The sequence below is a fragment of the Pelodiscus sinensis genome, chromosome 12 (genome assembly GCF_049634645.1).
Source record: "Pelodiscus sinensis isolate JC-2024 chromosome 12, ASM4963464v1, whole genome shotgun sequence".
Lineage (NCBI taxonomy): Eukaryota > Metazoa > Chordata > Testudines > Trionychidae > Pelodiscus > Pelodiscus sinensis.
Genome location: NC_134722.1, coordinates 41,228,408 through 41,371,328, shown reverse-complemented (window position 1 = coordinate 41,371,328; position 142,921 = coordinate 41,228,408).

Genomic DNA, 142,921 nt, shown 5'->3' with positions numbered 1-142,921 from the left:
CCGCGCAGCTGGACCAAGCACCATCCCTGACAGATTTGCCCCAGATTCCTAAACCGTCCCCTCAAAGACTGACTCATAACCCTGGGTTCAGTAAGACAATGCTCGAAGCACTGAGCTCTCCCTCCCCCGTAATGTTCATTGAGAGCTCGGAGCAGCATTTCACGCCGTCTCAGAGGGCACACCGGGTGCAATTATTTTAGACAACTTGACTTCTAGTCATTTAGGAAAGAGCACGTGATACTCCTTACCTGGGCAAGCTGCAGACCGAGCAGCAGTACGCCAGGGACGGGAGGAACGAAATCACACACCCAAACACAATAGCACTGATATTTTATTCAATTAACTCGTCTATGTTCCATCCATGTTTCACAGCTGCAGTTGCAGCAGGCGCCTGAGGTGCTGGCTGATGCTTGTCCTGAAACCCCTTTTTGTCCATGTGCAGATTTTATTAACTCTAACAGCCCTGGAACAGCTCCCGGGGGCTGCTTTGCTTACCGATGAAGAGGGCTGCAGAATGTCTGATGGACGCCTGGGAGCTTTCCAGATACTCTAAGGCCTGGAACAGGAACCTGGGGAAGTTCCTCTTGTAATTCTTCATCTAGGAGCAGAGCAGGAGACATGCTCAGACCAGACAAAGTGATCAACCTACAGCTGACAGGCCAGGGTCGCTGAAGCACAGAGGGAAGCCAGGGCAAGAGCCAGTAGGAGCCCAGATGTCCGGAGTCGGGCCCTTGGGGAAGAGCATTTCCAAGCTGGGCACAGGAGAGGGGCAGGAGCCCACGGTCAGGTGGCAGGGGCAGCGCTAAGTTTGGGAGATGGGGGCAGTGGAAAGGGTGGGATTGGAAAACAACTGAGGAAATGCTGAGCCCCTCTGGGGGGGCTGCCTCTGCTCCCTGTATGACGAGCGGGGGAGAATCCCCCTGGGCACTCGGTGTGGGGGAAGAAAGGTCTCCCAGAGCTCCCCGGTCACCGCTCCCCGGGCCCACAGAATTCACCTACCAGGCACTTCCCGACGCCGGGCAAGAGCCGCGAGGAGCCATCCCAGGCCAGGCTGCAGAAGAGACTCTTGAGATGGGCCCAGCCGAGGAACACGGCGCAGCGGAAGAGCGTCGCTTTGCAGCTCTGCAGCACGAGGGGAGAGCGAGAGGGGCCTCGCTGAGAGAGGGAGCGTCTGGGGCGCGTCCCCTCCTCCCTGCCCCTTGGGCTCCTACTCTGCCTGGGGAGCCTCCTGCCCCTTGTTCTGCAGGGGACGCTGCTCGGGCGGGAGCTGAGCATTGGCTGGCGAGAGCCAGACGGGATCTCCACAGCTCGGCCCTTCTGCGTAGAGACGGCAGCGCCGGGGCTCTGGGATCCCAGAGAGTCAGAGCCAAGGGGCCCCCCTCAGGCCTCCCTGCATGTCCCCAATGGTCCTGGCTGGGCAGGGGCTCTGGAGAGGGGTGGGGCCCGGGGGACTCTGGCGCTTTGCTCTCCGGGACATACCGAGGGGGCACTTACCAGGATCACTCTCTGCTCCTCGTCTGCCAGGTGGAGCAGCAGCGGGAGCAGGCAGCGGGTGAGTTCCTGCCGCACGCGGGGTCTGTCCGGGCCCTTCACCCCGCCCAGCATGGTGCCCAGCAGTGAGATGGCGGCTGAGCGGACATTGCCCCTCTCCTGGTAAGGACACGCGGGGCGGGGAAGCCCGTGAGAGCCAGGCCGTGTCCCAGGGTCAGGGGCCTGACGGCCGCAAATCGCACACGGCTCCAGCACCCCGACCGGGACCCGCCCTGGCCTGCGGAAGCCGCAACCACCAGGCAGCCCCACAGACACTGTGCGCTGGCCAGGGCTGAGACCCAGAGGTCCATGGTGCAATGTGTGTGGAGAACTTCCTGCACCCAGCCCCCCAGCCGCCTGGAGTCCAGAGAGGGGCCAATCTCTCCATGTTCTTCTCCCCCGTCCGCCCGGCCTGGAGAGACCCAGCCCACCCCTGTGCAGTGCCAGGCAGGGGAGCCACTGAGCATGGGGGGGGTGAAGGGTGGAAAGGGGCAAGTTACGAGGAATCTCCATCCTCACCTCATTCCTGCTGCACTTCCCGGGTCCCTCCGTCCCCGTCCCTCTTCCCCATCCCTCCCCTCCCCTCCCATCGCCCCTTCCCTGCTTCCTTCCCCAGCAAGGCCTGAGGGGGCTGAGGGAAGGCCCAGGTCCCTGGCCACAGAGGCTGCTCTGGCCTCCCCTCCCGGGGCACTGGGACCTGAGGCTCCCGCCTGCCTCCTTGGGGCTCGGGGAGGGGCTGGGCACAGGAGGGTGGGAGGGGAGGCTGCAGCAGGGCTGGGAGCTTGGCGCCCCCATTTCCCAGAAGGGCTCTGCCAGGGAGGGGGCTGAGTAGGAGACTCCCCACCCTTGGCAGGGGCCCCCTTGGGTGCTGTGTGGCTGGCCTGGGGGGCAGGGAGGGGCTGGGCAGGGTCATACCAGGACATCAGGGGAGGGGGAATGTGCTTCTCCGGGGTCCCGGCCTTACGTGGTCAATGAGCGGGCGCAGGCTGACTGCCATGTCCTGGGAGATGGAGCCAAGCCCCTCCCCGGCGAGCAGGTAGCTGGCGTCTGCCGCGTCCTTCAGGGCCTCCAGGACAGTCCATGCGTTCCTGGCGCAGAACATGGCGATGGTCCCTGGCAGCTGGGCCCGTAACAACTGCCCCTGCAGGAAGGCAGAAGGCAGCTCACGCCTGGCCTGGGACAGAGCCTGGGCAGGGGCTGAACCATCCCCCCATCGGCCAGCCCCCAGCGGGGGAGAAAGTCGTTCTCCTGCCGCTCTGGCAGGTGCTTTGCACCCCTGGCCCTTGAGCAGAGTCACCCTGTCGCCTGCTTGGAGCCGCTCCAGGCCCTGCCCCCCGAGCTCTGACCCCGCCCCCCGACTCGTCTGTCCTTGCCGAGCTTGGGCTTGTTGTCAGCCGACATTCTCCCCCCATTGCCCTGAGCGACGCCCTGAGTCTCCTTCCCCTCCCCCACTGCCTCCACTGACCATGCTCTGCCCGCACCAGGGAGCAGGGACACCTCACGCCTGGCTTGCTCAGTAACGGCATAGAACAGGGGTTGCAACAGTGATGTGTCTGTTATCTCCCAGTGCAGCAACGTCTCACCTGGGCAAGCCCTGCCCCTCACCTTCTCTGGCTGGAAGATGATACTGCCCAGGCCCTGCAGACAGAGCCTCCGTATCTCCAGATTGGGATCTTTGGTCCATTCCATCAGCTGTTCCTGGAGCTCCGATCTGGTGACTGTGGTGAGGATGGAAGGACTCCGGAGAAACTGGAAAGAGAAAATCAACATCAGCTGCAGCAGCAGAAATCTGCCTCTCGGTCTGTTCGTGCGCCAGCATCTTTGCCAGCTGGTCACTTCCTGCCACTCAAAATCTCTGGGGGTAAGGAGCCAGCAGCTGGTGTTTGAGATGGTCCATTCCCAGAGGGGCGACTAATGCACAAGCCCCTAATGAAGCCCAGGGAAAGGGGAATCTCTGGACATCGCAGCGTTTCCTGGAGCGAGCCGTGGCAGAAGAAAATGAAACCCCAGGCAAAGGAGAGGAGAGAGGCCCGGTCTCAGGGCGCTGGAGAAACATCTTCTCTTGTCACATGGTCCCACGGAGGCACATCCAGCCAGGAGCAATCTCACCCTGCCCCCCACCACTCTGCCCGGCCCCACTAGGATCCACGTGGGCAGAGGAGCCGGCTGGCTGTGGCGTTGCCGAGCTGCTGGCGATGGGCCCCGGTGCCTGCCTGCCTGCCTGCCTGGGACGGGACTGAGCTGCTCTGCACAAGCCCACACGTGCCTGGCGGCTCCGGAATCTCACCTCGGTGCAGAAAGTCAGGGCGATATTTCTCTGGGGCTGCTCCTCCTGACTCTGCATGACGGCGATGGCCTCTCTGAGCACCGCAGGGAGCTGTGGGGTCTGGTGCTCCACCATGGCCCTGGAACAGGACAGAGAAAATACCCGGAGTTACCAAAGGGAGAGAGCGTCGCTCTCCCATGGCGGGGCTGAGAGGGCCGGCGGGGGCAGAGGAGGGTCTCCCACTGAGCTCCCATTGCCCAGACTCTACCTTGCGATCAAGCCCACCCCTTGGGAGAAGCGCTGGCGGGAGGCCATCATGTCCCAGCCCTGCTGCAACTGGATACTGGCAAATTCCTTCCAGTATCTGGGCATGGAGAAAAGGGTCTTCACGGCCTCCAGGGAGGTGCTAGAGGCAATAAAAAGTCCGGGTGTCAGAACTCGACCCCAGCCCCACGCAGCGCAAACCGCACAAGGCCTGGGACACCCGGCGTGGTCAGCAGCAGCCGGCCTCCCCCGGGATGGACCCAGCTCCGTGTGAGGGCACGGCCCTGCCCAACGGGCCCTGGCCATGCCACAGACTCATCGAGTTTCTAGCCAGGTGGTTCCCTGGTTTTCCCCGTGGAATCAGCGTCACGGGCCCCTCCTCGTCCTGCCTGCCTGTGACACGGCCCCCCCCGCTGGTCTTGTGCACTCTGTGTGTGCTCTGGCCACGCTGTCCTGGGGTGGGGTCTTGTGGGACAGAGGCCCAGCGGGCTCAACAGGCACGGAGAAAAGCCCTGACCCCTCGGCCGGGAGCACATGGGGACGTGCCGACGGGGCCCCTGGACTGTGGTCGGAGTCAGAGGAGCAAGTGTGGCTCACATGCACACGGGCGCCCAACACCACTCCCTCCACACGGACCTGCCCAGAGCTGCCCCTGGGCTGTAGGGACACGCACAGCAGAGGGCCAGGCAGGTCCCACAGGGGCTGAGCAGAACAAATCTGTTCTTCCCCTTCCTTTCCGCCGTTACCTCAAGGGGCTGAGGTGGCTGGATCCCTCCGGGCTGGATGTCTTCTGGGCCCTCCAAGTCCCTGGCAGGCACAGGTCCAGCACGTACTGCACCTGCCTGACGCAGACGAGGAGGAGCTGGGGAAACATTTCCAGGATGGCTTCTCGGTATCCCCAGAGGAAAAGGATCTCGTACAGCGTGTCCATTGCCTGGAGACAGGAGACAGAAATGTCACTGAGCTGTCCCCACCTGCCCATCCGCTCCCATGGCTTTGGCTGTCATCCTGCTTCCATTTTCCATTTCCTTGCGGCTTATGAGGAAGGAGGGTGAGATCCTCTGGGGGGAAGGGAGATGTGATGGCCCCTGAACCGTCTCCTGTTCTAGAATGGACGCAGATGGGAACCTCCTGGAAGGGGCGGAAGAGTCCGGGTGATGTTATTTCCCGTTCTCTGTCTTCATGGCCTAGCCCCGCCCTTCAGCTTGCCAGACGTGACCGGGGGAGCATCACTGCCCCTCTGCCGCCTGAGTAACTCCAGCGCCACAAGCAGCAGGGAGCCGGGGCGATGCCGGGAGGTCGAAGCGGTGTCGGTGCAGACCCCACGTTGCTCCCGGCGACTGGCTTTCCATCACATCCCGGGTTTCAGGTCCTCGTTTTCGCTCCCCCGTCGTACTGGGCTGCTTGTGCCTTCTGGGCTAATGCTCATGAGGAAGGTCCTTGCTGATCTCAAACCGGGATCCCTGGGTCCGGCTCTGGGGTTGACCATCTGTCTGGCTCGTGCCTGTCACTTGCTCCCAGGCCTTCCGAAGGTTGGATCACTCCTTTGCTCTTCCACGAAATCCCCCCAAGATCCCAAACTACTTGACCTGGGTCTATGGGAACTTCTGTCGGGTCAGTTCCGATCCTCGTGACCCAGTTGTAGGGACCCCGGCCGTGCTGCTTGTGTCACTCTCTCGGATGCTCCGGCTTCGGGTCTGGCTTCAGTGGCTCCTCTGCCACCATGTAGTCCTCAGTTAGGGAGACAGTTTGGCTACGTCTAGACTACATCCCTTTTTCGTAAAAGGGATGTAAATTAGACGTATCGCAATTGGTAATGAGGTGGGGATTTAACTCTCCCCCGTTTCATTAGCATAAAAATGGCTGCTGCTTTTTTTCCGCACGGAGCTTTGTCGGAAAAAAGCGCCAGTCTAGACGCTGATCTTGTGGAAAATAAAGCCTTTTCCGAAAGATCCCTTATCCCTCTATGACAGAGGACTCCTTGGGGTGCTTCCCAGAGTGCTGGCAAAGCCACTGACACTTTCCTCCTGGCTCTATGGGGTTTCTCACCACCCCGTCCTCTGGGCCAGATCTCCTGGTCTCGCCCAGCCAAGGCACAGGAGCCCTCCCTCCCATCCACCCAAGAGCAATACAGACACTGAATCCCTGCGGGTCTGAGGAGAGTGCAGTTTCAGGCACAGCTTCTGGGAAGCCAACCCCCAAATAAATTGTTCCCGTGAGCCCCCTTTAACAGTGAAAGGAGGATGGACACACTGATTGCTCCCCAGGTCACAATTGTTCACACAACGCTTGCTAGTAAATACAAGTGAGTTTATTAAGTACACGCCGTGGGATTTAAGTGGTTGCAGGTGAGAAAGGGCAGAGCAAAGTGAATTGCAAATAACGAGAAGCACATCGGTCGTTCTCACACACTCGAGCTTCTTACAAACTCACCCTCCAACTGTTCTTATTTCAGAAAAACTTGGGTATTTTTCTTTATTTTTCGTTTCGGTTTGAATTGCTCTGTGTGAATCTCTGCTTCCCCTCTGAAAACTGTTCCTAGAGATTTTCTCTGTGTTTTCATTTGTTTTCCTTACTTGCTCTGTCACAGCGCGCAACCAAGTCTGTGTTATCCAGTGTAGCTTTTCTTTGGTAAAAAAAATCACTTTTTTCAGGTCAATATTTGCTTCTTGTGTCCTGGAAGGTCAGCAGCTCTGTCTGTGTCTCTGTCAGTTAGTAAATCTTTGACCCTGGGGAGTTCTGGAAGCAGAGCCTGTAGAGACAACTTTTTCTTTCCGGCCTCCAAATTCTGCACTCAGAGCGGGGGTCATCCCCTGACACGGAGTGTCCCATCTCTGCACTAGAGCTGCAGAGGTGCAGCCTGGCTACCTGGCTGAGACAGTCCTACCCCACAGGCCTGCTGGGCAGGCGCCAGCTGGAGGTGGCTAGAAAGGCCGGTGGCGAGCTCAGTCAGGGCTGACGGACGGGGACGGAGGTGCTGCTGGGGCTCCTGAGGAGCAGCGCAGGGGCACCCAGACGCCATCGCCAGTCAGCAGGGAACCGCAGCAGATGCCCCAGTTTGGAGGAAAGAGACGGCGCAGACAACAAGAGAGGAGCTGGCAGAAAGCAGCTCAGGCGGGGAGTTAAACCCCAGGTGCTCGGCGAGTTTCTACTTGATTCCCCCAGAGCTAGTGGTGCCCCCTCCAATGCTGACAGGGCGCTGGACTGGGACCCGGTGGAGAGGGCGCCCTGGGTCCCCTACCCCTCCGCACCAATCCCACTAGGAGTTATTGCCTCCGGCTGCTAGGCCGCACTGCCCTGTGTGAAGGGAGCTGCAGTGCTGACTTGGAGCATCGTGGTGCATGCGGGGTTGACCACGAAGTGAGGGGCCTCAGAGGCCGGACACCCCCTCTGGAGGGGAGCAGGGGGGCTCTCCCCGTGACACGGCTGTGTGCCCAGTGTGCAGTGGGGCCGTGGCCTGACACTAAGAGGGGTTGAAGCCCCCTTCCCCCCCACAGATGCAGCATCCTCCCTGTAGTGGTGAGTTCCCTACGGGACAGCTCCAGTGTCACTTACAGCCAGAGACACGCTGCGGCTCCTCTCCTCCCGGTGGCTCTTCCGGAGCGCGTCCAGCAGCTGCTGCAGCACCTGCCGGGGGAGCTGTGGTTCTTCCCCCACGGCCTTCCACAGCTCCCTGGCACCTCTGCAAGGTCAGAAACCAAAATCAGAGCCTCCCTGCTTGGCCCCCTCCTGCCTCCCCAGGGAGAGGCTGGGAAGGGGGCGGGAAAGGGGCTCTCAAAAGAGACCCTGGGGGGCAGGGAAGCTGAGGCAGGAGAGTTCCTTCCACAAGCTCTGCATTTATTCCCTTCCCTTAGCAGCCGTCCCCTCAGGAGCTGGGCCTGGGCATCTTCTCTTAGGAGGCCGGGGCAGCCCTGTGCCCAGCAGGGAGCTGGATCCATCCCTGTCTCCGGCCAGGCCCTTCCTGCGCTCTGCCCTGGCAGGAGGTGGGGAAGGGAAATCAGGGACTGAGGTGGTAACAGCCTCTCCCTACCTGTCCCATGGCAGCGCGTGGGCCACGCAGGCGGGAACCACGTTCCGGGGGTGGGCGCAAGCCAGCAGGGCGATGGTCCCCAGCGCGGCTCCTCTGGCTCTGGGATCCCCGACGTCGCGCAGCCAGCTGAAAATCTTTCCCACGACGTATCCAATCTGGAGGGAGCCACACAGCTGAGGGGGGATTGATCGAGAGCGGCCTCCTGCCAGGCCGCCCCACCTGCAGACGGCGCTGGGGGAAGGGCAGGAGCGTCGCCGGCGTGGGGCCGAGGGAGAAAAGGCCCCGTTGAGAGGCCTGTCGGGAACGTGACCCCCGAGTCTTTTTCCCAAGAGACCAGCCTGGCGAAGGGCCCAGGGCTCTGCCTGGCTGAGAATTCCCAGCAGAGCCAACTGCAGGAACGCGGCCGCACGCCCCACGAGGCAGGTTGGTCTAGGGGCCCTGGACAAGGCCTTCTCCTGGGGTCATTTGCTGACCCTGCCGCTGCCCCCAGCGCAGCCTTGGGAAGTCAACAAGCCGCTCTGGGCTCCAGTTCCCGGGTGTCTCGCGGGTCGAATTCCTGCCTCCCCGGCGGGCGATGGGGCTTAATTGAGCAGGGGAGCGACTGATGCTCAGAGCCTCCTAGAAAGGGGCTGAGCCGACCTGCCCCGCACCCTGACCCTGTGCCCCAGGGCCGGTTTCCTCAGAGCCAGTTCTCCCAGCCCCTTTCTCCACACGCCCTGCCCCTCGCCGGGCGTCTCTTACTCGCTCCATGCGGGCGCTGTGCTGGGACACGGTGGCTCTCGGCGCCTCCTCTGCCACCTGAAAGCTCTCCAGGGCGGGGGCCGTCAGAGCCTTCAAGGCTTCCAGCAGCAGGGCTGTGGGCTGGGCTGAGGCAGGCGGCTCCCCGAGGGTCTGCAATGAACAGGGACAGAGCCTGTTGGGACTGAGCATTTCCACTGGGCAGCTGCCCTGGGACACTCGCTCCCTGGGGGCTGGCAGGGCCTAGTGAGCACGGAGGAGCCACCTGAGACCTTTTGTGGAGCAGCCTCACCCGGTGCCGAGGGTTCTCCCATCTCTCAGCCCTTCCCTGGTCCCCTCTGCCTGAGGAGAGATGGGAGCCTCTCAGCGGGGCAGGGACCCCAAGGGCCACCCCACTTCCTCCATTCCCTGCATCCCCCTCCATAGAGCCCCTTGTCCTAGGCAGGTTTCTCCCCTAAGTGACCGAGGATTTCTGGCTGGTTCTTTGGGACTGGAAAGACCCGTTCGGGGTAGGTGGGATTGGGTTCTAGATCCCCTCACCTGTGTGTTAGGCCCAGGGCTGATTGGGGCACAGAGGGAACTGTGGTGTCTGAGGGGTTTTGCGCGGTCTGACTGGTTTGTGACCTGTTTGGGAAGGTCTCTGGTCTGGGGCTGTAAAGCGTCCTTGTGTTGAGCAATTCACCCTGAGCCAACACCCTTAGCAGTGCACAGACCTGGCCTGGTCCATCACAGTGGTATAGTCGGCAGGATCCTCAGATCTTGGTCAATTAAGCTTTGGATCAGACCCTCAAGCGGTTCTAAATTATTATTTATTTTTATTTTTGGGTGTAGAGAGTTTGATTGGTTAAAGAGCAGCTGCAATGAGTCAGCAACTACATGAGAGTCTTGACCGAAAGGCTCTAGAAGATTTGTGATTGGAGACAAGCGGGAACTGAGGTCTTTGCTAATACGAAATGACCAGCAGGGAAGGGAGCAGTGCCCACCCTGTGCCAGGGATGCTGTTGCAGATGAAATTAGAAAGCAGCAGGCATTGAAGGAATAGAGCTGGAACATGGGAAGGCCCTTGCCGACGTGCGTCGAAGGGCGAGGGAGGTGGATGCCGAAGTGGAGCGAAAGGTGAAGGAGGCAGATGCTGAGAGGGAGCGAAAGGTGAAGGAGGCCAGGGCTCGCTGACAGGTCATCGCATTCCATCCTCACTAGGCCCTGCCTTGCCCAGCGCCTAGCAGAGCCTATGGGGCCAAGGGGGAGATGCAGAGGCAGATTCAGGAGGCTGTGGAGAGCATGCTGGCCATGGGCATCCCCTATTGTGTTGGTGCCTAAAAAGGACAGGACCACGAGGCTCTGCATGGACTAGAGGAAGCTGAATGCTGTCACGCAGCCTGACCCCTTCCCCACATTCAGAATAGAGGATCTGTTGGACATGCTGGGGGGAGGGGACTGTGTTTATAAGTACTCTAGTCCTGACTAGGGGGTACTGGCAGAGTCCCCTAGATGCTGATGCATGGGACAAATCTGTGTTCATAGTGGAGTCGGGCCTGTGTGAGTTCAAGGTGCTGCCCTTTGGCATGCGGAATTCCAGGGCCACCTTCCTGGGGCTGATCACGGAGGTCCTGCAGAGCCCATTCCAGCACTTATTTTGATGACCTGGCCATCTTTAGTAACTCCTGGCAGGATCACCTCAGTCACACAGGGGCGGTGCTGCGGCGGCTCGGGGAAGCCAACCTGATTGTCAAGGTGTCCAAATGCAGGATGGGGGCTGCCGAAGTGACTGTCTAGGCACAGGGTGGGCAGTGAGTTGGTGCGCCCTGAACCCCTGAGGGTGGAGGCCATTAAGAACTGGCCTATCCCCCAAATGAAAACGCAGCTCCAGTCATTTGTGAGCCTGGCCAGCTACTACAGGAGGTTTGTGAGAGGGGTCAGAGACGTCATAGCTCCGATCACAGACCTCACAAAGCAGGAGAGGCCGGACCGGGTGGTGTGGTCGGAGGCCCATGAACAGGGGTTCCAAAGCATAAAGAATGTCTTGGCCAAGGAACCTGTGCTGGCCAGCCCGGATTTCAACATCCGACATCGGGCTGGGGGCGGTGCTGATACAGGATGGGGTAGGTGACAAAAGGCACCTCGTGACCTTCCTCAGCAAAAAGCTGTGCCCCCCGGAGAAGCATTATGCTACAATTGAGAAGGAGTGTTATGCCATCGTGTGGGCTGTCAAGCAGCTCAAACCCTATCTGGACAACAGGAGGTTCACTGTGCTGAGCAGCCATGCCTCGCTGGCTTGCCTGCAGAAGGCCAACGGCACCAACTCCAGGTTGCTCCACTGGAGTCTGATCCTTCAGGAGTACGATACGGACATAGTCCACATAAACGGGAAGGAGAATACTGTGGCAGATGTCTAAGGCGGGGGGACCCATGTGATATCCTCACTGATGTTACTGGCATCACTTCCTGCATCAGTTTTGTGTTGGGGGTGTCACGTTACTGGATTTTAAGGGGATCAGACAGGTCACTGTTGCACCCAAGGGCGGAGGGGAGGGGTTGTCCCAAAGTCTGTACCAAGGAGGCCATGTGAGATGTCAAATGAAAGCTTGTGCTCTACTGATTGTGTATGTGTTATTCATCCTCTTGTGTGATATTTGTAAGTGGATTTATAAATATGTAACCTGTGTTGATGCCGGAAGATTCTCTGTCTGAGAAAGAACAGTGGGCCAGAAATGGTCAGTCAGTGACTATGCTAATTAGCAAGTCTCCAGGGATAAGGCTCTCAGAGAGGCTAATACACACCTGAGGAATGTGTCTGCAAACCAGCCAATATCATGACTGCTGACATGGGACACAGGGACAGGTCACTGGGCCATCTGACCTGCTCCAGCTTGGAAGAGACCAGGAATGGATATAAAGTGCTATGAGGCAGACTCCATCTTGCCTTCAATTGTGCTACTAATTCCAGATGCAGCCTTGCGAGGAACAGCGCGCCGGGAAAATCGTTGGCCCATCCTGACATAGGATGTACTCCAGAGACTTTTAAGATAGCAGTTTGTAACATCTCTGCTAAGAGCCTGCGTGGAGAACTTGGTGATTCAGTGCATGTCATGTATTCTCCTTCACAGCCTTACGCTAGTGCTTTAGATTCTAAAGGATTGGCCCAGTGCGATCCTGTGGGTAGATCCAAAGTGTAAATTGACTGGGGATTTGTGGCTGGTTCCCTGAGAGAGGAAGACCCATTTAGGGTAGGTGGGATTGGACATTTGTCCCACAAATTATGTTCTTCTACATGCCTCACAATTTTATTCTTAACTATTGTTTCGACTAATTTGCTCTTGTTCTGAGCAATTCGCCCTCAGCCGACGCGCTCAGTGGTGACCTGACCCGGCCCGGTCCTCCAGGCCGAGGGCTCCGGGCCAGTCCCCAGTGCCAGGCCGATTCTGCTTCTGCTGCTCACAGGGAGGTGTGATGTTGGTGCTGGAAGTTACCACCCGGGTGCTGTGCTTGTATTTCAAACGTGGGCTACTGGGAGAGCTCAGCTGGAGGCTTGGCCAACCCCCGTGACAGGGTCTTTCATAATCAGGACAGGAACATCCGGTGACTAAGACATAAACTAATGTCTCCTGTTCCTAGCCCAGTATGGGGTGGTCAGCCAATAACAACGCAGGTAGGAATTTTCTTCCAAGTTTCTTCCAAGTACCGACCAGTTTCTTCCAAGTATCAAAGGAGACAGGAAACGCTCCGCTGTCCAAAAAGCGACTTCTTACAATGTGTAAGCAGGGAAGAGTTTAGCTAGTCTGTCAGGATTTCTTGTTTTCCTTGTTTGGGGATATGGAAATAAAGTCTGAGCTTCTTAGTGCTTTTTCCTCCCAGTTTTCTAACTAAGTCTTCAGACCAGGGACTTTCCCTGAGTACCTGTGTCAAATGGTGGCTCTTTCCAGCTAGCCAAATTACTATGTTTGCAACTGTAGCTTTGTTTTCACAGTAAGAGTTTGTTCTGTTTTCTAATTAACCGGTATTGGTTGATTTTTGTGTCCTGAAGGTCTGTCTCTGTGGACCTGCAGGCCTCTGACTGAGGGGTCAGCCACCAGAGACTGCAGCTTGATTTTCTCTTTTCTTTTTTCAAGCTTCTTTGAGGGAAAAGAGCTTGGGGTACCCCTGGTTGGTTTCAAGTGTCCGCCCCTGTTTGTGGGTTCATAGCACTCGATGTGAGCAGTGGATTCCCCAAAATCTGGGTATTAGGATTGGGGCGGGAAGTTTTTGTACCAGAACTTGTAGAGGCAAGGTTTTGGAGTGCTATTGCAGGCCCCCAACTTCTGCATTCATCCTGCCGGAGTGGGGAACAGCCTTGACAGGGTTGCTAGTCAAGTGAGTAGCAGCACTTCACTGACCTCAGGTAGTGCCAATCACAGCTGATGAGCTTTGCTGTGAATGTTCAGCATGCAAGCCGTGGCTGCTGCCTAAAAAGAACTGAGTCAGGCCTGGAGCGGTGACTTGCTCATGGGACAGACTCCATCTTGGGACAGACTTTCACAGGAGAACAATGGGATTCCCACCCCATGGGCAGGTGGATAAAGGGGCTCTGATGGTTCCTCCATTTTTGTCTTCATTCCTGTTTCACTCTGGCAAATCCACTATAAAGGATCTCGGCCACAAACTGAAGCCTGATGTGGCCCCAGAGTCGTCGGCAGGGAGACTCGCTCCTTCGGTCTCAACTACTTCCTGTCCTGCCCGTGATTCCTGCCAGTTCGGTGGTAGCGCCACACGCTGCCGGGTGGGGAAGGCAGAGGGCACTTCAGAAATACATCCAGCCTAGGAGAGGACGTATTCCTGAAACTTGCCCTAAGACAGCCGTTCATTTCATCTCCTACATACCGGCACAAAGAGCTTTGCAGTCGGTGAATGTAATTTGAGTCCTTTAACAATATTAGGCTCAACCTTTTTTTTCTTTCTTTTATTAATAAACCTTCCTATTTTCAATTCTATGGGATGGGCACTGCAAGCTCTTTTCGGTAAGCTCTGAGGGTTCAATTGACCTGGGCGGGTGACTGGCTCTTAAGGATCAGAGGAACCTGTTTGGATTTGATGGGATTTGTTTTCATAACCTCTCACCTGTATGTAGTAACAAAAGGGCCTGACCGTGGAGGCCTAGTGTGAGGCCTAAGACCTGAGCAACCGTCAATGCTTTGCTAACATAAAGCAAAGCTAAGCAGTGAGCAAAAGGCAGGTCCTGCAGACAGAAGCTTGGGAAGGACAGGGCTGCCGATATTGCAGAGGTCCGAGGCACAGGCCATGCCCGCAAACATTCCGGGAGGATGGTAACAGAACATTTCCCTGCAGAAACAGCTCGGTCCCAGCACACTCCCCGTAGACAAGGGACTTACCGACCCAGGTTCAGCACAGAGTCGGGATGACAGCACTATGGATAGGGATGTTTGGATCAATCCACCAGCTACAAGGTAATTGGTTGTGTCTAGTAGGTTCGTCTGGAGGTGTCATCCTAATACCTTTAAGGGTGGCAGCCTGGTACATAAAGAAGTGACGTGAGGGCTACTAACTGTGAGGGCGTCGCATTTGACAATAAACCTGCTGGTCTGATTGCAAACCTTGCCTGCATCTGTCGTTTCTGGGGGCTCGTGGAGATCTCCTGTGTTGACCCAAGTGCACAGGGTCTACCACTCTAGATTAGTGGTTCCCAAACTTTTCAGCATCACGCCCTCTTTTTGATTTTTGAGAAACCCTCATGCGTCCCCCCAATAGCAGAAAAACTTATGGGGGCAGAGGTTGATGGGGGGCTGGGTCACCTCATGCCCCCCCTGGAATTTCTTCACCCCCCCCAGGAGGGCATGCCCCCGCAGTTTGGGAACTCACGTCTAGATGACGGGAGCACAGGCACCCACACACGCAGCCGAAAGTTTGTCATCACCAACGGAGAAGGGGACCTGTCAGGAGCGCCCCGGGACAACCCTGACCAGACGACACTGAACGCTGGCAGTACGAGCCCTGGCAGATACGACGCTGCAGAAGGGGCGGTGCGGCTGCTGGTCCAGAGGGCAGGAGTGTCTAAGGGGGTTGCTCGCAGGGCTTCTTGCTAGCCAGGGTGGGGAACAGAAGTGCCGTTTGGGGCTGGTTTGGATCCTTGCAGTGGAGAACCCCCCGTTCTGGGCTCTCAGTAGCCCTGTCTCTGAGCAAAGTGCCCTGACTGGCCCCTCGGTGCGGTGCCCCCAGAAATCCCCCGTGTTACAAGGCTTTATTCAGGGGATATGGTCACAAGGGTGAGTGTTTCCTTTCGGTCCCTGGGCCGGAGGGGGGCAGGTCATTCTCCTCTGAGAAACACCGGCTGGGGAGAGAGTCACACGCCCTGCAGGGGACGCTTTCCACTGGCTCAGCCACAAGCCTCATTTGTAAGTGTTTCCTGTTTCAGACTGGCTCGGCTATCCCTTTGAGACTTATCTACCCAGTGTCCTCTTCCCCCGTACCCCTCAATTTTTTTCCTCCGCTCCGTCCCTTATTTATTCTTGGTTCTGGACTTCCCACATGCTGGTCATCTGAACAAGTGGGCTGTGCCCCGAAAGCCCATGATCCCATCTACGTGGTTTGTGAGTCTATAACGTGCTACCGGACTCTTTGCTGTTTTTTAAGTTTTTACCATAGTCGTGTGGGAGCTGCTCCTTTCTAATGGGATGGGCTGGGGGGCTGGTTCCTCCTCTTCGCTCTGGTCTGCCTGGTTCCTCGTTGTCTCGGAGAGCTCCGTCTGCATCCCTGGAGCAGAAGGAAACACTGGTTTGAATGTGGTACCCCTGGGCGACAGGGAAGGGAACTGGGCCCAGAGCCCTGACGTGACTTGCCCAGGGTCACACACAAGGTGCTTGCAGGGCCGAGCAGAGAGCGCCGCTCTCATAACTCTGAGCTGGGTGCTCTCCCCACTGGGCTTCCTCTAACCTAGGGGCAGCGTCTCTCCCATGGCGTGTTCTGCTCTCCCCGGTCTCGCCCCCTTCCTGGCAGTGACGGGAACAGGCCTCATTTCGCCTGTGAGCCCCCAGGAAGTGATGGCCCAGCCCAGCCCAGTTCCCAGCTGTGAGCTGCTGAGACTGTGGGATGGGGTGACCCTCTGGCTCCTTTGTAATGGTTTTGTTCATTATCTAAGCTCAGTTGCTGGTGTCCACACTCAATACCCAGCACCCCCAGGCTGAAGCCTCGATCCCCAGCACGGGCTGAAGTCCCAAGGCCTGGGAACCCCTCGGGGCTCAAAGCAGAGGTTGAGGGGCTGAAGCCAAACGGGAGCTGGGATTGGCAGGGCTGGATCCCGAATCCCCAGTGCTCACCGTGCAGCAGAAGCCGCCTGAGCCCCTGGGCAGACCTGGGGATGGTGCCCCCGAACGTCAGTGGAAGTGCAGGGCAGTCGCAGGGACAGACCCACCCTCCTCTCTCCCTGCCCTGGCAGTTTGGAGCCGGGAAGCCAGAGCCGGGCAGGGCAGGGCGGCTTCTCCTCTGTCGGGTGCCCTGGTGCAGGCAGCCTGGCTGTTCCCTCCTCTCCAGCAGCTGCTGCTGGTGCAGGGGTTGGAGCTGCCCCTCAGCTCCCATGCAAGGTTCCCTGGAAGTTGCATCCCTGCGCGGGCGCGAATCCCTTTTCTGCTCTCTGAGCCCCTCACGATCCAACCTGCAGCCCCTGACAAGTGCCGCATGGGGTGGCAAGAGAAGCACATGTCCCCCAAGCACCATGGGCAGGGAGGCCAAGGGCCCGAGCTGGGGATGCCGCTGCCAGTGAGTGTGGGGGGCCATGGCCCTGCTGCCAGCCCTGGACCCTGCCCCACTAGTTCCCAGTATTAATTTATGTCCAAAACAAGTGGCTTCAATATTCTCTTTATTTATGGCAGGGGTGGGGAAATTTTTCTGGGTTGGGGGCCATTGATCCCCAGAAAAATCAGTCGGGGATCAGAAAAAAGTGAGAGGGAAAAAACCTCCAAACAACAAAAGCAATAAAACATCCCCCACTGCTGTGGCCACCACTGCAACACTTCACTCCTCTGCCGCTCCAGCCCCAAGGGGAGCAGGGGAGAGAAGAGAGGAGCAAGAGTCAAGGCTTCCCATGGGGCAGATTAACTCTTTTGACCGGGGATAGTAGATTTTGTGCTCCCTAGGCTTTGGGTGAGGCCAAAATGAGGGGTTCAGGGAGTGGGAGGTGGCTGCCAGGGCATGGGATGAGGACAGTGGTGCAGGCGGGCGGGCGTGGGAGGTAGAGTGCTGGAGCGGGCTGGGAGTTTGGGTGAGGTCTGAGCAGGCGAGAGGGTGCAGGAGACAGCTGGGAGGGAGGGTGTGCAAGGGGGCCAGCCCCTCTCTGCCAGAGCATCAGGCACTCGCTGGATTCCAGCGTCTGAGGAGCCCATGGCTGCCCCATGAGAAGCTCTAACGCTCCAGGCTTGTAGAGTGACTGGTGGGAGTGTCTCTCACATGCTCCCCAGTCACCGGGCGGGTTGTAGACTCACCTGTGAGATCTTCCTGGCTGTTGTCTGGGCTCCCCTGCAGCTTCTCCTCCTCTCGCTCTTCCTGGTCCTCCACTGAGTTCTTCGTCTTCCTGGTCTTCTTCAAGGAGAAGTGTGTCCATCTTGTGGGCGAGGAAGCTGTTGTCTCCTCCTCAGCCTCTGCCAGGGAGCTGCCACACTGGCCACAGACACAGAGTTTTTTCAGGCCAGATAGGAGCTTCCAGGAGCCTCTGGTTTGCTTGGGCTCCTCTGGCAAGGCCTGCTCCTCCTGGCTGAGGCCGGAGCATGCCTCGGCTGCTGCAGGTTGGACCACCACCCTGAGCACCTGGCTGTGTCTGTGCTCCCTTGAGGTGAGTCTTCGCAAGAGGCAACACAGCCTGGAAGAAAAAGAAGGAGCCAGTGGGGTTTTTTTGTCCTTCTGGAAAGGCAGGGAAATAGTCTGCCCAGGAGTCACACATAAGAGCCGTCTCCTGAACCCATCCGCTCCTGTAAGAGCCAGAACTCGTCCATAGAACCCAGCCAAAGGTGAAGACACATGGGGCCGGCAGTGACACAGGGATTCTTGTGGGGAATTTCTAGCGCCCGTGTTGTGCAGGAGGTGAAACTCGGGGAGCAGGGCTGTGCCTTCCGGCCTTACAGCCTGGGACTCTAGGAGCTGATGACCCTAAAGTTGTCTTGAAGTGCTGGTGAGAAGGTTGCTGTTCATACGATAGGAGGGGCTTTGAGGCCTAGAGACAGAGAAGCTGCCTGTGGCTGATCCTAAAAGGAGAGAGGGGCAGACACACAGTGGGTTGACCATCAAGCGGAGCCTCCCAGAACACCCTGCGCTTGGATCGCCTGGCCAGTGGACCTGCTTGGGAGCCAACTTGGGAAGATCAAACAACATGAGCTGCCTTCTGCTCGCCTTATCATCCTGCCGGGGACTGCCAGTGAGGTTGAGTGTGTGAGTGAGATTCCCCTCCCTCCCCAGTTTTAACTGAATAAACAAACCCTTTACACTCCTATGTGGTGATCCCCTCTCCTTAGTGTTTCAGGCAGTTGCAATCCACAACCTCTTGCAACACTACCCCATGCTACTCCTCCATGTGGGCACTAATGATCCTGCAAGGTGTGACCCTGAGTGGACCAAGAGTGACTACAGGGCTCTGGGAGCCCGGGTGGAGGAGTTTGGAGAGCCGGTGGTGTTCTCTTTATTCCTTCCTGTCAAAGGTCGGGGCCCAGGCAGAGGCAGGTGCATCTGGAGGGGTGAAGATGGTGTTGCCAGGAGGACTTTGGCTTCCTTGACTACAGGATGCTGTTCCAAGAAGAAGGACTGCTAAGCAGGGACAGGTTCACCTTTGGAGGAAGGGGAAGAGAGTATTTGGGCACAGACTAGCTAGCCTAGTGAGAAGGGCTTTAAACTAGGTTTGACGGGGGCAGGTGACCAAAGCCCATAGGTAAGTGAAAAACATGGAGACCTGGGAGATGGGTCGGAAATGGGAGGGAGCATGGGCTGCAATAGCAGAGATAAAGGAGGCACAAGGGCAGAACTGGGGACAAAATCAAATCTGTATCTTAGATGCCTGTGTACAAATGCAAGGAACAGGGGAATAGGCAGGAAGAACTTGAAGTGCTAGTAAATAAACACAACTATGACACAGTCGGTATCACAGAGACTTGGTGGGATAACACACATGATTGGAATAGTGATAGAGATGTAGCCGTGTTAGTCTGGTGTGGCTGAAACAAAATACAGGACTATGTAGCACTTTAAAGACTAACAAGATGGTTTATTAGGTGATGAGCTTTCGTGGGCCAGACCCACTTCCTCAGATCAAATAGTGGAAGAAAATAGTCACAACCATATATACCAAAGGATACAATTAAAAAAATGAACACATATCAAAAGGACAAATCACATTTCAGAACAGAAGGGGGATGTAGGGCGGGGATAGGGAAGGTAAATGTCTGTGAGCTAATGATATTAGAGGTGATAATTGGGGAAGCTATCTTTGTAATGGGTAAGGTAGTTGGAGTCTTTGTTCAGCCCCCCAAATCTGCACTTGAAAGGGAATCCTCTGAACTGTCATTCAAGCTAAAATTCGACACTCTCCGCGGGGGTGACCATTTCGCTAAGGTCTGCCACAGTAGCCAGTCCAATCAACAGGTGCATGTAGTTACAATACCAGATGTTACTGTGCTGAGTGTGGACAAAGTCACTATTGCACATATTCCAGAACAGATAAGGTGCACTGTAAATGTTTGTGTCGCACCTTCAGGCAAATCACGTCCTATTCAGCTATGCTGGACACTGGTTCAGCAGTATTTATGCTACCTGATTCCATCTATTTGCATTACTTTAAAGATGTGCCTCTTACTGAACCCAAACTTCACTTGGTGTGCTATTTGAAAAATCAAATTCCAGTGCATGGCTGCCGGTCACAACAGTGACTTTTGGTGATTGCTGTGTAAATGCAGAGCTCTACATTGTCCACAAAGGCACTCCTATCCTTGGCAGAGATTTATTGGCTGCTTTAAACCTCAGGGTAGTAAATGGATCTTTCTCAGCAAAGCACTCTTGCAGTACACACACCAGTTTCAGCTGGGCCCCTAGACCAGGTTGGGGAGAAACTTGGCTGTGCTTATGGGTTTGTGCATAAAGTTAAAATGCGACAGAGTGTGATGCCTGTACGACAGAAGGTACGGTGCTTACCATTTTCAGTCAGGGAAGAATCAACATGGAGTTCAGTGCTATCTGGATGATAGTATCGTGTTTGGCAATACTTCTGAGGAGCATGACAATAATCTGCAATCTGTACTAAACTGCATCAGCACAGCAGGCCTCAAGCTCAATATGTCTAAATTCAAATTTAGACAAACAGAACTCTCCTTTCTGGGGCATACAATTTCACCGGCTGGACTAAAACCTGATCCAGATCATATCCTAGCAATTTCAAATGCTCCTCCTCCAACTGATTTGCAAACCTTACGATCCTTCTTGGGTGCAACCTCCTGGTATGCAAAATTCATTCCCAATTATGCTTCTGTCATTGAACACTTACAAGAATTACTACGGAGAAGTTCAACCTTGGTGTGGACAACTTGATTGTACATAGTCCAGTACTTGCACTATTCAGTCCTGCATTGCCCACAATTGTGACTACTGATGCTTCTGATTATGGACTTGGGGCTGTCCTCACACAACTTCATGAGGACAACACAGAGGACTGTTGCATTTGCTTCAAGGACACTGAGTGATGCTGAGAGAAAATATTCTACAGTTGAAAAAGAAGCACTTGCCTGTGTCTGGGCTAGTGAAAAATGGAGAACTTACTTGTGGGGCCGCACGTTCAAGTTGTGCACAGACCACAGCCCTTTGACAACATTGCTAACCACAAAAGGACTGGGAAGAGCAGGGTCGGCAAGACTACTCTCTTTCAATTATGAACTGGAATATAAGCCTGGAAACCAAAATGTGGGAGCTTATTGCCTTTCTTGCCTGCCTTTGTCTTTACCAGATGACTCACCGGAGGATGAGGATGAAGCAGTTGCGCTTATTACAAGCACTCTTACTGCAGTTACAAGAGAGCAATTCCAAGCTGCTTGTTCAGCATGTCCAATTCAACAAAAGCTACAGGAATTTCTGACAAAGAAATGGCCCAGTAACCCTAAAAGCCTTGACCCAGTTTTGCTGCCTTATCTTAGAATTCGGGATGAACTTTCTTTGCTTGACGGCTGTGTGCTACGAGGTACACACTGGCTACTTGTGCCAGAAGAATTACAGCCAAAACTCATACACCTGGCACACGATACTCATCAAGGTATTTTCAGAAAGAAACACTGACTACGAGATCTGTATTGGTGGCCAGGGATGGACTCCCAAACTGAAGCAATCATAAAATCCTCTGTCACTTGTCAAATGCATGATAAGACAGCAGTGACATGTACCCCACCATTGCAGCCTTTTCCTCTTCCTGATTCTGCATGGGAAAAAGTTGCGATTGACATCGTATGACCCTTTGAAACTGCTCTCATTGACTGTCATATGCCATCATTTTAATAGACTATTTCAGCAAATGGCCTGAGGTAGCGTTTACATCGCAAGTTTCTTCTGCTACAGTAATTAAGTTCCTCTCTACAGTTTTTAGCAGGGAAGGTAACCCCAAAGAACTGGTTTCAGATAACGGTAGTCAATTTACTTCCATGGAATCTGAAACTTTTCTAGCAGAGAGAAACATTTTACATAGAAGATCGTCCCTGTATTACCCTGAAGCCAATGAGGAAATCAAAAGGTTTAACAGAAGTTTGAAAGAGAGTTTGCAAACAGCTAAACTGGAAGGGCGCTCGTGGGTAACCTTCACTACTGATTTCTTGTAAGCTTACAGGGCCACACGACGTGCCACAACGCAAAGATCACCTGCAGAGTTACTGCATGGAAAACAGATGAATACTAAATTGAACATTGCTGAATTATTAAAGGCGAGGCCTGATGCACCAAATGAGGATGCTATGAGAAAAACAGTTGAACAGAAGCAAGCAAAGTATAAGGCTTTCATAGACAAACGACGGGGTGCTAAGGAACCGAAGTTTGAGCGTGGTTCCATTGTTAGAGTAAGAAAACCTGGAATTTTACGCAAAGGGGACCATAAATTCACATCTCCTCTTAAAATCATAGAGAAGAAAGGACCTTACGCCTATCGACTTTCAGATGGGCGGGTAGGGAATGATTCTTCTCTTGCACCTAGAGGAGACGATGCCAACACACAGCCCGCATTGTATGACTTCACCATAGCACCAACACAAGAAGACACTGCACTGGACCCGGGGTTTGAGAGATGGTCTGTCAGACATAGACGTATTTACAGTGTTTTCAATGTAAACACTATAGTGGCTTGTTCCATATTTGTTGCTGTGGTTAGAACAACAATGTTTATTTTATAATTGGGAGAGCTTCTTAAGAGAGGAGGGAATATGGTGTTTTAGATGCTGCTTGTAATTATTAGAACTGGGAGCACTGGCTGTTGGGAATCTGGAAGCCCAAGAAACAGGAAGGAGGGGGGAGGAGATGGGCCAAGCCTGAGTGAGAGCTACAGAGGGGAGCAGCAGCAGCTTTGGAAAGAGGTTTCACCTTTGTTAAATAAAGGCCTGTGGAAGTGTGTTACTACCTTGCTTGCATGATACAACAAGCTTGCTCAGGAATAATAGGCTTGAGAATGCAGGGAGCAATCAGGAATTCAGAATCACAACTGGATTTGTAGCTAGCAAGGGATGTGAAGGGTAACAAGAAAGGTTTCTCCAGGCATGTTCGGAGTAAGAGAGTGATCCCTCTAAAAAGGGATGTAAATTAGACACTTCGGAACTGCAAATGAAGGCGGGATTTAAAATTAACACCCCTTTGAGAAAAGGGATGTAGTCTAGACACAGCCCAAATGTCTAGAAAATGTGATTCACGTGGGAAGACTGAAAGAATTGGTCTTGTTTTGTTTAGAAAAGAGTAGACTGAGAGGGGACATGAGAGCAGTTTTCAAGTATCTAAAAGAGTGTTACAAGGAGGAGCAGGTAGAAAGACTGTTCTCCTGGGTCTCTGAGGATAGGACAAGAAGCAATGGACTTAAATTCTAGCAAGGGAGGTTTAGGTTGGACATTAGGAAAAACTTCCTACCTGTCTGGGTGGTTAAACACTAGAATAAATTGCTGAGGGAGGTTGTGGAGTCTCCATCACTGGAGATACTGAAGAGTAGGTTGGACAGACGCCTGTCAGGGATGATGTAGACAGTGGTTGGTGCTGCCGTGAGTGCAGGGGAGCGACTTGATCTCCTGACAGTTCTAGTGTTCAATGACTCTAATCATTGCCTGCAACAGAGTTAGTTATCACAGCAGCACTCTCACAATTCTCTCAGGCAGACTCCTTTTTAATACAAGCTGTATATATCTCATGGGCTTCATGATTTTTGATTAAGAGCAGGATACATAATATTACATGATCCCAGCCCTTCTGCACCGTTTAACAGCCATGTGTAAAAAAAGGCAAAGAGGAATTTTCCTCCAGGATAGATTGTCAGAGGCCCTGGAGGTTTTTCGCCTTCCTCTGTAGCATGGGGCACAGATCACAGCTGGAGGATTCTCTGCATCTTGGGGCCTTCAAATTATTTGAAGTCTTCAATATCTGAGATATAGGTGAGAGGATTATTCTGGGAGGGGTGGGTGAGATTCTGTGGCCTGCACTGTGCAGGGGGTCGGACAAGATGATCATAATGGTCCCTTCTGACCTTAAAGTCTATGAGCATCAACCACCACAGGAGCAAACCCTAAGAAGAAATGCTGCCCCACGGTCAAAGGAGAATGGCTGAATGAAAGAGTTGAAGCAGAATCTCAACAATCTCAAGGCCAGATCTGTGTACAGAGCGGGGACATATTCCAGTACAGTGCTGATGTGGGCTTGACCTGCTAAATTTGTATTCAGGCTAGAATATCCAGAGATTTCTCTGCAGGCCACAAATGGGAAGTGGGAGGCCATTGAACAACATGAAGAGGATTTGTCAAGCAAAACTCATGAATCTGCTGCACACATTCTTAGGAGCAGAAATTCTCATCCCCTGGATTTTGACTTGTGAAGGATGCTCTTAGAAACCAGGATTGAGAAGCAGACGACACTGAAACTGAAGAAAAGAAACATTTAAAGCCAGAAGAACTTTTTGCTTCCAGTACAAATGAACAGCTCCAGAATAGAAATGCGCAAAATATAAATGAGCACATGGGAAAGCACCAGCATGTACAAGCTGGCACAGAAGTTTTGAGGTTTTGGACTCAATCAACAGCATTGTCCATGCAGAAATCATGTCAGCTATTCGCCTGTCTCCCTCCCATACACTTATTACTGATGAAAGCACATCTATTTCTGTCACCAAGTTGCTTGTCATTTACTTCAAGTTCGGAGATGCAGCATGTGCAGGGCAGAAGACTGTGTTTGGTGGAACGATTCAATTATCTGCCTGGAATGCACAAGCTGCTACAGCTTGTCACGTTACCAAATTTGAGGGGAGCAGCCAGATCGCTGCTGCACCCATAGGTGGGGGTGTTGGCCCCAGAAATTGGCATAAAAGGGAGCCATGTGGGGTATTGAATGGGAGCTTATTTGTTTGCTGATCTTATGTACGCTATTTATGTGAGTGTATAATGTCTGTGTGTGTAGGTAGGAATCTGTAATCTGTGTGGTAGCTGAATATTTGTCTGAATGTGGTTAAGCATTGCTATGGACAGGCTGATTAGCCAGGCCCTGTGGGACAATGGCACTTGATGGGCCAAAGACACACCCAAAGAATGGGGGCTGGCACCTGAGAGCAGCCAGCAGGAAACACAGAGATTGGCCTCTGACCAGGTGACCAGCTGCATACAAGAAGAGGCCAGGAAGGAGGTATAAAGAGGGCATGTGGTCGATGCCATTTTGTTCTCAGCTCAGCACTTCATCCCAGAGGCAGCATTGCAGGGATAGAAGAGCCTGGAAGACCTGTGAACCCATCCTGATGCTGGGATGTGCAATAAGAACTTTTAAACCAGCAGCTGTAACATCTCTGCTAGAGCCTGCACCAAAGACTGGGAGATTCGGTGCATGTAACGTAATATTCTTTAACAACCTTACTCTCATGCTTTTCTTTCTTGTGATAATAAACCTTTAGTTTTAGATTCTAAAGGATTGGCCCAGCGTGATTTGTGGGCAAGGTCCAGAGGGTAAATTGACCAGGGATCTGTGGCTGGTTTCTTGGAACCAGACAGAACTTGTTCGGGGTAGGTGGGATTGGGTGCTAGGACCTCCCTCCCCCACCTGTGTATGAGGCCCGGGTCCATCTGGGGCACGGATATTGCTGGGGTGTCGGAGGGGTTTTGCTCGTGAGGCTTCAGGCAGGCTGCTGAAGAGCTCTGTGGGACTGGTTTGTGGCCTGTTTGGAGAGGTCACCAGTCTGGGGGCTGTAAGGAGCCCCGGATTTGAGGAATTCGCCCTGAGCGGACGCCCTCAGTTGTGCCCAGACAAGGCCCGGTCTGTCACACAGCTGCTCTCAAAGCCTTTGACACCTTGAATAAGCAGGATCTGATGAAAACGGTGATGTTCAATTCAGATGGTGCTGCAGTCCTGCTAGGGAAAAACAATCGTGTTGCTACACAACTCAAGCAGTGCATCCTACTTTTAACAGCACAACACTGCCTGGCCCATCGAGAAGACCTGGTTTGGCAGAGGCATGGAACCAAGTGCCAAAGCTGAAGACAGGAGAGACCCTTTTGAAGACCGTTTATAGAGACTTTTGCAGATCCTCAGTCCAAAGAGGACAATTTGAGGAAATAGCAAATGTCACAGAAAATGAGACCGTATCATTGAAACCTCTTAACTGAAGAAAGGTGGCCATCTAGACATTTTGCTGGAAGTGCTTTGCTGAGTAATTATGTAAATATTTGGACAGGAAATCTCAGAAAATAATGACCCAGCAGCCTGACTAAGTTCTCTGACACTAATTGCCACGTCACTGCGGCTGTATTAAATGATGTCTCGTGAATTAGCAGAACTGACCAAATGCTCGCAGAAGGACTCTTTAACAACAAATGAGGCTGTGCAGTTAGCAAGGGCCCAGAGCCGCAGGATGAGGGGGCAGGATCTTGAAGTAACAGTGTGAAAAATCGAACCAAATCAATCACAACCGATGACCGGTTCAGCAGTGAACCTATTCTACGTTTCATCTCCCTGCTGTGTGAGCCTCTGAGTAAGAGGTTTCCAGAGACTGAACTAAATGAATGGGCAGCTTTTCACTTTGCCTCACTTCCCCCACATCAAATCAGGGGTGAATCTGGCACTGAAAATATTAGCAAGCTAGTTGTCAAATACAGAAACATGTCAGACCTCAGTCAGGTGACATCATCAGCCCAAAGACCAGGGAGGAGGAGGAGCAGTGTGTTGCGAACCAGTACAAGGCTCCAAATACATAATTCCAGATAAACACGAAGCAAAGATGATGACAAATTTGCAGGAAATGGTGACTTTCATGTGACAGAATGCAGGACAATGCAGTGTAGTGTCACACCTGGTACATACATGGGCAATATTGAAACTAAATTATGAACCAGATAGAAAGATCACCTGGGTATGCTAACGAGGGGTATGTCTACACTAGAAAGTTAGTTCGAACTAACGGACGTTAGTTCGAACTAACTTTCCTATGCGCTACACTAGCGCTCCGCTAGTTCGAATTTGAATCGAACTAGCGGAGCGCTTAGTTCGAACTAGGTAAACCTCATTTTACGAGGACTAACGCCTAGTTCGAACTAGCTAGTTCGAACTAAGGGCTGTGTAGCCCTTTAGTTCGAACTAGTGGGAGGCTAGCCCTCCCCAGGTTTCCCTGGTGGCCACTCTGGCCAACACCAGGGAAACTCTATGCCCCCCTCCCGGCCCCGGACCCCTTAAAGGGGCACGGGCTGGCTACGGTGCCCGTGCCAGGTGCAAGCCTGCCAGCACCCAGCTAGCAGACCCTGCACCTGGCACGGCACAGAGCCACCCACCCGATGCCCCCCAGCCCACCCCCTCTTGCCGGGACCAGGCTGGCGGCTCCCGGGAGCTTGCCCTGGACCGCAAGAGGCGGGCACCTTCCTGGGCTAGTGCGGACATCGTGGACCTCGTCCACGATCTCCGCACTAGACACAGGAAAGTGGCCGTCTAGGGCAGGAGAGCTGCCAGCCTGGCCACCCAGGACCAGGTGTGCATGAAAATCAAGGGGGTCCACTGAGACCCCCGACAGTGAGCCCTGAGCTTACAATGGCCGTACTGGGTCAGACCAAAGGTCCATCTAGCCCAGTAGCCTGTCTGCCAACAGCGGCCAACCCTAGGGACCCTGGAGGGGATGGACCGAAGACAATGACCAAGCCATTTGTCTCGTGCCATCCCTCTCCAGCCTTCCACAAACTTTGGGCAGGGACACCACTCCTACCCTCTGGCTAATAGGACTCCATGGACCCAACCTCCATCACTTTATCTCACTTCCCTTTAAACTCTGTTCTAGTTGTAGCCTTCACAGCCTCCTGCAGCAAGGAGTTCCACAGGTTAACTATTTGCTTTGTCAACAACAACAACTTTCTCTTACTAGTTTCAAGCCTGCTACCCATTCCTTTCCTTTGGTGTCCTCTAGTCCTTCTTTATGGGAACTCAGGAAGAACTTTTCTGAATGCACCCTCTCCACCCAACCCCTGCTTTTAGAGACCTCTATCCTGTCCCCCCTCCGTCTCCTCTTTTCTAAGCTGAACAGTCCCAGTCTCTGTAGCCTCTCTTCATCTGGGACCTGTTCCCAACCCCTGATCATGTTAGTTGCCCTCCCCTCTCCCAGCCTTTCTCTTCCCCTCTCCCACCTCCTTTTCCCAGTCTCCCCCAGTTTTTGTTCAATAAAGACAGAGTCAATGTTGGAAGAAACGTTATCTTTATTTTGTACATCAATAAGAAGGGGGGCTAAGGAAGGGTAAGTGGAAGGAGGTGAGGGAGGAATGGGGTACGAGCCCCCGATGGGGAGGACTGGGCTGGCTCTGCGGGCTTCTGGGGGTGGAAGTTCTCCTGCAGCCCCCCAATTACTCCCTCTCCCCAGATGGCAGCCTGCGGCAAGTGCACCTGGGCTGATGGCCGAGTGGTGTGATGTGCCCAGTGTGGGCACTCAGGGCACTCCAAGCCAGAACTTCTTTGCAAGCGGGGCACCCCTTAGAACTGTGTGTCCGGGGTGGGGGTCGGGACCCTTTAAGCGCAGCCCTCGGCTAGCCTGAGACAGCATCTCCATGCTCTAAGTCCTCCTTTTATGCCCTGCTGGCACTGCTTCCGGCCATCCTTAAGCCCTGTTCAGAGTCCACTCAATGTGGACTTGCTAGTTCGAACTAGCAAAGCGCTAGTTCGAACTAGTTTTTAGTTCTAGACGCGTTAGTTCGAATTAGCTTAGTTCGAATTAACTAATTCGAACTAAGTTAGTTCGAACTAGCGCTGTAGTGTAGACGTACCCGAGGATCAATGTTCACTCTGCCAGTGAGGATATGTCTACACTACAAAGTTAATTCGAACTAATGGCCGTTAGTTCGAATTAACTTTCATAGCATCTATACATACAAACTGCTTAATTCGAACTTGGTAAACCTCATTCTATGGGGAATAATGCCTAATTCGAAATAGCTAACTCAAAATAAGTGCTGTGTAGACACTTATTTTGAATTACAGGGCCTCCAGCCCTTCCCAGTTCCCTCTGGTGGCCACTCTGGGCCAAACCAGGAAAACTCCTCTCCTCTCCCCCGGCCCCGGGGCCCTTAAAGAGGTAGACTCTTGCCAGATGGCACTTACCAGAGCCAGGCCTGCCAGCAGTCTCTGCCCCTGACCCAGTGGCCCCAGGATGAGCCAGGCAGCCAGTGCCAGCCAGCTCTCCCAGGCCCAGTCCCCCAGCACCCAGGGGCCAGCCAGGGGCCGTAGACGGTGTGCGCCCTCCTGGACTAGTGCAGAGGTCATGGACCTCATTGAGGTTTGGGGCAGGCCCCCAACGTCCATGATCTCTGCACTAGACAGAGGAACGCGGCCATCTATGGCCACATAGCGGCCACCCTGGCCCGAAAGGGACACAGGCGCACCCAGGAGCAGGTGCGCCTGAAAGTCAAAGAGCTGCAGCAGGGTACGCGAGGGCCACCAGGGGCGGTTCCACAGCAGGGGCTGCCACCTGCCCCTATTTCCCCAGCCTCGACCGACTCGTGGGGGCGGGGCAGTCCACGCCAGCCCAGGAGGCAGCGAGCCGGGGCTGGAGGGCCCTGACCCGGGCACACCGGAGGGGCCACCACCAGCTGTTCCGGCACCGCAGTCGGCAGGGTCGTCCAGGGAGGCCATACCACGTAAGTGCTAGCACTGTCCCCTGCCCGGGGGGGGACGGCAGGCGGGGGGGAGACCAGGAACGGCGCATGTGGGCCATGCCTCCCAGGGATCACACAGCCACCTGTGCACGTGCAAGCACGCGCCATGCCACCCTTGGGCAGGTGGCTCCAGCTGCATGACACCCAGGGGCCATGGCCCAATAGGCACATGCGTGTGTGAAGAGACCTGACACGCTCCCAACCCCGGGGTGGGACCCAGCAGGACGCTCTCCCTTCACACGCCCCCTCTGCACAGAAGCAGGGGACATCTCCCCCCCTCCCCGGCCACACTATACACGGCACAGGGGCCTGGGTGCCGTCTCGGGGCAGCTCTCAGTCCCGGGGAGAGCCAGACATCCTGACCATGGCCTCTGTGCAAGCACAGCGGCTCTGACGGTGCAGGGCACGGTCACATCATCCACTGTGTCCCCAGGGAGAACTGACCACTTCTTTTCTTTCTCTACAGCTGCACCAGCTGCTCATACGACTCCGCCCGGGACATGCTCCCGCTCCTGCAGCCTGCTCTGGGCCACCACCACACGGCAGGAGTACCGGGACCAGCACCTGGGGCCCTGAGAGCCCTGCACCGCCCCGTCCAGGCCTGGATGCTGAAGGACCTGAAGCTCCACCGGGAGCAGCTTACAGAGGACTGAGCCAGAAATGCTAACCTGCAGGCCCTGCTGCAGAGCATGGTGCCCCGTGCCGGTCCTGCTCCTGCTGCCCCCCAACTACTGTCCCTCCTCCCACTCCTGCCCCCCTCCCACCTCTTCCTCCTCAACCTCTACACCCTCCTCCTCAATATCCACACCCCCCACCTCAACCTCTGCACCCTCCTTCCCATCGCCCCAGGGATGCTGAGGCCCCCTCCCTCGCCATGCTGGGAGGCGGTTGGCCCAGTGAGACCCCCACCCCTGATCCCTGAGCTTCCCCTCCCCCTTCTTCCCCTTGCTTCCCCCTTCCAGTTCCCTCCTCCCAGTTTTCTCCCTCCCCTCTCCTACCCTCTCTCCTGTCCTCTCCCGCCTCCTTTCCCCTGTCTCCCCACAGTTTCATTCCCCCTCCCCAGTTGTGTTCAATAAAGAGAGTTGTTATTTTTGAAAATACGTGTCTTTTATTTGACATCAGGAAGGGCGGGATAGGGAACGGTAAGTGGAAGGACGAGAGGGGGGAATGGGGCACAAGCCCGCAGTGGGGCAGACCGGGGAGACTGTTAGCGCTCCTCAGGGTGGAAGCTCTCCCGCAGGCCCCTCTGGATCCTGACAGCCCCTCGATGGTCTTACCGGATGGCAGCCTGCAGACAGTGCAGCCAGGCTGCTGTCAACGTGTCCGCGAGACGCAGCAGAGTCCCCGGGGGCAGGTCTGGTTCCATGTTGCAGAGTGCCGTGGTGTCCCGAGTGAGGGCAGGCAGAGCACTCCGAGACACAAATGATTTGCTGTCCCTCAGCGAGGTAGACCAGCAAGCAGAGAAACCTGAGAACTGTCTGTCCAGGATGGGGGGTCAGGTCCCTTTAAGCACAGCCCTCGGCTAACCTGAGGCAGCAGCCCCACACACTAAGTCCGACCCTGATGCCCTGCTGGCACTGGTTCCAGCCAGCCTTACCTTCGATTCAGGGTCCACTCAATGTGGACGTGCTATTTCGAATTAGAAAAATGCTAATTCGAATTAGCATTACGCTGTAGTGTAGACATACTCTGAGAGAGATGGAAACCCTGACACTGTGTAGGAACACTGGAAGAATTGAAACGGCAGAAAAGAAAAGGTTCGTCATGATGACTAGCAGCAACTAACTTCCCATCATCAGCTAGAAGCTGTGATTAGTGGTCTTCTAAATAGAGCAAAGAAAAGAAGGAATTTTGTGTGTCAAAACCAAAAGTTTAATTTTATGTTTCACAAGTCACAACAACAACAGACTCTCGATGCACTTTTTGCCCATAGAAAGATGCTCACGTTTTTTTTCACATGTGTAATGCCAAGAGACATCATCTTTAATTTCAAGCATAAACTGTAACAACTATTTCTTTTCACGTGTTAATACGAATGATAACAGAATTTGTTTGGTATGTCACGAAAAAGGTTAATTTTGAGTTATGTCTCAAAGGAAGAGAAACTTCTAAGATACCAAATGGTTACTGAACATTTTGCAATATTTATTTTCTTTGGTTTTGATTTCATATTCAACAAACATTTAAATTCAGGCACCTTGTCAATTTTCCCTTGCTGTCGTATTCTTTCTTCCATAATATTTTAAATATATCTAAGATATTTGTTAGTAACCTGTGGGTGCCACACATCAATATTGACCTTAAACCCCACAGCCAACGAGGGGCCAAGGTCAAAGTGAGTAACTCTTTGTTCCCATCAAACCAAGTAAAAGAAATAAAAGCTTGTTAAGTAGCAGGTTTGAAGCACCGGAAGGACGGATTATCAGATGAAAATCCATGTAATTCCTGTCAAGCATTTCAAAATCTGGACCTCATTAGCATGGGGAAAAGAACCAGTGAACATTCAATGAGAAGTTTGACACGCTATCATTGAATCAGAAGTTGGTTACCAAAAAATTGTGACCTAGGGCAGGGGACTGGAGTGCAGGGCTTTGGGATGTGACCTGGGTAGGAGGGGATTGTGATCTGGGGAAGGAGATTGGGGTGCCTGATCTGGGAGGGGGGATGGATGGAAAGGGGGACAGGGAGTTTGGGTATGTTGAGAGGAAGGGGCAGAGAGTTGGGGCAGGAAAGGGCTGTGATGCCAGAAGCAGGCTGTGGCCAAGAGACTAGCCTGCCTACCTGGCCACTGTTCCATGAATAACTGAGCCAGGAGAGGGGGGGTGGTTATTATTAGCTGCATGATATTCCAACAAGCAGTTTGCATTGGCTAGTTTCTGCCAGAAACTGGCAAATGGGAATATGCTGAGGGCGGGGAGGCTCCTAAAACATCCCCCCTCCCCTCCGTGTTTCTGCCTGGTTCATGTGGCTAACTGGGGAGCCTGGCTGGGGCTCCCTGCTGCCTCCGTGGGCCAGATCCAGTGACTTGGCGGGCCAGATCCAGTGCACAGGCCGTATTTTGCCCAGGACTGTCTTAGCAGAAACACTGGTCACCATCTATTTTCTATGCTTCTTAGCGGGGCCTGCTCTTAAACCCCACAGCTTTGTGCTCAGAACGTTGGGACTCTGGCTACAGACAGGGGCCCAGTTGAGAATGAGTAACCCTCTGCTCCCATCAAAGCCAGTAAGAGAAATAAAAGCTTGTTAAGTAGCAGTTTTGAAGCACCAGAAGGACGAATTATCAGCTGAAAAGACATTTCATTCCTGTCAAGTATTTCAAAATCTGGAACCTATTAGCATGGGGGAAAGAACCAGAGAACATTCAATGAAGAGCTTTACACACTACTTAGAACATCAAATCAGAACGTAGGTCACCAAAAAAATGATAAAGAAATCACACCCAAGACTCATGACAAAATGAGGTAGCAGTTTATTTCAATCCGTTGCCTAGAATGGAACCTCACTGGATATTTACAGAGATATTTTATAGTCTGGAGGGGGTAGAGAGGAATTTGTATGGAGTTTTGCATTTCTGAGAGAACTACCCACATGAGAGCCTGGCCCTGGCAGTAGAGCGGTATCATTTTCACTATCATTCAAATGGCACTTTGTTATTTCAAGTCTGCACATTCTGAGCTGGATGTTGTCCGAACACACGGATATTGGACAATCATTACTTGAGACCAAACATTTCTCTGCCCACCCTGAAGGCCGGGGATGCATTAGGGGCACCTCCAAGAGGAATAAGCGTCATGGAGACATAAACCCAAATTCTACTCAAGTTTTGTGATGTTCCCTTTAGGTAAGAAACATGGAAATTCGCCCCCACGAGTCAGCAGTGAGAGAAAATCATCCCCATCTGCCTCAGGAGCGCGGGAAAGGCTGAAGCAGGAGGAGAGGGGAAGATGCTCTGAGTCAAATCAAAACGGAGTGTTGGGAAGCGCCTGTTGCAGCCCCAGCCCCCACCCGTCCCTAGGCCGAGGAGGCACCAATCTCTGCGGTGGGCTGGGAAAGGCTCCGGGAATTACCTTCTGTGCAGACTCATCCTCTCTCCAGCGCCTGCGGGGACAGCGGCTGCCTGAGGTTCTTGACAGAGGCTCAGTTCTCGTCTCTCGGATCCTTGGGCGCCGGCCGTTGCCAGCCAGTTGGACTGGAGGCAGGACAAGAACGCTGCAGCCACAGTCTTTGTTGCTGTCACACATGACATCACAATACACTCAGGCCTCCATCCAGAGACCAGCCCCCCCGCCCAGGTAACTCTTCTCCCATCCCACAGCCAGGCCCGGGGCAGCGCGGACACCCACAGCTGGCTTGTACTGGAAAGCTACTGGGAAGGAAGGCAGGAGGCAGAACCTTCCCTTGGCCTAGCCCTGCCCCCTCCCCTCCATGCACGGTGGGTCCCACTGAGGGACAACAGAAATTCCCAGGGGTGGGGGCTGTGACTGTTGAGGAGCTGGCTGCGGTGGGCTCAGGGCGCTCTGCTTTTCGGGGAGCAGCCTCACGCAGACAAAAGCTGCCTTTCTTCTCTCGCTCTGCCTGAGCAGGGGAGGAAAAAGACACTCTCCTTCGAGCAGGAGTTGAACCAGACACCCAGGGGTAACTTGCTGAGCCGCTCCTACAGTCCACCACTCTGCAGCTGAGCTACTGTTATTGTGTTTACTGCTTTGCCCTTAATAATGGTGGAGGGAGTTAGGACGAGGCAGCAAAATCTGATAGCCCTGGGGGGGGACCCAGAATGGTGGGTTCTGGGTCTTGCAGTATTGTGAGATATGTGCCCCTCCCCTCGAAAGGGGGCACCCAGTGTGTGGCATGGCTGAGTCATAAAGAAGACCCTGCAGCACCTGTAGAGTGGGGGCGGGGATCTCCTGACAGACAAGGCACCCTCAGAAGAGGGCATGTGAGCTCTGCAAACTAATTCCTGGGGCAACCAGCAGGTGGCGCTGCCCTGGGGAGTGAACCCCATTGCAGGGCCTAAGCCCTTTCTGACCAACCTCCACTAAGCAAGACCCAGCTGCTCTGTCAGTTCGTGGGGGGATCTGGTACTTGCTGGAGACGTGTGTCAGCGGCAATGCAGTACAAAGGTGACTGGGGCACTTTGCAGCTCCCACCACACCCTGGAATGAGGAGCAGCAATCAGGCAGTGCCAAGCACCCGGGGCTCAACTGGAGACAGGGGGCCAGATCCCAGCTGGGTCAATGGGCTCCGGGTCCATGGGTGGCCATGGGGTGGGGCCAAATCCCCACAAGCAGGAAGGCTGCTGGACCCGCCGGCCATGGGGCGGAGAGGGGAGGTTGGGAGGATGCTGATCCTGCTCACCCCCAGCACCAGCCAGCGCCGGGTTCCAAGCGCACCGCCCAGCGCACGCCCCCCCAGAGAGCGGCTGTCACTCTCGGGCGCCGCCCGGCCCCCAGGCTCTGTCTGGCCAGAAGGTTCCATTCAGGCTCCGGGGCGGAGCCAGCGAAGCCCAACCTGAAACTTTCCCCTGCTGGGAGGGACGGAGCCGCCCGAGTCGCCTCTGGAGCTTGGTTTGCACCTGTCAGGCCCTAGCCCAGGCAAAGCCCAGCTGCAGCTCCGCCAGCTAAAGCAGGACCAGGATGTTACGCTGGAAGGCAGCTGCCAACAGGCCACATGGAGCCGGGCCTGGCCAGCACAAGGATGCTGAGCCTGATCTAAGCTCCACCGCTCCACAGCTGGACAGAGCCACCGGGACCGGGACGGGTGCTGGGTGCAGTGTGATGCGAAGGGGCTCTCCAGCACAGCGCTGGTCGGCACCCCACAGCTCAACAAGACGTGAGGCCAGCGTGGGGCCCCCAGTGCCAGGGCTGTGGCTGAGGTTACGTTCCTGTCTGCAGCACAGCTACCAACTGGATCAGAGGGCAAACTGCATGACAAGTGTGTCCTCATTTCCCTCTTCCTGCTGGCTCCCAAATGCTGCCCACCCCTCGGACGTGTCTTTGGCCCCCAGAGTGTGTGATGCCTGGCACAGGGCAGTGGGAGTCCAGCAGGCACTGAAGCTACTTCTAGACTGCAGGAATTTGTTGGATAAGGGAGAGTGGTGGACATGGTATATCTAGAATTTTGTAAGGCATTTGATGTGGTCTTGCATGATCTTCTTATCAGTAAACTAGGCAAATATAACTTAGATGGGGCTTCTATAAGGTGGGTGCCTAACTAGCTGGATAACGTTCCCAGAGAATAGTTATTAATGGTTCACAATCACTCCCGAAGGGCAGAACAAGTGGGATTCCGCAGGGTCTGTTCTTGGGACTGGCTCTGTTCAATAGCTTCATCAACAATTTAGATATCGGCATAGAACGTACGCTTATTACGTTTGCAGATGATACTAAGCTGAGAGGGGTCTCAACTGCTTTGGAGGATAGGGTCATAATTCAAAATTGTCTGAGGTAAATAGGATGAAGTTTAATAAGGACAATTGTGAAGTGCTACACTTAAGAAGGAACAATCCATTTCACACATAGGCTATGTCTACACTGAGCATTGTTGCGCAATAAGATATGCAAATGAGGCGCAGGGATGAATATCACCGTGCCTCATTTGCATACCCAATGAGCCGCCATTTTGCAGAAAGGGCTTTTGCACAAGAAAGTGCTGTCTACACGGCTCCTTCTTGTGCAAAAAAACCCCTCTTGCACCGCGACGTTCTTCCTGAAAATAAGCAGTGTAACGGCTCTGCGCAAGAGGGTTTTTTTGCACAGGAAGGAGCAGTGTAGACAGCTCCTTCTTGCACAAAAGCCTCTTGCGCAAAAAGTGGCCGCTCATTAGGCATGCAAATGAAGCTCAGCAATATTCCACGCTTAGCCTCATTTGCATATTTCTTGCGCAAAACCAGTGCAGTGTAGACATAGCCATACAGAACGGGAAGTGACTGTCTAGGAAGGAGTACTGCTGAAAGGGATCTAGGGGTCATAGTGAACCACAAGTTAAACATGAGTCAACTATGTGACACTGATGCAAAAAAAGCAAACATGATTCTGGGATGCATTAATACGGGGTGGATAATAATTTTTTGCTGTGGGCCTGTGACAGGGCATTTGCCCTGCACTTGCCCTTTAAGGGCAAAACCCCAGCCTTGAGCAAGGGCTGCGAGCAAAGCCCCAGCTGAGGCAGTTCTAGCTAACCAGGGCCCAGCTGGTGGCCATATAAAGGAGGACTCCAGGAGGCAGAGTGAGAACTGAGTGGTGGTGTGGAGAGAGAGTAGTAGGGGCCTGACTGCCAGGGAAGCAGGTGGCTTCCTGGAGGTAGGGCAGATCTGGGGAAGCGGTGGCCAAGCAAGGTCCCAGGCTGCAGAGCCTGAAGCAAGGCCTTAGGCTACTTGTGAGGTAGTGAGGCAGCCATGCTAGGCAGGGGCAGCAGGTCCACACTGCTTTGCCAGCGCTGAGTGGCCATTCCAGACTGTAGTTTGCCCCTGCAGGGCTAGATGCAGACTGGCAGTGGGTCACTGAGGCAAGGGGGGTGCAGGGGACCTGGGTGAAGGGATTGGGGTGCCCTGGGAAGGGAGAACCCTGAAGTGCAAGCAGGATAAACACCAACCTCTGGAAGGGGGCTCAGACACTGGAGTGGGCCCTGCTGGAGGGCAGTGTCCTGGGGAGGATGCCAGGAACAAAGAGAAACATGGGGAGCCCCCAGCTAGAGGGAAGTGTCCGGAGAGCCAAGCAAGCTAATTCCCAAGACTGGAGGCATCATGGTGACGAGTCTGCCCTGTGTCAGGCCACTTCAGAACTGTCTGAAGCTCTCTTTCTAGATCTTCTGGAATAGCTTTTCCCAAAATAAGCTTGCAGTGCGGCTGTACCCTAAGAAAGAAGAGGATTTCTATCATGCAGATCCGGCTGGCCCTTTAGCACTAGACCGCAGTGTTAGTGAGTGGGGAGAGGCAGGGTTTACTTTCATTTAGGAACAAGCTTTCAGATGTTGGTGACTCTTACATGGCATCTTGTAGAGATGAGGCTGTTCACAATAGGGTGGTGGTCTATTGGGGGGCCAGTAATTTTTGCAGGGGGCACTTTACAAATTTTGGGATGGGGTCATGGCTGGCTCCACCTCATGAAGGGCTGGGGCTTTGGGCAGAATGGGCAGGGCTGGAGACTTGTCTCTCCCCAGAGTTGTCTGGGGCCAGAGGCTTTGAATGAAAACACAGCAAAGGGCTCATGGCCTTACTGCTACTGCAGTGCCTGGCAGCTGCCCACGATTTCTGCGGCTATTTAAAGGCATCGCAGCTCTGACTCCTGCTGGTTTAGCACTATAGCCGTGAGCCACAAGCCTTTTAAAAAGGATCCTGCTGCCTGAGCCACTGCCTGGAAACTCGGGGCAGAGGCAGCAGGATATAAATAGAAAGCAGCCAGATGCAGTCCACAGGCCGGATTGAAGTGTTAGGTGGGCTACATCTGGCCCCTGGACGTACCCTTCATGTTTGTAGGAACCAACGTTTCTGCCCTGCCCCAACACACTTCTTACCAAATTAATAATAATCATAACAACTTACCCTTTCTAAACGTCTTCCAATCAGAGTATTTCTGAGCACGTTTTGAACATTCTTGAATTAGGCAGCATAATCTGCTGAGAGGTGGGTCAGATTCTCGATCCCCACTTTTACACGGCAAACTGAAGCATACGGAGGTTAAGAGAAATTACCCAACTAACACAGCAGTTCAGTGGCAGAGCTGGAAATGGAACCCAGAAATCTTCTTCCCAGCACGTCTGATCCACTATCCCACATGCTCATCTCAGAGCCAGGAACAGAACCCACCTGTCCTAGTCTTTATCCACCAAGACCATCCATTTCCTGATGGATATGGGGGAGAGAATGAGGTTCTGCTCTCTGCTCTGTGCCAGCAGCACCTTCTTTCAGCTTCTTTTAGAATCCTGGTTCTTTTCAGTAGGTTTCTTTCTGCACTGGAACCGTGAGCTGCTACAAGTTACTGTCTAGATGGCAAGTTCCACCAGTCACGCTGAAGAGCTTTGTCGTCAGGAACAGGGGAATAAGGGAAAGGAGATGATGGCATGAGCCAAATGGAGCAGAGGTGAGGAGACAGACTGTAGGTGAAGGGTGGAGTCAGGACAGAGGAAGGGGAGAGGGAGCATTACAAGTGCACCATTAATGGCGTGGGATTTGCTAACTTCTGATCATGGTGCACTGTCCCAATTATAACTGGGCCAGAAATGCAGCTAATCTTCTATCCGGAATGAGACTGTCCCAGCTCTTCTAATAAAGTACATTTTGTTGGGCTATTGTGTACGCTACCCTGAGATACTAGTTGTCTGGGTGAGGGTATTGATACTTGAATGAGTTGAGCTGCCCTGTTCTTGGAGTGAATTAGATGGGTATTGGCTGTCACCACTGCTCTGGTGAAATGCGACTGGGTTTAGCACTCCAGAAACCTCATATTCTCTCGTATCACAAAATAGATTTTTATTCTGATGTTCTGAATGGTGTTAATAGATGAAATTACATGTGTGTGTGAAGTTTGGTTTTTCAAATCTGTTTTGAAATCCAGTGACTTCATCCGATCATACTAGTACCTGCTTAGCACATTAAAACTAGCAATTAAAACCAAATCCCTGATCCTGTACGGAAGGGCAGTTTTTGAGACTTTGGCTGCAGAACTGTAGTGGCTGCATATTTCATTCCCTATTTATTCAAGTGCAATCTCCACACCCAAGAATGCCCACGTGAAGCACTGTGGGCCCCTCTTCTATAGGTTAAAAGGGGCAAAGAGTAGATGAAAATAGTTCATTTTTGCCCATCCAGTGACTTCATCCGATCATATCGGTATCTCATTTAGGAGTATATCTGTGTGTTTATTTCATAGCAAATGTTTCCTGTATCCTCTCCAAAGCATGTGCTTTGACTTCTTCCTCAGGATCTTCCAAATCCTCAGCCTGTTGGTACTAATCTAATCTGTGCCTTTGTATTCAAGCTTTGACAAACTTCACATAGTTGAAGTTCTCATGTTCAAACAGCTTCTTCTGCACAGTGAACTGAAGAAAAAGTCCAGCTGGCACATTCAATAGACTGTCCACTGCTGAGTCATTCGCTATTTCTAGCCCGAGTTTTTTGCTAACATAATCCATTAAGGCAAGCTGGAGACACTGATCACTGAAGTCCTTGGCTCTGTGTTGTTGGGCATCTTTTTTCAAATAATGGCTCTTAAATATAGAGAAAGTTTCTCATTGAACATATGTAACAATTTCCTGCAAAATGTTCATCAGTCTACCTTGAAATAGACCCTCTTCAATGTAACTATTACATGTGGCCATCAGCGTTTCAGCAGTTTTTTCTGTTTTCTGTAACAGTTTTTGGTTTTTTTGTAAACCAATGTTTCACTGGTTGGTCAATCAAAAGTCTAAATGTTTGGTTCTCATGTTGACAGAGTTAATTCTAGAATTCCTCAGGCTTTTTGCTGCTCGTATCTTCTGACTGAACTCCCTTTGTTATCCAAGTCTTTTTGCAGATAGAACTCAATTTTTTCATGAATTTCATGGTTCTCTAAAAAAGGGGCACCAATTCTGAAATTTTCTTTCCAAATTTTTTCAAATTGCATATCCAATTCATGGTTTCCAGTTTACTTTCTTTTCTCCAGCCTTCTTCGAAAAACATGTCCACTGTCCTTCCAATTCCTTTCATGTTGTCATCTTGAATATTGGCTATATTGCGGTGGCGACCCTCTTTAATGTGAGTGGCTTCCTTACATTTCTTAAATGAGTGAGCAACTTTCCAGTTTTTTCTTCAGGCTCTTTGCACTTCTGATACAACAATATTTGGAAAGTGGGGCAGCAAATCTGAATATGGTAGAATAGTACAGGGAAAATTGTAAGAGCTCCCGAATTTTCTGTTCTCCACACAGTAGTCTCTGTTGCATTTCAGATTGTTAGCTTTTATTCATCCGGAGAGAGAGATTCTTAATTGCAGTCCGGCAACACTTGTACCAACTGTGTTTTTTCCAGATCATCCTCCATGATATCAAAAAGTTTATTTTCTCATTTAGATTTTTCATCTTTGCTGCAGTTTTGATCACTTAATCCAGTAGCTCCTGGAGGCGTTTCCTGTGTCTCCTGTTTTGTTCACATGCAGAAACATCACTGACGTTCTGATGCGCAAATTAGCAGTGGGATTTATGCCCCGCTCTTTGCTTTCTGAGAAATCCATGGAGCACAGCTTTCAAAATCTTTCATTTCAGTGGCATTCTCCATGACCATGTTAACAATGGTTCTGTTGTTCAGTCCAGTCACCAGGATAACCAACTCGTTGTCATGTTGATAACTCTCTTCCACCTTGGCCTGTTCAGGGGCTTTCATACTTTGTGTCCATCACCAGGATGAAATCACAGCCCTGTACCTTTTCTAAGATTGCTCTAGCTCGAAGGAGCAACATGAAGGCTCCCTGCGTACCTCAGCCGCTACTCACTGCAAACTGCCGCTGGAATGTGGCGTTCAGGAAGGTGGATTTCCCAGTGCTCTGCACTCCCAGCATCATCACAACCAGCATTTTGGTCCTTCCCCTCAGCTTGGCCCAGAGTTCAGAATGTCGGTCACCCATTGCAGTGGGAGGTTGCAGACATGTCTGTTCATCAGGTGAACAGGAAGCTCTTTTAGCAAGAGGTCAATTGCGATGCCTGAGAGGTGGGTGAGTTGCCTTCCACTTTTTAGGGTATTGCAGCCTTTAACCATGGGGTGCACAGCCTCCTGGGACTTCCCCAACTTTCACATGGAATTTCAACCTGTAAAGAAGTGGCAGAACTAATCTGAGAGACTTGCATTTCTCTTTGTATTCAGCCTGTAGGTTCAGAACAATTCCTTCTATCAGTGTGATCCAGCTGAAATTTGATCCATTTCAGAAAATAGTGTTTCTCTAATGCAAGTAGATGTTGTTCAGCATTTGAGTCTAGTCAAACCATTAATAAGATCACATTTATTCTGTCTGTGTAATTGCAAAATCTTATCTTTCAGCTGAGATTATATTTCTCAGCAGGGATATCTTCCCTGACCTCTCATTCGACACAGTTCTTTTTCCACATTAGCCAGGATTTTCCATAAATTCCTGAAGAGCTTTAGCATTTCTTTCTCTGAGGCAATTTTGTTAATGCAGTTGCTTGCAATCTGACATTCCATGCTGTCATCATCTATTTGGATGCCTTGTTCACTCACTGGAAATAAAGCTTCCTGCATCAGAATCAACAGTGTTTCCTCTTGGGGTCCTCCTCTGTTTTATCCAAGAGATCATATTCCTCCTCTATGAAACTGGATTGGGAGACTGATTCATCCAAGATAATTTCTAGGTCTTTTGGAAGAATTTCTATTAATTTCTTTTGCAGATGATAATCTCTGAGGGTTTTTCACCAGCTGATTTTTTTTTTTTCTAATTCATGAGTCCTAGGACAGAAAAGATGAGACTAAGGTAAGGAACAAGAAACAGGGTATATGAAGCAGCCACACTTAGCGCTAATGTTTTTAGTTGTGTAGCATAATTAGAAGTTTAGTAATTTGCACAGTAATCTGCAAATTAAACAATCTGAGATAGAGAATAAATATATTATATTTATTCTCAGCTGATTGAAAAATGCCATTTTCATTGAAGTTTTCCTCCTCTTGAAGTTTGAAAACAAATGTTAATTTTTGAGATGTGTTACTTTGAAATCATGGGGAAGTACAATTTACTTCTTTACTTTTCTCCCACTTTTGTTGAGTGCTAATTTAACAAGAGTAAAGTAGAATAAAGCAAAACTAACAGATTCGTGGAAAAACGTAAAATGCTAAAAATCTTTTGCTGTTCTCTTTCCACCACAGTGCAACGTGTTCATTTCAACCTGCTATTTTGAACAGAATATTTCTGTGCTAGCTGCTCTACCTAGTGTTTGGGTCTTGCATTACAGCATCAAAACTGTTTTAAATTTAAAAGCCAATGATCCACAGGATATCTATTTTGTAGAGAATCCCCAAGTTAAAGAGCTTTCAGTTTATTTTTGGATATTATACAGCACTGAGCATATACTCTGTTGGAAACAAGTAACTTTGTTTTATATCATGAAATGATTCTGTATGCATTAGACTAATATTCTGTAATAAACTACAGAGGTTACAAAAAGAAACAGAAGATAGCGAGAGAGGCTCTTGCAGAACTGTGTTGCGATTATGGTTACTGCTAGAGGTACAAAGGGATGCAGAGGAAGTCAGTGGTTTGAAACACATAGGTGATGACTCTGAAATAGCTCTCCTGGCACCTGGCCTTTTCAGGTTCTGTCTGGGGATGGGTATACATTGGATGTAGATCTGTGTACAATTGAGAAGTCAGCTGGAGCCTTGAGCGTACTATATGCTGGAGTCTGGAAAGGGGAGATTAGTGGAGAGCCCTGTAATTGTCCATCTCCTTCAGCCTCTACATCTAGATTGGAATCTCAATGATGGGGTCTCAAGGAGGCCATAGAGGGGGCATCAGTATCCTGAGGGACAGGAGATTGTGGCCAGCATGGGACTCAGACCAGCCGTTGTTGAGGAAGCTGCAAAAGTGTAGACAAGAGGCAGACGGCAATAGAGGCTTGTTCCTATGCCTGGCTGAACCCGGGATGTTTCATACAACTTGTAAGCAAGTGAAAAACAGGGTTTGCATGGAGAGGTTTGCCCAGCTGTAATGTTGATTCTGATGAGAGCCTAGTAAATATTTGACATAGGGTTACTGGAGCCAAACAAAGTGTGACTAACTTGTACAGGAAGCGAAATGGAATCAAAGTCACTTTTGAATCACTATGGGTCAATTCTTTTCCCTAAGGCACAGGTCTAGCAAATGCACTGTGGTAGCATGGTAAAACAAAAGGAAACATATAATAGCACTTTAAAGACTAACACCATAGTTGTTAGGTGGTGAGCTTTCGTGGGCCAGACTCACTTCTCCAAATCCTATTCTGAAAGAGAATTGGCGTGACCATATATAACAACGGAATACAATGAAGAGGGTGAGCACATTATAAACTAATAAATCAGATTGTAGAACAAAAGGTGGGGCGGGGGAGAGGGAAGGAGGAAATAGCTTATTTTAAGTCAGTGAGTGGCTAATCAGCAGTTACTAGGACTATCAATAGTTGGGGAAGCTGTCTTTGTAATGTGTAGGTAACTAGCATCTTTCTTAAGGCCCATTTGTAACCTGTCAAATTTAAGCATGAATGAAAGTTCTGAAGTTTCTCTCTGTAATCTAGTGTTAAAGTCTTTCTGAAGTAAGATGCATGTTGTCAGGTCTCTAAGGGAATGCCCAGGTAGACTGAAATGTAGACGAATAGGATTTTCTCTTGGAAGATGTCAGATTTGTGGGCATTGATTCTTTGGCAAAGTGACTGAGCAGTCTGTCAATATACATTGCAGAGGGACACTGCTGACACATGATGGCATAAGTCACATTGCTGGATGAACAGGAATATGAGTCCTCGATCGTATAACTGACATAGTTAGGTCCAGTGATGGTGTCTCCAGAGTAGATATGTGGACAAAGCTGGCAATGGGGTTTGTCACAAGGGAAAGTTCCAGAGTTAGTATTGATGTGCTGTGCCTTGTGGTTGTTAGTAAGTATCTTCCTGAGGTTAGGTGGTTGTCTATTAGGGTATGTCTACACTACCCCGCTAGTTCGAACTAGCGGGGTAATGTATGCATACCGCACTTGCTAATGAAGCCCGGGATTTGAATTTCCCGGGCTTCATTAGCATAAGCGGGGAGCCGCCATTTTTAAATCCCCGCTGCTTCGAACCCCGTGTAGCGCGGCTACACGGGGCTCGAACTAGGTAGTTCGGACTAGGGTGCCGGTAGTAACGGGTGCCGGTAGCGAGGAGTAACGGTAGTTCGGAATAGGCACCCTAGTCCGAACTACCTAGTTCGAGCCCCGTGTAGCCGCGCTACACGGGGTTCGAAGCAGCGGGGATTTAAAAATGGCGGCTCCCCGCTTATGCTAATGAAGCCCGGGAAATTCAAATCCCGGGCTTCATTAGCAAGTGTGGTATGCATACATTACCCCGCTAGTTCGAACTAGCGGGGTAGTGTAGACATACCCTTAGAGAGTATAGGTCTGTCACCCAGGGCCTCTCGGAGTGTAGTATCCTGTTCCAGTGTAGGTTGTAGGTGGCTGATGTGTTGGAGTTTAACTAGCTTTTCTTGGGCCTATCTTGAAGTAGATGGTTTCTTCAAGTTTGTCTGGCCCTTTCAATTTGTTTCTGTTCCACCGGTGGGAAATTGAGTTTTACGAATGCTTGGTAGAGATCTTAAAGTTTTTGGTCTGTCAGTGGGGTTGGAGCAGATGTGATTGTATCTAAGGGCTTGACTATAGACAATGGATGGAATGGTGTGTGCTGGATGGAAGGTGGAGGCGTGGAGGTAAGTGTAGCAGTCAGTGGGTTTTCTGGAGAGTGGTATTGATTTTGCTATCAGTTATTTGTACCCAGAGACCCCAGAGTAGCTGCACCCCCTTGTCCAATGTGGCAGATCTCTGGTGCTCAGCATCCACCACCTCTATCCTTGCCCATGGAGCACCAATACATAGCAAGTGGGGACAAACGCCGCCGTTGGAATGATTGTACCACATCTTCTCCCCATCCAGCACAATGGCACTACACCTGCTCAGAGTGGCCGACCTTCTCTGGCGCTCTCAGATCAGAGGACTTGGCTATATAAGAACTTATGCATGGATGGGGCTATATAATTGGTGCTGACAGAGCATGTGGATTTTTAGGTTCAAAGCCTGCTCATTGACACCCTTGTGAATCCAGGGTCACGTCTCCTGTATAACCAGGGATTTACTGTGCTGTGACTGATCAGAATCTGATCTTAAAAACACTGACATGAGGAGTATCCGTGTGGCGGGGGGGGATTTACACAGGGGTGACTGAAACCAGAATTCCAGCCTACTACTGAGATCTTGTCAGTTTCTAATCTCAGCGCCTTATAACTTTTCATAGACATTACGCTTTGATATTCTTGGTGGAGCGGATCCCTCCGCTTCCTTCTCATTTGCCCTTGCTGCCAATAGGTCACTGGCTGGTGCTGACTGCAGCATGTTTCTCAGGCTCCCCGGTCTGATTTTTTCATTTTGGGCTTGTGGGAATAATCGCTCTGATTCTGGAAAGCAAAGGGTTACATTCCAGACTGACAGTTTATGAATCTTAAAGATCCTTAATATATCCTCAAACACCTACCCAATGCCTATAGTCCATGACCTCTTTAAGCTCCCGCGCTGGAAACTATCTTGTCCAATGGCCTGGAAGGAGGGAACACTAGCAGGATGAGAACAGGGCATGAGACGTGTGAGTCACAGTAGGTTTATTGAGACCAGAAAAGAAGAGATTCCCAAGCGTGTCCCAGTCAGACACTCCACTGTTCAGCGTAGGTGTTTGCTAGCCCACAGTGTGCGTAGATGTGTTCTGTTGGGCTTCTGGGCTCTCCACTCCATTTCCTTTCTCTCTGCATGCAGCAGTGTCTGGGCTCTTGGCTCTGTTCCCTTTCCCTGAAGATGTGTTGTGCTCTGGCGTATCTAATACTGCAGCTTCTTTCCCTTTCTAATTTGTAAGCTCCTAGCTAGTAAAACCAGCTTGTGGGCGAGGAAGCTGTTGTCTCCTCATCAGCCTCTGCCATGGAGCTGCCACACTGGCTACAGACAGAGTCTTCTTATGCCTGATAGGAGCTTCAAGAGCCTCTGGTTTTCTTGGGCTCCTCTGGCAAGGCCTGCTCCTGCTGGCTGAGGCCGGAGCATGACTCGGCTGCTGCAGGTTGGACCACCACCCTGAGCACCTGGCTGTGTCTGTGCTCCCTTGAGGTGAGTCTTCGCAAGAAGAAATGCAGCCTAGAATAAAAAGAAGGAGCCAATGGGTTTTTCTGTCCTTCCGGAAAGGCCGGGGAATAGTCTGCCCAGGATTCACACACAAGAGCGGTCTCTTGAAACCATCCGCTCCTGTAAGAGCCAGAGCTTGTCCATAGAACCCAGGCAAAGGTGAAGACACATGGGGCTGGGAGTGACACAGGAACTGTTGTGAGGAATATCTCAGGCCTGTGTTGCGCAGGAGGTGAAACTCGGGGAGCAGGGCTGTCCCTTCTCGCCTTACAGCCTGGAACTGTGGGAGCCGATGACCCTAAAGTTGGCTTAAAGTGCTAATGAGAAGGTTGCTGTTCATATGACAGGAGAGGCTTTGTCTGAGGTCTGTTTGTTTGTTTATAAAAAGGGGATTTTCTACAGAAATGCTGTTATAGAAGTGGCTGAAGTTCATCCTACATTTTCTCTTAAAGCTAAGTGAAGACTACAGGCTTCTTGCACGAGAAGCTTTTCATCTGCAAGAACTTCTTAAGCAAGAGAGCATCCACACTGCAAAACACCTCAAAAAAGGGATGCACTTTTGCGAAAGAGAGCGTCCAGACTGCCTGGATGCTTTCTTGAAGTGAGCAGTGATTACTATGGCTAGAATGGCCACCAGGGCACCTGTGCTTTTTCCTCTTCCCTTTTCTTGTGCAAAAAAACCCCTTTTGCCCATCCACATACACCTTTTTGCGAAAAACTGTTTTGAAAAAAGGAATTATTCCTCGTAGACTGAGGAATACCTACACCGGGAAAACCCCTCTGTTCTTTGGTTTTACTTGCGCAAAAAAGCACTTGAGATGTGGACGGCCGTTTTTGAGCAAAAACTCTGTAGTGTAGACCTAGCCTGCACTCGCCATCCTGCCGGTGGCAAGGAAGCTGCTGGTGGTGCTGGGTTTGGTGGGGGAGTGGGTGCTGATCTGGGCAGCTCTCTGCTGTCCCCAGGGCTGGTGTTGGGGCCAGGATCACATGGTGGCTGCCATGCTGCTCCTGGGTCAGGGCCACATGGGTTAACTGGGTTAACATTACTACTCTGTAAACTGTGTATGACAAAGAGCCAGAAGAAACTTGCCTATCTAACTGGAATTAGTTTGGATTCTAGCTGTGATGGACTAGGCTACAGTGGATGAAATCCAGGTAGTTCACCATCTTTTAGAAGCTACGACAGCAGACAGCAATTATTCAGTGAAACCAGATGTATTGTAGCTTTTTCTTGAGGAGTTCTGACTCTCACTGGGCCTCAGAGACTGATCATTTTGGAATCAGTTTTGTTTTGTGAAATCTTCCTCAGTGTTTGGAGACTCCTTTCTGAGGGGGACGAAGGCACCCATCTGTCACCCTGACAAGTCATCTCGGGAGGTGCGGCCTGCCAGGGGCCCGTATCTGAGACATTACAGAGGCATTGTCAAGGAATATCCACTCCTCTGACTACTACCCCATGCTACTCATCCATGTGGGCACTAATGATACTGAAAGGTGTGACCTTGAGCGGACCAAGAGTGACTACAGGGCTCTGGGAGTATGGGTGAAGGAGTTTGGAGAGCTGGTGGTGTTCTGTTCAGTCCTTCCTGTTAAAGGTCGGGGCCCAGGCAGAGAGAGATGCATCATGGGGGGGAATGCCTGGCTGCGAAGATGGTGTTGCCAGGAGGGCTTTGGCTTCCTTGACCACAGGATGCTGTTCCAAGAAGAAGGACTGCTAAGCAGGGACGGGGTTCACCTTTGGAGGAAGGGGAAGAGAGTATTTGGGCACAGACTGGCTAAACTAGTGAAAAGGGCCTTAAACTAGGTTTGACGGTGGCAGGTGACCAAAGCTCATAGGCAAGTGAAGAACATGGAGACCTGGAAGATGGGTCGGAAATGGGACCATGGGCTGCAATAGCAGAGGTAAAAGAGGAACAAAGCAGAACTGGGGACAAAATCAAATCTGTATCTTAGATGCCTGTGTACAAATGCAAGGAGGGCAGGGAATAGGCAGGAAGAACTTCAAGTGCTAGTAAATAAACACAACTATGACACAGTCGGTATCACAGAGACTTGGTGGGATAATACACGTGATTGGAATATTGATAGAGAAGGGTAGAGCTTGCTCTGGAATGATAGGATCAGGAATGCAGGGGAGCAGTCAGGAATTCAAAAGCACAACTGGTTTGCAGCTAGCAAGGGATGTGACGGGTAAGAAAGGTTCCACCAGGCATGTTAGCATTAAGAGGGTTATCAGAGAGGGTGTGGGGCCCTTACTGAATGAGGGAGGTAAACTAGTGACAGATGATGTGGAGAAAGCTGAAGTACTCAATGCTTATTTTGCCTCTGTGTTCACAAACAAATTCAGCTCGCAGACTACTGCACTGGGCAATGCAGTATGGGAAGGAGGTGGGCATTTGATATGGTATCGCATGACCTGCTTATCAATAAACCAGGGAAATACAACCTAGATGGGACAACTACCAAAAAGATGAAATACAACGTAAGTGGGTGCAAAACTGGCAGGATAACTGTTCTCAGAAAGTAATTACTAATGGTTCACTTGTCATACTGGAAGGGCATAACAAGTGGGGTTCTTCAGGGGTCTGTTTTGGGACCAATTCTGTTCAATATCTTCATCATCAATTTCGATAATGGCATAGAGAGTACGCGTATTATGTTTGCACATTATACCAAGCTGGGAGGGGTTGCAAGTGCTTTGGATGACAGAATCAGAATTCAGAATGATCTGGATAAACTAGAGAACTGGTCTGAGGTAAACAGGATGAAGTTTGATAAGGGCAAATGCAAAGTGCTCCACTTTGAAAGGAACACTCAGTTTCATACATACAGAATGGGAAGCGACTGTGTAGGAAGGAGCACTGCAGAAAGGGATCTAGGGGGTCATACTGGATCAGAAGCTAAACAGTGTGATGCTGTTGGGGAAGAAAAGCAAACATGCTTCTGGAATGCATTAACAGGAGTGTTGTGAGCAGGAGACCAGAAGTCATTCTTCTACTCTGCACGGCACTGATCAGGCCTCAACTGGAGTATTTTGTCTAATTCTGGGCACCACATTTCAAGAAAAATGCAGAGAAATGGAAGAAGGTCCATAGAAGAGCAACAAAAATGACTAAGGCTGTGTCTAACCTACATCCTTTTTCTCAAAAAAGGGATGTAAATTAGACACTTTGAAATTGCAAATGAAGGCGGGATTTAAATTTCCCGTGGTTCATTTACATTCCTTTTTCGAGAAAAGGGATGTAGTCTAGACACAGACCAAATTTCTAGAAAACATGATTCATGTGGGAAGACTGAAAGAATTGGTCTTGTTTACTTTAGAAAAGAAAAGACTGAGAGGGGACATGAGAGCGGTTTTCAAGTATCTAAAAGGGTATTACCAGGAGGAGTAAGTTGAAAGACTGTTCTCCTGGGTCTCTGAGGATAGGACAAGAAGCAATGGACTTGAATTCCAGCAGGGGAGGTTTAGATTGGACATAAGGAAAAACTTCCTACTTGTCAGGGTGGTTAAACACTAGAATAAATTGCTGAGGGAGGTTGTGGAGTCTCCATCACTGGAGATACCGAAGAGCAGGTTGGACATACAGCTGTCAGGGATGATCTAGACAGTGCTTGGTCCTGCCGTGAGTGGAGGGGAGGGACTTGATCTCCTGAGTCACTTCCAGTCCTAGTGTTCAATGACTCTAATCATTGTCTGCAACAGAGTTAGTTATCACAGCAGCACTCTCGGGCAGACTCTTTTTAATACAAGCTGTACATATCTCATGGACTACAGGATTTTTAATTAAGAGCAGAATACGTGATATTACATGACCCCCAGCCCTTCTGCACCTTTTAACAGTCATGTGTTAATGAAGACAAAGAGCATCAACCAACACAGGAGCAAACCCTAAGAAGAAATGCTGCCCCACGGTCAAAGGAGAATGGCTGAATGAAAGAGTTGAAGCAGAATCTCAACAATCTCAAGGCCAGATCTGTGTACAGAAGGGGGACATATTCCAATACAGTGCTGATGTGGGCTTGACCTGATAAATTTGGACTCAGACTAGAATATGCAGCCACTTCTCCGCAGGCCACAAGTGGGAAGGGGGAAGCCCTTGGACAACATGAAGAGGATTCATCAAGCAAAAGTCGTGAATCTGCTGCACATATTCTTAGGAGCAGGAATTCTCCTCTCCTGGGATGTGAGTTGTGATGGATGCTCTTAGAAACACAAATAAGAAACAGAAGAGGCTGGAACTGAAGGACAGAAAACATTTAAAGCCAGAAAAAATAAAAATTCCCACAGATAACTTTCTGCTTCCCGTACAAATGAACAGCTCCCGAATAGAAATGCGCAAAATATAAATGACCAGATGGGAAAGCACCAGTATGTACAAGCTGGCATAGAAAACTCTGCTTTTGCGTTTTTGGAGTCAATCATCAGTGTTGTCTGTGCAGAAATCAAGTCAGCTATTCGCCTGTCTTCCTACCATACACTTATTACTGATGAGAGCACAGGTATTTCTGTCACCAACTTGCTTGTCATTGACTTCAAGTTCAGAGCTGCAGCATGTGCAAGGCAGAAGACTGTGTTTGGTGGAACGATTCAGTTATCTGCTTGGAATGCACAAGCTGCTACAGCTGCTCTCAAAGCCTTTGACACCCTGAATAAGCAGGATCTGATGAAAACAGCGATGTTCACTTCAGATGGTGCTTCAGTTGTGCTGGGGAAAAACAATGGTGTTGTCAGACAACTCAAGCAGAGCATCCCACATTTAACAGCACAACACTGCCTGGCCCATGGAGAAGACCTGGGTTTAGCTGATGTGTGGAACCAAGTGCCAGTGCTAAAGACAGTTTATAGAATCTTTTGCAGATCCTCAGTCCGAAAAGGACAATTTGAGGAAATAGCAAATGTCACAGAAAATGAGACTGTATCATTGAAACCTCTCACTGAAGTGAGGTGACCACCTAGACATTTTGCTGGAAGTGCTTTGCTGTGTAATTAGGAGCCCCTTCTTAACTATTTGGAACAGGAAATCTCAAAAAATAATGACCCAATAGCAAAGTGCTGCCTGACTAAGTTCCATGTCACTGCAGCTGTATTAAATGAGGTCTCACGTGAATTAGCAGAACTGACTAAATGCTCCCAGAAAGGTTCTTTGACAACGCGTGAGACTGTGCAGTTAGCAAAGGCCCAGAGCCACAGGATGAGAGGGCAGGATCTTGGAGAAACAGTGTGAAAAATCAAATCAAATCAAATCAACCACAACCGATGACCAGTTCAGCAGTGAACCTATTCTACGTTTCATCTCCCTGCTGTGTGAGCCTCTGAGGAAGAGGTTTCCAGAGAATGAACTAAATGAATGGGCACCTTTTTTCTTTGCCTCAGTTCCCCCACATGAAATCAGGGATGATTTTGGCACTGAAAACATTAGGAAGACAGAAGCCCAGCAGCAGAGTGGGGGCTATCCTGTTTATTGCGTCGAGTGTAAAATGTATAATTACCTGCCCTGTGGGCGGGTGGCATATGTGTGCACCCGTTACAAGGAGCTCCTGACCCTCAGAGACCGAGTTGGTGCTTTGGAGTCCAGGGTGGCTGAACTGGAGGAGCTAAGGGAGACAGAGAGCTATGTTGATGAGACTTTCCGGGACACAGTAGTACTGTCCCACCTCCAGTCTGAGAGCCCCAGTGCTCTTAAGGAGGATGAAAGTCTCAAGGGAACAGAGCATTCAATGGGAGCAGAGGGAAACCATCCCGTAGTTGGGACCCTCCTCCCAGAGGATGTTGCGGTTTCCTCTCGCACTGGAACAGGCAGAGGAGGCAGAGGGAAGGCAAATGTGCCTGTCGATAGCAGGGCAGGTGCTGAGGAGGCGGCGTGGGCCGGAAGTGTCCCACACTTTGCTGTGGATGTCAATGGAGTGTTAAATGGGAGGGAGGGAGATGCTCTGTTACCACCTCAGCCCCCGAGTTCCCTTCCCCTCCTCCTGACAGGGCAGAGCGGGGTAAGGGCCCAGCCGGCTACAGTGATGGAGCCAGCTCCCTACCGGGCACAAGGCTTCCCCTGCTTCCTGAGAGAAGATGCCCAGGCCCAGCCCCTGAGGAGCCAGCCCCTCCCCCTTCCCTTCCCTTCCCAGGTGCAGAGGTGACAGCTCTCTGGAGACTTCCAGCAGGCTCCTAATTTCTGTGGGTCACTCCTCCCCCCCCACTTCCCGCCAGCTCCACTAGAGGGGCAGAATAAGGCTTTGGGGATCATCCCTGCGTCATGATGTCTGGCTGCTCCTTATTGAGTGGGGGTGTGTCTACACTTGTCCCCTAGTTCGGACGAGGGAGGCAAATGAAGCATACCCAAGTTGCTAATGAAGCGCGAGATTTAACTGTTACTCCTCGTGCAATGAGGAGTAACAGTTAAATCGAGGGAAGGGTTTTAAATCGGACTACTGTGTCTACACACGGTTGGTTAAATCGGGCGACTGGCATTTTAAAATGGCGACCGGCTGCAAATATGCTAATCAAGCACGGGATATTTAAATCCCACACTTCATTAGCAACTTTGGTATGCTTCATTTGCCTCCCTACTCTGAACTAGGGGGCAAATGTAGACATCCCCTGAGAGAAGTAGAAACAGCAGCAGCAGAAGAAAGAAAACAGCAGCAGCCACAGAAGAAGCAGAAGCACAAACAGAAGAAGGAGAAGCAGAAAAACAAATAGGAGCAGCCACATGTAAGGGGACTGTTACCCCTTACTAAACCTCTGTGGGAGTTTTTGGTTTGCCAGCTCGCAGTATCTGAAGGGGAAGAGTTCATGAGACTGACAGACCCCAGAGACAATGGAAAGCAGCCAACACTCCAGCTCAGCCTGATTGACAGGTTGGACAGGCCAGTGAGGAAGGGGAGAGGCCAGGCCCCGTCCTCCCTGTGAGCTGGGATTGTTCTGGCTCTCCCTCTGTCTGAAAAAACAAGCTGTGTGCAGAAGAGGTCCTGCAAAGACAGAGAGCTGAGACACTGCTAAGAGGAGTGCAAGCTGTGCTGAGGGGCAGTTTTTGCAGCAGCAGAGCCAGGCATACAGAGCACAAGGAATGCAGACCCTGTGTTGAGCAGCAGACTGGCAGGGCTCAGAGAGCAAAAAGGAACAGAGAAGCAACACAAGGAGCTGGAACTGGCCAAGCAGCACAGCCTGCAGCTGGATGTGGTGAGCACCTGGGACCAGCAAAGTGTGGGGAGAGGCTCTGGACTGGGAGAGGGGTCTGGCCACTTCGAGCTTGAGACTGTGTGGTCACTACCAGAGCTAGCGTGTCCAGCCTGTAGCCCCCCCTGCAGCATATCCAGGGCCTCTAAGAAAGAGACTGTGGACTGTCCTTATACTCTGCAGGCTGCTGTTTTGATGTCCCTGTGCTACAGAGCAGGGCTGTGTGTTCTCATTTAACCATTCTCATTTTTTTCTTATTCTTTTCTCTTTAATCCATTGTTGTTTAATAAATTGTATTTGCTTTGAACCTTATGAAGTGATCACTGGGCCAAGAAGGCCTGCAGTGTAAAGAGAGCACCTCGGAGTGGGGACACCCTAACTCCTGCCCCTAGTGACTACAAGGTCAGGGATTAAGCCCCAGGAAACCTGGGCCCAGCCTTGTTGGGGTTTCAAGGGCTCTGCTACTCAGGAGAGTGGAGGGGGAGCCCTCAGGATCAGGGAGCCGTGGGGTAAAGGAGGTGGGAGCGGGGACTCAGATCCTTTCGCTGGTTCATTTCACCGGGGTGTATAGAAGCCAGGAAAGTTCTCCACAATAGCGGGACCATTCCCCCGCTTACTCACAGAAGGAACCATAGAAGCAGATGAAGCAGCAGAAACAGCAGCACTGCGGAAGAAGCAACAGCAGCAGCAGAAGGAGCAGCAGAAGAAGGAACAGAAAAAGAAGTAGCAGCAGCAGAAAGAGTAGCAACAGGAAAGAAACACCAGATGGAGAAGAAAAAGTAGCACAATAGCAGCAACAGCAGAAGTATCCACAGAAAAAGAAGGAGCAGCAGCAGCCAGAAAAGCAGCAGCAGCTGCAGAAGCAGTAGAAGAAACAGAGAAGAAAAGAGGCAGCAGCAGCAGAAGAAGAAAAGAGCAGCAGGAACAGCAGAAGCAGAGGCAGGAATAGGAGAAGCTGAAGAAGCAGCAGCCGAAGAAAGAGGAAATAGCAGCAGCAGCAGGGCTGTGTCCTGATTTTAAGAGGAATAAGGGACCTTTCGGAAAAGGCTTTATTTCCCAAAAGATCCCTGTCTAGACTGGCGCTTTTTTCCGGCAAAGCCCCGAGCCGAAAAAAAGCAGCAGCCATGTTCATGAAAATGGAGCGGGGAAAATTCAGGTACCTAGCAAAGGTGTCAGCCAGCGGGCCAGGAGAACCAATCGGGACAGAGGGTTGAAATGTGAATTGGATTTAGGTTCCCTGCCTGCTCTTTGGCTACGTCCATACCGCAACCTTTTTCCGCAAAAGCTTGTGCAAATGAAGCACAGAGTAGACTATCGCCACGCTTCATTTGCATAATTCATTAGCAACAGTTTTTGCACGAGAGGCTTTTACACAAAAAGGAGCTGTGTAGATGTGAAACCCCCCTCCCCTCTTGCGCAAGAGCCATTCTTCCCAAAAAAATGAGCATTGTGCCAGAGGGTTTTTTCAGTTTTAATTCGGTTTCCTCAGTTGCTCTGTAACATCAAGGAAACAAGTACTCTTTATCACGTTTCTCTCCTGTTTTGTACCAAAAATCACTTCTTGTAAGGTGAGGATTTGATTCCTGTGTCCTGGAAGGTCTGTCTGTGCATCTGTGAGAGGCAGCCGTGGTGGGCGGGGCTGTGAGAGGCAGATGTAGTAAGCTGAGGGTCAGTAATATGGAGTCAGCAGGCCTAAGGCCTGCAACACGGAAACAACAACAGGCCTCCAATCTAGTGAGCAAGACTTTGGTTCAGTAACACAGGAGCCAAGAAAGAAGCCCTATTGATAACTGTAGCAAAATGCAGGATAATGTAGCACTTTAAAGACTAACAAGATGGTTTATTAGATGATGAGCTTTCGTGGGCCAGACCCACTTCCTCAGAAAGCTCATCATCTAATAAACCATCTTGTTAGTCTTTAAAGTGCTACATTGTCCTGCATTTTGCTTCAACTACCCCAGACTTACACGGCTACATTTCTATCACTATTGATAATTGTGTGATTGTGTAAGTTAGGTCGAGCATGGAAGGACACACGGAGGCACTGGGTACAGACTGTGAGCCAAAGGGGAGTAATGGAACATCTTAATAAGAAATGTCTTGGTACAAAAAATCCCTAAAAACTAATGCACAGACCGACCTAGGTTCAGGACCGGGTCAAAACTGACAGCATGAAGGATAGTAAGTGAGCCCCCCTTCCATACAGTGAGGGGTGGTAACTAGGCAACAGAGGGTGGTAACCTGGTACGTAAAGAAATGATGTAAGTTGTTTGTACCTGTCTATAAAAGGACACCGCAGAGGGTGCTCTCCGGCCGACCTTGCGGGGGGGGCGCACTAGGCGCCTGAACGGCAGGTGTCATTGCCTAAACATACAGAGTGCACAGTAACTTAACTTTGACTAAGTGCTGTTAATATCTGTTATATGGCAATAGGCCTGCCCGGTGTTGGTACCGTGTCAACGCGGGCCATAGTGCCCAGTGGTGTCACATTGTACTGATCTCTGTTACCAAGTGGTAGAGCTTCGCATTTGATAATAAACCCACTCAACTGATTTCAAAACTTGCCTGCATCTGTCGTTTCCGGGGCCTCTCAGAGATCTCCTGTGTTGACCCAAGTGCACGGGGTCTAACACGCTAGATAAAGGGAGTACCGATTGTTACGCACGCAGCCGAGAGTTTATTATCACCGACGGAGTAGAGGTCCTGTCAGGAGCGCGCCAGGACGACCCTGACCAGACGACGCTGACACTGACAGTCCAGACCACCGAAGGTACCGAGGTACAAAACACCGAGGTGGGACAGCACACATGGCAGGCTGGGAGGGCTTGGGCGGGGGAAGCCCCAGGCCATAAGGCCTGAAGGCAGGGTTGCAGAGGTAGCAGGTCCGCACCCTTTGCCAGGGAGGAGTGGCAAGGAGGGACTGCAGTGAGCCCAGAAACGGGCTAGAGAGAGGGACTGGCAGCGGCCAGCTGAGGTCTGGAGAGTGCAAGGGAAGTGGGTGTTCCTGGGGGGAGCTGGGTGCTCTCCAGTCCCCATGGCCTGGGGGGGGGGGAGGCTTCAGGAACGTCTGTGAAGTGCTGGGGGATCATGAGCTGGGAGATGTCACCCCCACACACACACATGGTCAGCTGTCTGGCCCAGGACACCTGGGTTCTGTGTGGCTCAGGCCGGGAGGGAGCTGGCCAGGGGCTGCAGGAGGGAGCTGCCTGTCCTATGGCCAGAGGCTGCGTTGCCCACGCTCACGGCTGCTCACGGCTTGTTGCAGGATACAGCTGCTGAGAGGTTCCTGGGGAGACAGGCCGGGCGGGTCCCCAGGCAGAGAGCTGCCTCCCCCCCCCACTGGGGCAGAAGCGTCCCCACGTCGCGCAGGAGCTGCTGTGCCTGGCATTGCTGGGCCTCTGCCCTGCTGAGACAATAGCTTCTGCAGATACAGTCAGCAATGCCTATTAATCCGTTTCTGCCTAACGCGGGATTTGTGTTTAACACAACACAGCACAAGGCAGCAATAAGACAAACCCCACAAGACAAACAAACATCAAACACAATCTTTGTCGCGACAGAGGAATTCACAGCAACGCAGGGTCTACAGCAGAGATACATTTATTAGTCCAGGAGTTCAGATAATTCCCCCGCGCCGCATATCCTCTATCCCCGGCCGCGCCCCCGAGGCTGCCCCCAGCCAGAACAAGTACCGCTGCCCCTGCCCTGTGCCCCCTGCCGCACCTAACAAAGGTCATTCTGCACCTGAGAGGGAACGTGGCCCCGTAGCGCCGCCCCGAGAGTGGGTTTGACCGATGGGCCGGATCCTAACTGGCTCCCACCCTAACCCCTTTGCGGCGTCGTGCGTGGGAGTCAGCCCTGTCTAAGCGGAGCGCGCCGTGACTGCGGGTCTGTCCCCAGTGACTGGTGTAACGCAGCCAGGCTGGGAGTTGTCCCTCCGACGGGGGGCAGAGTGTTCCATTGGGAAGTGGGTCACGGGACCCCTCTGAGGACTCCTCTCCCGCCCTCCACCAGTCACTGTGGCCCCTGCCTGTAGGACCAGCGAGGGAGGGGACTGCACCACATGGGGGAAGTGCCACGGTCTGGGGCCCTGCCCGCAAGAGGGTCCTGTGACTCCTCCAAGGAGTCTCTCCACCGTCCCCTCCCTACCAGTGAGGGTCACCCCCTCCCCCAGGCCAGCTCGGAAGGGAAACGTGCACCAGTCAGAGGGGCAGCCCGAAGGGCCAGGCGCTGAGTTCTGGAAAGACGTCCAGGGAGCGAGACGGGCTCTTCCTCGCACTGTTGTGCTGGGGCGTCCAGGGCGATGGTGCCGGCCGGCTGCTCAGCTCCAGAGATGGAGGCTTCTGGCCTAGGCTGTCGGGCACTGGCTGCTCTGACTGGTGCACGTTTCCCTTCTGAGCTGGCCTGAGGCGGGGGGGAGGGGGTGACCCTCACTGGTAGGGAGGGGACGGTGGAGAGACTCCTTGGAGGGGTCACAGGACCCTCTTGCGGGCAGGGCCCCAGACCGCGGCACTTCCCCCATGTGGTGCAGTCCCCTCCCTCGCTGGTCCTACGGGCAGGGGCCACAGTGACTGGTGGAGGGCGGGAGAGGAGTCCTCAGAGGGGTCCCCTGACCCACTTCCAGATGGGTCCCTGCCCCGCACCCGTCACCAATCGGTGAAATCCATTCCCGAGGCAGATCCACGGGGATAAAACCACAAGAGGGTCCAAGACCCCTCCAAGAATTCCCCACGTGGCCTTCTGAGATGGGGGAGGGGTGAAACCCGCCCCAGTTGGCAGAGGGCTCTGTGGGGTTTCTTGGAGGGTCAGAGGAGTCTCTTGTGGCCGGGGCACCTGACCAGAGCACTTCTGTGCCTGGGCACGTCCCCTCTCTCCAGGGCCTCTACCCGACTGGCAGAGAGCAGTGGGAGGCATGGGCAGCGGGCGAACGGCTGACGAGGGAAGGCAAACCTCAGCCCCGCCCCTTCTTCCCAAGGCTCCGCCCCCCCAAACCCTCAGGCTACTGCCCCTCCCCTGCCCTGCCCTGCCCTCTCCTCCCCACACTGGTGGCTGCCCAGCCCCAGATTTCTACCCTCCCACACCAGCCCTCAGGCTGCCCGGTGCCCTGGCATCCCCGCAAGCCCCAGAGCAGCCGGGCAGCCTCAGCTTACCACCCCAGTCCTAGAATGCTGGGCAGCCCCAACCCCTCCCCCACCGCGGACCCCAGAACGCACAACCCCAACCCCTCCCCCACCGCGGACCCCAGAACGCACAACCCCAACCCCTCCCCCACCGCGGACCCCAGAACGCGCAACCCTACCCCTCCCCCACCGCGGACCCCAGAACGCGCAACCCCAACCCCTCCCCACCGCGGACCCCAGAACGCGCGCAGTCCCAGTGTCCCCCAGGAGAGTGGTCCCACGCTGGTCTTTGTGGGAAGGCAGATGGATGACGAGAGAGACCCACCCAGATGGGCAGAGGCCGGTGGGAAGGGCCCGGAGATGGGTGGGTCTGATGGTGACTCACAAGCCATGTCCTGGGGTGTCGGGCAGGACAAATGTTGGGGAACAAGCAAAAGTCCACGACAGCTGCAAGTCTCTGGGCCAGGAGCGGATCCTCGGTTCTTGTGGACGCGCCGCAGGGCCGGGGAGGGGCTTGGCGTCCTCTGGCCTGTGGGTTGAACGGCTCCTGGTCCCGGTCGTGGCTGGTTCCCCGTCACGTGCAGCTCTGCCCCTTCCGGATCCTTGTGGTGTCTCAGCTGCTTGGTCTCCCGGCCAGGCCGGGGAGCGGTGGGCTCAGCCGGTGTCTGTCAGAGGAGACAGGGCAGGAGCACAGATGAGAAGGACACAATTGTCAAGGGGAAGAATCTGGACCAGGGCAGGTTCCCCTTCCTCCCCCTTTGCCATTTCCCTGAGAGCCGGCATCCCTGAGAGAGCCCAGCCCCTCCCCCGGCCGCTGCTCCCCTGGGGCTGGCGATGGCCGAAGGGAGTCCTGGAGAATCCCCCTCTCTCCGCGCGCTGCTGACGGAGGGGATCCCATGGAGAAGCTGTGGCTGGGGGGCTGGGCCATCGCGCATGGAGACCAAAGGCGGGGGGGGGGGGGGTCGTTTGGGGCAGGGCCGTGGTAGGAACAATTTCCCTCAGCTCCAGCCCCCAGGCGAGAGGCCCCCGGTGACTCCAGGACGCCGCGTCGCTCCTGTCGCCCCTCATGGCCCCTCTCGCCCCACGGAACCTGCCTCCCTGCTCCAAAGAGCTGCTCCCGTCTGTGGTACCTACCGTGGCAGGAGGAAGAGTCCTTCTGTGTCGGTGCCGCTCCCAAGTCGTAAGAAGCACCCAACACGCGGCTCGCAAGCTTCTGCAGCCATTGCCGATGTTCGTTCAGGATGAGCCACGTGTCCCTGTCCGATTTTAAAGGCTGTTGCTGAAAAGCTGAAACAAAGAGGAAACAGGTTGGAAACCCCACAGAGCTGCTGTAACTGATGCCTGGGAAACCTCTGCTTCCCAATGGCCTTTGCCCCGGGAACACGACAACAACCGTGACTCTGACATTCAGGCGCCGATCCGCAGAAAGGGTTTATGCTCCTCACTTCTACTGAACCCTTTGTGCATTTGTGCCGCCTTCAGTGCTCCAGACGTGGCAGGGAAAGGAGTTCCCAGGGGGCCTGGCAGGATACCGTAGGAGCTAAGAATCAATCTCTGGGTGAAGGTCCTTGGGGAGGAGACAATGCAAACTTTTCTGACACAGGGTAAGAATCCTTCTCCTCCTACTAATGCCTCGTCATAGCGAGGGTCCTTTTCCATTCTGGCCAGCTGTCCTTGAGAGCCTTTCTGTTCTTACCCCCATTTCACGGATGGGGAAGGTGAGGCACACAGTTGCTCCTGGTGGCTAAAGCTCCTGACACCCATTCTTATGTCCTACCAGCAAGACCACTCTTCTCCCTTCAGCACTGTCCTCAGACCCAGAGGGACACTGTGACATCTGTGTTCAGGCCTCATACTGCCCACAGATGCCCAAACGCCCAGAGGTATTTCCTTACCTTCACACAGGCGGGTGACACCAGCTGCAGTCACTCTTTTTGACAACAGGTCACAGTAATGGTGGATGGTTTCTCCTACACAGACAAGGAATAGAATGGAGCTCACACTGTTTCAGTGTCATCCCTGCAAATTACTAAAGAGTCAGCCATTCCCATAAGACAGCCCTTGGGAAATTCAAGACAGTCCTTCAGTGTGATGCAAAACACAATGGAGAAAGCATCCGACCCCAGGAATCACTGAAAGGCCGATTGGCGAAGAAGATTGAACTCAAAGGGGAGGTGCACACGGTTAAGCCTGCGATTAATCGCCATTGAATTTTTTAATGGTTCCCATATTTCTTCAAACAAGAGTGCAAATCTGAGCAGTAAAACAGAGAAATTTGGAATTCAAAGGGACCTTGAGACGCCATCAGGTCCGGCCCCCTGCCCGCACAGCAGGACCAAGCACCATCCCTGACAGATTTGCCTCAGATTCCTAAACGGTCCCCTAAAAGACTGACTCATAACCCTGGGTTCAGTAAGACAATGCTCGAAGCACTGAGCTCTCCCTCCCCCGTAATGTTCATTGAGAGCTCGGAGCAGCATTTCACGCCATATCAGAGGGCACACCGGGTGCAATTCTTTTAGACAACTTGACTTCTAGTCATTTAGGAAAGAGCACGTGATACTCCTTACCTGGGCAAGCTGCAGACCGAGCAGCAGTACGCCAGGGACGGGAGGAACGAAATCACACACCCAAACACAATAGCACTGATGTTTTATTCAACTAACTCGTCTATGTTCCCTCCATGTTTCACAGCTGCAGTTGCAGCAGGCGCCTGAGGTGCTGGCTGATGCTTGTCCTGAAACCCCTTTTTGTTCATGTGCAGATTTTATTAACTCTAACAGCCCTGGAACAGCTCCCCGGGGCTGCTTTGCTTACCGATGAAGAGGGCTGCAGAATGTCTGATGGACGCCTGGGAGCTTTCCAGATACTCTAAGGCCTGGAACAGGAACCTGGGGAAGTTCTTCTTGTAATTCTTCATCTAGGAGCAGAGCAGGAGACATGCTCAGACCAGACAAAGTGACCGACCTACAGCTGACAGGCCAGGGTCGCTGAAGCACAGAGGGAAGCCAGGGCAAGAGCCAGTAGGAGCCCAGATGTCCGGAGTCGGGCCCTTGGGGAAGAGCATTTCCAAGCTGGGCACAGGCAGAGGGGCAGGAGCCCACGGGCAGGAGGCAGGGGCAGCGCTAAGTTCGGGAGATGGGGGCAGTGGAAAGGGTGGGATTGGATAACAACTAAGGAAATGCCGAGCCCCTCTGGGGGGGCTGCCTCTGCTCCCTGCGTGACGAGCGGAGGAGAATCCCCCTGGGCACTCGGGGTGGGGGTAGAAAGGTCTCCCTGAGCTCCCCGGTCACCGCTCCCCGGGCCCACAGAATTCACCTACCAGGCACTTCCCGACGCCGGGCAAGAGGCGCGAGGAGCCATCCCAGGCCAGGCTGCAGAAGAGACTCTTGAGATGGGCCCAGCCGAGGAACACGGCGCAGCGGAAGAGCGTCGCTTTGCAGCTCTGCAGCACGAGGGGAGAGCGAGAGGGGCCTCGCTGAGAGAGGGAGCGTCTGGGGCACGTCCCCTCCTCCCTGCCCCTTGGGCTCCTGCTCTGCCTGCCTGGGGAGCCTCCTGCCCCTTGTTCTGCAGGGGACGCTGCTCGGGCGGGGGCTGAGCATTGGCTGGCGAGAGCCAGACGGGATCTCCACAGCTCGGCCCTTCTGCGCAGAGACGGCAGCGCCGGGGCTCCGGGATCCCAGAGAGTCAGAGCCAAGGGGCCCCCTCAGGCCTCCCTGCACGTCCCCAATGGCCCTGGCTGGGCAGGGGCTCTGGAGAGGGGTGGGGCCCGGGGGACTCTGGCGCTTTGCTCTCCGGGACATACCGAGGGGGCACTTACCAGGATCACTCTCTGCTCCTCGTCTGCCAGGTGGAGCAGCAGCGGGAGCAGGCAGCGGGTGAGTTCCTGCCGCACGCGGGGTCTGTCCGGGCCCTTCACCCCGCCCAGCATGGTGCCCAGCAGTGAGATGGCGGCTGAGCGGACATTGCCCCTCTCCTGGTAAGGACACGCGGGGCGGGGAAGCCCGTGAGAGCCAGGCCGTGTCCCAGGGTCTGGGGCCTGAAGGCCGCAAATCGCACACGGCTCCAGCACCCCGACCGGGACCCGCCCTGGCCCGCGGAAGCTGCAACCACCAGGCAGCCCCACAGACACTGTGCGCTGGCCAGGGCTGAGACCCAGAGGTCCATGGTGCAATGTGTGTGGAGAGCTTCCTGCACCCAGCCCCCCAGCCGCCTGGAGTCCAGAGAGGGGCCAATCTCTCCATGTTCTTCTCCCCCGTCCGCCCGGCCTGGAGAGACCCAGCCCGCCCCTGTGCAGTGCCAGGCAGGGGAGCCACTGAGCATGGGGGGGGTGAAGGGTGGAAAGGGGCAAATTACGAGGAATCTCCATCCTCACCTCATTCCTGCTGCACTTCCCGGGTCCCTCCGTCCCCGTCCGTCTTCCGCATCCCTCCCCTCCCCTCCCATTGCCCCTTCCCTGCTTCCTTCCCCAGCAAGGCCTGAGGGGGCTGAGGGAAGGCCCAGGTCCCTGGCCACAGAGGCTGCTCTGGCCTCCCCTCCCGGGGCGCTGGGACCTGAGGCTCCCGCCTGCCTCCTTGGGGCTCGGGGAGGGGCTGGGCACAGGAGGGTGGGAGGGGAGGCTGCAGCAGGGCTGGGAGCTTGGCGCCCCATTTCCCAGAAGGGCTCTGCCAGGGAGGGGGCTGAGTAGGAGACTCCGCACCCTTGGCAGGGGCCCGCTTGGGTGCTGTGTGGCTGGCCTGGGGGGCGGGGAGGGGCTGGGCAGGGTCATAGCAGGACATCAGGGGAGGGGGAATGTGCTTCTCCGGGGTCCTGGCCTTACGTGGTCAATGAGCGGGCGCAGGCTGACTGCCATGTCCTGGGAGATGGAGCCAAGCCCCTCCCCGGCGAGCAGGTAGATGGCGTCTGCCGCGTCCTTCAGGGCCTCCAGGACAGTCCATGCGTTCCTGGCGCAGAACATGGCGATGGTCCCTGGCAGCTGGGCCCGTAACAACTGCCCCTGCAGGAAGGCAGAAGGCAGCTCACGCCTGGCCTGGGACAGAGCCTGGGCAGGGGCTGGACCATCCCCCCATCGGCCAGCCCCCAGCGGGGGAGAAAGTCGTTCTCCTGCCGCTCTGGCAGGTGCTTTGCACCCCTGGCCCTTGGGCAGAGTTGCCCTGTCGCCTGCCTGGAGCCGCTCCAGGCCCCGCCCCCCGAGCTCTGACCCCGCCCCCCGACTTGTCTTTCCTTGCCGAGCTTGGGCTTGTTGTCAGCCGACACTCTCCCCCCATTGCCCTGAGCGATGCCCTGAGTCTCCTTCCCCTCCCCCACTGCCTCCCACCGACCATGCTCTGCCCGCACCAGGGAGCAGGGACACCTCACGCCTGGCTTGCTCAGTAACGGCATAGAACAGGGGTTGCAACAGTGATGTGTCTGTTATCTCCCAGTGCAGCAACGTCTCACCTGGGCAAGCCCTGCCCTCACCTTCTCTGGCTGGAAGATGATACTGCCCAGGCCCTGCAGACAGAGCCTCCGTATCTCCGGATTGGGATCTTTGGTCCATTCCATCAGCTGTTCCTGGAGCTCCGATCTGGTGACTGTGGTGAGGATGGAAGGACTCCGGAGAAACTGGAAAGAGAAAATCAACATCAGCTGCAGGAGCAGAAATCTGCCTCTCGGTCTGTTCGTGCGCCAGCATCTTTGCCAGCTGGTCACTTCCTGCCACACAAAATCCCTGGGGGTAAGGAGCCAGCGACTGGTGTTTGAGATGGTCCATTCCCAGAAGGGCGACTAATGCACAAGCCCCTAATGAAGCCCAGGGAAAGGGGAATCTCTGGGCATCGCAACGTGTCCTGGAGCGAGCCGTGGCAGAAGAAATTGAAACCCCAGGCAAAGGCGAGGAGAGAGGCCCGGCCTCAGGCCGCTGGAGAAACATGGTCCCACGGAGGCACATCCAGCCAGGAGCAATCTCACCCTGCCCCCCACCACTCTGACCGGCCCCACTAGGATCCACGTGGGCAGAGGAGCCGGCTGGCTGTGGCGTTGCCGAGCTGCTGGCGATGGTCCCCGGTGCCTGCCTGCCTGCCTGGGACGGGACTGAGCTGCTCTGCACAAGCCCACATGTGCCTGGCGGCTGCGGAATCTCACCTCGGTGCAGAAAGTCAGGGCGATATTTCTCTGGGGCTGCTCCTCCTGACTCTGCATGAGGGCGATGGCTTCTGTGAGCACCGCAGGGAGCTGTGGGGTCTGGTGCTCCACCATGGCCCTGGAACAGGACAGAGAAAATGCCCGGAGTTACCAAGGGGAGAGAGCGTCGCTCTCCCATGGCGGGGCTGAGAGGGCCGGCGGGGGCAGAGGAGGGTCTCCCACTGAGTTCCCATTGCCCAGACACTACCTTGCGATCAAGCCCACCCCTTGGGAGAAGCGCTGGCGGGAGGCCATCATGTCCCAGCCCTGCTGCAACTGGATACTGGCAAATTCCTTCCAGTATCTGGGCATGGAGAAAAGGGTCTTCACGGCCTCCAGGGAGGTGCTAGAGGCAATAAAAAGTCCGGGTGTCAGAATTCGAACCCAGCCCCACCCAGTGCAAACCGCACAAGGCCTGGGACACCCGGCGTGGTCAGCAGCAGCCGGCCTCACCCGGGATGGACCCAGCACCGTGTGAGGGCACGGCCCTGCCCAACGGGCCCTGGCCATGCCACAGACTCATCGAGTGTCTAGCCAGGTGGTTCCCTGGTTGTTCCCGTGGAATCAGCGTCACAGGCCCCTCCTCGTCCTGCCTGCCTGTGACACGGCCCCCCCCGCCGGTCTTGTGCACTCTGTGTGTGCTCTGGCCACGCTGTCCTGGGGTGGGGTCTTGTGGGACAGAGGCCCAGCGGGCTCAACAGGCACGGAGAAAAGCCCTGACCCCTCGGCCGGGAGCACATGGGGACGTGCCGACGTGGCCCCTGGCCTGTGGTCGGAGTCAGAGGAGCAAGTGTGGCTCACACGCACACGGGCGCCCAGCACCGCTCCCTCCACACAGACCTGCCCAGAACTGCCCCTGGGCTGTAGGGACGCGCACAGCAGAGGGCCAGGCAGGTCCCACAGGGGCTGAGCAGAACAAATCTGTTTTTCCCCTTCCTTTCCGCCGTTACCTCAAGGGGCTGAGGCGGCTGGATCCCTCTGGGCTGGATGTCTTCTGGGCCCTCCAAGTCCCTGGCAGGCACAGGTCCAGCACGTACTGCACCTGCCTGACGCAGACGAGGAGGAGCTGGGGAAACATTTCGAGGATGGCTTCTCGGTATCCCCAGAGGAAAAAGATCTCGTACAGCGTGTCCATTGCCTGGAGACAGGAGACAGAAATGTCACTGAGCTGTCCCCACCTGCCCATCCGCTCCCATGGCTTTGGCTGTCATCCTGCTTCCATTTTCCATTTCCTTGCGGCTTATGAGGAAGGAGGGTGAGATCCTCTGGGGGGAAGGGAGATGTGATGGCCCCTGAACCGTCTCCTGCTCCTAGCATGGACGCAGATGGGAACCTCCTGGAAAGGGCGGAAGAGTCCGGGTGACGTTATTTCCCGTTCTCTGTCTTCATGGCCTAGCCCCGCCCTTCAGCTTGCCAGACGTGACCGGGGGGGCATCACTGCCCCTCTGCCGCCTGAGTAACTCCAGCGCCACAAGCAGCAGGGAGCCGGGGCGATGCCGGGAGGTCGAAGCGGTGTCGGTGCAGACCGCACGTTGCTCCCGGCGACTGGCTTTCCATCACATCCCGGGTTTCAGGTCCTCGTTTTCGCTCCCCCGTCGTACTGGGCTGCTTGTGCGTTCTGGGCTAATGCTCATGAGGAAGGTCCTTGCTGATCTGAAACCGGGATCCCTGGGTCTGGCTCTGGGGTTGACCATCTGTCTGGCTCGTGCCTGTCACTTGCTCCCAGGCCTTCCGAAGGTTGGATCGCTCCTTTGCTCTTCCACGAAATCCCCCCAAGATCCCAAACTACTTGACCTGGGTCAATGGGAACTTCTGTCGGGTCAGTTCCGATCCTCGTGACCCAGTTGTAGGGACCCCGGCCGTGCTGCTTGTGTCACTCTCTCGGATGCTCCGGCTTCGGGTCTGGCTTCCCTGGCTCCTCTGCCACCATGTAGTCCTCAGTAGGGAGACAGTTTGGCTACGTCTAGACTACATCCCTTTTTCGTAAAAGGGATGTAAATTAGACGTATCGCAATTGCTAATGAAGTGGGGATTTAACTCTCCCCCGTTTCATTAGCATAAAAATGGCTGCCGCTTTTTTTCCGCACGGAGCTTTGTCGGAAAAAAGCGCCAGTCTAGACGCTGATCTTGTGGAAAATAAAGCCTTTTCCGAAAGATCCCTTATCCCTCTATGACAGAGGACTCCTTGGGGTGCTTCCCAGAGTGCTGGCAAAGCCACTGACACCTTCCTCTTGGCCCTATGGGGTTTCTCACCACCCCGTCCTCTGGGCCAGATCTCCTGGTCTCGCCCAGCCAGGGCACAGGAGCCCTCCCTCCCATCCACCCAAGAGCAATACAGACACTGAATCCCTGTGGGTCTGAGGAGAGTGCAGTTTCAGGCACAGCTTCTGGGAACCCAACCCCCAAATAAATTGTTCCCGTGAGCCCCCTTTAACAGTGAAAGGAGGATGGACACACTGATTGCTCCCCAGGTCACAATTGTTGACACAACGCTTGCTAGTAAATAAAAGTGAGTTTATTAAGTACACGCCATGGGATCTAAGTGGTTGCAGGTGAGAAAGGGCAGAGCAAAGGGAATTGCAAATAACGAGAAGCACATCGGTCGTTCTCACACACTCGAGCTTCTTACAAACTCACCCTCCAACTGTTCTTATTTCAGAAAAACTTGGGTATTTTTCTTTATTTTTTGTTTCGGTTTGAATTGCTCTGCTTCCCCTCTGAAAACTGTTCCTAGAGATTTTCTCTGTGTTTTCATTTGTTTTCCTTACTTGCTCTGTCACAGCGCAACCAAGTCTGTGTTATCCAGTGTAGCTTTTCTTTGGTAAAAAAAATCACTTTTTTCAGGTCAATATTTGCTTCTTGTGTCCTGGAAGGTCAGCAGCTCTGTCTGTGTCTCTGTCAGTTAGTAAATCTTTGACCCTGGGGAGTTCTGGAAGCAGAGCCTGTAGAGACAACTTTTTCTTTCCGGCCTCCAAATTCTGCACTCCGAGTGGGAATCAGCCCCTGACACGGAGTGTCCCATCTCTGCACTAGAGCTGCAGAGGTGCAGCCTGGCTACCTGGCTGAGACAGTCCTACCCCACAGGCCTGCTGGGCAGGCGCCAGCTGGAGGTGGCTAGAAAGGCCGGTGACGAGCCCAGTCAGGGCTGACGGACGGGGACGGAGGTGCTGCTGGGGCTCCTGAGGAGCAGCGCAGGGGCACCCAGACGCCATCGCCAGTCAGCAGGGAACCGCAGCAGATGCCCCAGTTTGGAGGAAAGAGACGGCGCAGACAACAAGAGAGGAGCTGGCAGAAAGCAGCTCAGGCGGGGAGTTAAACCCCAGGTGCTCGGCGAGTTTCTACTTGATTCCCCCAGAGCTAGTGGTGCCCCCTCCAATGCTGACAGGGCGCTGGACTGGGACCCGGTGGAGAGGGCGCCCTGGGTCCCCTACCCCTCCGCACCAATCCCACTAGGAGTTATTGCCTCCGGCTGCTAGGCCGCACTGCCCTGTGTGAAGGGAGCTGCAGTGCTGACTTGGAGCATCGTGGTGCATGCGGGGTTGACCACGAAGTGAGGGGCCTCAGAGGCCAGACACCCTCTCCGGAGGGGAGCAGGGGGGCTCTCCCCGTGACACAGCTGTGTGCCCAGTGTGCAGTGGGGCCGTGGCCTGACACTAAGAGGGGTTGAAGCCCCCTTCCCCCCCACAGATGCAGCATCCTCCCTGTAGTGGTGAGTTCCCTGCGGGACAGCTCCAGTGTCACTTACAGCCAGAGACACGCTGCGGCTCCTCTCCTCCCGGTGGCTCTTCCGGAGCGCGTCCAGCAGCTGCTGCAGCACCTGCCGGGGGAGCTGTGGTTCTTCCCCCACGGCCTTCCACAGCTCCCTGGCACCTCTGCAAGGTGAGAAACCAAAATCAGAGCCTCCCTGCTTGGCCCCCTCCTGCCTCCCCAGGGAGAGGCTGGGAAGGGGGCGGGAAAGGGGCTCTCAAAAGAGACCCTGGGGGGCAGGGAAGCTGAGGCAGGAGAGTTCCTTCCACAAGCTCTGCATTTATTCCCTTCCCTTAGCAGCCGTCCCCTCGGGAGCTGGGCCTGGGCATCTTCTCTTAGGAGGCCGGGGCAGCCCTGTGCCCAGCAGGGATCTGGATCCATCCCTGTCTCTGGCCAGGCCCTTCCTGCGCTCTGCCCTGGCAGGAGGGGGGGAGGGAAATCAGGGACTGAGGTGGTAACAGCCTCTCCCTACCTGTCCCATGGCAGCGCGTGGGCCACACAGGCGGGAACCACGTCCCGGGGGTGGGCGCGAGCCAGCAGGGCGATGGTCCCCAGCGCGGCTCCTCTGGCTCTGGGATCCCCGACGTCGCGCAGCCAGCTGAAAATCTTTCCCACGACGTATCCAATCTGGAGGGAGCCACACAGCTGAGGGGGGATTGATCGAGAGCGGCCTCCTGCCAGGCCACCCCCCCCGGCAGACGGCGCTGGGGGAAGGGCGGGAGCGTCACCGGCGTGGGGCCGAGGGAGAAAAGGCCCCGTTGAGAGGCCTGTCGGGAACGTGACCCCTGAGTCTTTTCCCCAAGAGACCTGCCTGGCGAAGGGCCCAGGGCTCTGCCTGGCTGAGGATTCCCAGCAGAGCCAACGGCAGCAACGCGGCCGCACGCCCCACGAGGCAGGTTGGTTCTAGGGGCCCTGGACAAGGCCTTCTCCTGGGGTTATTTGCTGACCCTGCCGCTGCCCCCAGCGCAGCCTTGGGAAGTCAACAAGCCGCTCTGGGCTCCAGTTCCCGGGTGTCTCGCGGGTCGAATTCCTGCCTCCCCGGCGGGCGATGGGGCTTAATTGAGCAGGGGAGCGACTGATGCTCAGAGCCTCCTAGAAAGGGGCTGAGCCGACCTGCCCCGCACCCTGACCCTGTGCCCCAGGGCCGGTTTCCTCAGAGCCAGTTCTCCCAGCCCCTGTCTCCACACGCCCTGCCCCTCGCTGGGCGTCTCTTACTTGCTCCATGCGGGTGCTGTACTGGGACACGGTGGCTCTCGGCGCCTCCTCTGCTGCCTGAAAACTCTCTAGGGCGGGGGACGTCAGAGCCTTCAAGGCTTCCAGCAGCAGGGCTGTGGGCTGGGCTGAGGCACGCAGCTCCCCAAGGGTCTGCAATGAACAGGGACAGAGCCTGTTGGGACTGAGCATTTCCACTGGGCAGCTGCCCTGGGACACTCGCTCCCTGGGGGCTGGCAGGGCCTAGTGAGCACGGAGGAGCCACCTGAGACCTTTTGTGGAGCAGCCTCACCCGGTGCCGAGGGTTCTCCCATCTCTCAGCCCTTCCCTGGTCCCCTCTGCCTGAGGAGAGATGGGAGCCTCTCAGCGGGGCAGGGACCCCAAGGGCCACCCCACTTCCTCCATTCCCTGCATCCCCCTCCATAGAGCCCCTTGTCCTAGGCAGGTTTCTCCCCTAAGTGACCGGGGATTTGTGGCTGGTTCTTTGGGACGGGAAAGACCCGTTCGGGGTAGGTGGGATTGGGTTCTAGATCCCCTCACCTGTGTGTTAGGCCCAGGGCTGATTGGGGCACAGAGGGAACTGTGGTGTCTGAGGGGTTTTGCGCGGTCTGACTGGTTTGTGACCTGTTTGGGAAGGTCTCTGGTCTGGGGCTGTAAAGTGTCCTTGTGTTGAGCAATTCACCCTGAGCCAACACCCTTAGCAGTGCACAGACCTGGCCTGGTCCGTCACAGTGGTATAGTCGGCAGGATCCTCAGATCTTGGTCAATTAAGCTTTGGATCAGAACCTCAAGCGGTTCTAAATTTTATTTTTGGGTGTAGAGAGTTTGATTGGTTAAAGAGCAGCTGCAATGAGTCAGCAACTACATGCGAGTCTTGACCGAAAGGCTCTAGAAGATTTGTGATTGGAGACAATCACTGAATTCAGAGAGAAAGCTTTTAAGCCGGAACTGAGGTCTTTGCTAATACGAAATGACCAGCAGGGAAGGGAGCAGTGCCCACCCGGTGCCAGGGATGCTGTTGCAGATGAAATTAGAAAGCAGCAGGCATTGAAGGAATCGAGCTGGAACATGGGAAGGCCCTTGCCGACGTGCGTCGAAAGGCGAGGGAGGCGGATGCTGAGAGGGAGCGAAAGGTGAAGGAGGCCAGGGCTCGCTGACAGGACATCGCATTCCATCCTCACTAGGCCCTGCCTCGCCCAGCGCCTAGCAGAGCCTATGGGGCCAAGGGGGAGATGCAGAGGCAGATTCAGGAGGCTGTGGAGAGCATGCTGGCCATGGGCATCCCCTATTGTGATGGTTCCTAAAAAGGACAGGACCACGAGGCTCTGCATGGACGAGAGGAAGCTGAATGCTGTCACGCAGCCTGACCCCTTCCCCACACTCAGAATAGAGGATCTGTTGGACACGCTGGGGGGAGGGGACTGTGTTTATAAGTACTCTGGTCCTGACTAGGGGTACTGGCAGAGTCCCCTAGATGCTGATGCATGGGACAAATCTGCGTTCATAGTGGAGTCGGGCCTGTGTGAGTTCAAGGTGCTGCCCTTTGGCATGCGGAATTCCAGGGCCACCTTCCTGGGGCTGATCACGGAGGTCCTGCAGAGCCCATTCCAGCACTTATTTTGATGACCTGGCCATCTTTAGTAACTCCTGGCGGGATCACCTCAGTCACATAGGGGTGGTGCTGCGGCGGCTCGGGGAAGCCAACCTGATTGTCAAGGTGTCCAAATGCAGGATGGGGGCTGCCGAAGTGACTGTCTAGGGCACAGGGTGGGCAGTGAGTTGGTGCGTCCTGAACCCCTGAGGGTGGAGGCCATTAAGAACTGGCCTATCCCCCAAATGAAAATGCAGCTCCAGTCATTTGTGAGCCTGGCTAGCTACTACCGGAGGTTTGTGAGAGGGGTCAGAGACGTCATAGCTCCGATCACAGACCTCACAAAGCAGGAGAGGCCGGACCGGGTGGTGTGGTCGGAGGCCGGTGAACAGGGGTTCCAAAGCATAAAGAATGTCTTGGCCAAGGAACCTGTGCTGGCCAGCCCGGATTTCAACATCCGACATCGGGCTGGGGGCGGTGCTGATGCAGGATGGGGTAGGTGACAAAAGGCACCTCGTGACCTTCCTCAGCAAAAAGCTGTGCCCCCCGGAGAAGCATTATGCTACAATTGAGAAGGAGTGTTATGCCATCGTGTGGGCTGTCAAGCAGCTCAAACCCTATCTGGACAACAGGAGGTTCACTGTGCTGAGCAGCCATGCATCGCTGGCTTGCCTGCAGAAGGCCAACGGCACCAACTCCAGGTTACTCCACTGGAGTCTGGTCCTTCAGGAGTACGACACGGACATAGTCCACGTAAACGGGAAGGAGAATACTGTGGCAGATGCCTTGTCTAAGGCGGGGGGACCCATGTGATGCCCTCACTGATGTTACTGGCATCACTTCCTGCATCAGTTTTGTGTTGGGGGTGTCACGTTACTGGATTTTAAGGGGATCAGACAGGTCACTGTTGCACCCAAGTGTAGGGGGGAGGGGTTGTCCCAAAGTCTGTACCAAGGAGGCCATGTGAGATGTCAAATGAAAGCTTGTGCTCTACTGATTGTGTTTGTGTTATTCATCTACTTGTGTGATATCTGTAAGTGGATTTATAAATATGTAACCTGTGTTGATGCTGGAAGATTCTCTGAGAAAGAACAGTGGGCCAGAAATGGTCAGTCAGTGACTATGCTAATTAGCAAGTCTCCAGGGGTAAGGCTCTCTGGGTACGTCTACACTACTACGTTAATTCGAACTAACGAATCCAGACTAAATAACTAGTTCGAATTAGAGTTGTAGTGTAGACAGTGCTGGCAGGACATGAGAGGAGGACTTAGAGCATGGAGATGCTGTCTCAGGCTAGCCGAGGGCTGTGCTTAAAGGGTCCCGACCCCCACCCCGGACCGACAGTTCTCAGGGGTGCCCCCCTTGCAAAGCAGTCCTGGCTTGGATTGCCCGGAGTACCCACACTGGGCACATCACACCACTCGGCTATCAGACCGGCTGCACTTGCCGCAGGCTGCGATCTGGAGAGAGGGGGCAATTGGGGGACTGCAGGAGAGCTTCCACCCCCAGAAGCCCGCAGAGCCAGCCCAGTCGTCCCCATCGGGGGCTCGTACCCCATTCCTCCCTCACCTCCTTCCACTTACCCTTTCCTAGCCCCTTTTCTTGATGTACAAAATAAAGGACAATTGTGTTCAAAAATGGAATCTGTCTTTATTGAACAAAACTGGGGGAGACTGGGAAAAGGAGGTGGGAGAGGGGAGGGCAACTACAATGATCAGGGGTTGGGAACAGGTCCCATATGAAGAGAGGCTAAAGAGACTGGGACTTTTCAGCTTAGAAAAGAGGAGACGGAGGGGGGACAGGATAGAGGTCTCTAAAAGCAGGAGTGGGGTGGAGAGGGTGCATACAGAAAAGTTCTTCATTAGTTCCCATAAAGAAGGACTAGAGGACACCAAAGGAAAGGAATGAGTAGCAGGCTTCAGACTAGTAAAAGAAAGTTGTTCTTCACAAAGCAAAGAGTCAACCTGTGGAACTCCTGGCTGCAGGAGGCTCTGAAGGCTAGAACTGGAACAGAGTTTAAAGGGACGTGAAATCAAGTCATGGAGGTTGGGTCCATGGAGTGCTATAAGCCAGTGGGTAGGAGTGGTGTCCCTGCCCAAGTTTTGTGGAAGGCTGGAGAGGGATAGCACGAGACAAATGGCTTGGTCACTGTCTTCGATCCATCCCCTCCAGAGTCCCTGGGGTTGGCCGCTGTCGGCAGACAGGCTACTGGGCTAGATGGACCTTTGGTCTGACCCAGGACGGCCATTGTAAGCTCAGGGCTCAGGGTCGGGGGTCTCAGTGGACCCCCTTGATTTTCATGCACACCTGCTCCTGGGTGGCCAAGCTGGCAGCTCTCCTGCCCTAGACGGCCACTTTCCTGTGCCTACTGCAGAGATCGTGGACAAAGTCCACGATGTCCGCACTAGCACAGGCGCGTGCTCGCCTCTTGCGGTCCCGGGCAAGCTCCCGGGAGCCGCCAGCCTGGTCCCGGGAAGAGGGGGAGGGCTGGGGGGGCAGCGGGTGGCTGGCTCGAGCCGTGCCAGGTGCAGGGTCTGCTGGCTGGGTGCTGGCAGGCTTGCACCTGGCACGGGCAGGGGTCCAGGGCCGGGAGGGGGACATAGAGTTTCTCTGGTGTTGGCCAGAGTGGCCACCAGGGAAACCTGGGGAGGGCTAGCCTCCCACTAGTTCGAATTAAGGGGCTACACACCCCTTAATTCAAACTAGCTAGTTCGAACTAGGATTAATCCTCGTAAAATGAGGTTTTCCTAGTTCGAACTAAGCGCTCCGCTAGTTCGAATTAAGTTCGAACTAGCAGAGCGCTAGTGTAGCGCCTATGAAAGTTAGTTCGAACTAATGTCCATTAGTTCGAACTAACTCTGTAGTGTAGACATACCCTAATAGATTAGTAAGACAGGATTTCCCTTTACAGAAAGCCACGTTGACATTTGTCCAACAAATTATGTTCTTCTACATGCCTCACAATTTTATTCTTAACTATTGTTTCGACTAATTTGCTCTTGTTCTGAGCAATTCGCCCTCAGCCGACGCTCTCAGTGGTGACCAGACCCGGCCCGGTCCGTCACAGTGACCCGCCCCCCCCCTCCAGCAGCAGCTCTTAGGCCAGAGGGTTTCCGTGAGCTGCTGCCCACTGGGGTCGCCCCCGCACCTCCCATTGGCCCCAGGGGTGCTCAGGTGGTGGCAGCCTGAGGAGACACCCCTCCCACCCAGGCGCCTCAGGGACGTGCTGCCGCCGCACACAGAGTGAGGGTGGGTGGGAAGGTCCTTTATCCCCCTTGCCCCTGGTGACAGGAGGGGAACCTGGGCTCTTTTAGGAGTTACTATAGAGAACTTTCTGGGTGTCTGGCTGGTGAGTCTTGCCCACATGCTCAGGGTTTAGCTGGTCGCCATATTTGGGGTCGGGAAGGAATTTTCCTCCAGGATAGATTGGCAGAGGCCCTGGAGGTTTTTCGCCTTCCTCTGTAGCATGGGGAACAGATCACAGCTGGAGGATTCTCTGCATCTTGGGGTCTTCACAGTATTTGAAGGCTTCAATATCTGAGATATAGGTGAGAGGATTATTCTGGGAGGGGTGGGTGAGATTCTGAGGCCTGCACTGTGCAGAGGGTCAGACTAGATGATCATAATGGTCCCTTCTGACCTTAAAGTTTATGAGTCTAGGAGTAAAACAACCGGAGGCAGTGGGGAAGGGGCAGGAGAGAGCTCCAGCCTCAAACTTTAGTGGAGCCGGGTCCACGAGCCAGGAATGTTGTTGGATCCTAGGTATCACAGGCCCCTAGAGCTCACGGCCGCTGCACCCAGGGGAGCTTTGACTGAGAAACCCGCAGAGCCCTGCAGAGCCCTGCAGAGCCCATTCCAGCGCTTGTGGAGTGAGCAGAGGGGCCACTGGAGAACATGCCCCATGTTCCATCCCCCACCCGGGCCTGAGCAGATGGGTCCAGCGGCTCTAGCACCCACGATGTCTGCGCGGAAAGGACTGAGAGCGGGACCCACCCGGAAACCCCCTCTGCCTTCCCCACCCGGCAGCGTGTGACGCCGCCTCCCCACTGGCGGGAACCACGCGCAGGGCAGGAAGTAGCTGAGACTGAAGGAGTGAGTCTCTCTGCCGACGAGAACCCCAGACCGAGGGCTCCGGGCCAGTCCCCAGTGCCAGGCCCATTCTGCTTCTGCTGATCACAGGCAGGTGTGATGTTGGTGCTGGAAGTTACCACCCGGGTGCTGCGCTTGTATTTCAAACGTGGGCTACTGGGAGAGCTCAGCTGGAGGCTTGGCCAACCCCCGTGACAGGGTCTGTCATAATCAGAACAGGAACATCCGGTGACTAAGACGTGAACTAATGTCTCCTGTTCCTAGCCCGGTATAGGGTGGTCAGCCAATAACAACGCAGGTAGGAATTTTCTTCCAAGTTTCTTCCAAGTACCGACCAGTTTCTTCCAAGTATCAAGGGAGACAGGAAACGCTCCGCTGTCCAAAAAGCGACTTCTTACAATGTGTAAGCAGGGAAGAGTTTAGCTAGTCTGTCAGGATTTCTTGTTTTCCTTGTTTGGGGATATGGAAATAATGTCTGAGCTTCTTAGTGCTTTTTCCTCCCACTTTTCTAACTAAGTCTTCAGACCAGGGACTTTCCCTGAGTACCTGTGTCAAATGGTGGCTCTTTCCAGCTAGCCAAATTACTATGCTTGCAACTGTAGCTTTGTTTTCACAGTAAGAGTTTGTTCTGTTTTCTAATTAACCGGTATTGATTGATTTTTGTGTCCTGGAAGGTCTGTCTCTGTGGACCTGCAGGCCTCTGACTGAGGGGTCAGCCACCAGAGACTGCAGCTTGATTTTCTCTTTTCTTTTTTCAAGCTTCTTTGAGGGAAAAGAGCTTGGGGTACCCCTGGCTGGTTTCAAGTGTCCGCCCCTGTTTGTGGGTTCAAAGCACTTGATGTGAGCAGTGGATTCCCCAAAATCTGGGTATTAGGGAAGTTTTTGTACCAGAGCTTGTAGAGGCAAGGTTTTGGAGTGCTATTGCAGGCCCCCAACTTCTGCATTCATCCTGCCGGAGTGGGGAACAGCCTTGACAGGGTTGCTAGTCAAGTGAGTAGCAGCACTTCACTGACCTCAGGTAGTGCCAATCACAGCTGATGAGCTTTGCTGTGAATGTTCAGCATGCAAGCCGTGGCTGCTGCCTAAAAAGAACTGAGTCAGGCCTGGAGCGGTGACTTGCTCATGGGACAGACTCCATCTTGGGACAGAATTTCACAGGAGATCAGTGGGATTCCCACCCCATGGGCAGGGGGACAAAGGGGCTCTGAGGGTTCCTCCATTTTCGTCTTCATTCCTGTCTTCACTCTGGCAAATCCACTATGAAGGATCTTGGCCACAAACTGAAGCCTGAAGTGGCCCCAGAGTGGTTGGCAGGGAGACTCGCTCCTTCAGTCTCAACTACTTCCTGTCCTGCCCGTGGTTCCTGCCAGTTCGGTGGTAGCGCCACACGCTGCCGGGTGGGGAAGGCAGAGGGCGCTTCAGAAATACATCCAGCCTAGGAGAGGACGTATTCCTGAAACTTGCCCTAAGACAGCCGTTCATTTCATCTCCTACACGCCGGCACAAAGAGCTTTGCAGTCGGTGAATGTAATTTGAGTCCTTTAACAATATTAGGCTCAACCTTTTTTTCTTTCTTTTATTAATAAACCTTCATATTTTCAATTCTATGGGATGGGCACTGTAAGCTCTTTTCGGTAAGCTCTGAGGTTTCAATTGACCTGGGCGGGTGACTGGCTCTTAAGGATCAGAGGAACCTGTTTGGATTTGATGGGATTTGTTTTCATAACCTCTCACCTGTATGTAGTAACAAAAGGGCCTGACCGTGGAGACCTAGTGTGAGGCCTAAGACCTGAGCAACCGTCAATGCTTTGCTAACATAAAGCAAAGCTAAGCAGTGAGCAAAAGGCAGGTCCTGCAGACAGAAGCTTGGGAAGGACAGGGCTGCCGACATTGCAGAGGTCCGAGGCACAGGCCATGCCCGCAAACATTCCGGGAGGATGGTAACAGAACATTTCCCTGCAGAAACAGCTCGGTCCCAGCACACTCCCCGTAGACAAGGGACTTACCGACCCAGGTTCAGCACAGGGTCGGGATGACAGCACTATGGATAGGGATGTTTGGATCAAACCACCAGGTACAAGGTAATTGGTTGTGTCTAGTAGGTTCGTCTGGAGGTGTCAACCTAATACCTTTAAGGGTGGCAGCCTGGTACATAAAGAAGTGACGTGAGGGCTACTAACTGTGAGGGCGTCGCATTTGACAATAAACCTGCTGGGCTCATTGCAAACCTTGCCTGCATCTGTCGTTTCTGGAGGCTCGTGGAGATCTCCTGTGTTGACCCAAGTGCACGGGGTCTACTGCTTTAGATTAGTGGTTCCCAAAGTTTTCAGCATCACGCCCTCTTTTTGATTTTTGAGAAACCCTCATGCGTCCCCCCAATAGCAGAAAAACTTATGGGGGCAGAGGTTGATGGGGGGCTGGGTCGCCTTGTGCCCCCCTTGGAATTTCTTCACCCCCCCTAGGAGGGCATGCCCCCGCAGTTTGGGAACTCACGTCTAGATGACGGGAGCACATGATGTGTAAAAGGGAAATCAAATCCCCCGGAGCTATTGATTCCCCTATGAGGGGCACGTACAATATACATACATTGCTAATGCTTAGATATATTTGCTATTTGTATAGGAGTAAGACATGACAAAGGTCAAGGCCTGTCACAGGTAATAACTTATAATAAGGAGACGAGGGGAAGTGAAACCAGTCTTCTGTTAAGTAGAGATATGGATAGATTCCACATCCTTTAAACTTGTGACCGGCTCAAGCAGGAAAGGAAAAAGGGAAGTATGGCTCGCCCATTGTTCAGCAAAAGTGAATGAATGTAACACAGCTGTAACCGCAAAGTCAGCAAGTAGGCACTGTATTTAACCTCATTTGGAAAATTAACCTGACCTATAGGAATGCTAAATGTCAAAAATGAAGTAACCTATCATGTTAAGGCACCTAAACCAGGAAGGATGTTAACCCTATAAAAACCCCTGCATATGAGATGTTGGGGGTCGGCTCTGCTTTGAACATTGAGTTCCTTAGCCGTACCTTGGTTGCAACCAATAAACTTGAGTTGGACCCAGCCTGAAAGTGTGACTCTCTTCTTGGGGTAAATCAGACTAGCCTCCAAGGGGACGAAACTAGCAATTTATGCAACAAATTGGCACCCCAGATGGGACATCCCTTGGACTACTCCGGAGTCGGACGACAAGATTCGCCGTAGGTGACCGTGAAGTGCGCACCGGACTGTTTGAGTCCGTCACGGCACCGAAAGCGTGAGTCGGGACATCCGGAAAGTTAAAGGAGTCTCTATTGAATGAGTCACACGAGGCTGTCAGGTCCGAAGAAAAGAGGAAGGCGCCGGGGTATAGACGGAGTGAGTATACCTATTCCTGTGTTCTAGCAGATATTGATCTGTAAGTTTGCACTCAGCATATAGGTCTGAGTATTTGTTTGTCCCCCGGGGGCGTTGCGTTCAGCACATAGGTCTGAACATTGGAAAGAACACAATATTGTGGAATTGGGTCACTCCCAAATGGTAGAAACCTCTGTAAGCCCCAGAAGGAACACCATGAACCCGTGGGTTGCGTGGGGAAGTTATGAGGAGTTAGGAAAACTCCAGTGGATTGCTTTTGTTTTTAGTAGGAGTACTCTTGTTCTTTGTTTTAAATGATTTGTTGGAAACCTAAGTTGTGAAACCACAGGTTTGTGTGTAAGCATGACTGTCGCTGACCAGGTCTGAGACTTAAGCTGACTCCAGCCGCCCCAAGAATCCTGCAAGGGGAAACCCGATGACCAGGATTTCTTGATTGCAAGGGGGGTCAGCCGAACCTCGTGACCCAGCGAGTCTCTAAGCCCCCTGTTTGTCTATATTTGTTACTGTTTGATAGGCCCGTCTTAAGTGTCACGGCTCCATAAGGGCACACCGGTGTCTCTAGTGAGGCAGCCAAGCGCTGGACCCCTCTCTGAGTTCGGACGCTAAAAGCTGGTGTGGTGTCATTCCATCGACACACGGAGCCACGATAAAAGCTTGTTGACTGTGTGTGTGTGTGTGCGCGCAATATATATAAATAGATAGATATGGGTTCGGGAAGTTCCCGGATAGAAAACTCCGCAACCCCATTGGGATGCATGTTACAGAATTTTAGTAATTTTAAAAGTGACTATAGAGTAAAAATGGCAAAAGATGAGTTAATTAAATTTTGTCAACTTGAGTGGCCTACTTTTGGTGTCGGATGGCCAGATACGGGCTCCTTTGATGTAAACCTGGTATCCCTAACACATAGAGTTGTGACGCGGGATGGACAGTGGGATCACTTCCCATATATTGATTGTTGGTTATTCCATGTCCAGGATCGACCAAAATGGATATTAAAATGTAGTATGGGTGTGTGTAAGGTCATGGCTGCAAAGGCAAAGACCTTGGGAGTAAAAGCCCTGGAATACTGGCTCCCTCTAGTGATGAGGAATTTGAGTCCTATGGAAAGAAGAGGAAACCCCCTTCTTCTTCAGGAGGGTCTAGCCCTATTAGAGAGAATGAGAATTGTTCCTCTCCTGCCACTTCAGGAGGAAACAGTAACTCTGAAATCATAAGTGAACTTACATCTGAAAAGTTACCCCCCCTTATCAGACTCCTGCTGGTCCTGGATTCACTTCAGCCCCCCCTGCAGAGGCTGAAGTGAGGGGGGCTGAGCCAACAGGGTAGACTACTCCATTCGGGCAAAAAAAAAAAAAAAAGTACTTCTTGCGAAAAGGCCCATCAGATCTGGGATCATCATACCATCAGTACCCCCTTAGAGAAGTAATAGAGGAGGGAAGATAAGAGAGCGCAGAAGCAGATGGCAGTGCTGGCTGCAGCACTCTCCAGCAATCAGAGGCCGGACCATAAGGGGCCCTGTGACGGACCCGACGGGGTCCGCACTAGAGGAGGGAGCGGGACTCCCCCCCCCCCTCGGGAGAAACCGGCATCGCAGCCCCGGAGTTGGGGCAGCGGCAAGCCCAACCCAGGGCACCCCGCTGGGAGCGGGGGAGGGGGCGGGCCGCGCGGAAGCAGCCAGCCCGCCCGCCCCGGCTGGCGGCGTTAAACGGGGCACGGACCCATGCTGGGGAAAGGGCGGGGGCGGCGGCGGCGCACGGACAGGGCGGACCGCCCGGACGTCACTCCCCGGCGCCCATAAAGATGGCAGCCGGGCAGACGGACAAGGGGGCAGGAGCGAGGAGGCAGCGACCCTGGCTTCCAGGGGCGCCAAGGGCTCGGCCCCCGGGGCGACCAAGAAGGACGGAGTCAGCAGCTGGCGACTCGCGCTGGGACGCACCCGGAGACTTCGGCGCGGTGAGTGCACCCCAATCAGCCCCATCGCTGGGGCGGACAAGCCGGGAGTGGAAGGAGCCCGAGGCAGGGCCCTTTTGGCGCCCGTGGGCGGAGGAGTTGGGGGCTGCCGCCCCATCCGCCGTGGAGGGCAACGCGTAGACGCCAACTCCACTTAGGGCCTCGGGCTGGGACCCGGTGGTGAGGGCGGGCCCGGGTCCCCCACTCCCCCACCCTTCCTACAACCCTCAAGAGCCGGAAGCAACGCGGATGGTGCCCGCCGCAGGATCTGGCACGGGTCAGGACCCCAAACCCCACCCCCAGGGACACCACGAACACCCCCCCCCCTCCGGCTGGAGGAGGGGGCCCGAACTCGGGGTTCGCCGAACCCTCTCGGCCATCCCTGGTCGAGAGGTGATCGCACCCCCTTCCTGGGCGGCCCTGCCAACAAGCCCAGGGGCTGGGGACAAGAAGAATAAAGAAGGCGGTGGGTCCGCGGAGCCCCGCCCCCGGCTCTACGCTGAGCCAAAAAGAGGGGGCGCGAGGTGCTCGCACCCGTAAATCCGTCACAGGCCCCCTCAGAAAGGATCCCATGGTAAAAATAAGGGTGGGTGGCAGGGACTATGAGGCTCTGGTGGATACTGGAGCCACGTTCTCTATGATCCCCATAAAACCCCCTTCAGCTAAAGAAAGTGGAAAGCATGTGACGATAGAAGGAATTGAGAGAAGAAGAAGCAGGCTACCCGTATGTAGACCCCTCCTCACGAAGATTAGAAACAAATTATGCTAGAGCATGCCTTTGTTGTTTCATCTGCATGCCCAGTTGCCCTGCTAGGGTGAGATATGCTAATTAAGCTGCAAGCTAAAATTTTCTTCCGGAGTGATCAGAATGTAGTGCAGCTGCCTGTGAAACAGGGCTCAAATTACCAGATGGCCCTCTGTGCAGCTGAGATGCTGTTAGAGACAAAAGGGACTGAGGTCTTAGAAGGAGTCAATCCATGTGTATGGGCAGATGAGACCCCTGCCCGAGCAAAGTTTGTGACTCCAGTAAGAATTCCTCTCATTGAAGGAGAAGGCTTGTGGGTGTAAAGCAATGTCCCCTGAGAGAAAAAAAAAAGAGCCACCTGGATAGGCTTAAAGCCATTAATCGAACAATTCAAAAGATATGGCTAGGTAGTAGAAAGTTCCTCTCCCTTCAACACCCCTATTTTAGGGATGCCAAAACCGGATAGCGTCTCTTATAGACTCGTGCAAGACTTACGGGCAATAAATAAGAAAGTTCTTGTAGACCATCCTATGGTCCCCAACCCACACACTATCTTAACACAAATTCCAGCAGACACAACAGTGTTTACGGTATTAGACTTGAAAGATGCTTTCTTTTCTATACCTTTACACAAAGATAGTTGGAAATTATTTGCTTTTGAATGGGAAGACCCGGACACCCATCACAAAACCCAGCTGTTGTGGACTGTGTTGCCCTAGGGTTTTGTGTCATCCCCCCATATTTTTGGGACGACATTGCAAAAAGACTTAGAAGACTGGAGGGGGCAGCACCCTGAGGTAGCTCTCCTCCAGTATATTGATGATTTGTTGATTACCAGTCCTGATATGCAAAAGGGAAAAAGGGCAACGGAGCCCCTGTTGAATGCCCTAGGGAAGAAGGGATATAAAGTTTCACAAGAGAAGGCCCAAATATGCACCTTCCTAAGCTATGAGATTGAAAAGGGAATGCGGGCTTTGAGCAAGGATCGAATCCAAGCAACTTCAGGAAATTCTCAAGCCCTTCTTAGCAAATAGATAACGACAGCCTCTACGGCTAGAAACGCAGGCAACCCAAAGATGTTTCACAACATATGAGTGGGGGCCATCCAGAGGAAAAAACATAACAAACAGTTAAAACCTTTCCCTCACACCCATTATAATTGGCTTGAGGGCGTGGGGGAAGGTAACTTAAAAGCCACCCAAATGTCAACCAGTAGAAATTGAATGTGAAGATGTAATCACTAAAAACTAAATCTGCCCTAACAAGGAGACACATTCTGCAACATAAATCTCCTTACAGAACATGAGCAAGTGATTCACCCCAGAGCCAGCAGCATAACTCAACTGCTGCAGCCTGGATGTTATGAAAATCATATACTGAAAAGAATTAGGAAGTGTGGGGGCTAACTAGAAAGCCCACTCTCCTTACCAAATTAATGCTAGACAAATCTGTGTAATTAAGAAAAGTCATTTAGCAGGATCAAGACAGATCATAAGAGGAAAAAAGGGCCCGGTCTGCAATACGAGAGGGAAACAGAACCATGCCACTGTTGGGGAGGGCTAGCAACTCTAAGGTAATTCAAGGGAGTGGAAGGTCACGAGTACCGCTCTTGTTCTCAGAAAGTTGCAGCTCACTCACATATGAAAATGGTAAGGAACTAGCTGTAACCCGTTCCCCTAACAGATCTTAGGCAGTATTTTTAGTTATAATAGGCCACCCCGACGGGGGGGAGGGGGGGGGAGAAATGTTTTCTTGTCTTTCAGATCATCAGAAAGCGCTGGTGCCAGTTGAAGAAAAACAACAACAACAAAAAAACCATGGTTCTGTGTCATGACATAATGAGTTTGTGTTCTGTCCAAGTTTGTCTTGTGTGTCTTAATTGTAATACGTATTGCAAATGTTGTGAAGAGGAAATTGTTTAGGCTAGGAGAATGTTAACAATGTCTCCACAGGTGAACAAAAAGAACTGGAAGGAAGCAAGGAGTACATCACGTGAACAGAAGGATGGGAGACAGGACTAGCTCCTTCCCACCAGACTAGTTTTGCTTTAATGGCCATTGCTAACTTGCCCTCATTTGGATATCATCAACCAGGACTTTAAGGACAAAATAGAGCCTCCCAATTGTGCATCATGCTCTGAACAGGCCTCTGTTCCAGAACCAGGACAACTGTCACTGATCCTTACCTTGATGATGTTCCACACTGGTACAGACCAGCTGTGTGCTAGACTGGCTAATCAAATTGGCAAATGCCTGATTAGGCAATGACAAGGCTTAGCAGATACCATCGCAGATTGGTTTGAGCCTGGTAACCCTATCAGCAACACTTATGTCATAGCCCAGAAATTGTATGAGAATCCAGACTTGTAAATGCAGTAATATCCAGTGCCCGTAAAGGCCTACACACCAGCCAAGCTAATCAATTGATCCTAAATAGTTTGAAGGATCTGTCCAGCTCTGTAGACCTAACCTGATGTTTGAACCAGAAGCTAATTGGATTGGAAGTAAAATAAAGAAATTAGAAGGCCAGTATTGAAGAATAAGGTAAACTTTAGCCACTACCACTCAGTTCTTAAGGTGGTGAGTCCCCAATCTCCCCTGTGCCTACCCATGGGAGTAGGGAAAGAGAGAATCCATGAGGACCCAAAGGCCCACCTGGACAGGGCATAGTACAACCATTTGTTTTTGGTCCCTCTGAGGATTCCTCACTCAGATCAGATCAGAATGGTAACCTCCCTGCTTGTACCAAAGCAAGGGCATATAGATAGAATAGAAGGCATTGCTTATTCTGAAGGTGTGGGAGCCTCCCTATACCCAGGGATTGTTGCACCCACTTTGATAAGGAAATTTTATGTACCTGCCCATTTAACATCGTGACGAATCTGCCTAGGCTTGATGTGGTTGTCATAGAAAAACAAATGAACATCGAGCTGGTCCAAATGAACGGTACCTACTGGTGTTTGACTACCCAGACAGATCACTCCATCCTGCCCCTCTGTATATCCGTCTGTGTGCATAACGGTCCCTCATCAAGCGGCCTAACCGTCAATAGAATGTGGACATATTGCACTTTGGTAGTGGAGATAACTACACATGAGATGCTGAGTGGCACAGCGGAAGTAAGTACCAAGGGGAGGGTTTACTGGCCCTGCAGGCAAAGATCAAGAAGTTGGTGGCCAATGCCCAAAGATATATCGGGGCTGGCCGTCTGAGGTACACACAGATAGGGAAACACCGTGGACCATGCCAAACACCTATCTCTGCAGCGCTCAACCAGGCAGTAGAGGTCAAACCTATAATCATGGGCAGTGCCAGTAAGGCGACGAAATATCTTGGGGATGGATTTGAATAGTGTTTGCCAAATTACGTAGAGAGTTTAGATTTTAACATTTATAATAATGATAGTGCTGTACCAGCACTTCCAGAGTAAATTAAAATCCCTTAAATTGTTGTATTTAACCTAGTAGATTAAGAAGAACCCCAAAGTCAAGAGAAAAGAACTATAGGAGTAAACTGAGGCAGTCCATGGTATCTTGCTAAGGACTGACAAACTCAAATCATTAAGTCAGCCTGAGAAGCGTATGCTACAGCAGTAACTGCGACCCTGGTTCCCCTGGCAACCACATGCCAAAAAGGCCTCACTTTGATAAGGCCGGTATCAAGCAACCGCGTGGGATTGTTTTTATGGTTTGCTTTATTCCTAGGAAATAACCTTGGTTCCAAAAGAGCTAGCTGGCTTTTGGCTCAGAGAATAAAGACTCTTATGTCCATCAGCGCTGTGAAGTGCCAAGAACTGACTGTTGGCCAATGCTTCCCATTGCAAAATGATCCTACCCCGACTGCTGATAAGCCTCTCTCTTCTGGTCCTGCTTTCCCACCTGTTGGTCACCAGAAGAATCGAAATATTACAGGGTGATGTGCTAGTAACCTCTCCCCTGCATGATGCTGAACCACGACTGTTTCAAAGAAAAAGAGGAAAACTCTTGTTGTGCTATGTTGGTACACATTCCTGTTTAGTTTTGTTTTGTTGTGATTATATTATGCTTAAAGCCCTGTTTTATACCTTGTATAATTGCCTCTATACGTCGCACTGTATTGACTAGTGTCAACCATGAAATGCTTGTACATTACCAAAGATTAGCTAAAGAAGAAACTGATGAGGTATAAGAAAGAGAAAGCCTCTTGAGGGGGGAATTGATGTGTAAAAGGGAAATCAAATCCCCCGGAGCTATTGATTCCCCTATGAGGGGCACGTACAATATACATACATTGCTAATGCTTAGATATATTTGCTATTTGTATAGGAGTAAGACATGACAAAGGTCAAGGCCTGTCACAGGTAATAACTTATAATAAGGAGACGAGGGGAAGTGAAACCAGTCTTCTGTTAAGTAGAGATATGGATAGATTCCACATCCTTTAAACTTGTGACCGGCTCAAGCAGGAAAGGAAAAAGGGAAGTATGGCTCGCCCATTGTTCAGCAAAAGTGAATGAATGCAACACAGCTGTACCGCAAAGTCAGCAAGTAGGCACTGTATTTAACCTCATTTGGAAAATTAACCTGACCTATAGGAATGCTAAATGTAAAAAATGAAGTAACCTATCATGTTAAGGCACCTAAACCAGGAAGGATGTTAACCCTATAAAAACCCCTGCATATGAGATGTTGGGGGTCGGCTCTGCTTTGAACATTGAGTTCCTTAGCCGTACCTTGGTTGCAACCAATAAACTTGAGTTGGACCCAGCCTGAAAGTGTGACTCTCTTCTTGGGGTAAATCAGACTAGCCTCCAAGGGGACGAAACTAGCAATTTATGCAACACACAGGCACCCACACACGCAGCCGAATGTTTGACATCACCAATGGAGAAGGGGACCTGTCAGGAGCACCCCGGGACAACCCTGACCAGACGACACTGAACGCTGGCAGTACGAGCCCTGGCAGCTACGATGCTGCAGAAGGAACGGTGCGGGTGGTGGCCCAGAGGGCAGGAGTGTCTAAGGGGGTTGCTTGCAGGGCTTCTTGCTAGCCAGGGTGGGGAACAGAAGTGCTGTTTGGGGCTGGTTTGGATCCTTGCAGTGGAGAACCCCGCGTTCTGGGCTCTCAGTAGCCCTGTCTCTGAGCAAAGTGCCCTGACTGGCCACTCGGTGCGGTGCCCCCAGAAATCCCCCGTGTTACAAGGCTTTATTCAGGGGAGCTGGTCTCAAGGGTGAGTGTTTCCTTTCGATCCCTGGGCCGGAGGGGGGCAGGTCATTCTCCTCTGAGAGACACCGGCTCCGGGAGATAGTCACACGCCCCGCAGGGGACGCTTTCCACTGGCTCAGCCACAAGCCTCATTTGTAAGTGTTTCCTGTTACAGACTGGCTCGGCTATCCCTTTGAGACTTATCTACCCAATGTCCTCTTCCCCCAACCCCTCAATTTTTTTCCTCCGCTCCGTCCCTTATTTGTTCTTGGCTCTGGACTTCCCACACGCTGGTCATCTGAACAAGTGGGCTGTGCCCCGAAAGCCCATGATCCCATCTACATGGTCTGTGAGTCTATAACGCGCTACCGGACTCTGTTGTTTTTTAAGTTTTTACCATAGTCGTGTGGGAGCTGCTCCTTTCTAATGGGATGGGCTGGGGGGCTGGTTCCTCCTCTTCGCTCTGGTCTGCCTGGCTCCTCGTCGTCTCGGAGAGCTCCGTCTGCATCCCTGGAGCAGAAGGAAACACTGGTTTGAATGTGGTACCCCTGGGCGACAGGGAAGGGAACTGGGCCCAGAGCCCTGACGTGACTTGCCCAGGGTCACACACAAGGTGCTTGCAGGGCCGAGCAGAGAGCACCGCTCTCATGACTCTGAGCTGGGTGCTCTCCCCACTGGGCTTCCTCTGACCTAGGGGCAGCGTCTCTCCCATGGCGTGTTCTGCTCTCCCGGCCCTCGCCCCCTTCCTGGCAGTGACGGGAACAGGCCTCATTTCGCCTGAGAGCCCCAGGAAGTGATGGCCCAGCCCAGCCCAGTTCCCAGCTGTGAGCTGCTGAAACTGTGGGATGGGGTGACCCTCTGGCTCCTTTGTAATGGTTTTGTTCATTATCTAAGCTCAGTTGCTGGTGTCCACACTCAATACCCAGCACCCCCAGGCTGAAGCCTCGATCCCCAGCACGGGCTGAAGTCCCAAGGCCTGGGAACCCCTCGGGGCTCAAAGCAGAGGTTGAGGGGCTGAAGCCAAACGGGAGCTGGGATTGGCAGGGCTGGATCCCGAATCCCCAGTGCTCACCGTGCAGCAGGAGCCGCCTGAGCCCCTGGGCAGACCTGGGGATGGTGCCCCCGAACGTCAGTGGAAGTGCAGGGCAGTCGCAGGGACAGACCCACCCTCCTCTCTCCCTGCCCCTGGCAGTTTGGAGCCGGGAAGCCAGAGCCGGGCAGGGCAGGGCGGCTTCTCCTCTGTCTGGTGCCATGGTGCAGGCAGCCTGGCTGTTCCCTCCTCTCCAGCAGCTGCTGCTGGTGCAGGGGTTGGAGCTGCCCCTCAGCTCCCATGCAAGGTTCCCTGGAAGTTGCGTCCCTGCGCGGGCGCGAATCCCTTTTCTGCTCTCTGAGCCCCTCACGATCCAACCTGCAGCCCCTGACAAGTGCCGCATGGGGTGGCAAGAGAAGCACATGTCCCCCAAGCACCCTGGGCAGGGAGGCCAAGGGCCCGAGCTGGGGATGCCGCTGCCAGTGAGTGTGGGGGGCCATGGCCCTGCTGCCAGCCCCGGACCCTGCCCCACTAGTTCCCCAGGCCCCATCGGATGGAGAAAGCGGTGGGGCAAGGGCAGGGCAAGGTCACGGAGGAGGTGGGGCCTGGGGCAGAGGGCGGTTCTGTCCCTTTTACAGGCTGGGGGAAAGGTCACGTGGCTGGTGGCCCCCGTCTCACCCTCACTGGTCACCCTGATTACGCCTGTACCTGAGGGGACCCCCTTAGCCAGGCCCCCACGACCCCCTTTCTCCCGCTGGGCCTGGCAGTTTTTACAGCACACGGGGTGGGGGGAGGAGGAAGAACCCGCATCATTTTTATTAATTTCCTTCAACTCGCTTGAATTTGAGCGATTTTACCAGGTGTCCCGCACTCCCCACAGGGCAATTGGTTCTCAAAGGTTTTGACCCTGGACCCATCCCCCTCAACGCACAACTTTCCCTGGATCACCAGCCACCCCCCCAGGGGAACAAAATGCCTTCGCTTCGCTCTAAAAACCTTAAATACTCAATTATTCATATTAAACGACTGGAGCTATAATATGGGGGGGAGGGTTGGGGGGTGTATAACTGGTAAGAAAGGAGACTTTATTAATGAAAATCAAAATAATTAACCAAATCAGGAGCTTTAACTTTATCATGTTAGTTCACCAAACATCAATTTATATAACTACAATATTAATTTATATCCAAAACAAGTGGCTTCAATATTCTCTTTATTTATGACAGGGGTGGGGAAACTTTTCTGGGTTGGGGGCCATTGATCCCCAGAAAAATCAGTCGGGGACCAGAAAAAAGTGAGAGGGAAAAAACCTCCAAACAACAAAAGCAATAAAACATCCCCCACTGCTGTGGCCACCACTGCATCACTTCACTCCTCTGCTGCTCCAGCCCCAAGGGGAGCAGGGGAGAGAAGAGAGGAGCAAGAGTCAAGGCTTCCCATGGGGCAGATTAACTCTTTTGACCGGGGATAGTAGATTTTGTGCTCCCTAGGCTTTGGGTGAGGCCAAAATGAGGGGTTCAGTGAGTGGCTGCCAGGGCATGGGATGAGGACAGTGGTGCAGGCGGGTGTGCGTGGGAGGTAGAGTGCTGGAGCGGGCTGGGAGTTTGGGTGAGGTCTGACCAGGCGAGAGGGTGCAGGAGACAGCTGGGAGGGAGGGTGTGCAAGGGGGCCAGCCCCTCTCTGCCAGAGCATCAGGCACTCGCTGGATTCCAGCGTCTGAGGAGCCCATGGCTGCCCCATGAGAAGCCGTAACGCTCCAGGCTTGTAGAGTGACTGGTGGGAGTGTCCCTCACATGCTCCCCAGTCACCGGGCGGATTGTAGACTCACCTGTGAGATCTTCCTGGCTGTTGTCTGGGCTCTCCTGCAGCTTCTCCTCCTCTCGCTCTTCCTGGTCCTCCACCGAGTTCTTCGTCTTCCTGGTCTTCTTCAGGGAGAAGTGTGTCCATCTTGTGGGCGAGGAAGCTGTTGTCTCCTCCTCAGCCTCTGCCAGGGAGCTGCCACACTGGCCACAGACACAGAGTTTTTTCAGGCCAGATAGGAGCTTCCAGGAGCCTCTGGTTTTCTTGGGCTCCTCTGGCAAGGCCTGCTCCTCCTGGCTGAGGCCGGAGCATGCCTCGGCTGCTGCAGGTTGGACCACCACCCTGAGCACCTGGCTGTGTCTGTGCTCCCTTGAGGTGAGTCTTCGCAAGAGGCAACGCAGCCTGGAAGAAAAAGAAGGAGCCAGTGGGGTTTTTCTGTCCTTCCGGAAAGGCAGGGAAATAGTCTGCCCAGGAGTCACACATAAGAGCCGTCTCCTGAACCCATCCGCTCCTGTAAGAGCCACAACTCGTCCATGGAACCCAGCCAAAGGTGAAGACACATGGGGCCGGCAGTGACACAGGGATTCTTGTGGGGAATTTCTAGGGCCTGTGTTGTGCAGGAGGTGAAACTCGGGGAGCAGGGCTGTGCCTTCCGGCCTTACAGCCTGGGACTCTAGGAGCTGATGACCCTAAAGTTGTCTTGAAGTGCTGGTGAGAAGGTTGCTGTTCTTACGATAGGAGGGGCTTTGTCTGAGGTCTGTCTATCTGTTTGCTTGTTTGTTTATTTGTGTATAAAAAGGGGATTTTCTACAGAAATGCTGTTATACAAGTGGCTGAAGTTCATCCTACATTTACTCTTAAGCTTTGTCTAGACTACAGGCTTCTTGCGTAAGAAGCTTTTTGTGGAAGAGATTGTCTGCAAAAACTTCTTGCACAAGAGAGCATTGCTTTTTCACTACTCTTTTGGAGTATGTCTACACTAGCCACCCTAGTTCAAATCAGGTGGCTAATGTAGTCATTCGAACTTGCAAATGAAGCCCGGGATTTAAATATCCCGGGCTTGATTTACATGTTCCCGGGCGCCGCCATTTTTAAATGCCCGGTAGTTCGAACTACCTGTCCGCGGCTACACGCGGCACGGGCTAGGTAGTTTGAATTAAAGCTCCTAATTCGAACTACCATTACTCCGCATTACTACTCGTAGTGTGGACACACCGAAAAAGGGTATTGAAAAAGCAATGTGCTTTTGGGAACGAGAGAGTCCAACATGCCTGGATGTTCTCTTGTAAGTAAGCAGTGATTACTATGGATAGAATGGGTACCAGGGCACCTGTGCTTTTTCCTCTTCCCTTTTCTTGCACAAAATACCCCTCTAGCCTGTCCTCACACACCTTTTTGCAAAAAACTTTTTTGTGAAAAGGAATTATTCCTTGTAGACTGAGGAATACCTTCATCGGGAAAACCCCTCTGTTCTTTGGTTTTACTTGCGCAAAAAAGTGCTTGAGATGTGGACGGACGTTTTTGACCAAAAACTCTGCAGTGTAGATCTAGGCAGCACTCACCATCCTACCGGTGGCAGGGAAGCTGCTGCTGGTGGCGGGTTTGGTAGGGGGATACGGGCTGATCTAGGCAGCTCTCTCCTGTCCCCAGGGCTGGTAGTGGGGCCAGAATCGTATGGTGGCTGTCCAGCTGCTCCTGGGACAGGGCCACGTGGGTTGACTGGTTTAACATTACTACTCTGTAAACTGTCCATGAATTGTATTCCTTGTTTTGGGAAGTCAGCAAAGAACCAGAAGAAACTTGCCTATCTAACTGGAATGAGTTTGGATTCTAGCTGTGATGAGAGCTACAGAGGGGAGCAGCAGCAGCAGCTTTGTAAAGAGGTTTTACCTTTGGTAAAAAAAGGCCTGTGGAAGTTTCTTTGTACCTTGCTTGCATGATACAACATTTTGGTGATGAGGATGGATCTTCTGCCTCTGAACCCAGTTGCACCCTTTCTGCAAAGGCCAGGTGAGCCTCCAATTGCTTTTACTGCCTGGATCCATATGTTTGAAACCTATCTGCTTGCAATCAGGGCTACAGAGATTTCTGAAGTAAGAAAGCGTGCTCTGCTAATCCACTGCCTTGGAGCAGAAGGGCGGCGTATATTTTACACTTTCCCCCTTGCAGATGATAAATATGAGACTGCACTCATTGCATTAAAGAACTTTTTTGTGCCAAAAGTGAATGTAGTAGCTAATCGCTATAGATATCGCCAGCATGAGCAGAAACCAGGGGAGACTATACTGTACTATGTTGCTACTCTGAGGAGTCTGAGGGTACGTCTAGACTACATGCCTCTGTCGCCAGAGGCATGTAGATTAGGCTACCCGACAGAGTAAAATGAAGCGGCGATTTAAATAATCGCCGCTTCATTTAAATTTACATGGCTGCCGCTTTGAGCCGACAAACAGCTGATCAGCTGTTTGTCGGCTCAGCGCGATAGTCTGGACGCTCCCCTGCCGACATCAAAGGGAGCTGTCGACAACCCAGGTATGCCTCATCCCAGGAGGCATACCTGGGTTGTCGACAGCTCCCTTTGATGTCGGCAGGGGAGCGTCCAGACTATCGCGCTGAGCCGACAAACAGCTGATCAGCTGTTTGTCGGCTCAAAGCGGCAGCCATGTAAATTTAAATGAAGCGGCGATTATTTAAATCGCCGCTTCATTTTACTCTGTCGGGTAGCCTAATCTACATGCCTCTGGCGACAGAGGCATGTAGTCTAGACGTACCCTGATTGTAACTTGTGACCTTGGGAATATGGCAGATGAGATGATTAGAGACCAGTTCATTGAGAAAACAACCATGCTTCGTGTAAGAGAACGCTTGCTGCTAGAACCACAACTTACACTGGAAAAAGCAATAACCATTGCTACCCAAACTGAGTCAGCCATTGCAGAAGCCAAAATAATGAGCATGGATACAGGAGGCCCAGTCCAGGCTGTGACTCCTTTGTAGAATAGTCCACTATTGCTGCAGACAAACAATCACAAGGGGAAAACTAATGAAAAACCAAAGAATCAGCAAATTCAAAGCACAGCAAAAGCATGCTTTCGCTGTGGTGTCACACGACACCTTGCAAGCTGCACAAGATATCCTGCAAAAGAAGCTCAATGCAATCACTGCAAAAAGATTGGGCATTTTGCTAAGGTCTGCCACAGTAGCCAGTCCAATCAACAGGTGCATGTAGTTACAATACCAGATGTTACTGTGCTGAGTGTGGACAAAGTCACTATTGCACATATTCCAGAGCAGATAAGGTGCACTGTAAATGTTTGTGTCGCACCTTGAGGCAAATCACATCCTATTCAGCTATGTTGGACACTGGTTCAGCAGTATTTATGCTACCTGATTCCATCTATTTGCATTACTTTAAAGATGTGCCTCTTACTGAACCCAAACTTCACTTGGTGTGCTATTTGAAAAATCAAATTCCAGTGCATGGCTGCCGGTCTCAACAGTGACTTTTGGTGATTGCTGTGTAAATGCAGAGCTCTACATTGTCCACAAAGGCACTCCTATCCTTGGCAGAGATTTATTGGCTGCTTTAAACCTCAGGGTAGTTAATGGATCTTTCTCAGCAAAGCACTCTTGCAGTACACACACCAGTTTCAGCTGGGCCCCAAGACCAGGTTGAGGAGAAACTTGGCTGTGCTTATGGGTTTGTGCATAAAGTTAAAATGCGACAGAGTATGATGCCTGTACGACAGAAGGTACGGTGCTTACCATTTTCAGTCAGGGAAGCCGTTTCAGAGGAACTTAAAAAGCTTGTTCAAAAAGACATTATTGAAGAGATTGACTCCTCGGAATGGATTTCACCGATAGTAGTGACACAGAAGAAGGATGGAGGCATTCGCCTTTGTGTGGACTTCAGGGAGCCAAATAAAGCTATTGTGATTGACATTGAATACCTCACCTTGAAGAAGTATTTGCAGAACTCCCTGGAGCAAAGATGTTTTCTACTTTTGATTTGCAGAGCGCGTATCACCAGGTTATGTTGCATGAAGATAGCAGAGACCTCACAGCATTTATTAAACATGAGGGACTATTTCGTTTTAAACAGGTTCCATACGGTCTTGCATCTGCCCCAAGGGCCTTCCAAAAAATGATGTAATTGATTCTGAAGAATCAACATGGAGTTCAGTGCTATCTGGATGATAGTATCGTGTTTGGCAATACTTCTGAGGAGCATGACAATAATCTGCAATCTGTACTAAACTGCATCAGCACAGCAGGCCTCAAGCTCAATATGTCTAAATGCAAATTTAGACAAACAGGACTCTCCTTTCTGGGACATACAATTTCACCGGCTGGACTAAAACCTGATCCAGATCATATCCTAGCAATTTCAAATGCTCCTCCTCCAACTGATTTGCAAACCTTACGTTCCCTCTTGGGTGCAACCTCCTGGTATGCAAAATTCATTCCCAATTATGCTTCTGTCATTGAACCCTTACAAGAATTACTACGGAGAAGTTCAACCTTGGTGTGGACAACTTGATTGTACATAGTCCAGTACTTGCACTATTCAGTCCTGCGTTGCCCACAATTGTGACTACTGATGCTTCTGATTATGGACTTGGGGCTGTCCTCACACAACTTCATGAGGACAACACAGAGGACTGTTGCATTTGCTTCAAGGACACTGAGTGATGCTGAGAGAAAATATTCTACAGTTGAAAAAGAAGCACTTGCCTGTGTCTGGGCTACTGAAAAATGGAGAACTTACTTGTGGGGCCGCACGTTCAAGTTGTGCACAGACCACAGCCCTTTGACAACATTGCTAACCACAAAAGGACTGGGAAGAGCAGGGTCGGCAAGACTACTCTCTTTCAATTATGAACTGGAATATAAGCCTGGAAACCAAAATGTGGGAGCTTATTGCCTTTCTTGCCTGCCTTTGTCTTTACCAGATGGTCGACCGGAGGATGAGGATGAAGCAGTTGCGCTTATTACAAGCACTCTTACTGCAGTTACAAGAGAGCAATTCCAAGCTGCTTGTTCAGCATGTCCAATTCAACAAAAGCTACAGGAATTTCTGACAAAGAAATGGCCCAGTAACCCTAAAAGCCTTGACCCAGTTTTGCTGCCTTATCTTAGAATTCGGGATGAACTTTCTTTGCTTGATGGCTGTGTGCTACGAGGTACACACTGGCTACTTGTGCCAGAAGAATTACAGCCAAAACTCATACACCTGGCACACGATACTCATCAAGGTATTGTCAGAACGAAACACCGACTACGAGATCTGTATTGGTGGCCAGGGATGGACTCCCAAACTGAAGCAATCCTAAAATCCTCTGTCACTTGCCAAATGCATGATAAGACAGCAGTGACATGTACCCCACCATTGCAGCCTGTTCCTCTTCCTGATTCTGCATGGGAAAAAGTTGCAATAGACATCGTATGACCCTTTGAAACTGCTCTCATTGACTGTCATTATGCCATCACTTTAATAGACTATTTCAGTAAATGGCCTGAGGTAGCTTTTACATCGCAAGTTTCTTCTGCTACAGTAATTAAGTTCCTCTCTACAGTTTTTAGAAGAGAAGGTAACCCCAAAGAACTGGTTTCAGATAACGGTAGTCAATTTACTTCCATGGAATTTGAAACTTTCCTAGCAGAGAGAAACATTTTACATAGAAGATCGTCCCTGTATTACCCTCAAGCCAATGAGGAAATCAAAAGGTTTAAGAGAAGTTTGAAAGAGAGTTTGCAAACAGCTAAACTGGAAGGGCGCTCGTGGGTAACCTTCACTACTGATTTCTTGCAAGCTTACAGGGCCACACGACGTGTCACAACGCAAAGATCACCTGCAGAGTTACTGCATGGAAAACAGATGAATACTAAATTGAACATTGCTGAATTATTAAAGGCAAGGCCTGATGCACCAAATGAGGATGCTATGAGAAAAACAGTTGAACAGAAGCAAGCAAAGTATAAGGCTTTCACAGACAAACGACGGGGTGCTAAGGAACCGAAGTTTGAGCGTGGTTCCATTTTTAGAGTAAGAAAACCTGGAATTTTACGCAAAGGGGACCATAAATTCACATCTCCTCTTAAAATCATAGAGAAGAAAGGACCTTACACCTATCGACTTTCTGATGGGCGGGTATGGAATGCTTCTTCTCTTGCACCTAGAGGAGACGATGCCAACACACAGCCCACATTGTCTGACTTCACCATAGCACCAACACAACAAGACATTGCACTGGACCTGGGGTTTGAGAGATGGTCTGTCAGACATAGACAACCACCTGTCTGGACTAGAGACTGTTATGTCGTATTTACAGTGTTTTCAATGTAAACAGTATAGTGGCTTGTTCCATATTTGTTGCTGTGGTTAGAACAACAATGTTTCTTTTATAATTGGGAGAACTTCTTAAGAGAGGAGGGAAAGTGGTGTTTCAGATGCTGCTTGTAATTCTTAGAACTGGGAGCACTGGCTGTTGGGAATCTGGAAGCCCAGGAAACAGGAAGGAGGGGGGAGGAAGTGGAAGTGTGTTACTACCTTGCTTGAATGATACAACAAGCTTGCTCAGGAATAATAGGCTCGAGAATGCAGGGAGCAATCAGGAATTCAAAATCACAACTGGATTTGTGGCTAGCAAGGGATGTGAAGGGTAACAAGAAAGGTTTCTCCAGGCATGTTAGGAGTAAGAGAGTGATCCCTCTAAAAAGGGATGTAAATTAGACACTTCGGAACTGCAAATGAAGGCGGGATTTAAATTTACACCCCTTTGAGAAAAGGGATGTAGTCTAGACACAGCCCAAATGTCTAGAAAATGTGATTCACGTGGGAAGACTGAAAGAATTGGTCTTGTTTTGTTTAGAAAAGAGTAGACTGAGAGGGGACAGGAGAGCAGTTTTCCAGTGCTGACTGTGAATGTGGCTTTAGTCTTGTGGAGAATATTGAAACTAAATTATGAACCAGATAGAAAGATCACCTGGGTATGCTAACAAGGATCAATTTTCTCTCTGCCAGTGAGGATATGTCTACACTACAAAGTTAATTCGAACTAATGGCCGTTAGTTCGAATTAACTTTCATAGCATCTATACATACAAACTGCTTAATTCGAACGTGGTAAACCTCGTTCTATGGGGAATAATGCCTAATTCGAAATAGCTAACTCAAAATAAGTGCTGTGTAGACACTTATTTTGAATTACAGGGCCTCCAGCCCTTCCCAGTTCCCCCTGGTGGCCACTCTGGGCCAAGCCAGGAAACTCCTCTCCTCTCCCCCGGCCCCGGGGCCCTTAAAGAGGTAGACTCTTGCCAGATGGCACTTACCAGAGCCAGGCCTGCCAGCAGTCTCTGCCCCTGACCCAGTGGCCCCAGGATGAGCCAGGCAGCCAGTGCCAGCCAGCTCTCCCCCGCCCACTCCGCCAGCACCCAGGGGCCAGCCAGAGGCCGTAGACGGTGTGCACCCTCCTGGACTAGTGCAGAGGTCATGGACCTCATTGAGGTTTGGGGCAGGCCCCCAACGTCCATGATCTCTGCACTAGGCAGAGGAACGCGGCCATCTATGGCCACATAGCGGCCACCCTGGCCCGAAAGGGACACAGGCGCACCCAGGAGCAGGTGCGCCTGAAAGTCAAAGAGCTGCAGCAGGGTACGCGAGGGCCACCAGGGGCGGCGCCGCAGCAGGGACTGCCACCTGCCCCTATTTCCCCACCCTCGACCAACTCGTGGGGGGCGGGGCAGTCCACACCAGCCCAGGAGGCAGCGAGCCGGGGCTCGAGGGCCCTGACCCGGGCACACCGGAGGGGCCACCACCAGCTGTTCCGGCACCGCAGTCGGCAGGGTCGTCCAGGGAGGCCATACCACGTAAGTGCTAGCACTGTCCCCTGCCCGGGGGGGACGGCAGGCGGGGGGGAAACCAGAGACGGCGCATGTGGGCCATGCCTCCCACGGATCACACAGCCACCTGTGCATGTGCAAGCACGCGCCATGCCACCCTTGGGCAGGTGGCTCCAGCTGCATGACACCCAGGGGCCATGGCCCAATAGGCACATGCGTGTGTGAAGAGACCTGACACGCTCCCAACCCCGGGGTGGGACCCAGCAGGACACTCTCCCTTCACACGCCCCCTCTGCACAGAAGCAGGGGACATCTCCCCCCACCCCGGCCACACTATACACGGCACAGGGGCCTGGGTGCCGTCTTGGGGCAGCTCCCAGTCCCGGGGAGAGCCAGACATCCTGACCATGGCCTCTGTGCAAGCACAGCGGCTCTGACGGTGCAGGGCACGGTCACATCATCCACTGTGTCCCCAGGGAGAACTGACCACTTCTTTTCTTTCTCTACAGCTGCACCAGCTGCTCGTACCACTCCGCCCGGGACATGCTCCCGCACCTGCAGCCTGCTCTGGGCCACCACCACACGGCAGGAGTACTGGGACCAGCACCTGGGGGCCCTGCGAGCCCTGCACCGCACCGTCCAGGCCTGGATGCTGAAGGACCTGAAGCTCCACCGGGAGCAGCTTGCAGAGGACCGAGTGAGGAACTGTGACCTGCAGGTCCTGCTGCAGAGCATGGTGCCCCGTGCCGGTCCTGAGCCTGCTGCCCCCCAACTACTGTCCCTTCTCCCACTCCTGCCCCCCTCCCACCTGTTCCTCCTCAACCTCTACACCCTCCTCCTCAATATCCACACCCCCCACCTCAACCTCTGCACCCTCCTCCCCATCACCCCGGGGATGCCGAGGCCCCCTCCCTCGCCATGCTGGGAGGCGGTTGGCCCAGTGAGACCCCCACCCCTGATCCCTGAGCTTCCCCTCCCCCTTCTTCCCCTTGCTTCCCCCTTCCAGTTCCCTCCTCCCAGTTTTCTCCCTCCCCTCTCCCACCCTCTCTCCTGTCCTCTCCCGCCTCCTTTCCCCAGTCTCCCCACAGTTTCATTCCCCCTCCCCAGTTGTGTTCAATAAAGAGAGTTGTTATTTTTGAAAATACGTGTCTTTTATTTGACATCAGGAAGGGCGGGCTAGGGAAGGGTAAGTGGAAGGACGAGAGGGGGGAATGTGCACAAGCCCCCGGTGGGGCAGACCGGGGAGACTGTTAGCGCTCCTCAGGGTGGAAGCTCTCCCGCAGGGCCCCCTGGATCCTGACAGCCCCTCGATGGTCTTCCCGGATGGCAGCCTGCAGACAGTGCAGCCAGGCTGCTGTCAACGTGTCCGCGAGACGCAGCAGAGTCCCCGGGGGCAGGTCTGGTTCCATGTTGCAGAGTGCCGTGGTGTCCCGAGTGAGGGCAGGCAGAGCACTCCGAGACACAAATGCTTTGCTGTCCCTCAGCGAGGTAGACCAGCAAGCAGAGAAACCTGAGAACTGTCTGTCCAAGATGGGGGGTCGGGTCCCTTTAAGCACAGCCCTCGGCTAACCTGAGGCAGCAGCCCCACACACTAAGTCCGACCCTGATGCCCTGCTGGCACTGGTTCCAGCCAGCCTTACCTTCGATTCAGGGTCCACTCAATGTGGACGTGCTATTTCAAATTAGAAAAATTCCAATTCGAATTAGTTTTTGTGTCTAGATGCGTTATTTCGAATTACCTTAATTCTCATGAACTAATTGAATTAAGTTAATTTGAAATAACGCTGTAGTGTAGACATACCTTGAGGGAGATGGAAACCCTGACGCTGTGTAGCAACACTGGAAGAATTGGAACGGCAGAAAAGAAAAGGTTCATCATGATGACTAGCAGCAACTAACTTCCCATCATCAGCTAGAAGCTGTGATTAGTGGTCTTCTAAATAGAGCAAAGAAAAGAAGGAATTTTCTGTGTCAAAACCAAAAGTTTAATTTTCTGTTTCACAAGTCACAACAACAACAGACTCTCGATGCACTTTTTGCCCATAGAAAGATGCTCATGTTTTTTTTCACATGTGTAAAGCCAAGAGACATAATCTTTAATTTCAAGCATAAACTGTAACAACTATTTCTTTTCACGTGTTAATACGAATGATAACAGAATTTGTTTGGTATGTCACGAAAAAGGTTAATTTTGAGTTATGTCTCAAAGGAAGAGAAACTTCTAAGATACCAAATGGCTACTGAACATTTTGCAATAGTTATTTTCTTTGGTTTTAATTTCATATTCAACAAACATTTAAATTCAGGCACCTTGTCAATTTTCCCTTCCTGTAGTATTCTTTCTTCCATAATATTTTAAATATATCTAAGATATTTGTTAGTAACCTGTGGGTGCCACACATCTGAACAAGTGCCCATGACCTCAATATTGACCTCAAACCCCACAGCCAGCGAGGGACCAAGGTCAAAGTGAGTAACTCTTTGTTCCCATCAAACCAAGTAAACCAAGGACGGATTATCAGATGAAAATCCATGTAATTCCTGTCAAGCATTTCAAAATCTGGACCTCATTAGCATGTGGAAAAGAACCAGAGACCATTCAATGAGAAGTTTGACACGCTATCATTGAATCAGAAGTTAGGTTACCAAAAAATTGTGACCTAGGGCAGGGGACTGGAGTGCAGGGCTTTGGGATGTGACCTGGGTAGGAGGGGATTGTGATCTGGGGAAGGAGATTGGGAGGGGGGATGGATGCAAAGGGGGACAGGGAGTTTGGGTATGTTGAGAGGAAGGGGCAGAGAGTTGGGGCAGGAAAGGGCTGTGGTGGCAGAAGCAGGCTGTGGTCAAGAGACTAGCCTGCCTACCTGGCCATGTGCTTCATAGATAACTGAGCCGGGGGGGGGGGCGGTATTATTAGCTGCATGATATTCCAACAAGCAGTTTGCATTGGCTAGTTTCTGCCAGAAACTGGCAAATGGGAATATGCTGAGGGCGGGGAGGCTCCTAAAACATCCCCCCTCCCCTCCGTGTTTCTGCCTGGTTCGCGTGGCTAACTGGGGAGCCTGGCTGGGGCTCCCTGCTGCCTCCGTGGGCCAGATCCAGTGCACAGGCCGTATTTTGCCCAGGACTGTCTTAGCAGAAACACTGGTCACCATCTATTTTCTATGCTTCTTAGCGGGGCCTGCTCTTAAACCCCACAGCTTTGTGCTCAGAACGTTGGGACTCTGGCTACAGACAGGGGCCCAGTTGAGAATGAGTAACCCTCTGCTCCCATCAAAGCCAGTAAGAGAAATAAAAGCTTGTTAAGTAGCAGCTTTGAAGCACCGGAAGGACGGATTATCAGCTGAAAAGACATTTCATTCCTGTCAAGTATTGCAAAATCTGGAACCTATTAGCATGGGGGAAAGAACCAGAGAACATTCAATGAAGAGCTTTACACACTACTTAGAACATCAAATCAGAACGTAGGTCACCAAAAAAATGATAAAGAAATCACAGCCAAGACTCATGACAAAATGAGGTAGCAGTTTATTTCAATCCGTTGCCTAGAATGGAACCTCACTGGTTATTTACAGAGATATTTTATAGTCTGGAGGGGGTAGAGAGGAATTTGTATGGAGTTTTGCATTTCTGAGAGAACTACCCACATGAGAGCCTGGCCCTGGCAGTAGAGCGGTATCATTTTCACTAGAATTCAAATGGCACTTTGTTATTTCAAGTCTGCACATTCTGAGCTGGATGTTGTCCGAACACACGGCTATTGGACAATCATTACTTGAGACCAAACATTTCTCTGCCCACCCTGAAGGCCGGGGATGCGTTAGGGGCACCTCCAAGAGGAATAAGCGTCATGGAGACATAAACCCAAATTCTACTCAAGTTTTGTGATGTTCCCGTTAGGTAAGAAACATGGAAATTCGCCCCCACGAGTCAGCAGTGAGAGAAAATCATCCCCATCTGCCTCAGGAGCGCGGGAAAGGCTGAGGCAGGAGGAGAGGGGAAGATGCTCTGAGTCAAATCAAAACGGAGTGTTGGGAAGCGCCTGTTGCAGCCTCAGCCCCCACCCGTCCCTAGGCCGAGGAGGCACCAATCTCTGCGGTGGGCTGGGAAAGGCTCCGGGAATTACCTTCTGTGCAGACTCATCCTCTCTCTAGCGCCCGCGGGGACAGCGGCTGCCTGAGGCTCTTGACAGAGGCTCAGTTCTCGTCTCTCGGATCCTTGGGCGCCGGCCGTTGCCAGCCAGTTGGACTGGAGGCAGGACAAGAACGCTGCAGCCACAGTCTTTGTTGCTGTCACACATGACATCACAATACACTCAGGCCTCCATCCAGAGACCAGCCCCCCCGCCCAGGTAACTCTTCTCCCATCCCACAGCCAGGCCCGGGGCAGCGCGGACACCCACAGCTGGCTTGTACTGGAAAGCTACTGGGAAGGAAGGCAGGAGGCAGAACCTTCCCTTGGCCTAGCCCTGCCCCCTCCCCTCCATGCACGGTGGGTCCCACTGAGGGACAACAGAAATTCCCAGGGGTGGGGGCTGTGACTGTTGAGGAGCTGGCTGCGGTGGGCTCAGGGCGCTCTGCTTTTTGGGGAGCAGCCTCACGCAGACAAAAGCTGCCTTTCTTCTCTCGCTCTGCCTGAGCAGGGGAGGAAAAAGACACTCTCCTTCGAGCAGGAGTTGAAACAGACACCCAGGGGTAACTTGCTGAGCCGCTCCTACAGTCCACCACTCTGCAGCTGAGCTACTGTTATTGTGTTTACTGCTTTGCCCTTAATAATGGTGGAGGGAGTTAGGACGAGGCAGCAAAATCTGATAGCCCTGGGGTGGGACCCAGAATGGTGGGTTCTGGGTCTTGCAGTATTGTGAGATATGTGCCCCTCCCCTCGAAAGGGGGCACCCAGTTTGTGGCATGGCTGAGTCATAAAGAAGACCCTGCAGCACCTGTAGAGTGGGGGCGGGGATCTCCTGACAGACAAGGCACCCTCAGAAGAGGGCATCTGAGCTCTGCAAACTAATTCCTGGGGCAACCAGCAGGTGGCGCTGCCCTGGGGAGTGAACCCCATTGCAGGGCCTAAGCCCTTTCTGACCAACCTCCACTAAGCAAGACCCAGCAGCTCTGTCAGTTCGTGGGGGGATCTGGTACTTGCTGGAGACGTGTGTCAGCGGCAATGCAGTACAAAGGTGACTGGGGCACTTTGCAGCTCCCACCACACCCTGGAATGAGGAGCAGCAATCAGGCAGTGCCAAGCACCCGGGGCTCAACTGGAGACAGGGGGCCAGATCCCAGCTGGGTGGCCATGGGGTGGGGCCAAATCCCCACAAGCAGGAAGGCTGCTGGACCCGCCGGCCATGGGGCGGAGAGGGGAGGTTGGGAGGATGCTGATCCTGCGCAGTTTACAGCCTGCGTGAATGTGGGGGGGCATTTAGCAGAGACCGACGCGCCCCGTCCAGCCCAACACACGGTGCTCGGCTGGGTGCCAGTGGCTCACCCACCCGCTGTCTCCCCCCAGCGCCTGCCAGCGCCGGGTTCCAAGCGCACCGCCCCGCGCACGCCCCCCCAGAGAGCGGCTGTCGCTCTCGGGCGCCGCCCGGCCCCCAGGCTCTGTCTGGCCAGAAGGTTCCATTCAGGCTCCGGGGCAGAGCCAGCGAAGCCCAACCTGAAACTTTCCCCTGCTGGGAGGGACGGAGCCGCCCGAGTCGCCTCTGGAGCTTGGTTTGCACCTGTCAGGCCCTAGCCCAGGCAAAGCCCAGCTGCAGCTCCGCTAGCTAAAGCAGGAACAGGATGTTACTCTGGAAGGCAGCTGCCAACAGGCCACATGGAGCCGGGCCTGGCCAGCACAAGGATGCTGAGCCTGATCTAAGCTCCACCGCTCCACAGCCGGACAGAGCCACCGGGACCAGGACGGGTGCTGGGTGATGCGAAGGGGCTCTCCAGCATAGCGCTGGTCGGCACCCCACAGCTCAACAAGACGTGAGGCCAGCGTGGGGCCCCCAGTGCCAGGGCTGTGGCTGAGGTTACGTTCCTGTCTTCAGCACAGCTACCAACTGGATCAGAGGGCAAACTGCATGACAAGTGTGTCCTCATTTCCCTCTTCCTGCTGGCTCCCAAATGCTGCCCACCCCTCGGACGTGTCTTTTGCCCCCAGAGTGTGTGATGCCTGGCACAGGGCAGTGGGTGTCCAGCAGGCACTGAAGCTACTTCTAGACTGCAGGAATTTGTTGGATAAGGGAGAGTGGTGGACATGGTATAGCTAGAATTTTGTAAGGCATTTGATATGGTCTTGCATGATCTTCTTATCAGTAAACTAGGCAAATATAACTTAGATGGGGCTTCTATAAGGTGGGTGCCTAACTAGCTGGATAACGTTCCCAGAGAATAGTTATCACGTCCGAAGGGCAGAACAAGTGGGATTCCGCAGGGTCTGTTCTTGGGACTGGCTCTGTTCAATAGCTTCATCAACAATTTAGATATCGGCATAGAACGTACGCTTATTATGTTTGCAGATGATACTAAGCTGAGAGGGGTCTCAACTGCTTTGGAGGATAGGGTCATAATTCAAAATGGTCTGAGGTAAATAGGATGAAGTTTAATAAGGACAATTGTGAAGTGCTACACTTAAGAAGGAACAATCCATTTCACACATAGGCTATGTCTACACTGAGCATTGTTGCGCAATAAGATATGCAAATGAGGTGCAGGGATGAATATCACCGTGCCTCATTTGCATACCCAATTGGCCACCATTTTTGCAGAAAGGGCTTTTGCACAAGAAAGTGCTGTCTACTCGGCTCCTTCTTGTGCAGAAAAACCCCTCTTGCACCGAGACGTTCTTCCTGAAAATAAGCAGTTTAACGGCTCTGCGCAAGAGGGTTTTCTTGTACAGGAAGGAGCAGTGTAGACAGCTCCTTCTTGCACAAAAGCCTCTTGAGCAAAAAGTGGCTGCTCATTAGGCATGCAAATGAAGCTCAGCAATATTCCACGCTTAGCCTCATTTGCATATTTCTTGCGCAAAACCAGTGCAGTGTAGACATAGCCATACAGAACGGGAAGTGACTCTAGGAAGGAGCACTGCTGAAAGGGATCTAGGGGTCATAGTGAACCACAAGTTAAACATGAGTCAACTATGTGACACTGCTGCCAAAAAAGCAAACATGATTCTGGGATGCATTAATACGGGGTGGATAATAATTTTTTGCTGTGGGCCTGTGACGGGGCATTTGCCCTGCACTTGCCCTTTAAGGGCAAAACCCCAGCCTTGAGCAAGGGCTGCGAGCAAAGCCCCAGCTGAGGCAGTTCTAGCTAACCAGGGCCCAGCTGGTGGCCATATAAAGGAGGACTCCAGGAGGCAGAGGGAGAACTGAGTGGGGGTATGTCTACACTAGAAAGTTAGTTCGAACTAACGGACGTTAGTTCGAACTAACTTTCCTATGCGCTACACTAGCGCTCCGCTAGTTCGAATTTGAATCGAACTAGCGGAGCGCTTAGTTCGAACTAGGTAAACCTCATTTTACGAGGACTAACGCCTAGTTCGAACTAGCTAGTTCGAACTAAGGGCTGTGTAGCCCTTTAGTTCGAACTAGTGGGAGGCTAGCCCTCCCCAGGTTTCCCTGGTGGCCACTCTGGCCAACACCAGGGAAACTCTATGCCCCCCTCCCGGCCCCGGACCCCTTAAAGGGGCACGGGCTGGCTACGGTGCCCGTGCCAGGTGCAAGCCTGCCAGCACCTAGCTAGCAGACCCTGCACCTGGCACGGCACAGAGCCACCCACCCGATGCCCCCCAGCCCACCCCCTCTTGCCGGGACCAGGCTGGCGGCTCCCGGGAGCTTGCCCTGGACCGCAAGAGGCGGGCACCTTCCTGGGCTAGTGCGGACATCGTGGACCTCGTCCACGATCTCCGCACTAGGCACAGGAAAGTGGCCGTCTAGGGCAGGAGAGCTGCCAGCCTGGCCACCCAGGACCAGGTGTGCATGAAAATCAAGGGGGTCCACTGAGACCCCCGACACTGAGCCCTGAGCTTACAATGGCCGTCCTGGGTCAGACCAAAGGTCCATCTAGCCCAGTAGCCTGTCTGCCAACAGCGGCCAACCCTAGGGACCCTGGAGGGGATGGACCGAAGACAATGACCAAGCCATTTGTCTCGTGCCGTCCCTCTCCAGCCTTCCACAAACTTTGGGCAGGGACACCACTCCTACCCTCTGGCTAATAGGACTCCATGGACCCAACCTCCATCACTTGATCTCACTTCCCTTTAAAGTCTGTTCTAGTTGTAGCCTTCACAGCCTCCTGCAGCAAGGAGTTCCACAGGTTAACTATTTGCTTTGTCAAGAAGAACAACTTTCTCTTACTAGTTTCAAGCCTGCTACCCATTCCTTTCCTTTGGTGTCCTCTAGTCCTTCTTTATGGGAACTCAGGAAGAACTTTTCGGAATGCACCCTCTCCACCCAACCCCTGCTTTTAGAGACCTCTATCCTGTCCCCCCTCCGTCTCCTCTTTTCTAAGCTGAACAGTCCCAGTCTCTGTAGCCTCTCTTCATCTGGGACCTGTTCCCAACCCCTGATCATGTTAGTTGCCCTCCCCTCTCCCAGCCTTTCTCTTCCCCTCTCCCACCTCCTTTTCCCAGTCTCCCCCAGTTTTGTTCAATAAAGACAGAGTCAATGTTGGAAGAAACGTTATCTTTATTTTGTACATCAATAAGAAGGGGGGCTAGGGAAGGGTAAGTGGAAGGAGGTGAGGGAGGAATGGGGTACGAGCCCCCGATGGGGAGGACTGGGCTGGCTCTGCGGGCTTCTGGGGGTGGAAGCTCTCCTGCAGCCCCCCAATTATTCCCTCTCCCCAGATGGCAGCCTGCGGCAAGTGCAGCCGGGCTGATGGCCGAGTGGTGTGATGTGCCCAGTGTGGGCACTCAGGGCACTCCAAGCCAGAACTTCTTTGCAAGCGGGGCACCCCTTAGAACTGTGTGTCCGGGGTGGGGGTCGGGACCCTTTAAGCGCAGCCCTCGGCTAGCCTGAGACAGCATCTCCATGCTCTAAGTCCTCCTTTTATGCCCTGCCGGCACTGCTTCCGGCCATCATTAAGCCCTGTTCAGAGTCCACTCAATGTGGACTTACTAGTTCGAACTAGCAAAACGCTAGTTCGAACTAGTTTTTAGTTCTAGATGCGTTAGTTCGAACTAGCTTAGTTCGAATTAACTAATTCGAACTAAGTTAGTTCGAACTAGCGCTGTAGTGTAGACGTACCCTGGGGGTGTGGAGAGAGAGTAGTAGGGGCCTGACTGCCAGGGAAGCAGGTGGCTTCCTGGAGGTAGGGCAGATCTGGGGAAGTGGTGGCCAAGCAAGGTCCCAGGCTGCAGAGCCTGAAGCAAGGCCTTAGGCTACTTGTGAGGTAGTGAGGCAGCCATGCTAGGCAGGGGCAGCAGGTCCACACTGCTTTGCCAGCGCTGAGTGGCCATTCCAGACTGTAGTTTGCCCCTCAGGGCTAGATGCAGACTGGCAGTGGGTCACTGAGGCAAGGGGGTTCAGGGGACCTGGGTGAAGGCATTGGGGTGCCCTGGGAAGGGAGAACCCTGAAGTGCAAGCAGGATAAACACCAACCTCTGGAAGGGGGCTCAGACACTGGAGTGGGCCCTGCTGGAGGGCAGTGTCCTGGGGAGGATGCCAGGAGCAAAGAGAAACATGGGGAGCCCCCAGCTAGAGGGAAGTGTCCGGAGAGCCAAGCAAGCTAATTCCCAAGACTGGAGGCATCATGGTGACGAGTCTGCCCTGTGTCAGGCCACTTCAGAACTGTTTGAAGCTCTCTTTCTAGATCTTCTGGAATAGCTTTTCCCAAAATAAGCTTGCAGTGCGGCTGTACCCTAAGAAAGAAGAGGATTTCTATCCTGCAGAGCCGGCTGGCCCTTTAACACTAGACCGCAGTGTTAGTGAGTGGGGAGTGGCAGGGTTTACTTTCATTTAGGAACAAGCTTTCAGACGTTGGTGACTCTTATATGGCATCTTGTAGAGATGAGGCTGTTCACAATAGGGTGGTGGTCTATTGGGGGGACCAGTAACACTTGCAGGGGGGCACTTTACAAATTTTGGGATGGGGTCGTGGCTGGCTCCACCTCATGAAGGGCTGGGGCTTTGGGCAGAATGGGCAGGGCTGGAGACTTGTCTCTCCCCAGAGTTGTCTGGGGCCAGAGGCTTTGAATGAAAACACAGCAAAGGGCTCATGGCCTTACTGCTACTGCAGTGCCTGGCACCTGCCCACGATTTCTGCGGCTATTTAAAGGCATCGCAGCTCTGACTCCTGCTGGTTTAGCACTATAGCCATGAGCCACAAGCCTTTTAAAAAGGATCCTGCTGCGTGAGCCACTGCCTGGAAACTCGGGGGCAGAGGCAGCAGGATATAAACAGAAAGCAGCCAGATGCAGTCCATAGGCCAGATTGAAGTGTTAGGTGGGCTACATCTGGCCCCTGGACGTACCCTTCGTGTTTGTAGGAACCAACGTTTCTGCCCTGCCCCAACACACTTCTTACCAAATTAATAATAATCCTAACAACTTACCCTTTCTAAACGTCTTCCAATCAGAGTATTTCTGAGCACGTTATGAACATTCTTGAATTAGGCAGCATAATCTGCTGAGAGGTGGGTCAGATTCTCGATCCCCTCTTTTACACAACAAACTGAAGCATATGGAGGTTAAGAGAAATTACCCAACTAACACAGCAATTCAGTGGCAGAGCTGGAAATGGAACCCAGAAATCTTCTTCCCAGCATGTCTGATCCACTATCCCACATGCTCATCTCAGAACCAGGAACAGAACCCACCTGTCCTAGTCTTTAGCCACCAAGACCATCTATTTCCTGATGGATATGGGGGAGAGAATGAGGTTCTGCTCTCTGCTCTGTGCCAGCAGCACCTTCTTTCAGCTTCTTTTAGAATCCTGGTTCTTTTCAGTAGGTTTCTTTCTGCACTGCAACCCTGAGCTGCTCTACAAGTTACTGTCTAGATGGCAAGATCCACCAGTCACTCTGAAGAGCTTTGTCGTCAGGAACAGGGGAATGAGGGAAAGGAGATGATGGCATGAGCCAAATGGAGCAGAGCTGAGGAGACAGACTGTAGGTGAAGGGTGGAGTCAGGACAGAGGAAGGGGAGAGGGAGCATTACAAGTGCACCATTAATGGCATGGGATTTGCTAACTTCTGATCACGGTGCACTGTCCCAATTATAACTGGGCCAGAAATGCAGCTAATCTTCTATCCGGAATGAGACTGTCCCAGCTCTTCTAAGAAAGTGCATTTTATTGGGCTATTGTGTACACTACCCTGAGATACTAGTTGTCTGGGTGAGGGTATTGATACTTAAATGAGTTGAGCTGCCCTGTTCTTGGAGTGAATTAGATGGTTATTGGCTGTCACCACTGCTCTGGTGAAATGCGACTGGGTTTAGCACTCCAGAAACCTCAAATTGTCTCGTATTACAAAATAGATTTTTATTCTGATGTTATGAATGGTGTTAATAGATGAAATTACATGTGTGTGTGAAGTTGGATTTTTCAAATCTGTTTTGAAATCCAGTGACTTCATCCGATCATACTAGCACTTGCTTAGCACATTAAAAATAGCAATTAAAACCAAATCCCTGATCCTGTACGGAAGGGCAGTTTTTAAGACTTTGGCTGCAGAACTGTAGTGGCTGCATATTTCATTCCCTATTTATTCAAGTGCAATCTCCACACCCAAGAATGCCCACGTGAAGCACTGTGGGCCCCTCTTCTATAGGCTAAAAGGGGCAAAGAGTAGATGAAAATGGTTCATTTTTGCCCATCCAGTGACTTCATCCGATCATATCGGTATCTCATTTAGGAGTATATCTGTGTGTTTATTTCATAGCAAATGTTTCCTGTATCCTCTCCAAAGCATGTGCTTTGACTTCTTCCTCAGGATCTTCCAAATCCTCAGCCTGTTGGTACTAATCTAATCTGTGCCTTTGTATTCAAGCTTTGACAAACTTCACATAGTTGAAGTTCTCATGTTCAAACAGCTTCTTCTGCACAGTGAACTGAAGAAAAAGTCCAGCTGGCACATTCAATAGACTGTCCACTGCTGAGTCATTCGCTATTTCTAGCCCGAGTTTTTTGCTAACATAATCCATTAAGGCAAGCTGGAGACACTGATCACTGAAGTCCTTGGCTCTATGTTGTTGGGCATCTTTTTTCAAATAATGGCTCTTAAATATAGAGAAAGTTTCTCATTGAACATATGTAACAATTAACTGCAAAATGTTCATCAGTCTACCTTGAAATAGACCCTCTTCAATGTAACTATTACATTTGGCCATCAGCGTTTCAGCAGTTTTTTCTGTTTTCTGTAACCGTTTTTGTTTTTTTTTTAAACCAATGTTTCACTGGTTGGTCAATCAAAAGTCTAAATGTTTGGTTCTCATTTTGACAGAGTTAATTCTAGAATTCCTCAGGCTTTTTGCTGCTCGTATCTTCTGACTGAACTCCCTTTGTTATCCAAGTCTTTTTGCAGATAGAACTCAATTTTTTCATGAATTTCATGGTTTTGTAAAAAAAGGGGCACCAATTCTGAAATTTTCTTTCCAAATTTTTTCAAATTGCATATCCAATTCCTGGTTTTCCAGTTTACTTTCTTTTCTCCAGCCTTCTTCGAAAAACATGTCCACTGTCCTTCCAATTACTTCCATGTTGTCATTTTGAATATTGGCTATATTGCGGTGGCGACCCTCTTTAATGTGAGTGGCTTCCTTACATTTCTTAAATGAGTGAGCAACTTTCCAGTTTTTTCTTCAGGCTCTTTGCACTTCTGATACAACAATATTTGGAAAGTGGGGCAGCAAATCTGAATCTGGTAGAATAGTACAGGGAAAATTGTAAGAGCTCCAGAATTTTCTGTTCTCCCCACAGTAGTCTCTGTTGCATTTCACATTGTTAGCTTCTATTCATCAGGAGAGAGAGATTCTTAATTGCAGTCCGGCAACACTTGTACCAACTGTGTTTTTTTCCAGATCATCCTCCATGATATCAGAAAAGTTTATTTTCTCATTTAGATTTTTCATCTTTGCTGCAGTTTTGATCACTTAATCCAGTAGCTCCTGGAGTCGTTTCCTGTGTCTCGTGTTTTGTTCACATGCGGAAACATCACTGACGTTCTGATGCACAAATTAGCAGTGGGATTTATGCCCCGCTCTTTGCTTTCTGAGAAATCCATGGAGCACAGCTTTCAAAATCTTTCATTTCAGTGGCATTCTCCATGACCATGTTAACAATGGTTCAAAGCCTGCTCATTGACACCCTTGTGAATCCAGGGTCACGTCTCCTGTATAACCAAGGATTTACTGTGGTGTGACTGATCAGAATCTGATCTTAAAAACACTGACGTGAGGAGTATCCATGTGGCGGGGGAGGCGGATTTACACAGGGGTGACTGAAACCAGAATTCCAGCCTACTACTGAGATCTCGACAGTTTCTAATCTCAGCTCCTTATAACTTTTCATAGACATTACGCTTTGATATTCTTGGTGGAGTGGATCCCTCTCCTTCCTTCTCATTTGCCCTTGCTGCAAATAGGTCACTGGCTGGTGCTGACTGCAGCATGTTTCTCAAGCTCCCCAGATCTTGATAGATTAGATCCCCTAATATCATTAACTCACAGGCATTCACCTTCCTTCCCCCCCCCCCCCCCCGCATCCCTCTTCTGTTCTGAAATGTGATTTGTCCTTTTGATATGTGTTCATTTTTTTTAATTGTATCCTTTGGTATATATGCTGTGACTATTTTCTTCCACTATTTGATCTGAGGAAGTGGGTCTGGCCCACGAAAGCTCATCATCTAATAAACCATCTTGTTAGTCTTTAAAGTGCTACATAGTCCTGTATTTTATGAATTAGCAGAACTGACTAAATGCTCCCAGAAAGGTTCTTTGACAACACGTGAGGCTGTGCAGTTAGCAAGGGCCCAGAGCCGCAGGATGAGAGGGCAGGATCTTGGAGAAACAGTGTGAAAAATCAAATCAAATCAACCACAACCGATGACCAGTTCAGCAGTGAACCTATTCTACGTTTCATCTCCCTGCTGTGTGAGCCTCTGAGTAAGAGGTTTCCAGAGAATGAACTAATGAACGGGCAACTTTTTTCTTTGCCTCACTTCCCCCACATGAAATCAGGGATGATTTTGGCACTGAAAACATTAGCAAGCTAGTTGACAAACACAGAAACATTTCAGTACGCAGTCAAGTGAAGTCCTGTTCAGCTTGCGACCAGGAACAGCTAACAGGGAGTTTGGAGAGGGAGTTCTCCAGATAAAAGAGGTGTAAAAGGGGGACCCTTGTGGTAAGTGGCTGTCTGGAGTGTGTGTTTGTGTGGGGGGGAGTTATTTGCTGTGTGCTGAGCTTGTGTTTGTCTGTTTGTCTGTTTGTTTGTTTGAAGGAGCTTCTAAAAGGTTTGAAACCTAGAAGCCTCTGTTAATTGGCTGAGCCTCAGTCAGGGGGAGGGGCTACCGGAGCTATATAAGCCTGTGACTCAGCGCCCAGGGAGCTTGCGAACAGGAACAGCTAACAGGGAGTTTAGAGGGGGAGGTTAGAGGGCACTAGTGAATTCTGACCTTCTTTAAAACATAACTTGTATTATAATCTATATTCCAGAGGTTTAAAAAGAATCCCAGTTTATACTTAAACTTATTCATTAGAAAAATGGAGACAGAAGCCCAGCAGCAGAGTGGGGGCTATCCTGTTTATTGCGTCGATTGTAACACGTATAATTACCTGCCCTGTGGGCGGGTGGCGTATGTGTGCACCCGTTGCAAGGAGCTCCTGACCCTCAGAGACCGAGTTCGTGCTTTGGAGGCCAGGGTGTCTGAACTGGAGGAGCTAAGGGAGGCAGAGAGCTATGCTGATGAGACTTTCCGGGACACAGTAGTACTGTCCCACCTCCAGTCTGAGAGCCCCAGTGCTCTTAAGGAGGATGAAAGTCTCAAGGGAACAGAGCATTCAATGGGAGCAGAGGGAAACCATCCCGTAGTTGGGACCCTCCTCCCAGGGGATGTTGCAGTTTCCTCTCGCACTGGAACAGGCAGAGGAGGCAGAGGGAAGGCAAATGTGCCTGTCGATAGCAGGGCAGGTGCTGAGGAGGCTGCGTGGGCCGGAAGTGTCCCACACTTTGCTGTGGATGCCAATGGAGTGTTAAATGGGAGGGAGGGAGATGCTCTGTTACCACCTCAGCCCCCGAGTTCCCTTCCCCTCCTCCTGACAGGGCAGAGCGGGGTAAGGGCCCAGACGGCTACAGTGATGGAGCCAGCTCCCTACCGGGCACAAGGCTTCCCCTGCTTCCTGAGAGAAGACGCCCAGGCCCAGCCCCTGAGGAGCCAGCCCCTCCCCCTTCCCTTCCCAGGCGCAGAGGTGACAGCTCTCTGGAGACTTCCAGCAGGCTCCTAATTTCTGTGGGTCACCCCTCCCCCCCCACTTCCCGCCAGCTCCACTAGAGGGGCAGAATAAGGCTTTGGGGATCATCCCTGCGTCATGATCTCTGGCTGCTCCTTATTGAGTGGGGGTGTGTCTACACTTGTCCCCTAGTTCGGACGGGGGAGGCAAATGAAGCATACTCAAGTTGCTAATGAAGCGCGAGATTTAACTGTTACTCCTCGTGCAATGAGGAGTAACAGTTAAATCGAGGGAAGGGTTTTAAATCGGACTACAGTGTCTACACACGGTGAGTTAAATCGGGTGACTGGCATTTTAAAATGGCGACCGGCTGCAAATATGCTAATCAAGCACGGGATATTTAAATCCCACACTTCATTAGCAACTTCGGTATGTTTCATTTGCCTCCCTACTCTGAACTAGGGGGCAAATGTAGACATCCCCTGAGAGAAGTAGAAACAGCAGCAGAAGAAAGAAAGAAAGAAAGAAAGAAAGAAAGAAAGAAAGAAAGAAAGAAAGAAAGAAAGAAAGAAAGAAAGAAAGAAAGAAAGAAAGAAAGAAAGAAAGAAAGAAAGAAAGAAAACAGCAGCAGCCACAGAAGAAGCAGAAGCACAAACAGAAGAAGGAGAAGCAGAAAAACAAATAGGAGCAGCCACAGAAGGAACCATAGAAGCAGATGAAGCAGCAGAAACAGCAGCACTGCAGAAGAAGCAACAGCAGCAGCAGAAGGAGCAGCAGAAGAAGGAACAGAAAAAGAAGTAGCAGCAGCAGAAAGAGTAGCAACAGGAAACAAACACCAGATGGAGAAGAAGAAGTAGCACAATAACAGCAACAGCAGAAGTATCCACAGAAAAAGAAGGAGCAGCAGCAGCCAGAGAAGCAGCAGCAGCTGCAGAAGCAGTAGAAGAAACAGAGAAGAAAAGAGGCAGCAGCAGCAGAAGAAGAAAAGAGCAGCAGCAACAGCAGAAGCAGAGGCAGGAATAGGAGAAGCTGAAGAAGCAGCAGCCGAAGAAAGAGGAATTAGCAGCAGCAGCAGCAGGGCTGTGTCCTGATTTTATGAGGAATAAGGGACCTTTCGGAAAAGGCTTTTTTTCCCAAAAGATCCCTGTCTAGACTGGCGCTTTTTTCCGGCAAAGCCCCGAGCCGGAAAAAAGCGGCAGCCATTTTCATGCAAATGGAGCGGGGAAAATTTAAATCCCCGCTGCATTTGCAATTCCGACTTGTCTCATCTGCATCCCTTTCTGGAAAATGGGTGCAGTGTAGACACAGCCCAGAAGAAGAAGAAAAGCAGCAGCAGAAGAGGCAAGAGCAGATTAAGTAGCAGCCACAGAGGAAGAAGGAGCAAAAGCAGAAGAAGAATCAGCAAAAGAAACAACAGAAGAAAAAGTAGCCAAAGAAGCAGCAGCACAAACAGAAGAAGAAACATGAAAACAAGCAGGGGCAGGAGAAGGAGCAGCAACAGAAGAAGCGGCAGCAGCAGAAATAGTCGAGCAGTGGTCACCGAGCAGTGGATCGGGGTCTAATGACAGATCTCAGAGCCTCTGGCCGATGATCCTGGCTGGTTTGTCCAGGAAGCTCTCAAGGGCTAACGCTTCAGTTGCTCCTCTCCCCATTTTCATGCTGCTCCTGCCTTCTGCATTGAAGCTGCCCCCTTGGTATCCTCCTGCTTGCTGTGCAGGGTGTGGGAAGGAGAGGGGGGGGCTCTGATGTCAGGGTGTTCCTCCCTCCCTCTACTCTTATGCCCTATCTCCACACAGAGAGCAGGGGATGGAGGGAGCTCGGCAATGCACAAATCTCTGTCACTCTCAGTGTGTGTGTGTCTGTCATTCTCACAAACACACACTGTCCAGTCTGACCTGGCTTTACCTCAGAAGTTCACACACAGGGTCTCCCTAGCAGGGGCAGACTCTGAGGGGTTTCCCTCGCAGGGATTTCCCGCCTGAGACGGGATAAAAGGCCGATAGCTGGACAGTTTGGGGATGTCCGTCCCAGAGGCAGGGTGCGCGGGGTTTTCCTCACAGGACATCAGACTCCGGATCAAGACAACTGCAGCCTTACGGGAGACTCCACTGAAGACCATCGCCAGCCACCCTGAGAACTACTTACCATCGGCAGAGAAGAGGACTCGGAGGGCTCTTCTCAGGGCTCCTCTCAAAGCTCTCGGTGAGCTGTGAGATTTGAGCTCCAGAGCGACAGTCTGGGAACTTTCAAGAAGGCTGCTATAAACTTTGGTTATTACACGGACCATGCCAATTGGACTCAGCCGAAATTTTCCTTTTCCTTGTGATTTTTGGGAATTGATTACTGTACTGTTTGCATCTGACGAAGTGGGTCTTTGCCCACGAAAGCTTATGCTCCTACACTTCAGTTAGTCTATAAGGTGCCACAGGACTCCTCGTCGCTTGTACTGTTTATTGGTTGTCGTTAACCATTTTTTAATATCCGCTGAATCCCCTATTTTGTAAATTTACCCTTCATAAATTGGTCATATGTTCGATTCACCTTAATTGGCCCTTTGATGAATAAAAATACGCCACCAGATGATAGTATCATAGAATACAAGGACTGGGAGGGATTTCGAGAGGTCATTGAGTCCAGTCCCCTGCCCTCATGGCAGGACCAAATACTGTCTAAACCATCCCTGATAGACATTTATCTAACCTACTCTTAAATATTCCCAGAGATGGGGATTCCACAACCTCCCTGGGCAATTTATTCCAGTGTTTAACCACTCTGATAGCTAGGAACTTTTTCCTAATGTCCAACTAAAAGCTGCCTTGCTGCAGTTTAAGCCCATTGCTTCTTGTTCTATCCTCAGAGGCAAAGATGAACAAGTTTTCTCTCTCCTCCTTATGACACCCTTTTCGATACCTGAAAACGGCTATCCTGTCCCCTCCACAATTTTCTCTTTTCTAAACTAAACAAACCCAATTCTTTCAGCCTTCCCTCATAGCTCATGTTCTCTAGACCTTTAACTATTCTTGTTGCTTTTCTCAAGACCCTCTCCAATTTCTCCACATCTTTCTTGAAATGTGATGCCCAGAACTGGACACAATACTCCAACCCTTAGATAGCTATTTGGGCGGCTCTGACAGTGTAACCGACCACTCTCCCCTCACCTGGCTGCACCAGAGGAAAGGGGCCAATGCCAAACTGCTGAGCTCTACGACATGGAGACGGGCCCATGGGAAGGTGTCATGAACAGGAGGAGTGCTGACCAGCACCCGCTGATTAAAGGGTTAATTCAGGTACCTAGCAAAGGTGTCAGCCAGGGGGCCAGGAGAACCAATCGAGACAGAGGGTTGAAATGTGAATTGGATTTAGGTTCCCTGCCTGCTCTCTTTGGCTACGTCCATACCGCAACCTTTTTCCGCAAAAGCTTGTGCAAATGAAGCACAGAGTAGACTATCGCCATGCTTCATTTGCATAATTAATTAGCAACAGTTGTTGCACGAAAGGCTTTTATACAAAAAGGAGCTGTGTAGATGTGAAAACCCCCCCTCTTGCGGAAGAGCCATTCTTCCCGAAAAAATGAGCATTGTGCCAGAGGGTTTTTTCTGTTTTAATTCGGTTTCCTCAGTTGCTCTGTAACATCAAGGAAACAAGTACTCTTTATCACGTTTCTCTCCTGTTTTGTACCAAAAATCACTTCTTGTAAGGTGAGGATTTGATTCCTGTGTCCTGGAAGGTCTGTCTGTGGATCTGCGAGAGGCAGCCGTGGTGGGCGGGGCTGTGAGAGGCAGATGTAGTAAGCTGAGGGTCAGTAATATGGAGTCAGCAGGCCTAAGGCCTGCAACACGGAAACAGCAACAGGCCTGCAATCTAGTGAGCAAGACTTTGGTTCAGTAACACAGGAGCCAAGAAAGAAGCCCTATTGATAACTGTGGGATTGTTTAAGTTAGGTCGAGCATGGAAGGACACAGGGAGGCACTGGGTACAGACTGTGAGCCAAAGGGGAGTAATGGAACATCTTAATAAGAAATGTCTTGGTACGAAAACTCCCTAAAAACTAATGCACAGACCGACCTAGGTTCAGGACCGGGTCAAAATTGACAGCATGAAGGATAGTAAGTGAGCCCCCCTTCCATACAGTGAGGGGTGGTAACTAGGCAACAGAGGGTGGTAACCTGGTACGTAAAGAAATGATGTAAGTTGTTTGTACCTGTCTATAAAAGGACACCGCAGAGGGTGCTCTCCGGCCGACCTCGGGGGGGGGGGGGGGGGCGCACTAGGCGCCTGAACGGCAGGTGTCGTTGCCTAAACTTACAGAGTGCACAGTAACTTAACTTTGACTAAGTGCTGTTAATATCTGTTATATGGCAATAGGCCTGCCCGGTGTTGGTACCGTGTCAACGCGGGCCATAGTGCCCAGTGGTGTCACATTGTACTGATCTCTGTTACCAACTGGTAGAGCTTCAACCTGCTCGACTGATTTCAAACTTTGCCTGCATCTGTCGTTTCCGGGGCCTCTCAGAGATCTCTTGTGTTGACCCAAGTGCACGGGGTCTAACACACTAGATAAAGGGAGGACCGACTGTTACGCACGCAGCCGAGAGTTTATTATCACCGACGGAGTAGAGGTCCTGTCAGGAGCGCGCCAGGACGACCCTGACCAGACGACGCTGACACTGACAGTCCAGACCACCGAAGGTACCGAGGTACAAAACACCGAGGTACGACAGCAGACATGGCAGGCTGGGAGGGCTTGGGCCAGGGAAGCCCCAGGCCGTAAGGCCTGAAGACAGGGTTGCAGATGTAGCAGGTCCGCACCCTTTGCCAGGGAGGAGTGGCCAGGAGGGACTGCAGTCTGCCCAGAAACGGGCTAGAGACAGGGACTGGCAGCGGCCAGCTGAGGTCTGGAGAGTGCAAGGGAACTGGGTGTTCCTGGGGGGAGCTGGGTGCTCTCCAGTCCCCATGGCCCAGGGTGGGAGGCTTCAGGAACGTCTGTGAAGTGCTCGGGGATCATGAGCTGGGAGATGTGTCACATTACCGAATTGGAGGGAAGCAGCCAGATCGCTGCTGCACCCCTAGGTGGGGGTGTTGGCCCCAGAAATCGGTATGAAAGGGAGCCATGTGGGGTATTGAATGGGAGCTTGTTGTTTTCTGATCCTGTGTACACTGTTTATGTGAGTATATAATGTCTGTGTGTGTAGATCTGTAATCTGTGTGGAAACTGAAGGTTTCCCTGCATGTGGCTAAGCATTGGGCAGGGCCGAGCCTGTGGAGCCTGTGGACATGCTAATGACCTGTGGAACAATGGTTCTCAATGGGCCAAAGACACACCCAAAGAATGGGGGCTGTCCTGAGAGCAGCCAACAGGGAACACAGAGAGGCTGAGGACCAGGTGACCTGCTACATACTAGAAGAGGCCAGGAAGGAGTATAAAGAGGCCATGTGGTCGATGCCATTTTGGTTCTCAGCTCAGCACTTCATCCCAGAGGCAACATTGCAGGGACTGAAGAGCCCGGAAGACCTGTGAACCCATCCTGATCGTAGGATGTGCAATAAGGACTTTTAACCAGCAGCTGCAACATCTCTGCTAGAGCCTGCATCGAGGACTGGGAGATTCGGTGCATGTAACGTACTGTACTTTAATAACCTTACTCTCAAGCTTTTCTTTCTTGTAATATAAACCTTTAGATATAGATTCTAAAGGATTGGCCCAGCGTGATTTGTGGTAAGGTCCAGAGGGTAAATTGACCAGGGATCTGTGGCTGGTTTCTTGGAACCGGACAGAACTTGTTCGGGGTAGGTGGGATTGGGTGCTAGGACCCCCCCACCTGTGTATAGGCCCGGGGCCATCTGGGGCACGGATATTGCTGGGGTGTCGGAGGGGTTTTGCTCGGGAGGCTTCAGGCAGGCAGCTGAAGCGCTCTGTGAGACTGGTTTGTGGCCTGTTTGGAGAGGTCGCCAGTCAGGGGGACTGTAAAGAGCCCCGGATTTGAGCAATCCGCCCTGAGCGGACGCCCTAAGCTGTGCCCAGACACGGCCCGGTCCGTCACAGCTGGCAAAGCCACTGACACTTTCCTCTTGGCTCTATGGGGTTTCTCACCACCCCGTCCTCTGGGCCAGATCTCCTGGTCTCGCCCAGCCAGGGCACAGGAGCCCTCCCTCCCATCCACCCAAGAGCAATACAGACACTGAATCCCTGCGGGTCTGAGGAGAGTGCAGTTTCAGGCACAGCTTCTGGGAACCCAACCCCCAAATAAATTGTTCCCGGGAGCCCCCTTTAACAGTGAAAGGAGGATGGACACACTGATTGCTCCCCAGGTCACAATTGTTCACACAACGCTTGCTAGTAAATAAAAGTGAGTTTATTAAGTACACGCCGTGGGATTTAAGTGGTTGCAGGTGAGAAAGGGCAGAGCAAAGTGAATTGCAAATAACGAGAAGCACATCGGTCGTTCTCACACACTCGAGCTTCTTACAAACTCACCCTCCAACTGTTCTTATTTCAGAAAAACTTGGGTATTTTTCTTTATTTTTCGTTTCGGTTTGAATTGCTCTGTTTGAATCTCTGCTTCCCCTCTGAAAACTGTTCCTAGAGATTTTCTCTGTGTTTTCATTTGTTTTCCTTACTTGCTTTGTCACAGCGCACAACCAAGTCTGTGTTATCCAGTGTAGCTTTTCTTTGGTAAAAAAAATCACTTTTTTAGGTCAATATTTGCTTCTTGTGTCCTGGAAGGTCAGCAGCTCTGTCTGTGTCTCTGTCACTTAGTAAATCTTTGACCCTGGGGAGTTCTGGAAGCAGAGCCTGTAGAGACAACTTTTTCTTTCCGGCCTCCAAATTCTGCACTCCGAGTGGGGATCAGCCCCTGACACGGAGTGTCCCATCTCTGCACTAGAGCTGCAGAGGTGCAGCCTGGCTACCTGGCTGAGACAGTCCTACCCCACAGGCCTGCTGGGCACGCGCCAGCTGGAGGTGGCTAGAAAGGCCGGTGGCGAGCTCAGTCAGGGCTGACGGACGGGGACGGAGGTGCTGCTGGGGCTCCTGAGGAGCAGCGCAGGGGCACCCAGACGCCATCGCCAGTCAGCAGGGAACCGCAGCAGATGCCCCAGTTTGGAGGAAAGAGACGGCGCAGACAACAAGAGAGGAGCTGGCAGGAAGCAGCTCAGGCGGGGAGTTGAACCCCAGGTGCTCGACGAGTTTCTACTTGATACCCCCAGAGCTAGTGGTGCCCCCTCCAATGCTGACAGGGCGCTGGACTGGGACCCGGTGGAGAGGGCGCCCTGGGTCCCCTACCCCTCCGCACCAATCCCACTAGGAGTTATTGCCTCCGGCTGCTAGGCCGCACTGCCCTGTGTGAAGGGAGCTGCAGTGCTGACTTGGAGCATCGTGGAGCATGCGGGGTTGACCACGAAGTGAGGGGCCTCAGAGGCCGGATACCCCCTCCGGAGGGGAGCAGGGGGGCTCTCCCCGTGACACGGCTGTGTGCCCAGTGTGCAGTGGGGCCGTGGCCTGACACTAAGAGGGGTTGAAGCCCCCTTCCCCTCCACAGATGCAGCATCCTCCCTGTAGTGGTGAGTTCCCTGCGGGACAGCTCCAGTGTCACTTACAGCCAGAGACACGCTGCGGCTCCTCTCCTCCCGGTGGCTCTTCCGGAGCGCGTCCAGCAGCTGCTGCAGCACCTGCCGGGGGAGCTGTGGTTCTTCCCCCACGGCCTTCCACAGCTCCCTGGCACCTCTGCAAGGTCAGAAACCAAAATCAGAGCCTCCCTGCTTGGCCCCCTCCTGCCTCCCCAGGGAGAGGCTGGGAAGGGGGAGGGAAAGGGGCTCTCAAAAGAGACCCTGGGGGGCAGGGAAGCTGAGGCAGGAGAGTTCCTTCCACAAGCTCTGCATTTATTTCCTTCCCTTAGCAGCCGTCCCCTCGGGAGCTGGGCCTGGGCATCTTCTCTTAGGAGGCCGGGGCAGCCCTGTGCCCAGCAGGGAGCTGGATCCATCCCTGTCTCCGGCCAGGCCCTTCCTGCGCTCTGCCCTGGCAGGAGGGGGGGAAGGGAAATCAGGGACTGAGGTGGTAACAGCCTCTCCCTACCTGTCCCATGGCAGCGCGTGGGCCACGCAGGCGGGAACCACGTCCCGGGGGTGGGCGCGAGCCAGCAGGGCGATGGTCTCCAGCGCGGCTCCTCTGGCTCTGGGATCCCCGACGTCGCGCAGCCAGCTGAAAATCTTTCCCACGACGTATCCAATCTGAAGGGAACCACACAGCTGAGGGGGGATTGATCGAGAGCGGCCTCCTGCCAGGCCGCCCCCCTGGTAGACGGCGCTGGGGGAAGGGCGGGAGCGTCACCGGCGTGGGGCCGAGGGAGAAAAGGCCCCGTTGAGAGGCCTGTCGGGAACGTGACCCCTGAGTCTTTTCCCCAAAAGACCTGCCTGGCGAAGGGCCCAGGGCTCTGCCTGGCTGAGAATTCCCAGCAGAGCCAACTGCAGCAACGCGGCCGCACGCCCCACGAGGCAGGTTGGTTCTAGGGGCCCTGGACAAGGCCTTCTCCTGGGGTCATTTGCTGACCCTGCCGCTGCCCCCAGCGCAGCCTTGGGAAGTCAACAAGCCGCTCTGGGCTCCAGTTCCTGGGTGTCTCGCTGGTCGAATTCCTGCCTCCCCGGCGGGCGATGGGGCTTAATTGAGCAGGGGAGCGACTGATGCTCAGAGCCTCCTAGAAAGGGGCTGAGCCGACCTGCCCCGCACCCTGACCCTGTGCCCCAGGGCCGGTTTCCTCAGAGCCAGTTCTCCCAGCCCCTGTCTCCACACGCCTTGCCCCTCGCCGGGTGTCTCTTACTCGCTCCATGCGGGCGCTCTGCTGGGACACGGTGGCTCTCGGCGCCTCCTCTGCCGCCTGAAAGCTCTCCAGGGTGGGGACCGTCAGAGCCTTCAAGGCTTCCAGCAGCAGGGCTATGGGCTGGGCTGAGGCAGGCGGCTCCCCGAGGGTCTGCAATGAACAGGGACAGAGCCTGTTGGGACTGAGCATTTCCACTGGGCAGCTGCCCTGGGACACGCGCTCCCTGGGGGCTGGCAGGGCCTAGTGAGCACAGAGGAGCCACCTGAGACCTTTTGTGGAGCAGCCTCACCCGGTGCCGAGGGTTCTCCCATCTCTCAGCCCTTCCCTGGTCCCCTCTGCCTGAGGAGAGATGGGAGCCTCTCAGCGGGGCAGGGACCCCAAGGGCCACCCCACTTCCTCCATTCCCTGCATCCCCCTCCATAGAGCCCCTTGTCCTAGGCAGGTTTCTCCCCTAAGTGACCGGGGATTTGTGGCTGGTTCTTTGGGACCGGAAAGACCCGTTCGGTGTAGGTGGGATTGGGTTCTAGATCCCCTCACCTGTGTGTTAGGCCCAGGGCTGATTGGGGCACAGAGGGAACTGTGGTGTCTGAGGGGTTTTGCGCGGTCTGACTGGTTTGTGACCTGTTTGGGAAGGTCTCTGGTCTGGGGCTGTAAAGCGTCCTTGTGTTGAGCAATTCACCCTGAGCCAACACCCTTAGCAGTGCCCAGACCTGGCCTGGTCCGTCACAGTGGTATAGTCGGCAGGATCCTCAGATCTTGGTCAATTAAGCTTTGGATCAGACCCTCAAGTGGTTCTAAATTTTTATTTATTTTTATTTTTGGGTGTAGAGAGTTTGATTGGTTAAAGAGCAGCTGCAATGAGTCAGCAACTACATGAGAGTCTTGACCGAAAGGCTCTAGATGATTTGTGATTGGAGCCAATCACTGAATTCAGAGAGAAAGCTTTTAAGCCGGAACTGAGGTCTTTGCTAATACGAAATGACCAGCAGGGAAGGGAGCAGTGCCCACCCGGTGCCAGGGATGCTGTTGCAGATGAAATTAGAAAGCAGCAGGCACTGAAGGAATCGAGCTGGAACATGGGAAGGCCCTTGCCGACGTGCGTCGAAAGGCGAGGGAGGCGGATGCTGTGCCCAGACACGGCCCGGTCCATCACAGGCAGTACTGGGTCAGACCAAAGGTCCATCTATCCCAGTGTCCTGTCTGCCAACAGTGGCCAGCACCAGGTGCCCCAGAGAGGGTGGACCAAAGAGAATGATAAAGCGATTTGTCTCCTGCCATCCATCTCCAGCCTCTGACAAATAGAGGCCAGGGACACCAATTCTATCCCCTGGCTAATAGCCTTTTATGGACCTAACCTCCATGAAATTATCTAGCTTCTCTTTAAACTCTGTTATAGTCCTAGCCTTCACGGCCTCTTCTGGCAAGGAGTTCCACAGGTTGACTACGTGCTGTGTGAAGAACTTTCTTTTATTAGTTTTAAACCTGCTACCCATTAATTTCATTTGCTGTCCTCTAGTTCTTCTATTATGGGAACTAATAAATAACTTTTCTTTATCGGCCCTCTCCACACCACTCATGATTTTATAGACCTCTATCATATCCTCCCTCAGGGTATGTCTACACTACCCCCCTAGTTCGAACTAGGGGGGTAATGTATGCATACCGAACTTGCTAATGAAGCTCGGCACGGGGTTCGAACAAGCCGGCTTTTAAAAATGGCGGAGCCGGCTTTATGCTAATGAAGCCCGGGAAATTCAAATCCCGGGCTTCATTAGCAAGTTTGGTATGCATACATTACCCCCTAGTTCGAACTAGGGGGGTAGTGTAGACATACCCTCAGTCTCTTCTTTTCCAAACTGAAAAGTCCCAGTCGCTTTAACCTCTCCTCATATGGGACCTGTTCCAAACCCCTAATCATTTTAGTTGCCATTTTTTGAACCCTTTCCAAGGCCAAAATATCTTTTTTGAGGTGAGGAGACCACATCTGTACACAGTATTCAAGATGTGGGCGTGCCATAGTTTTAAACAGGGCCAGTAAGATATTCTGTGTCTTATTTTCTATCCCTTTCTTAATAATTCCTAGCATCCTATTTGCCTTTTTGACCGCCGCTGCACACTGTGTGGAAGTTTTCAGAGAACTGTCCACGATAACTCCAAGATCTCTTTCCTGATTTGTCATAGCCAAACTAGCCCCCATCATACTGTACCTATAGTTGGGCGTATTTTTGTAACATCCACAAACTTTACCACCTCACTGCTTACCCCTTTCTCCAGATCATTTATGAATAAGTTGAAAGGGATTGGTCCCAGGATTGACCCTTGGGGGACACCACTAGTTACCCTTCTCCATTCTGAAAATTTACCATTTATTCCTACCCTTTGTTTCCTGTCTTTTAACCAGTTCTCAATCCAAGAAAGGAGCTTCCCTCTTATCCCATGGCCTTGTAATTTACACAAGAGCCTTTGGTGAGGGACCTTGTCAAAGACTTTCTGAAAATCTAAGTAAACTATATCTACTGGATCCCCCTTGTCTGCATGTTTGTTAACCCCTTCAAAGAACTCTAATAGATTAGTAAGACAGGATTTCCCTTTACAGAAAGCCACGTTGACTTTTGTCCAACAAATTATGTTCTTCTACATGCCTCACAATTTTATTCTTAACTATTGTTTCAACTAATTTGCTCTTGTTCTGAGCAATTCGCCCTCAGCCGACGCTCTCAGTGGTGACCAGACCCGGCCCGGTCCGTCACAGTGACCCACCCCCCCCCCCCTTCAGCAGCAGCTCTTAGGCCAGAGGGTTTCCGTGAGCTGCTGCCCACTGGGGTCGCCCCCGCACCTCCCATTGGCCCCAGGGGTGCTCAGGTGGTGGCAGCCTGAGGAGACACCCCTCCCACCCAGGCGCCTCAGGGACGTGCTGCCGCCGCACACAGAGTGAGGGTGGGTGGGAAGGTCCTTTAGCCCCCTTGCCCCTGGTGACAGGAGGGGAACCTGGGCTCTTTTAGGAGTTACTATAGAGAACTTTCTGGGTGTCTGGCTGGTGAGTCTTGCCCACATGCTCAGGGTTTAGCTGGTCGCCATATTTGGGGTCGGGAAGGAATTTTCCTCCAGGATAGATTGGCAGAGGCCCTGGAGGTTTTTCGCCTTCCTCTGTAGCATGGGGCACAGATCACAGCTGGAGGATTCTCTGCATCTTGGGGCCTTCAAAATATTTGAAGGCTTCAATATCTGAGATATAGGTGAGAGGATTATTCTGGGAGGGGTGGGTGAGATTCTGTGGCCTGCACTGTGCAGGGGGTCAGACTAGATGATCATAATGGTCCCTTCTGACCTTAAAGTCTATGAGTCTATGAGTAAAACACCCGGAGGCAGTGGGGAAGGGACAGGAGAGAGCCCCAGCCTCAAACTTTAGTGGAGCCGGGTCCACGAGCCAGGAATGTTGTTGGATCCTAGGTATCACAGGCCCCTAGAGCTCACGGCCGCTGCACCCAGGGGAGCTTTGGCTGAGAAACCCGCAGAGCCCTGCAGAGCCCATTCCAGCGCTTGTGGAGTGAGCAGAGGGGCCACTGGAGAACATGCCCCATGTTCCATCCCCCACCCGGGCCTGAGCAGATGGGTCCAGCGGCTCTAGCACCCACGATGTCTGCGCGGAAAGGACTGAGAGCGGGGCCCACCCGGAAACCCCCTCTGCCTTCCCCACCCGGCAGCGTGTGGCGCCACCTCCCCACCAGGTACAAGGTAATTGGTTGTGTCTAGTAGGTTCGTCTGGAGGTGTCAACCTAATACCTTTAAGGGTGGCAGCCTGGTACATAAAGAAGTGACGTGAGGGCTACTAACTGTGAGGGCGTCGCATTTGACAATAAACCTGCTGGTCTGATTGCAAACCTTGCCTGCATCTGTCGTTTCTGGGGGCTCGTGGAGATCTCCTGTGTTGACCCAAGTGCACGGGGTCTACCGCTCTAGATTAGTGGTTTCCAAAGTTTTCAGCATCACACCCTCTTTTTGATTTTTGAGAAACCCTCATGCGTCCCCCCAATAGCAGAAAAACTTATGGGGGCAGAGGTTGATGGGGGGCTGGGTCGCCTTGTACCCCCCCTGGAATTTCTTCACCCCCCCCTAGGAGGGCATGCCCCCGCAGTTTGGGAACTCACGTCTAGATGACGGGAGCACAGGCACCCACACACGCAGCCGAAAGTTTGTCATCACCAACAGAGAAGGAGACCTGTCAGGAGCGCCCCGGGACAACCCTGACCAGACGACACTGAACGCTGGCAGTACGAGCCCTGGCAGATACGACGCTGTAGAAGGGGCGGTGCGGGTGGTGGCCCAGAGGGCAGGAGTGTCTAAGGGGGTTGCTTGCAGGGCTTCTTGCTAGCCAGGGTGGGGAACAGAAGTGCCGTTTGGGGCTGGTTTGGATCCTTGCAGTGGAGAACCCCCCGTTCTGGGCTCTCAGTAGCCCTGTCTCTGAGCAAAGTGCCCTGACTGGCCCCTCGGTGTGGTGCCCCCAGAAATCCCCCGTGTTACAAGGCTTTATTCAGGGGAGCTGGTCACAAGGGTGAGTGTTTCCTTTCGGTCCCTGGGCCGGAGGGGGGCAGGTCATTCTCCTCTGAGAGACACCGGCTCCGGGAGATAGTCACACGCCCCGCAGGGGACGCTTTCCACTGGCTCAGCCACGAGCCTCATTTGTAAGTGTTTCCTGTTACAGACTGGCTCGGCTATCCCTTTGAGACTTATCTACCCAGTGTCCTCTCCCCCCTACCCCTCAATTTTATTCCTCCACTCCGTCCCTTATTTGTTCTTGGTTCTGGACTTCCCACACGCTGGTCATCTGAACAAGTGGGCTGTGCCCCGAAAGCCCATGATCCCATCTACATGGTTTGTGAGTCTATAACGTGCTACCGGACTCTGTTGTTTTTTAAGTTTTTACCATAGTCGTGTGGGAGCTGCTCCTTTCTAATGGGATGGGCTGGGGGGCTGGTTCCTCCTCTTCGCTCTGCTCTGCCTGGTTCCTCGTCGTCTCGGAGAGCTCCGTCTGCATCCCTGGAGCAGAAGGAAACACTGGTTTGAATGTGGTACCCCTGGGCGACAGGGAAGGGAACTGGGCCCAGAGCCCTGACGTGACTTGCCCAGGGTCACACACAAGGTGCTTGCAGGGCCGAGCAGAGAGCGCCGCTCTCATGACTCTGAGCTGGGTGCTCTCCCCACTGGGCTTCCTCTAACCTAGGGGCAGCGTCTCTCCCATGGCGTGTTCTGCTCTCCCCGGTCTCGCCCCCTTCCTGGCAGGGACGGGAACAGGCCTCATTTTGCCTGTGAGCCCCCAGGAAGTGATGGCCCAGCCCAGCCCAGTTCCCAGCTGTGAGCTGCTGAGACTGTGGGATGGGGTGACCCTCTGGCTCCTTTGTAATGGTTTTGTTCATTATCTAAGCTCAGTTGCTGGTGTCCACACTCAATACCCAGCACCCCCAGGCTGAAGCCTCGATCCCCAGCACGGGCTGAAGTCCCAAGGCCTGGGAACCCCTCGGGGCTCAAAGCAGAGGTTGAGGGGCTGAAGCCAAACGGGAGCTGGGATTGGCAGGGCTGGATCCTGAATCCCCAGTGCTCACCGTGCAGCAGAAGCCGCCTCAGCCCCTGGGCAGACCTGGGGATGGTGCCCCCGAACGTCAGTGGAAGTGCAGGGCAGTGGCAGGGACAGACCCACCCTCCTCTCTCCCTGCCCCTGGCAGTTTGGAGCCGGGAAGCCAGAGCCGGGCAGGGCAGGGCGGCTTCTCCTCTGTCTGGTGCCCTGGTGCAGGCAGCCTGGCTGTTCCCTCCTCTCCAGCAGCTGCTGCTGGTGCAGGGGTTGGAGCTGCCCCTCAGCTCCCATGCAAGGTTCCCTGGAAGTCGCGTCCCTGCGCGGGCGCGAATCCCTTTTCTGCTCTCTGAGCCCCTCACGATCCAACCTGCAGCCCCTGACAAGTGCCGCATGGGGTGGCAAGAGAAGCACATGTCCCCCAAGCACCCTGGGCAGGGAGGCCAAGGGCCCGAGCTGGGGATGCCGCTGCCAGTGAGTGTGGGGGGCCATGGCCCTGCTGCCAGCCCCGGACCCTGCCCCACTAGTTCCCAGGCCCCATCGGATGGAGAAAGCGGTGGGGCAAGGGCAGGGCAAGGTCACGGAGGAGGTGGGGCCTAGGGCAGAGGGCGGTTCTGTCCCTTTTACAGGCTGGGGGAAAGGTCACGTGGCTGGTGGCCCCCGTGTCACCCTCACTGGTCACCCTGATTACGCCTGTACCTGAGGGGACCCCCTTAGCCAGGCCCCCACGACCCCCTTTCTCCCGCTGGGCCTGGCAGTTTTTACAGCACACGGGGTAGGGGGAGGGGGAAGGACCCGCATCATTTTTATTAATTTCCTTGAACTCGCTTGAATTTGAGCGATTTTACCAGGTGTCCCGCATTCCCCACAGGGCAGTTGGTTCTCAAAGGTTTTGACCCTGGACCCATCCCCCTCAACGCACAACTTTCCCTGGATCACCAGCCCCCCCTTTAGGGGAACAAAATGCCTTCGCTTCGCTCTAAAAACCTTAAATACTCAATTATGAAAATCAAAAGAAGTAACCAAATCAGGAGCTTTAACTTTATTATGTTAGTTCACCAAACATCAATTTATATAACTAAAATATTAATTTATGTGCAAAACAAGTGGCTTCAATATTCTCTTTATTTATGGCAGGGGTGGGGAAACTTCTCTGGGTTGGGGGCCATTGATCCCCAGAAAAATCAGTCGGGGACCAGAAAAAAGCGAGAGGGAAAAACCCTCCAAACAACAAAAGCAATAAAACATCCCCCACTGCTGTGGCCACCACTGCAACACTTCACTCCTCTGCCGCTCCAGCTCCAAGGGGAGCAGGGGAGAGAAGAGAGGAGCAAGCGTCAAGGCTTCCCATGGGGCAGATTAACTCTTTTGACCGGGGATAGTAGATTTTGTGCTCCCTAGGCTTTGGGTGAGGCCAAAATGAGGGGTTCAGTGAGTGGGAGGTGGCTGCCAGGGCATGGGATGAGGACAGTGGTGCAGGCGGGCGTGCGTGGGAGGTAGAGTGCTGGAGCGGGCTGGGAGTTTGGGTGAGGTCTGACCAGGCGAGAGGGTGCAGGAGGCAGCTGGGAGGGAGGGTGTGCAAGGGGGCCAGCCCCTCTCTGCCAGAGCATCAGGCACTCGCTGGATTCCAGCGTCTGAGGAGCCCATGGCTGCCCCATGAGAAGCCCTAACGCTCCAGGCTTGTAGAGTGACTGGTGGGAGTGTCCCTCACATGCTCCCCAGTCACCGGGCGGGTTGTAGACTCACCTGTGAGATCTTCCTGGCCGTTGTCTGGGCTCTCCTGCAGCTTCTCCTCCTCTCGCTCTTCCTGGTCCTCCACTGAGTTCTTCGTCTTCCTGGTCTTCTTCAGGGAGAAGTGTGTCCATCTTGTGGGCGAGGAAGCTGTTGTCTCCTCCTCAGCCTCTGCCAGGGAGCTGCCACACTGGCCACAGACACAGAGTTTTTTCAGGCCAGATAGGAGCTTCCAGGAGCCTCTGGTTTTCTTGGGCTCCTCTGGCAAGGCCTGCTCCTCCTGGCTGAGGCCGGAGCATGCCTCGGCTGCTGCAGGTTGGACCACCACCCTGAGCACCTGGCTGTGTCTGTGCTCCCTTGAGGTGAGTCTTCGCAAGAGGCAACGCAGCCTGGAAGAAAAAGAAGGAGCCAGTGGGGTTTTTCTGTCCTTCCGGAAAGGCAGGGAAATAGTCTGCCCAGGATTCACACATAAGAGCGGTCTCCTGAACCCATCCGCTCCTGTAGAGCCAGAACTCGTCCATAGAACCCAGCCAAAGGTGAAGACACATGGGGCCGGCAGTGACACAGGGATTCTTGTGGGGAATTTCTAGGGCCTGTGTTGTGCAGGAGGTGAAACTCGGGGAGCAGGGCTGTGGCTTCCGGCCTTACAGCCTGGGACTCTAGGAGCTGATGACCCTAAAGTTGTCTTGAAGTGCTGGTGAGAAGGTTGCTGTTCATACGATAGGAGGGGCTTTGTCTGAGGTCTGTCTATCTGTTTGCTTGTTTGTGTATAAAAAGGGGATTTTCTACAGAAATGCTGTTATAGAAGTGGCTGAAGTTCATCCTACATTTACTCTTAAGCTTTGTCTAGACTACAGGCTTCTTGCGTAAGAAGCTTTTTGTGGAAGAGATTGTCTGCAAAAACTTCTTGCACAAGAGAGCATTGCTTTTTCACTACTCTTTTGGAGTATGTCTACACTAGCCACCCTAGTTCGAACCAGGTGGCTAATGTCGTCATTCGAACTTGCAAATGAAGCCCGGGATTTAAATATCCCAGGCTTGATTTACCTGTTCCCGGGCGCCGCCATATTTAAATGCCCGGTAGTTCGAACTACCTGCCCGCGGCTACACGCGGCACGGGTTAGGTAGTTTGAATTAAAGCTCCTAATTCAAACTACCATTACTCCACATTACTACTCGTAGTGTGGACACACCGAAAAAGAGTATTGAAAAAGCAATGCGCTTTTGGGAAAGAGAGCGTCCAACCTGCCTGGATGTTCTCTTGCAAGTAAGCAGTGATTACTATGGATAGAATGGCTACCAGGGCACCCGTGCTTTTTCCTCTTCCCTTTTCTTGCACAAAATACCCCTCTAGCCTGTCCTCACACACATTTTTGCAAAAAACTTTTTTGTGAAAAGGAATTATTCCTCGTAGACTGAGGAATACCTTCACCGGGAAAACCCCTCTGTTCTTTGGTTTTACTTGCGCAAAAAAGTGCTTGAGATGTGGACGGACGTTTTTGACCAAAAACTCTGCAGTGTAGATCTAGGCAGCACTCACCATCCTACCGGTAGCAGGGAAGCTGCTGCTGGTGGCGGGTTTGGTAGGGGGACACGGGCTGACCCGGCAGGTGTTTGCTTTCCCCAGGGCTGGTAGTGGGGCCAGAATCGCATGGTGGCTGTCCAGCTGCTCCTGGGACAGGGCCACGTGGGTTGACTGGTTTAACATTAAACTGTCCATGAATTGTATTCCTTGTTTTGGGAAGTCGGCAAAGAGCCAGAAGAAACTTGCCTATCTAACTGGAATGAGTTTGGATTCTAGCTGTGATGGACTGGGCTACAGTGGATGAAATCCAGGTAGTTCACTATCTTTTAGAAGCTACCACAGCCAATAGTAATTATTCAGTGAAACCAGATGTATTGCAGCTTTTTCTTAAGCAGTTCTGACTCTCACTCGGCCTCAGAGACTGATCATTTTGGAATCAGTTTTGCTTTGTGAAATCTTCCTCAGTGGTTGGAGACTCCTTTCTGAGGGGGACGGAGGCACCCATCTGTCACCCTGCCAAGTCATCTCGGGAGGTGCGGCCTGCCAGGGGCCCGTATCTGAGACATTACAGAGGCATTGTCGAGGACAATCCGGCCCTCTGACCACTACTGTTGGAGGCAAAGGAGGAGCAAGGGGAGAGTTAAAATGGACGTTGTTCTCTTTCTCACCCATTAATGATGTCATTCGGTCCCTAAACTGTTAAAGTGTTATCTGTTAACCCCCTCTCCCTTCCCTGAGTGAGTGCACAAGAATGTCTAAGGTGGACACAGAGGCGGGAAAACTCTGAGGTAAACAGCAGGAGTAAACAACAGTGCACAGGGCCCGAGAGGCGCAGAGACACAGAAGCTGCATGTGGCTGATCCTAAAAGGAGAGAGGGACAGACACACAGTGGGTTGACCACCAAGTGGAGCCTCCCAGAACGCCCTGCGATCGGATCGCCTGGCCAGTGGACCTGCTTGGGAGCCAACTTGGGAAGATCAAACAACATGAACTGCCTTCTGCTCGCCTTATCATCCTGCTGGGGACTGCCAGTGAGGTTGAGTGTGTGAGTGAGATTCCCCTCCCGCCCCAGTTTTAACTGAATAAACAAACCCTTTATACTGCTATGTGGTGATCCCCTCTCCTTAGTGTTTCAAGCAGTTGCAATCCACAACCTCTTGCAACACTACCCCATGCTACTCCTCCATGTGGGCACTAATGATCCTGCAAGGTGTGACCCTGAGTGGACCAAGAGTGACTACAGGGCTCTGGGAGCCCGGGTGGAGGAGTTTGGAGAGCCGCTGGTGTTCTCTTCATTCCTTCCTGTCAGAGGTCGGGGCCCAGGCAGAGGCAGGTGCATCTGGAGGGGTGAAGATGGTGTTGCCAGGAGGACTTTGGCTTCCTTGACCACAGGATGCTGTTCCAAGAAGAAGGACTGCTAAGCAGGGACGGGTTCACCTTTGGAGGAAGGGGAAGAGAGTATTTGGGCACAGACTAGCTAGCCTAGTGAGAAGGGCTTTAAACTAGGTTTGACGGGGGCAGCTGACCAAAGCCCATAGGTAAGTGAAAAACATGGAGACCTGGGAGATGGGTCGGAAATGGGAGGGAGCATGGGCTGCAATAGCAGAGATAAAGGAGGCACAAGGGCAGAACTGGGGACAAAATCAAATCTGTATCTTAGATGCCTGTGTACAAATGCAAGGAACAGGGGAATAGGCAGGAAGAACTTGAAGTGCTAGTAAATAAACACAACTATGACACAGTCGGTATCGCAGAGTCTTGGTGGGATAACACACATGATTGGAATAGTGATAGAGATGTAGCCGTGTAGTCTGGTGTAGCTGAAACAAAATACAGGACTATGCAGCACTTTAAAGACTAACAAGATGGTTTATTAGGTGATGAGCTTTTGTGGGCCAGACCCACTTCCTCAGATCAAATAGTGGAAGAAAATAGTCACAGCCATATATACCAAAGGATACAATTAAAAAAAATGAACACATATCAAAAGGACAAATCACATTTCAGAACAGAAGCGGGATGGGGGGGGGGGGGGAAAGGAAGGTAAATGTCTGTGAGCTAATGGTATTAGAGGTGATAATTGGGGAAGCTATCTTTGTAATGGGTAAGGTAGTTGGAGTCTTTGTTCAGCCCCCCAAATCTGCACTTGAAAGGGAATCCTCTGAACTGTCATTCATGCTAAAATTCGACACTCTCCGCGGGGGTGACCATTTTGCTAAGGTCTGCCACAGTAGCCAGTCCAATCAACAGGTGCATGTAGTTACAATACCAGATGTTACTGTGCTGAGTGTGGACAAAGTCACTATTGCACATATTCTAGAGCAGATAAGGTGCACTGTAAATGTTTGTGTCGCACCTTCAGGCAAATCACGTCCTATTCAGCTATGTTGGACACTGGTTCAGCAGTATTTATGTTACCTGATTCCATCTATTTGCATTACTTTAAAGATGTGCCTCTTACTGAACCCAAACTTCACTTGGTGTGCTATTTGAAAAATCAAATTCCAGTGCATGGCTGCCGGTAACAACAGTGACTTTTGGTGATTGCTGTGTAAATGCAGAGCTCTACATTGTCCACCAAGGCACTCCTATCCTTGGCAGAGATTTATGGGCTGCTTTAAACTTCAGGGTAGTTAATGGATCATTCTCAGCAAAGCACTCTTGCAGTACACACACCAGTTTCAGCTGCGCCCCAAGACCAGGTTGGGGAGAAACTTGGCTGTGCTTTTGGGTTTGTGCATAAAGTTAAAATGCGACAGAGTGTGATGCCTGTACGACAGAAGGTACGGTGCTCACCATTTTCAGTCAGGGAAGCCGTTTCAGAGGAACTTAAAAAGCTTGTTCAAAAAGACATTATTGAAGAGATTGACTCCTCGGAATGGATTTCACCGATAGTAGTGACACAGAAGAAGGATGGAGGCATTCGCCTTTGTGTGGACTTCAGGGAGCCAAATAAAGCTATTGTGATTGACATTGAATACCTCACATTGAAGAAGTATTTGCAGAACTCCATGGAGCAAAGATGTTTTCTACTTTTGATTTGCAGAGCGCGTACCACCAGGTTATGTTGCATGAAGATAGCAGAGAACTCACAGCATTTATTAAACATGAGGGACTATTTCGTTTTAAACAGGTTCCATACGGTCTTGCATCTGCCCCAAGGGCCTTCCAAAAAATGATGTAATTGATTCTGAAGAATCAACATGGAGTTCAGTGCTATCTGGATGATAGTATCGTGTTTGGCAATACTTCTGAGGAGCATGACAATAATCTGCAATCTGTACTAAACTGCATCAGCACAGCAGGCCTCAAGCTCAATATGTCTAAATGCAAATTTAGACAAACAGAACTCTCCTTTCTGGGGCATACAATTTCACCGGCTGGACTAAAACCTGATCCAGATCATATCCTAGCAATTTCAAATGCTCCTCCTCCAACTGATTTGCAAACCTTACGTTCCTTCTTGGGTGCAACCTCCTGGTATGTAAACTTCATTCCCAATTATGCTTCTGTCATTGAACCGCTACAAGAATTACTACGGAGAAGTTCAACCTTGGTGTGGACAACTTGATTGTACATAGTCCAGTACTTGCACTATTCAGTCCTGCGTTGCCCACAATTGTGACTACTGATGCTTCTGATTATGGACTTGGGGCTGTCCTCACACAACTTCATGAGGACAACACAGAGGACTGTTGCATTTGCTTCAAGGACACTGAGTGATGCTGAGAGAAAATATTCTCAGTTGAAAAGGAAGCACTTGCCTGTGTCTGGGCTAGTGAAAAATGGAGAACTTACTTGTGGGGCCGCACGTTCAAGTTGTGCACAGACCACAGCCCTTTGACAACATTGCTAACCACAAAAGGACTGGGAAGAGCAGGGTCGGCAAGACTACTCTCTTTCAATTATGAACTGGAATATAAGCCTGGAAACCAAAATGTGGGAGCTTATTGCCTTTCTTGCCTGCCTTTGTCTTTACCAGATGGTCCACCGGAGGATGAGGATGAAGCAGTTGCGCTTCTTACAAGCACTCTTACTGCAGTTACAAGAGAGCAATTCCAAGCTGCTTGTTCAGCATGTCCAATTCAACAAAAGCTACAGGAATTTCTGACAAAGAAATGGCCCAGTAACCCTAAAAGCCTTGACCCAGTTTTGCTGCCTTATTTTAGAATTCGGGATGAACTTTCTTTGCTTGATGGCTGTGTGCTACGAGGTACACACTGGCTACTTGTGCCAGAAGAATTACAGCCAAAACTCATACACCTGGCACACGATACTCATCAAGGTATTGTCAGAACGAAACACCGACTACGAGATCTGTATTGGTGCCCAGGGATGGACTCCCAAACTGAAGCAATCATAAAATCCTCTGTCACTTGCCAAATGCATGATAAGACAGCAGTGACATGTACCCCACCATTGCAGCCTGTTCCTCTTCCTGATTCTGCATGGGAAAAAGTTGCAATAGACATCGTATGACCCTTTGAAACTGCTCTCATTGACTGTCATTATGCCATCACTTTAATAGACTATTTCAGTAAATGGCCTGAGGTAGCTTTTACATCGCAAGTTTCTTCTGCTACAGTAATTAAGTTCCTCTCTACAGTTTTTAGCAGGGAAGGTAACCCCAAAGAACTGGTTTCAGATAACGGTAGTCAATTTACTTCCATGGAATTTGAAACTTTCCTAGCAGAGAGAAACATTTTACATAGAAGATCGTCCCTGTATTACCCTCAAGCCAATGAGGAAATCAAAAGGTTTAAGAGAAGTTTGAAAGAGAGTTTGCAAACAGCTAAACTGGAAGGGCGCTCGTGGGTAACCTTCACTACTGATTTCTTGCAAGCTTACAGGGCCACACGACGTGTCACAACGCAAAGATCACCTGCAGAGTTACTGCATGGAAAACAGATGAATACTAAATTGAACATTGCTGAATTATTAAAGGCAAGGCCTGATGCACCAAATGAGGATGCTATGAGAAAAACAGTTGAACAGAAGCAAGCAAAGTATAAGGCTTTCACAGACAAACGACGGGGTGCTAAGGAACCGAAGTTTGAGCGTGGTTCCATTTTTAGAGTAAGAAAACCTGGAATTTTACGCAAAGGGGACCATAAATTCACATCTCCTCTTAAAATCATAGAGAAGAAAGGACCTTACACCTATCGACTTTCTGATGGGCGGGTATGGAATGCTTCTTCTCTTGCACCTAGAGGAGACGATGCCAACACACAGCCCACATTGTCTGACTTCACCATAGCACCAACACAACAAGACATTGCACTGGACCTGGGGTTTGAGAGATGGTCTGTCAGACATAGACAACCACCTGTCTGGACTAGAGACTGTTATGTCGTATTTACAGTGTTTTCAATGTAAACAGTATAGTGGCTTGTTCCATATTTGTTGCTGTGGTTAGAACAACAATGTTTCTTTTATAATTGGGAGAACTTCTTAAGAGAGGAGGGAATGTGGTGTTTCAGATGCTGCTTGTAATTATTAGAACTGGGAGCACTGGCTGTTGGGAATCTGGAAGCCCAGGAAACAGGAAGGAGGGGGGAGGAAGTGGAAGTGTGTTACTACCTTGCTTGAATGATACAACAAGCTTGCTCAGGAATAATAGGCTCGAGAATGCAGGGAGCAATCAGGAATTCAAAATCACAACTGGATTTGTGGCTAGCAAGGGATGTGAAGGGTAACAAGAAAGGTTTCTCCAGGCATGTTAGGAGTAAGAGAGTGATCCCTCTAAAAAGGGATGTAAATTAGACACTTCGGAACTGCAAATGAAGGCGGGATTTAAATTTACACCCCTTTGAGAAAAGGGATGTAGTCTAGACACAGCCCAAATGTCTAGAAAATGTGATTCACGTGGGAAGACTGAAAGAATTGGTCTTGTTTTGTTTAGAAAAGAGTAGTCTGAGAGGGGACAGGAGAGCAGTTTTCCAGTGCTGACTGTGAATGTGGCTTTAGTCTTGTGGAGAATATTGAAACTAAATTATGAACCAGATAGAAAGATCACCTGGGTATGCTAACAAGGATCAATTTTCTCTCTGCCAGTGAGGATATGTCTACACTACAAAGTTAATTCGAACTAATGGCCGTTAGTTCGAATTAACTTTCATAGCATCTATACATACAAACTGCTTAATTCGAACGTGGTAAACCTCGTTCTATGGGGAATAATGCCTAATTCGAAATAGCTAACTCAAAATAAGTGCTGTGTAGACACTTATTTTGAATTACAGGGCCTCCAGCCCTTCCCAGTTCCCCCTGGTGGCCACTCTGGGCCAAGCCAGGAAACTCCTCTCCTCTCCCCCGGCCCCGGGGCCCTTAAAGAGGTAGACTCTTGCCAGATGGCACTTACCAGAGCCAGGCCTGCCAGCAGTCTCTGCCCCTGACCCAGTGGCCCCAGGATGAGCCAGGCAGCCAGTGCCAGCCAGCTCTCCCCCGCCCACTCCGCCAGCACCCAGGGGCCAGCCAGAGGCCTTAGACGGTGTGCACCCTCCTGGACTAGTGCAGAGGTCATGGACCTCATTGAGGTTTGGGGCAGGCCCCCAACGTCCATGATCTCTGCACTAGGCAGAGGAACGCGGCCATCTATGGCCACATAGCGGCCACCCTGGCCCGAAAGGGACACAGGCGCACCCAGGAGCAGGTGCGCCTGAAAGTCAAAGAGCTGCAGCAGGGTACGCGAGGGCCACCAGGGGCGGCGCCGCAGCAGGGACTGCCACCTGCCCCTATTTCCCCAACCTCGACCAACTCGTGGGGGGCGGGGCAGTCCACACCAGCCCAGGAGGCAGCGAGCCGGGGCTGGAGGGCCCTGACCCGGGCACACCGGAGGGGCCACCACCAGCTGTTCCGGCACCGCAGTCGGCAGGGTCGTCCAGGGAGGACATACCACGTAAGTCCTAGCACTGTCCCCTGCCCGGGGGGGACGGCAGGCGGGGGGGAAACCAGGGACGGCGCATGTGGGCCATGCCTCCCACGGATCACTCAGCCACCTGTGCAGGTGCAAGCACGCGCCATGCCACCCTTGGGCAGGTGGCTCCAGCTGCATGACACCCAGGGGCCATGGCCCAATAGGCACATGCGTGTGTGAAGAGACCTGACACGCTCCCAACCCCGGGGTGGGACCCAGCAGGACGCTCTCCCTTCACACGCCCCCTCTGCACGGAAGCAGGGGACATCTCCCCCCCACCCCGGCCACACTATACACGGCACAGGGGCCTGGGTGCCGTCTTGGGGCAGCTCCCAGTCCCGGGCAGAGCCAGACATCCTGACCATGGCCTCTGTGCAAGCACAGCGGCTCTCACGGTGCAGGGCACGGTCACATCATCCACTGTGTCCCCAGGGAGAACTGACCACTTCTTTTCTTTCTCTACAGCTGCACCAGCTGCTCATACCACTCCGCCCGGGACATGCTCCCGCACCTGCAGCCTGCTCTGGGCCACCACCACACGGCAGGAGTACAGGGACCAGCACCTGGGGGCCCTGCGAGCCATGCACCGCACCTTCCAGGCCTGGATGCTGAAGGACCTGAAGCTCCACCGGGAGCAGCTTGCAGAGGACTGAGCCAGAAATGCTAACCTGCAGGTCCTGCTGCAGAGCATGGTGCCCCGTGCCGGTCCTGCGCCTGCTGTACCCCAACTACTGTCCCTTCTCCCACTCCTGCCCCCCTCCCACCTCTTCCTCCTCAACCTTTACACCCTCCTCCTCAATATCCACACCCCCCACCTCAACCTCTGCCTCCTTCCCATCGCCCCGGGGATGCCGAGGCCCCCTCCCTCGCCATGCTGGGAGGCGGTTGGCCCAGTGAGACCCCCACCCCTGATCCCTGAGCTTCCCCTCCCCCTTCTTCCCCTTGCTTCCCCCTTCCAGTTCCCTCCTCCCAGTTTTCTCCCTCCCCTCTCCCACCCTCTCTCCTGTCCTCTCCCGCCTCCTTTCCCCAGTCTCCCCACAGTTTCATTCCCCCTCCTCAGTTTTCTTCAATAAAGAGAGTTGTTATTTTTGAAAATACGTGTCTTTTATTTGACATCAGGAAGGGCGGGCTAGGGAAGGGTAAGTGGAAGGACGTTGGGGGGAATGTGCACAAGCCCCCGGTGGGGCAGACCGGGGAGACTGTTAGCGCTCCTCAGGGTGGAAGCTGTCCCGCAGGGCCCCCTGGATCCTGACAGCCCCTCGATGGTCTTCCCGGATGGCAGCCTGCAGACAGTGCAGCCAGGCTGCTGTCAACGTGTCCGCGAGACGCAGCAGAGTCCCCGGGGGCAGGTCTGGTTCCATGTTGCAGAGTGCCGTGGTGTCCCGAGTGAGGGCAGGCAGAGCACTCGGAGACACAAATGCTTTGCTGTCCCTCAGCGAGGTAGACCAGCAAGCAGAGAAACCTGAGAACTGTCTGTCCAAGATGGGGGGTCGGGTCCCTTTAAGCACACCCCTTGGCTAACCTGAGGCAGCAGCCCCACACACTAAGTCCGACCCTGATGCCCTGCTGGCACTGGTTCCAGCCAGCCTTACCTTCGATTCAGGGTCCACTCAATGTGGACGTGCTATTTCAAATTAGAAAAATTCCAATTCGAATTAGTTTTTGTGTCTAGATGCGTTATTTCGAATTACCTTAATTCTCATGAACTAATTGAATTAAGTTAATTCGAAATAACGCTGTAGTGTAGACATACCCTGAGGGAGATGGAAACCCTGACGCTGTGTAGCAACACTGGAAGAATTGGAACGGCAGAAAAGAAAAGGTTCATCATGATGACTAGCAGCAACTAACTTCCCATCATCAGCTAGAAGCTGTGATTAGTGGTCTTCTAAATAGAGCAAAGAAAAGAAGGAATTTTCTGTGTCAAAACCAAAAGTTTAATTTTATGTTTCACAAGTCACAACAACAACAGACTCTCGATGCACTTTTTGCCCATAGAAAGATGCTCATGTTTTTTTTCACATGTGTAAAGCCAAGAGACATAATCTTTAATTTCAAGCATAAACTGTAACAACTATTTCTTTTCACGTGTTAATACGAATGATAACAGAATTTGTTTGGTATGTCACGAAAAAGGTTAATTTTGAGTTATGTCTCAAAGGAAGAGAAACTTCTAAGATACCAAATGGCTACTGAAAATTTTGCAATAGTTATTTTCTTTGGTTTTAATTTCATATTCAACAAACATTTAAATTCAGGCACCTTGTCAATTTTCCCTTGCTGCCGTATTCTTTCTTCCGTAATATTTTAAATATATCTAAGATATTTGTTAGTAACCTGTGGGTGCCACACATCCGAACAAGTGCCCATGACCTCAATATTGACCTCAAACCCCACAGCCAGCGAGGGGCCGAGGTCAAAGTGAGTAATTCTTTGTTCCCATCAAACCAAGTAAAAGAAATAAAAGATTGTTAAGTAGCAGGTTTGAAGCACCGGAAGGACGGATTATCAGATGAAAATCCATGTAATTCCTGTCAAGCATTTCAAAATCTGGACCTCATTAGCATGTGGAAAAGAACCAGTGACCATTCAATGAGAAGTTTGACACGCTATCATTGAATCAGAAGTTAGGTTACCAAAAAATTGTGACCTTGGGCAGGGGACTGGAGTGCAGGGCTTTGGGATGTGACCTGGGTAGGAGGGGATTGTGATCTGGGGAAGGAGATTGGGAGGGGGGATGGATGCAAAGGGGGACAGGGAGTTTGGGTATGTTGAGAGGAAGGGGCAGAGAGTTGGGGCAGGAAAGGGCTGTGGTGCCAGAAGCAGGCTGTGGCCAAGAGACTAGCCTGCCTACCTGGCCATGTGCTTCATGGATAACTGAGCCGGGGGGTGGGAGGGTGGGGTATTATTAGCTGCATGATATTCCAACAAGCACTTTGCATTGGCTAGTTTCTGCCAGAAACTGGCAAATGGGAATATGCTGAGGGCAGGGAGGCTCCTAAAACATCCCCCCTCCTCTCTGTGTTTCTGCCTGGTTCACGTGGCTAACTGGGGAGCCTGGCTGGGGCTCCCTGCTGCCTCCGTGGGCCAGACCCAGTGCACAGGCCGTATTTTGCCCAGGACTGTCTTAGCAGAAACACTGGTCACCATCTATTTTCTATGCTTCTTAGTGGGGCCTGCTCTTAAACCCCACAGCTTTGTGCTCAGAACGTTGGGACTCTGGCTACAGACAGGGGTCCAGTTGAGAATGAGTAACCCTCTGCTCCCATCAAAGCCAGTGTCACGTTGCTGAATTGGAGGGAAGCAGCCAGATTGCTGGTGCACCCCTAGGTGGGGGTGTTGGCCCCAGAAATTGGTGTGGGGGGAGCCATGTGGGGTGTTGAGTGGGAGATTGTTGTTTGTTGATCTTACGTACGCTATTTATGTGAGTGTATAATGTCTGTGTGTGTAGGTAGGAATCTGTAATCTGTGTGGAAGCTGAATATTTCTCTGAATGTTGTTAAGCATGTCTATGGACAGGCTGAGTAGCAAAGCCCTGTGGAACAATGACTCTCAATAGGCTATGGACACACCCAAAGAATGGGATTTGTCACCTAAGGGCAGCCAGCAGGAAACATAGAGATTGGCCTCTGACCAGGTGACTTGCTGCATACAAGAAGATGCCAGGAAGGAGGTATAAAGAGGCCATGTGGTCGATGCCATTTTGGTTCTCAGCTCAGCACTTCATCCCAGAGGCAGCACTGCAGGGATTGAAGAGCCCAGAAGACCTGTGAACCCATCCTGATCTCAGGATGTGCAATAAGAACTTTTAAACCAGCAGCTGCAACACCTCTGCTAGAGCCTGCATCGAGAACTGGGAGATTCGGTGCATGTAACGTACTGTACTTTAATAACCTTACTCTCATGCTTTTCTTTCTTGTGTTAATAAACCTTTAGTTTTAGATTCTAAAGGATTGGCCCAGCGTGATTTGTGGGTAAGGTCCAGAGGGTAAATTGACCAGGGATCTGTGGCTGGTTTCTTGGAACCGGACAGAACTTGTTCGGGGTAGGTGGGATTGGGTGCTAGGACCCCCCACCTGTGTATAGGCCCGGGGCCATCTGGGGCACGGATATTGCTGAGGTGTCGGAGGGGTTTTGCTCGGGAGGCTTCAGGCAGGCAGCTGAAGCGCTCGGTGAGACTGGTTCGTGGCCTGTTTGGAGAGGTCACCAGTCGGGGGCTGTAAGGAGCCCCGGATTTGAGCAATTCGCCCTAAGCGGACGCCCTTAGCTGTGCCCAGACATGGCCCGGTCCGTCACAGTGGCGTAGTCGGCAGGATCCACAGATCTTGGTCAATTGAGCTTTGGGATCAGGACCCCACGCTGTCTAAATTTGATTTTTGGTGTTGAGAGTTTGGGTGATTAAAGAGCCGCTGCGATGATCCCGGAACTATATGAGAGTCTGAGCAAAAGTGCTCTGAAGGATTTGTGCTCGGGGAGAGGCATTGCCTTTAGGAAAAGGGCGTCTAAACTAGATCTGGTAGTGCTGTTATTAACCAGAGATGTGGATGAAAAGGAGCAGAAGCAAGGCAAGGAGGCTGCTGAAAGAAGGCGGAAGGCAGATGAAGAAATTGCTAAGAGACAGAAGGAGATGGATTGGGAACTTGAGGAGAAAAAGGCAGAATATGCTGAGAGACAGAGGAGGGAAGAGGCAGAGCATGCAAAGAAGATGGCCCTAGCCAAGGAGGAAAATGCTAGACTTGACCTCCAGCTTAAGAGACTAAAAGAACAAGAGAGACTGTATCCTCCTGAAGGTTCAATGTATAACTCTTTGGGTATGGGGTATGCTTATGATATGGCAGACGTATTTTACCCAGCTGATGTGATGACCCAACCCCAAAGCATGTATGAATGCAAACCTTTTGTGTTACCTGTAGCTAACAGGGAGGTTTGGGAAGGGGGTGCATGTGGGTGTGGAAAGTTTCCTGAAGCTGGTCAGTCTCCCTGTAACCAAGGGGAAAGTGTCTCTATATGTGAGCCTGTGGGTGAGGGCCCATCTGATGCCTCAGAGGTGAGGCTGGAATCAGAACCAGGGCAGGAAGAGCCCAGAAATCAGGGAAATGTTTCTCTGGGGCAGCCTGGAGTGGCTGGCCAGAGTGAAGTTTTAGTTGAGGAGTTGGTGGTTGGTGAGGTTTGTGGAATTGAACCTGCACAAGCTGAAATTGACTTGTGTGAAGCACAGTGTGTGCAAGCTGGCAATTTGGCTGGTGGAAGTAGCAGTGGGGCAGTAAAGGAAGCTGTCTCAGTGGCTAGCTGTATGCCTGAGATTAGCCAGAGGTGTTGGGACAAGGGAGAAGCTGTCTCTGGTTGTCTGGCTGTGTGTGGGGAAGAGTTTCTTCCTGTGTCTGAGGAAGGTGCCCCACAGCCTGTGAAGGCTGAGAGCAGTGTTGTGGTCCCAGAGTTGGGTCTGGATATGGCTAAGGCCCAGGAAGGGGGTGGCCCAAGGTTTGTGTCTGCTGGGGAGAGGGATGAGGCGACTCAGGTAGAGTCAGTCAGTGTTTTACCAGAACCCCAGAGACCAGACAGTGGTGACCCTGATATTGTGCCTGATGCTGCTGTGTTGCTGGCAGAGGGGGGAGCGACTCTGTGGGAGCAGAGAGACCCCTTAGCCCGGGCACAAGAAGAGAATGAGGGTGTGTTAACTCTGGTGCCTAATGATGGTGTGGACGTTTACAGCCATCTAGAGAGTTGCACAGGGAGTGAAGGTGCTTCCGACCCTGTCTCTTGTGGGTCTGTCTGTGTGCCTGAGAGGGGATTGTCTGTGAATCCACCAGAGGGGCCAGAGATGACCCAGGGAGTAAGGGAATTGCAGGAGGAATTGGTTGTGGCTCAGCAGGGCAAGGCTGCTGCAGAGCCAGGGAAGGGTGAACTGCTGCTTAAGGAAGCTCATAGGGAGGAGAGTCCTGGCAGTGCTTGTAGCAAGCA